The sequence below is a fragment of the Carassius gibelio genome, chromosome A2, assembly GCF_023724105.1.
Source record: "Carassius gibelio isolate Cgi1373 ecotype wild population from Czech Republic chromosome A2, carGib1.2-hapl.c, whole genome shotgun sequence".
NCBI classification, from domain to species: Eukaryota; Metazoa; Chordata; class Actinopteri; order Cypriniformes; family Cyprinidae; genus Carassius; species Carassius gibelio.
The window spans coordinates 18747973-18892151 of NC_068372.1; the positions used below are offsets into that span (position 1 = coordinate 18747973).

Here is a 144179-nt window from a genome sequence, read left to right on the forward strand (position 1 = left end):
GCCTTGGGGCCCCTGTGCGAGCCTTAGCAGCGCTACATACAGAAAGGGGAGTTGTCACACTACAGATTCCATTCAAGGAGACCATTCTGAGGAAGAATCAAACTAATCTAATAAAATGACTGAGAATGGGTTCTCTCTGACAGGACAACAAGATTGTTGCCTATTGACACAAAATTATGCAAATTATTAAAATGCCTCACAGATGTATTTACATATAGCACATTTATAGACGTCAACATGACACTCAATAACACAAATAGATAAATGATAAACAGTTTATTTTAGGATGATTTCAGCTCCTCATCAAGTCCAGAGGCAGTTCTGACATCACTATTCTGGTTGACTCTAAAAGTAAGGTCGCTTTTTGCTGCCCTCCACTGGTTAAAATGCCTCAACTTCCAAAAGAGACAAATAAACTATTATATATATATATATAAATAATTACATTTATTTTATTTGATCTTTTATTATTATTATTTACTTGATTATTATTAAGTAATTGTGGTATATATCAGAAACTTGCAACACTAAAATTTTTAAAAGAAAAAATACAATAAAATAAAGTTTTAATGCACATTTGTTAACTCTTCATTTACATACTTCCTAATTAATTTGTTAGCAATCCCCATATTTACTAAACTGTGGAAAATAGGTCAGTGGGGTAGTCAGTGAGTTTTTTTTTTTGTTTTGTTTTTTTTTGCCTCAGCAATCAGAAATTGGCAGGCTGGCAATTAATCCCTTATCATACTATAAGATTGTCATAATTTTTTTGATTGTGGGCATGAATAGTGAGAATAGTTAAATAAATAAAAAATATTTCTATTTATTTAAATTATTTTTTTTAATTAAATTTTGGTTGGAAAGTCTAATAAATAACTACACAACTGTGTGATTGACCTATGTCAAATTTATTGAAAGCCATAACACAACAGGCACACAGTGGAAAAGGGACACAGATTTTGGATGAAATACCATGGGATCTAATCAAGGCCAGATTGGTTAGGAAACCTAAACAAGATATGCCAGCCCCCAGAGAACACACTACTGGGAGGGGGAAACATGATATTAACAAATGGCCTCTGGTGACATAAGCTAAAGCTCCCCTTGAATAAACAGAGACATTAATTAGTTCGAGTTGGCAGCATATGACAGAGGTTCAAAATGGCATATGGCATTAGTTTGCTTATTGCTGATGATGGTTTAGTTTTACCCTAGAGAAAGTGAAAACATCTAGGCTGATACAGAAACAAGCTGGATAACAAATATTATCTGTGGTTTTATCTGAAGCTCCTGACATTATGTATTTAAATGATGTGCATGGACATATATAGCTTCGCTATATCCGACTGTTTTCTATAGAGGGCAGTAGCTGACCAGGTGTTTAAATCGAGACCACGTTCAATCTCATGAAATTTCTTCCTGAAAAGGTATTATATTAATATACTTACACATATTTGGTTGCGAAAATCGAGAGAGAAAAAGAAGTATTTCTTTAAAAATTCTCTGGTCAAACGCAGGAATTTTAATTATCAATTGAATGTCAAGAAAATGAAAACAGCAGTCATAACCTGATGGAATCTAATAAGACTAATAGATTACATATTGATACTTTTTTAAAACAATTTTTGATATGTTAATATTGCTGTGCATACTGTATCAGACAGGAATGCTTATAGTGACACAAACGTAGCTCGAGCAATGACAGAGCATACCACAAAACATCACAGATTTCCTTAAAACAAAATATTCTAATACTATTCCCACCAAATGATATTAAAGTATATCAAAAAGGTTAGCATAGTCCAGTCAACCTCTGCTGGTAATTTGTCATAACTACACTATTCTATGAAGCAAAAAAAAAAATAAAAATTCCCATCATCCCTCTGGGATTTTTTAATTCTGTTAAAGCTCTTAGACCAAACTGTGCCAAGAACCTGCTCAAAGAGCTGATATCTGCTAAAATGAACAGCTTTTGAACACAAAGGAGGTCCTTTGTTCTCTGCCAGTGTCTGATTATGAAAACAATGTGCCAAGAGGTATGTACAGTAATTGAAATGTTGCTCATTGACAGACACAACAATTTTTTATGGAGACCATTTTTGAAAGAGAAGCCAGAACAGACTGTGCAACATCTGTCAACAAACTACAGCAAACTACAGAACTGTGAAAAACTGCTTGAACTCCACTGATGGTTCTAAGCATTTTAATGCTTAGACACAATATGAATTAAACATTTAACAAACTGAAGAGTTCTTGCATTCACAATTTCAGATCCTTTGACTGGCACTTGCTTGTATGAAACTGACCATTTTAAACCAATTTATTAATAGATAAGTATTTTTAAAAAGAGCAATTTCTAGTTGAGTATATCTAAAAATTACCACATATAATTCCAGGCCTGAAAATAATTGTTTTAAAATTCCCTAATATGCCCAGGTTTTTCATGGCTGTGGAAACCATACAGCACCATACTTGTGCAAGGTGTCAATGATCGTCTTTTGGACAACTGTCAAGTCAGCAGTCTTCCCCATGATGGTGTGGCCTACAGAACTAGACTGAGAGACCGTCTAAAGGCATTTGTCTTAGAGTGTGGCACCAGGTGTCTACAATATTGAACGTTTTCACAATATTCAAATTTTCTGAGATACTGAATTTGGGATTTTCTTCAGATGTCGGTTATAATCTTCAAAATTAAAAGAAATAAACATTTGAAATATATCAGTGTGTGTTTAATAAATGCATATAATATACAAGTTTCACTTTTTGAATGGAATTAGTGAAATAAATCAACTTTTTAATGATATTCTAATTATATGACCAGCACCTATATTCTTGCCTATTTATTTTTTGTGCATCTTTGAGTCACAAAAAGTGAGAATGCATTTCCTTTGTCATTTTGCTCTTCAGTCTTCAGCTTGGGTCTGACAGAACAATGTCAGTGTTTTTCTTGGTGTCCGTTGAACTTTGTGGGTCTGACACTTGCTTTTAATGAGCACAGTACCACATTCCAGCTCTGGATATAACTTTTAAAGACATAAAAGTCACCATACATCTCCATTCATATAGACTGATTATTTTAGGCTGCAACGTCAGAACAGTTTGGTTCTCTTTAAGAAATATATTGCATTCTTCTCAGGTTAATGCTCGACATCTAGGTATGAGTCATTGTTGGTGATTAAATTAAAAGTGTTTTCAAATTGATAGAAATGGTTGTCTCTCCAACCCCCGCAGTCTGCTCTTACAGTAGCTTTTCTGTGACCACAGGTCTGTGGGAAAGAACACCACACACATGGATATTGATGCAGACTAAGTAGGAGTAGACTTCAAAGGAAGAAACGAGAGTCGGGGAGAGTGACGTGGACTTGGCATTAGGGTCCAGTGAATTTAAAATTGACTTATTTGGCTTCCTTAGGCACAAAAGGCTCAAGTCACTGACAGCCCACCTACAAACCAGCTCACTCACAACTAGCAATATCTATGAGGCAACCTTGTAGATAAAAATAATTTTGGTAGCACTCTACTACACCAAAGACGATATATAAATTAATGCATTAACTAACAATGAATAATGTGTTTTTTCACAGCATTTCTTAACCGTTGTTAATGTTAATAAAAATGTATTTCTTCACAGAATTAAATTAACAGAACTTAATTTCAATAATGTTGAATTTAACGTTAACTAAGATTAGCAAATGCTGTGTAGTCCTGTTTATGTTAACTAATACTTAAGTACTGTTAACAAATGAATCCTTTTTATAAAGTGCTTTTGCATATCATTTTCTAAATATATGGACATCAAATACTGATTCAAGTTTAACATATTTTATTATCTTACCTGTGGCCTATATTATGTTAGTATATGTCAGCTTGACAAGAAAAAAAAAACAGCTCATGACAATGTTTAAAACAATCACAATACAAACACAACAACAGTACAGTATACCGGTAATATTGATATCAAGTAATTTCACTGGGAAGTTGTGCATTTGCATTACAAAAATATTGCTCTACCCTGGTAAAGATCTATTGACCAATCAGATCTGGGTATTCCAGAGTAATGAATGTATATGAATTGCTTAAATGGAATTTTTTTATGGCTTTTTCAATAGTGATTTACATCTCAACAACCATAAAGAGTAAGCCTACCCATTGCAGGCCATTACCTATTAATTGCTCACCTGACTCACTGCAAGTTAAGATCAGATTAGGAGTGACGTAGCCCTTCCTACCGGCCGAGACACTTGGATGGGCTCCAGCATCCTTGACATCCCACACAGGACAAACAGTTTGGAAAATGGATGCATCAGTGGATGGATGCTATGCCTGTGGGATGGATAATTCCTAAAACAATTAACTTGTGCCAACCTTTCTCAAACTACTGCTGAACTCTGGCTTTGCTAATGGCATTCTTGAGGATAAAGAAAAAGTTGACATGACTGTTATTCCATTTATTGGAAATGATGAAAAAGTGGGGGATATGCAACATTTGTCCTTGCATCTGGTTTTAGCACTGTCTTGAACAGAACATAACAGTCATATTCCTTTTTTTCTCCTAACAAGTGGTGTCACAGTAAGCAGCTTGAGGAAGGAGACATGCAGTATATTCTAAGCAAATGCAGTGTACACTTTTCCACTCTTACTCTGGGAAGTCAGGGTGACCTATTTCTGACCATGACACAGCTATGGCATTTCATCCTGAAAGGAGATAATGAGAGCTCTATTTTATCTTGTCTGTGAGTAAGAAGATGACATTTATATTACTGTGGCTAATGGAGAAGAAACACAGGGAGGACTATAGTGGCACCGTCCCCTTGCTGGTGAACTCTACCTGCTACTGTGGCTTTTCTTCTCTCATAGACACTAGCTGGACTTTACTCAGCTATCTGTCTCTATGGCTGGGAAAAAAATCAATAACCCATAAGCAGGTCTGTAGTACATAGTCACTTCCTTTCACAATCAGTGTGCCTCCTCCTTCTGCACACACCCACTGTAAGTACAAAGATCAGTCAAGTGTGTATATGTGCATGTACCCTTTGGCTCCTAACAAAGGCAAACGAAATTAAGGGGAGGAAAACTCATTTCCTGATAACTTAAAAATCAGGGACAGAGAGCTGCCCGTTCCCCTTTAACAGAGGAGATGGAATGAACTCAAGAGTCATCACAGAAGACTGGTTCAGATTTAAAGACAGGAAATAAGATGTTGTGTAATTATACATATTTGCTTGAAATTAAAATGAACTTTGAAAACATGCTTGAGATGGACAGAAGGCTCTCACCCCTGGAGTAACCCTGTAATGATCCAATAAATCTGCAATGTGCGTCATTCAACTTCATAATTGTGAAAATAAATATAATAAAAACCACAAAGCCCAGGCAACGCAAGAGAAGGCACAGGAAAACACAGATGAGTGCTGATGAGTCCAGGCAAAGGATTATGGTAAATGGAGTCCGGGGTAAAGTGGCAAGAATCTAGAATGGAGTGCCCTCTAGTAAAGCTATTGGGCACTCCAGCTAGAGATTTTGACTAAACTAAACTAATAAAATAAAATAAAATATGTTTTTGACAGAAAGGCATGTGCACCTTAAGAGAAAAATGCTGTGTGGTCAGTGTTCTCAGTGATCTCTTCCTAACCCACATAGTAAATAATAAAGCCAGACATCATTTTTTGTTCTCATGTGACAGCACTGACAGCAGAGTTGATAGGTAGTCTGTTCTGGCAGGACTGCTGAATGTGTGCTTTTGAATAAACTCATCTCCAGACGTTGTAGACCGGCTGACAAGTCAAACTGTCATGAGAATGAGGATACACCTGATGTCTAGGACCCTGCACTCCTATGTCTGTTAGCTTTCATTCTTTAGACCTCGGGCCTGCTCTCATGTAAACCGAGGGTTTTTCTGAAAATAAACACTTATTAAAGCCATTTTATTCCTGTTCTTCAGAGAACCATGACAGCATGAACTCCCAGAACCATGTGCTTGGGAGATATTTTTGGCACAGATTAGAGCACAGTAACCCATGACAGACAAAAAAAAAAATATGCCGGAGGGGGCAGGGAGACATGGGCATCACTTAATTGTTGTGACCACAAGATTCATCAGTGCATCTGTGAGTCTAACAACACATGGATTTTTTATGGTTATCACACAGGAGGATGTGGATTGTCTTTCTTTTGATCTGAAAAACAAGACTTTGTGAGGCTTGCATGCAGGCCTCGTTGGTTGTCAAATGTCCATTTTATGCAGTAGTTGCATGTCTTATTACACACCAGAAATGTTTGCTTTTGACCAAGATGTAATTTTACAACAGGCCACTGTTTGACAAAAAATGCCAGAAAATTTTTATTATGCATCCACAAATACTATAACTGCCACTTGCTCTACAGAAAATAAGGGCTTTTTGGCCATTCTCTTTCTGCTTTTTTGAGAAAATAAATTGTACTAATTAAGGATAAGGTGAATTTAGATTGCATGGCTACAAAGGAGTTGGCACCATTTTAAAACAGGGTTTGTTGTAATACTGGTTAACTGTCTTACTAAATACTAAAAAACACATATGAAAGTGACGTGACATTCAGCCAAGTATGGTGACCCATACTCAGAATTTGTGCTCTGCATTTAACCCATCCAAAGTGCACACACACAGAGCAGTGTACACACACACACACACACACACAAACTGTGAACACACACCCGGAGCAGTGGGCAGCCATTTATGCTGCGGCGCCCGGGGAGCAGTTGGGGGTTCGATGCCTTGCTCAAGGGCACCTAAGTCGTGGTATTGAAGGTGGAGAGAGAACTGTACATGCACTCCCCCCACCCACAATTCCTGCCGGCCCGGGACTCAAACTCACAACCTTTCGATTGGGAGTCCACTCTCTAACCATTAGGCCACGACTTCCCCGTAAAACCCCGTCACTTTCACTTTCAAATGATCAGACCTCCGTCGAGCAAACATCCCAATTAAAAACACTATCTCATGCCATATAACTCTAAACATACTGTTCATGAATTTGAATCGGTTCTGCACTGTATTATTACACTCCCCATAAGAGCAGATTTTTGTTAAAGATCTTCTCTTTCCTCACAGGCTTTGCAGCACGATCAGCAAACTCATCACTCCTCTCTTCTTCATGTTCTGGTTTTGTTTAGAGTCACTCCAGAGAGGAATGGGAGAGACTAATAGCCTTAGTAGGAGGAATGCTTTCTTTGCTGCAGCAGTCATTGTTTTGAGTAATTGGCTTTTTTTTCTCAGTAGCTGCAGATTATGACTGTGTCATTATTAAATAGTGTTACAGTCACTCAGTTATAGCAGCTTTAAAATAATTTCCCCCCTCAGCTTTAGAATCTGAAAGTTGCATAATGTATACCTGAATGAAACTGCTTCTTGTATGGCAGGATTTAATTTGGTCTACTGGAAATGAATTGTATCATTGTATCATTGTTATTTGCTGTTTGCTGGATAGATAGATTACCTGTGCGCTCATCCTTCCAGAGCAGTACAACATGCCCTCACTACATAAGGATAAGGTGGGGAGGGAGGTTACAAGGACTCTTAGCCTATCACAACCATGCACATGGGAGTAATTCTCTCTCTTCTCACTCTCTCTCTTTCTCACTGCCAGAGTGTGACTTAGCTGTGGCTCTGGTCTGCATGCACAGCAGTAGGAAGCCTACTGAGACAGAGTGATCATCCCTGCTGCCTCCCTGGTTAAATCTGCATGGCGACTTAACACAGAGATTACATCTGCATTAAGAGCACTATGTTTCAGCAACTACACAAGTAGATTAGAGCCTGATGCTTGCCTGGTGCTGGATTATTAGGAGGATCATTTCTCCAAAGCGGCAGAAGTGATTAGACATCAGCATGCTGTGCGTTTCTGCAAAGCGATAGAGTTTAACAACCTCAGCTCTTTCAGTGATTCAGTTCTTCAAGTTTTCAGTTGTGTCCTCACTGTGGTGCCTGAAGCTGAGCAGATGGTTCTCTCCAAGGAATCCTCAACTACTTCAGCGTGTTTCAATCTCCAGTGTTCGTCAGAGCAAGAATGAATTTTAACAGTGAAGAACAGCAAGTTAAGTAGTTGGATGTGAGGTTATCTGCAAAGTTTGGACAGGTGAAGGTGTGAGCAGTTTTTTTAGAAAGAAGGGAGAACTTTGGAAGAATCCCTTACGAGAGGGCTTCAGGAGACCCTGGAGAGATGTCCAAACCTTCACGTCAGGTCAAACCCTCCAAGCAGTCCCGAAAGGAACCTCCAGGTAACCGCTCACACATGCTGCTCGTCGGGGAGAGGTTGATGAAGGCTGGCAGTGAGGGCAACCTGGTGAGATCCAGACCACCCCAGAAGCCTTCTGACACCAACCCAGTGGTTTCCAATTCAGGTATTATGCTTCCTTTATCCGATTGGTGTTAGCATGATTGCACTTAGTTGATTAGATATATGTCACACTACAAAATATTAGACATATGACCATCCAAACGCATACAGATTTGCTTACGGTTCTGTCATGAGTTTAGATCTACCCGTCGAGGAGATATTATAAGGTATTACTGACTGCAGCATGTGAGTGCACTTGTATAGTTTGGCTGATGCCTTCTCTATATGGGGGGATTAGGACAGGGGTTTGACCCTCAGTGTTCACTCTGCTGATTAGCTACATTCCCCTCCTCATCATCAAATTCTCTCACATCACTTGATCTCAGTGCTAATCAAACCAGCAACTCTCAACTAGATTCACTGAGAGTTCCACACACTTTTAATTAAACAGTGACTGAATAGGTAGCCTAACACACTGACTTAAGCATTAAATGAATAGAAATGGTTTATAAGCCAGAAGATTTTATCAACCTTTGCTATTTCAGATTGATTTTGATGTCTATTTACAGTGGGTTGATTTTATGATTTCTAAAAAGCCTCTCAATTGATGTCAGTGGGTGACTTACAAGCTTTGACAGTGCAGTTAGGCAAACGTTTTGAAGAACAGTCATTGCACTAATTACGTCAATTAGGAAACCAAAAGGTAGCTAATGGTTACTGGGACTGAGGCTTCTCAAATCAATTAGTATTATATCAGACACCTTCCACAAAAGACATTCTTGTGGTTCATCATTGTAAACACATATACACATACACTCTGGTATTCCTTTCATTGTGGGGACATTCCATTGACACAATGTTTTTTTTGTTTTTATACTACGCAAACTGTATTTTCAATCCCCTCGCCCTAAACCTACTCCTCACACCAAACTCTCTGCATTTTTACATTTTCAAAAAACATAATTTTGTAAGATTTATAAGCTTGTTTCCTTGTGGGGACTAAAAAAATACCAGGTAAACCCATACACACACACACACAAGATGAGAGTAAAACATACACAAACAAAACAAGGCCAGTTATCAGACACTACATTATTTGTAATACAAGTTCCATAACACAAATAGCAAATGTGAAATGTAAAATCCAATTCCAGTAATACACTTAACTATAAATAGTAATTCAGTACAAATTGTGTTAGTTACACAAACACAAAGCATCCTGGGTAATTGGAGGTGCTTTTTAATCTTTAAGAAATCTTGTTTTAAAAGTTACCCACTTGAGCACACATTTGCTATTATGCATTTTCTTTCCATTGTAATCTATATCATTTTAAAGTTTGGAGTCAGTAAGATTTGAAAGTAATAATACTAATATTCTATTCAGCAAAGATGCATTCAGTTAAAAGTTACAGATTTAAAGTGACTGACTGTTTTACTTGATTACAAAAGAAAAATATATATATTTTAAATAAATTCTTTTAAACTTTCTGGTTATCAAATAATTTCTTAAAAATGAACCTGGGTTTCCACAAAAATAATAAACAGCACAACATTGATAATAATATGAAATGTTTTTTGAGCACCATAGCAGAATAATTTCTGAAAGGTCATGTGGTACTGGAATAATGCCTGCTGAAAATTCAGCAATGCCATCAGAAGAGTTTGATACTTTTTAAAAAATATATATTCAATTAGAAAAGTTATTGTAAAGTGTAATTATTTTACTATGCAGTACTACTATATTACTGACCCCAGTCTTTTGAACGGTAAAAAAAAAAAATATTGTTTATCTGTTACTACCTGCTTTCAACTTGACTGCTATTTGCTGTTCTGGTGTGTTTTTTTCATGTATAATGCTTATTTATGTTATCCGTCTCCAGTGACTTTCAAATGCCAGAACAGTTTTCTTTCACTTCAATGATTTTTACTCACACTGTTTAGAGAGGTATGAGATTGAAGGCACAGCCTTAGAACCACTGTCCCCTGCTGTCACCCATTCCCTCCGTCAGGACTGTTAAAACAGAGATTTATCTCAGAGACAGCACCAATCCTGCCATGCCGCTGCAGATACAGTACATGACATTTCCACAGGCACAGAATCCAACACTCTTAGACTCTTAGAGTTCTTTCTACCCCCAGAGGCTCCAAATGTGCTGAAAGAGATCCCTCTGAAAAACCTGCAGCTCCATTCGCCTCTGTGAACTAACACCTAATACTAAAGGCTCTATATGTGCACTCAACTGCAGTTCCTATTTTTTCCTATTCAGCTGAACTCCAAGATGCATTTTTAGCAAAAGGTGCACCTGAGATATCACACCTGTTTTTTGTGGCAGCCCAAAGTTCTGTAACAAGCAAAAAAAGAGTTGGGGGTGTGGTCTTTGCTTTTATAGCCAATCAGAATGGTTGTCACATCAGTTTGACTGCAACAGAGTGTAACAGTCAAGTTATATTTCTTATATTTTTCATTCAATTTCTCCACTGAAAAATTCATTTTGAATGATAACATACCTACTGTGAGCTACAAAGTTGTTATGTGCTGTTGTTGAACCATATATTATTTCTTTATTTTTCTTTCTTTCTTTCTTTAAATAACTGTGTTCAACAGTAGAGTTCCTGGTGAAAAACTACATTACTACATTCTGCAAAAAAAAAGACTAAGAAAAAAAAAAGATCTCCACCAATCAAAAAAAAATCACACCGAAAGTACTTTTAGTGCCCTTCCACTCCAAACCTGTTTCATAACACTCTTAAACTACTTAAATATCACTGTAACACTCTGTTGACAGTGGGAGTTCGTTAATAACTAACTACAAGTAGGGAGGCTGCTAACTTTTGTGACAGTTTCATATTTTTCCAGTAAGTAGGTACCCTTTTTTAAGGAGCTGTATAGCTTGTGCTCAAACCTGCGCTCATGCTTTTCATATCACAAAATAATAGTCATTAAATGGTGACTTTTTGATTCTGTGCTAGCTTAGGGAAAGGAATGAGAAATATGTTTCAAAACCAAGTGATATTAATCATAATTGGGCTACAGGTGTGTAGAGTGTGAGGAAATGCTTTGTTAGGTTGAAAAATAGTGTGATTACAGTCATCTACTCCGCAGATTTATGGGAAAAAATGTAAAGTTCTCAGAAAAGCTTCTGGAACAAAAAATTGTTCTCTTAACACGTCTCATGCAGTCAAAACCTAAGATAAAACAGCCTCACACTACTCCCATGAAATGTAGTGACTTTTCTCCTATACACTCAAAATCTGTTTAAGTTTAATCGTCAAAACTTAAAATTTCACTTAATCAGCCTACTAAACTCCTTATTGTACACAGCATCTTGCTAGTTTAATGCTCTGCAGTTATATAACCTCCCTGCATCTGCCTCTGAAGCACTAATGAAACACAGGAAAAGCCAGATCTTCATGTGCCGTTACGTCAGCTTAATCAGCAGGAAGCGATATGGTTTGACATCAGTGTGATCCCACACAGGATGTGTGCCTGTCTTGTCCCATTCCTCTCTGCTGCCCTGTCCAACCTCATTTTTGTTCCTGCCACCAACTTAGCTCTATGGCATTCTCACAGCTTTGGAGCAAAACACAGAAATCCCACAGCATGCAGAGCACAACAACTTAAAAAAAATCAATGTTGTAAATTATGGAGTTTGAATTGAATTCAAGATTGAATTGTATATATTTCCACATATTTCCACATTAACATTCCTGTCATTCAGCAGCATGTTCTGCATGGACGAACTGCAGAAGACTGGTTAATGTACAGGCCACTTCTGTGCAATTTTCTGATAATGATTTGTAGTCTAAAGCTACTGTGAGCATGCACTCAGTCTAATCTCCAATCAAGTCCAGTTTGTCGAGTTATGTAGTAGCTAAGCCCAGCAATATCAGTGCTCACTGTTGTCAGAACCACAGCTACTTCAAAGCCTGAGCAGGCCAAGATCCACACTGCTTAGCTTGGCCTCTTCAGACTGAGTTATTAAAAATACATATTCCCTCTCACAACAACAACTGGCTATAATGAGACTTAGAGGTGACTTGAGGGAGAATACGGCAATAGCTCTTCCTCAGGTTGCGCTATCCTTCTTCTCAGAGAATTTATTTCCTACTCATCAGGAAAGACGATTCATCACAGACATCTTGCCAGGTGAGGCTGGTCTTGTCAAGGCTTTTGTTGTATTTTCTGTTGTTAGTCAAGTCACTATTTTTAGTGTATTATGAGAAAGCCTGAGATGTGAGTAAAGTCAATCTGGAGCGATCAGTCACTCACAGTGTTAGAGGATTAAGTGTTGTAACTGGCATGAGTGGTGTGTAGTATTAAATGGAGACCGTTTCCTGAGGTTATCCATTATCATAAGTGGAGGTCATGTAATATTTTAAAAATGCTGTGGTTTGGTTTATCTTTTTACCTTTTCGTCCCCTTGGAATTATAAGGTTCTATCTGCGTTCTGAGTAGTTTTGAGATATTGAGCTTTTAAATTTTTGTGTTCCATAGACTTCTGTAGATAGAACCTTTTTGTTTTTTCAAGTAAAATCCCAAAATGTACAGAACTTAAAATAAAACATCACATAATGTAAATAAATTGTCACAGAATAAGAATATGTCAGATAATGTCAGATAGAACCTTATAATTCCAAGGGGACATTTTCCCTTTCTCCATAATGTTGTTTTCGCTCTCTGCACACACACAGAGACATTTAAGTTTGACTTTGTGGTTTTCTGGCTAGCACCAGATAGCTGGTTTTGCTATTTTTAGGGTATTTTCAGGGAGTTAAAGTCATGGCAATTTAGCAAAAGTTACAGTGAAAGTACCTGCAAAATTTAAATAGGTGACTGGGGACCAGCATAAAAACTTTCAAATAAAGAGACATGACAAGCATACTAAATCCAAAATTAACATACCAAACTCAAAACTAGATTTTTACTGGAAGTTTAAACTTGTGAAAAAAACTTGAACAAGCAGCAAAAAAGTAGTAGTTTTTTTTTTTTATAAATCAAGTAATTTGTATCTGATGCTATTTTATTCCAACTATAGGACTGTGATGAAATGGAATGTGATAAATTGCTTTAAAGTGCATTTAAATGAGCCAAGAAATTATTAATGCACATACTGAGGTCTGAACACATGCATCAAGTATGCCATAATACAGTTTATTATGTGCATCCTCATTTGAACCTTTTTTTTTTTTTTAAGCTGTTATTGCACAGCACTTAACACAGAATATGTCATCTTTATCCTTGACTGAAACTCTCCTTTTAGATAACTCCAACAGATGCTGTCAAATCACAGAAGCATCTTGTAGCTGTCATACAAGGACAACACTAAGTTTCCCAATGCTGTCAAACAAGCCAGATCTAACCGATCAAAAGCCACTGTCTTGAACATGCCACACTCTTTCTCTTTATAGGTGTCTGGGTTCTTTATGTCTGAGTCCTTGTCTTGACTTCCAGTAATGTTTTGAGTGCTTTTTCATTTTCTCATGTGAATCTTCGTAGCCATCTGAATCACAGAAGTGAATTCTGTAAAAGTCCTTCTGTTTTAAAACAAGTCTCATATGATGCAGGTTTTTTTTCAAGCTGAATCCTATTTTTATCATGGGCATTTTCACCTTTAGATTAGATTTGTCACTGCATGGTTAATTAATAGACTGCTCATAATGGCTGGTAATGTGGTGCACTGCCTAGTCCACAAGCCGCAAGCTATGATGTCATGTTTTGCAACAGCATAAAAAAGAGATTAGTGTCCCTCATTCCTGCTCTCTTAACCACCTCACCATGGCTCCCTATCTCTGTGCTTGTCTTCGCCCAGCTAGAAGCTCTCAATAGGTGCAAATAGCAGAGAAGAGATCCTTCTCAGGACCATAATGAATTTCTCCTCTTCTCATCTGTGCTGTTTTTGATGTGCGCTGCATGTACATGCTCGCTGAGAGTGTAGTGAAGCATTGCAGCATGGCAGTCCAGAGGACCCTGCTTCTGGGCACAAGTGAACTAGATCAATCAGCTTGGCTTTGTCAACCTATGAGAGCCCTCCACCGCCACTGTTACATCTGTGTCCCTCCATACCCTGTGCTGTTCTTAGGTGTCACATCCTTTTGGCAGTCTTTTTGTTTTAAATCAAAACACTGACTGAGACAGTTCTCCGTATACATCCTTTATGTTTCCTACAAATCAGTGCATGACTGACATATATACATTAGTCAAGAATTTTTATGCTTTGTTTTTAAAATAAGTATCTAGTGCTCACAAAGGCTGCATTACAGTAAAATCTGTAATATTGTGAAAAATTATTAACATTTAAAATAACTGTTTTCTATTTTAATATATTCGAAAAGTTATTTATTTTTGATGGCAAAGCTGAATTCTCAGCTATCTTTTCTCCACTCTTTTCTCTAAGTCTTCAGTGCCACATGATCCTTCAGAAATCATTTGCAGTTTTGATGCTAAAGAAACAGTTCTTATTATTATAAATTTTGAAAACAGTTGTACTGCTTAATATTTTTTGTGGAAACTGTGATACACTACCATTCAAAAGGTGGGGGCATAAAAATTAATACTTTTATCCAGCAGAGATACATTAGAGTAAAAATATGTATAATGATACATGACTAATGGCTGTTGGGAATTTATTTTTTTTTTTTTATTTTTTATTTTTTTTTGACTTCTTATATATAACTAGGGTAAAACAAAACTAAACATGTACAGTACATTAACACTGAACGGAGCTGAGTGATGCTGATTCCCCTTATCCTACTAAAACACAAATCCTGAAAGTGTTTCAGGAGAGTGTCTTGTATCCTAGAGACCTGGTGTATTTATACCCTCCTTATGGGTTAGCTTGGAAGCAGAATACCATTAGTGAACAGCTTAGAGGTGTAAACTTGGCTGTGGCAGCGCTTAATTCTCTCATCGGTTGAATAAAGCTGACCTGCTCAGGGACTTTTATCTGTGTTGTTGGTGTCTATCTAATGGTGCTGAAAGAGGAATGCCTAACAATATGATGTCCTCTGGGCAGCCCTTCATATAAATGTCACTTTTGCCCATTGGACTGTAAAGTTGATTTTCTGTTATCACTTTTTTTCTTAGTCTTTCTTTTAAATGTTAAAAGTGGCTAGAGAGAGGGGATTTGGATGTGAAAGGAATGTTACATGATATCAAAAGGGCAGGTTTGAAAGAAGCTGTACATTATGAAAAAATACACTCTGAGGAAAAGTTAGTTACTAATATGTACCTTTAAGGGATCAATGAGGACCCTTAAGATACAAATGTGTTCCTTTTGAAAGGGTCTGTGAAAGGACACTCTGTTTGCTGTGAAAATATTTTACAAGTCTCAGGCTATGATTCTCATCATCATTTTATTTCTATCATTTAATATATTATATATATATATATATATATATATATATATATATATATATATATATATATATATATATATGTTTTAAAAGTTTTTCAATTGTATAATGTAGTGTATAATGTAGACTATATCGTTGTTTTTAAAATTGATAAAAATAGGAAATGTTTCTCAAGGACCAAATTAGCATATTAGAATGATTTCTGAAGGATCATTTGATGCTGAAGACGGGAGTATTGATCACTGAAAATTCAGCTTTGCCTTCGCAGTAATATATTACAGTTTAAAATATATTAACATAGGAAACAATTATTCTAATTTGTAATAATATTTCAAAATATATTAAAATAGATACTATATATTATATTTTTGTATAGCCCAGGTGAGACTTAAGCCTTTCAAAAGAAATAAATTAAAACAAAATCTACTTTAAAACATGTTAAAAACTCCAAACCTGTGAACAGTACTGTATATATAATAATAAAATAATGTTTTGATATATTATCTCATTGTATTGTTTAGCCACTGTTGTTTTGGCTAGATGCCTTGATCTGTGGATGGACAGGAAGAGAGGGTGGAGGAACCAGTGGAAATTAGTAATTAACTGCAACAGGCAACATCTTTTCCAATTCCTGCAAACAATGATCAGGTATTGGAAACATTATATGAAAAACAAGTGGAGTGGAATTTGTTGCATCTTCTGAGACACATCTCTCCCTGCAGTTCATTATGGAGAGATGTAACACAATCTGCGCTGCTCATCTAAGCATTGTTTCAAATGCTGTCGAAACCTCTGTTGTTGTCTGTTCAGGGTCACAGGTAGGGTTTGTTGCTGAAAAACGAACCCCTTGCTGACAGAATGAGAGCTGTGCTTTGAAACTTGAATGACAGCTCTTACTGGTTTTACTGTGTCCATTGTCTTAAACCTCTGATGCCGTAACCTGTGTCCAACCACTCGGGAACCACAAACATAAACGCTTTTTATTCTTAACTAATTGTCTGTGCCTTTTCTAGGCAGTAATCTCTGTCACCTCTGTCCTATCCTTGCTGATAGTATACAAATGTGAGGTTTCAGGAACAGGAATGCCATTAGTCTTACAATAGACCCTCCTTTTTGCTGCATTTCCGACCCACACACACCTAACTTACATAAACTTCAGCTCAGTAGAGCAGAGAGTAGAGCAGTGGTTTCAGCAGTGGGCGAGACACATATTTAATAGAGGGAGGCAGTGTGAGCCTCGCGCCGAACAGGACACACATGCAAACACTCTCAGAGGACATTTAGAGCTGGTAAGTTTTTTTTTGTTATTGTTGTTGTTGTTGTTGTTTTGTAGGACTAAATTCCACCTATTAATGGATATAGATGTCATAAGCAGTGGTTTGGGATGCTTATGTTTTATGTTTGAATTGCTGCTTAAGAACTTGCAGATATTGGAATTTGTCATTGAGATTTCTATGGCATGTTTTATGTAGTGTGTGGCGACAGTGTGTGTGCTGCAGTTATGTGGACTTCAGCATTTTTTGCAAAGCGTTTTTGTCATTGAACCATTTTAAAAAGTGAGATTTCGCAATATATAACACAACGAGCACATTTTGTATAGGTAGATACTTATTAATCCACCTAACTCTGTTTTACTGTTGTATTAAGGAAAATCCTTATTTATGCAGAACATACAGGTTATTGATGTTCAGAAATTGGGCGGTTGAATCAATCCAGCAGATTCATTAAATTGGATGATCATGGATATTAAAAATGTACTCCACATTTTAATTTCTAAAAAGATAACAGCATGGAGCCAAAAGTTTTGACAGCATTTAATATGGTGTGTGGCAACTATTCACTCCTTAAAATTCAAGAAATGTTTTAGTCATGCTTTATTTTGGCAAACCACATGTGTACTTGTATAATTTAATAAGAGGAATAGTGTTTGGCTCAGTTTACTATGCTTTCAAAACACTGACAATGGCATGATGAGAGTGGGAAATGTACAAAGGGGAGTGTAGCTCACCTCATTTGCAGTTAAGATGTTATTTTTGTCATATATTCTCATACATGTAGGCCAAGCAATCATTTATTGCGTAATAAAGCAGTCGCATTAACATGAAGTTTTGTCCTCTAGTAGGAAATATTATTTTCAACAAAGCTCTTAAGAGAACACATGGTGAGGATACCCTTACACTTATAACTTTAAAGAAATAGTTACCACAACAATGAATATTTTCTGAAAAATTTTCTCACCATCAACCACCCAAGATGTGGATAAGTTTATAGATCTGAAGAAATTTAGCATTACATCACTTGCTTACTAACTGATCCTTATTGTGAAGAAACAAGCTGCATATTTGTAATAAACAGATTCATCAAGGCTTTCTGCTTTCATTTTTTAGGGTGAACTATTCCTTTAACTTAAAGGGGAGCGTCCAGCTGCAGTATTTTTAATGGTCCTTATGCTTCCCCCAGAATGTTTTAACTTGAATGATTTAACTTTTGGCCCTCTAGGGGTTGAAGCATAACAATGCAAGTTACTTACAATGAACATTGTTTTGGTAATTATGTGAGCTGGGCTTTGGTTGTGCTCTTCTGCTTGGATGAATCTGATGTTTTGAGGGGTACCCGTGTTTTAAAGATGATCATATTATCAGAGCAAATGTCACGTGTTTGAAATCTATTCACTGCCCCCTTTTAAAGAAATCCAGTGGTTATGCCTGGATTTTGAGATGTGGGTGCTGCACTCAAAAATGAGCAGACTAAATGACTGGACTGTTTGAATTTTGAAAAAAAGTAAGCATTCGTTGAGGAAAATCTATGACATTTGGAAAACACATAATCTTTCATTTCATGCTGACTCTAAAGTGAAAATATCTTCAAATGAATCAAATGAGATTTCAACATAAACACAAAATATAATGTTTCAAAATAAAATAGAATGCCAATTTTAAAATGCTCTGCTTACGATCTAGAAAATGAACCAGCCGTTACAGGTAAATAAATGATGGTTTCAGTAATGAGATGGCTATGCCAGAGTAACCCGCAGACAGTGCCACAGTATTGAAATCAGCGTTCAGATTTGTGATACATCAACAGAGATTTGAGTCCTAATGGAGAAGAATGCAGGCCTCTACTGTGGGCCAGCTAAATGGTCTATGAAATAGCGCTGGTTGATGAGGCTTAATTGTTGTTGAGGTCGGCTGAAATGCTGATGGCAATGCGTCAGCCCAAATCTTTTGAGCCGAGGCATTTGTGCGAGTGGGCGCTAGATGGGTTGCATTCCACTGCTTTGCTGACTTTGCTGAGGATTTATATTCAACGTGATTGTGCCTGCCCTGATTTAGAGAGCAGGGATGGCACATTCAGGATTTCCAACAACAGGTGTGGTGTTTATACTGAGACTGTAGGAAATTATTCATTAAAATTAATATAAAACATTTAAATAATAAAGAAATTAAGGAGGAAATTAATTTAAATACATGCTTTGGTTTAGCCTAGAACCCTTTGAAAAATGTCGCCCAGAGACATTCAGAGTTGTGTTTATGTTCCATTAACGTAATGCTATTGATGATCCACTCTACCGGTTCAGATGTGAACCTGCTTCTCAATAAACAATGAAGTAATGATCACCAAAACTCATAGGGTTTCATGCAGTGAATCTGTAGACGATGCACTGGCCTGCTCACATTGCTTACGTGATGTACTCTAATGAGCTCTCTCTGTGCTCATGTCCGTTTGTATTCTGTCGTGCTTTAGAACCCTGGTTTAACTCGACTGAAATTCAAATACCAGTATTTACACTCCTTTGACAATCTAATGCAAGCATGGCATGTATCATGTTTGTCGGAGAACAGGACTGCAATTTGTTCTGAGCTTAAAGGGAACAAAACATATATATATTTTTAAATCAACTTCACCATCTCCTCAGCACAGTAGTAATGCTGGTACATGGTGAGCTTGCTGGAACGGGCTGAAGTCATTCATGTCATGTTGCTATGTATTATCAGCTGAGGAGCACTTTCCACTGTTGTCACTTATCCTGCTTACAAAAATTTAGTCGGAAAAAGTTTTACTCACAAAATTTTATAATTAAGGTGTAACTAGTTGGATTAAAGTCTGTTCACACCATGGATCCATGGATAACTATAAGTATAAAGTTTTAATACATTTTAAATATTGTTTTAAGGTCAATGCCACAAATAAAAAATATAACAACAAAGAGGACCAATATTTTTGGAATCTTTTTTTTTTTTATTATTATTATTATTATTTTCAGATGATGAAAAATAAAATAATTGACAGCCAATCAGAATCCAGATGCATAAAATGACAGACGACAGTCCTGCAGCGCATGCTTAAGATAAACAGAACTTTATTTTCCACTGGTGTGGAGAGTAACATATTTATTGTTTTAGTTATTGTTCTTGGTTTGATCTTGATTTGATCTCACCTTAAATACAATACTTACACAATACCATTCATGGCGATGTGCAAAACAGTTTAATTGGTCAAACCATAAATGTTAAACAGCTGTCTTTAAAAAAAATTTAAAGACTGAGGTATGAAGCCACCATTGTCCAAAAAATCTAAATACAAAAACAAAATACACACACACAAACACACACACACACACACAAAAAATGTAAATAATATAACAAAAATTTTATTTATGTAACTATGCAGTATAAATAGTGTTCCTGTGGCTCAGTGGTTAGCAGCGCAAAAGGTTGGTGGCTTGATTCCCATGAAATGCATGTTAGGTAAAAAAAAAAAATGTTAGCCTATAAGCATCTTCTAAATGCATAACTTTAATTTAAATATAAAGGATTAAGAGTTTAAAATTAATTAATACAATTTGTGTATTCATAAATTTGTGGCTGGACTGCAGCTGTATTACTTTGGTGTTGCAGCCATATTTCATGATGTTTTAGTTTTAGATGAGGAGAGTTGGTTTGGATTTATTGTTAGTCTGTGTGAATTACAAGGGGACAGGAAAAACAGTCAAGGACAAAAAAATGGAAAAGACTATGCAAGGGGGATCTGAGCTAGGTGATATTTCTTGCCTGTGTTGAGGCTGGTGTCCTGATATGCGAAGTGTAGTACCAGGTTAATGGAAAATTCCTATGCTCTCCACTCTCAGAATAGCAATGAAAAGGGGACTTTTTTCTTTTAGTGAAGAGACTAGGGTAGCTCGACTTTAATTTGTATCCATATGTGAGTTCACTTGCACTCCAGCCACTAAAGTTCTCGGCTCATATAAACATCCTTTGGTCTTGGTATAGTCAAATCTCTAATGATACATTCCAACTCTTGATGGAAACCAGAGTCGAACAGCCTGAAGTTGAATTTTCTCAGTATTTTGGCTTTCTAAAAAGTTCTGCCTGTTTGAATATGCTGTTGCTACACTGAGAGACTGATACTCTTGGCTAATAAAGTACTATACAGGTTTCTATGGACACTGTCTACTTTAGACTGTGAGAGAGGGACTACCAAAAAAAAAATCGCAAGGTCATGGAATAAGTTTTACAAAGGAGATATATTTTTTTTCAATGTGTGAAGCTCAAATATGGCCAAGAAAAACACTCATAATACAGACTCCTACCATATTACTAGACACTGTGGCTTACCACTATCAAATATTTCTTAAGAAAATATTTAAATCTCAATTTTCAACTTTTTTAACAATTTTTAAACTTCTTCCATATTTTATTTTCCAGGTTCAACCAATCGTAACATATGAGAACTCTCAGTCTTATTAAACACTAGATGGCACTGATACATTATATTATAGACATTTGTGGGAAATCATTTAATCATACAATGTCAGATTCCAGGGGTTAGCATCACCATGTCAGTGTTCTATTGTTATATGGAATTTGTACTTTGTATAGCTGAGGATCTGTTCGTACAAGTCAGAGAATCATTCTCAGCAAGTCAGTTGACGAGAATGATGGATGTGTTGGTTTTATTTCATTCACACAGTGTCCCTTGAGTTACCTAACACTTCAGAGCATTTATTCCTGGACTATAAACGAATGCCAAACACAGTTTAGGATTTAAAAGATAAAGCAATCCTCCTATAACAGGACAGAGAGGTAAGTATGCAAAGCTGCTTATCATGGATAGCACAGACTCCAACACCTAATGCAAGCGCTGGAGTGAAAACTGATTGAAAGCAAGTCATTAAAAAATCCAGCATTTTATGACTATTCAGTTTTACAGAATACTTAAGGATTCTCCACTGAAGACAGTACACTGAATACTAATCACAACACACTGCAGTCATACATTCAAGCCATGGCAGATGGCAGACACAAAATACTCTAACCATGCCAGTTATGTCCAATGCCATAATAAGAACATTCACAATGACCGTTAGAAGTTGATTTCCAGTGAGGGAAAGTTTTCCTTGTTACGTTAAAAAAAATAAAAAATAAAAAAATAAAAACCTTTCCCCTCAGAATAGGAAGACAAATAATGGCCTTGGCTGAAAAATTGTTCATTGTCTCACTGTGGATATCATGACTAAGTCTCATGAGTCATGACATAACTGTATATGTCATTTCATCAAAGTTTCACTGACTATTTGTTCACTAAAAAGTAAATAAATACTATTAGATACATTATTAAATAAATTATATATATATAAACACACACACAGTAAAACAGTATAGTGAAATATTATTACAGTTTTATTTTAATAAATTCTTCCTGTGAATGGTAAAGATGAATTCTCAGCAGACATTTCTGCAGAAACATTTTTATAAATTGTACTGTATATCTAATGAATTGGATTTCAGACGGCATATATATTTGATCAGGAAAAAGCACACAATTAATCTCATGTATGGCCTTAATGACCCCATAAATATTTTGTGTGTCTCTACATGGTATTTGACTGCTATATATAATTTTTCAAGCATAAAACTCTCATGAAAGAGGCAGAGGAATCAACACTTACCTTCGTTTGAGAGGAAAGCAAATACTTGCGATGCCAGGCCTGCAAATACCCAAACCTATTGAAATCCTCCACACTTTTAGCTTAGTGTGGAAGATGAGACATTAGCCAAACTCAGTTTGAAGTGCTGTGTGTCATGTGTTTACTTCAGATTAAATGTCAGATTGAGTTTTTCAAGTGTGTTGACAATTGGCTAATGCTGTATGGCTGTGCCTCAGCTTGTCCACACCATAATGCTTAGGTTTTCGAGATACAGGTTTGTCATTCAGTCCCAAATAACATCTGTGAGTGAAGAGAGGATATCCTCTCCATAAAATGACCTTAAAGCTTGGAAAATGACAGAAAATGTCTGGATTTTCTCCAGCGGTCATCTGTTTTACTGAGGAGAGTAAATTAGAGAGAATAAAGGATATAAGGGGAAGTTTTTAATAACCCATACACTTGGAACTGGATAACATTAAAAGACCATTAAAGGGAGAGTTATACTCTTAAATTGGACACAAACATAGAAAGTTACCCAGAGGGGCTTTGCAATACCACTGGAGATAATGTTAGCCCATCTTTTGTTCATCTGAAGTAATTAAAATACAATAAAAATATAATAAAGATGATGAATAGATGGATAAATTGATAGATACAACATACATGCTTCAACAAATCTTACAGATTTAATAAACGGCTCACTGCACTGCCAAAAAAAAAAAAAAATAATAATAATAATAATTAATTTATTGTCTAACTGTATCTTTTTAACACATTGTGTATCACAAATTTTTGACCAAAATAATTTTTCAATAAACAAGATTATGTAATGTTGTTTATTTATTTATTTATATTCAAATGTTTGGGGCCTGGAATTTTTTTTTAATTGACTGAAAGTCCCATTGAAGACATTTATAATGTTTCAAAATATACATTATTCTTTTGAACTTTTGTCAAAGAATCCTGCAAAAAAAAAAAGTATCATGGTTTCCACATAAAAACTAAGCAGCACAACTGATTTTACCATTGATAATAGTAATAAATTATTCTTCAGCACCAAATCAGCATATTACTGTAAAAATTTTTCTGAAGGGTCGTGTGAGACTTAAGACTGGAGGAACGACTGATGAAAATTATGTTTTGCAATCAGAAAAATAAATAATATTTTAATATACCAGTTATTTTAGCTTTTAAGTTCAAAATATTACTGTTTTTATTTTATTTTTTATCAAATAAATGCAGCCTTGATGGCATAATAAGTGTATATAGTGTATTTGCATTTACAAAAACATTATATTTATAATATTGATAATATATCTTAAATCATGAGAAATTCTACATTAAAAGTATTACAAAATTTGAACCTTACACCAAAAATAATTCGCGAAACAAATGCTAAGGATGTGCATACTGTAACGACACAGACGTCATTCATGTTCCTCAGAAGAACTGCAGTCGTATATCTATGTACAGTATGAATGATAACTCTCAGAGGAGTGTGACTGTTTCTTTAGTCGAACAACAAGCAGGCATTCATACATAATCACCACAGGAACAGCTGGCCATCATCAGTTATCTACAGCCACTTCCTCTCAGGGCCATCCAGATATCTGATGTTGAGCACACACCAAGCAAGTTTTCTCTCAGATGGGTGGTGAAAATGGAAGGAACATCTCTTTTCTGGTCAGAAATGGGAAGCGTCTAGTAAAAAGGTTTCATATTTCTTCTAGAGTATTACAAATGTAAGTTATCACCCCATCTCAGCATACCTCATTCACAATATATGACAGGTTCTGCACAAAAATGAGAAAAAATGATTTATATTCTCTCATGCATTATGTTTTATGGGGAATAAGCGCAAAGGCATGCAAACTCCAACAATTTCATCTTCATCAGTCTGACCCTCTTCAGTTCTGTTGACGGTGTGATTTTTCTTTCAAAGTGTCTCTGTGAGGAAACAACTCTTTTAGTGTCCATTTTTTCATAAGTAAGCAAAGGGCTGGGGATATTTCACGTCAGGAAAAGTTAAAGGGCTTCAGCAGACCATTACTAAAGAAATGTATGACACCTTGAAGGGATACTCCACCCCAAAATGAACATTTAGTCAAGAATCACTTACCCCTGTGTCTTTCCAAGCCTGTAAAAGCTTAGTTTGTTTTCGGAACACATTTTAAGATATTTTGGATGAAAACCAGGAGGTTTCCCATAGACTGCCAAGTAAGTTACACTGTCAAGGTCCAGAAAAGTATGAAAAGCATCATCAGAAAAGTAAGTCCATCTGCCATCAGTAGTTCAACCGTAACATTATGAAGCAACAAGAATACTGTTTTTAAGCAAAGAAAACAAAAATTACAACTTTATTCAACAATTCCTTTGTCAGCAGTCTCCTCTGTGTCTCTCCACATCACTCAAACAGTGTACGCTCTTCAGTGTCAGCCGTGCCACAGTGTATTTATGCTTTGATTTGATTTGATGAAAGAAAACAGTGCATCTTTGTGGAGTATTATCGTCGCTTCATAATGTTACGGTTGAACCACTGAGGGCAGATGGACTATTCGGACGATGTCTTTCATACTTTTCTGGACCTTGACAGTGTATTTTACTTGGCAGTCTATGGGACAGTCTCAAGCCTCCCGGTTTTCATCCAAAATATATATTAAAATGTGTTCCGAAGACGAACATAGCTTTTACAGATTTGGAACGACATGGAAGTAAGTAATTAATTATAACATTTTTATTTTGGGGTGGAGTATCCCTTTAAATGTCCTACAATACTAGGTCTGTAAAAAAATCAATAAATACATAAAGCACAAATCTCACCACAATTGTCTGTGAATGGATCGTCTCAGTCCCTATATTCATTTTTTTTATACAAACTACAGGTCACATGAAAGAACATAAAGTTCCTCTTCTTTTCTCTTAATGTTTTCCAGTGAAGCTTATCCACAAAGGGAGGACATCAGCAAAAAATGAGAAAATTCCTCCACATACCACAGGGTTTTTAGATGTCCTCATTAAGCATTAAACTCTTTCCCTAACAAGAGGCCTGAGACTCCAGAATGGCTACCATGAGAAAGGAAATTAAGTGGGATTACTGCTTGTCTCTCATTAGCTTCCAATGATGGAATGTGTCTGTCTTAGCCAATAATGATGCAATAATTCTTTACAGTAAACTTGTTGGAACATTCACCCAAACAAAACCTACAGGTTCCACAAACTATGAAAATTACTTTTGCAGAAATGTATTGATTTAAAAGGATTTGTGCAGTGCTTGCAATATGTCAAGTAGCATGGTACATTATATCTAAAATTATTCGTAATGGCTTGTAAAGCTGTTTTATTGTATAAGAATATACATTAATTATTTCTATCATATTGTTTTACATATGTCTATTGAATGCTCATTCACAATATAACAGAACAGCTGTGGTATTTCAGTGTTATTTATATACTATTACATAGTATTTAATAATATTTGGAATTAGTATTTATTTATTTTTAGCTATTTTACTTTTATGTATTTTTATTTCAGTTTTAGTTTGACTCATTTTAGTACTGCATTTTAACTTGTTTATTTGTTGACAAGACAACATTTATAAATTTGATTTAAGTTTAAGCTTTTCATCTAATATTTAGATTTTGTTTCATTTTAGCTTTATTTCAAATAGCAATATGGTTATGATTGTGGTAACACTTAATAAGTTCTCATTTGTTAACATTATTAAACGAATTGGCTAAGATAAACAATATATTAAAGCATTTTTAAATCTTTGTTAATGTTATAGTTAGCAGCAATTTGTTCATGTTGGTTCACAATTCATTAATTAATGTTAACAAATAGAAATAACAAATATATTTTATAAATGAATTAATAAATAAATGATTAATATAAATAAATGTCCGTTGTTGGTTAATGTTAACTAGTTCATGTTATGAAACATTATACCATGATTTTTAACAGTTAACAGAAACAACAATGCATGTCAATAATAATTCTTAGTATATCAAACTGTTGATTCTTACGCAGTGGTTTGACTCCCCACTGGAGGGCCTCGATGCCATGCAGTCAGCCCGGGCTGATAATGAGCCATCACACTGAGTGCACTGAGACCTCTTTTGGCAAGGAGCAAGCTGTTTATGGGAAACAAATGGCCTGTTTGTAGCTTTGCTCAATAATTGCTCTCTTGGCCAGCAGCTGTCCGACTCTAAGCCGGTCATTGCCTTGACTGTGTTGCTTATCACACTAATTAATTGCAGGTCTCAAGCCAAGTACAGCCGCCCACTGAGTGTCCCTATCTAATCTGTATTCCTTTGTATATGTTCTTATGCCTTTAATCAAAGAGCTAGCGAGAAGAAACCAGAGGATGTGCTCCCATGAGGATGTGGACAGAAACAGCAGAAAACAAAGCAGTGCAGATGAGAGCGAGCAGACAGACCCCTGGTCCCCTCACACTGTGCCAAGGAGACACACAGTAGGAGGGCCTCGTACTGCTGGGGACGTGATCGTCATGCAGTCCTACAACATGGACCACAAGAAAGAGGCCTTTCTTGAGCATTTAAAACAGAAATATCCCCATCATGCCTCTGTCATTATGGGGCACCAGGAAAGACTCAGAGAACAGGTAAGCTTAATCAGCTCAAATCAACTGCTGAATATTTTTTCGCTTAGGCTAAGTCAGGTTTTTAAATATAAAAGTCAAATCAAAATGGCAACATCAAAAACAGATGAAAGGATATGATAAAATAAGCTAACAGCACAGAAAAAAATCCATTGTTTTCTGTGTAAATCATTACATTTGGTCATCCCAGTTAATGATATTCCATAAGATGAGTTCTATAAGAGATTGGTCCATGCCTTGCTAAAATAACTTTTACAGTTGGTTTAGCCCCTCTCCACATATGTTACCATTCCCTTACTCTGACCTACACATGTATCAAGGAACACTGACATTTTTATTGCAGCTAGTTTCCGCTTGACATTTTCATTGTATCTTTGCCGGATGGATAAGTTTGAGTGGTGTAGTCACAGCTTGGACTATTGCAGTTTTATTTGTATGCATGCTTAAATAAACTGTTACATTAATATAAAAACAAATGTGAATAAACTGTTTAACGTACTTTAACTGTTTAACGATGTTTATCTTAATTAATTAAATACATATAAAAGGTAGGCTAAATTATAGCCGGTTTATGTCACGTAAACATAAGATGTAGGCTTACGCAATGAATGTATTATCAGTCATCTCCAGATGACTGCGCTCATGCACAGATATCCAAAGCTGTAGTATTTTACACAATCAGTAGCTAGCTAGCTGCCTTCAAATGAAGCAGGTAAACAGCTGAACATACCCAAAGAATCCCCTCTGAAGTCTGGGACGCGGAATGTAGGCTAAAATAAAGCGCGTTAACTTTGAGCGCTGCTGCAACGTCACTGACCGCATTACATGTGATAATTACAGATGGGATTATATTTATTGAATTGTAGTTGTTTTTGCTTTTGTTGTTATCAACTTTTAATAAATTCTGATATGAGTAATATTTTATTTTATCAGTATACTAGTAGAGACAATACTACAGAATACGGCCAATCGCCTATCAGAATTGACAGAATTGACCAATCAGAATTGAATACTCCAAAGAGTCGCGCAACCACTTAATAACTTTTCATGGCTTAATGTCGCTATCTTGATTTAAGATGTAGTAAACAAGAAGGGGATGGAAAGGGACATTTCGCAACCACCTTGTTTCAGTGCTTGTTTTGTAGCCCAACAAGTCTTTCAGGTAAGTTCATGTCGGTGGGTGTGTCTCTGTGCAGACGGCGCTGATGTCACAGCTTTCAAAGATCGCCACTTCACTACAGACAAATTACTGCAGCGATCTACATCTACTTTCAGACACACTACCGGACTTTCTATTGACATTTGCTATTTATTATCTGGAATATGTCTTTCTTTGTGTGAAGAATCAAGGTGGAGGTTTTGCATCAAGGTATTGTAAATAAGCCTAAAATTATAAACTGTCAGCAAGTCAGTCTGTGTAATCAATAGGCTTGTCTCAACTCTTTAAGTAAAGAAACTTTTGTTTATTTTACTTTATATGTATAGGTTTTTTAATAGTTAATAGTTTAATAGTTTTTTGTGTGTGTTTGGGGGGGGGGGGGGGTATTCTTTTAACTCATTTGCTTTCCCAATAGCTGGTTCCTTTCAATGCAGTGTGTCTGTCTCTTGAATGTTTTTGTATTTTTTATTTTTAATCATAGTATGTTCTTTTCTTTTTTTTTTTTTTTTTTTTAATGTGGCTTGTACAGCCGTAAGTTATATCATATAATTCCCCTGACACTGAATAAAACTGAAGCCCATCCAGCTGGAGTGTGTGTTTCATCCACCTCTCGCTCATTCTTACTTCAGTATTATCCAGACCCAGAGAGAATGATGTATGATTTATCTGACCCTGCTAGTGCGTTCAAAGACCTGGCATTAGACCAGCTCAGATGAAGCATGGTTTGTGGCCATTAATCTGCCTGTGATTAGAGTAGTGTGCAGTGAACCGTGCAAGCTGCCCCCTCAAGCCCACCCTTACGCTTTAAACTGCTGTATTCAGGTATTCTGCAGGTAATGCATTCTGACAGTGCCCGAGTGTGAGCGTATGTCAGCACGGCTTGCTTATGCATGTGAAATACGTGTAAATTTGATCCCTGGTCTGCAGGGTGCAGTTGAAGCACCTGGATCTGGATAATAAGAGTAACACTTTCAACAAGTGTTGTAGTTTTTTTTTCAGGGTTATCCTTAAGCAATCTTAAGAATGCAATCATGTTTATTTTATTTAATCCACACAATGAAATGTTTAACGTATATTTGAATTATGCATGCCTAAAATGATCCCAGCTGTCATGCTTCATTAATCTGGGTACAGTTTCATTCACTTTGTTTTTACAAACGAACATAAAAGCCTATTATTTGCTCTTGCCGCGTCTGTGCACACCGAAGCGATTGTTAGTCGTCTCACAATGCAACACCTGTGCAAAGATAACATCAAACTCGTATTCATCACCTTCAAGTCTCAGCCTGGATCTTCAGAATGAAAGATTTTTGGATATGCCTCCTATGAATTGCCAGAGCACGGTTTTCCATCAGTCAACATAGATTTTAACTTTATAAAGAGGTTTCTGGTATTGCCTGCATAATGGGCGCGTTCACCTACCTCCATCAAAGCCAAATGATGAAGTATTGGGTGAATGTGGAGTCACTGCAGCAGTAATGTGAATAATGAAGCTGATCTATTGTATTCTTAAGGGCTGTTCACACAGAAATCGTTTTTGTATTTCACTGTGCTGATTTTCCATTGTTTTTGTATGTTAAAGGGGGGGTGAAATGCTATTTCATGCATACTGAGTTTTTTACACTGTTAAAGAGTTGGATTCCCATGCTAAACATGGACAAAGTTTCAAAAATTAAGTTGTACGTTTGAAGGAGTATTTCTGTTCCAAAAATACTCCTTTCGGTTTGTCACAAGTTTCGGAAAGTTTTTTTCGAGTATGGCTCTGTGTGACGTTAGATGGAGCGGAATTTCCTTATATGGGTCCTAAGGCACTTCTGCCGGAAGAGTGCGCGCTCCTGTATAGCAGAGCACTGAGAGGCTGAGCGAAGACAATCACTGATCAGAGCGAGAGCGTCGCGAAATGTCACAAAAGGAGTGTGTTTTTGGTTGCCAGGGCAAGACAACCCTGCACAGATTACCAAAGAAAAAACAGCATTAAGGGACCAGTGGATGGAGTTTATTTTTACAGAGCAGAGTGTATTTTTTACGGAGTTGTGCAAGTGTTTGTGTTTGTTCCCTGCATTTCTAAAACGCTTGTTTTACAAACAAAGCCCAGTTTGACGACGGATTTGCGTATCGTTTATATCTTAAGGATGATGCAATCCCAACGAAAAAGGGTCACGATTGTGTGCTGGAACCACAGGCGGTGAGTAAAACTGCTGAAAATATCTCTGCCTCCTTGTTAGTGCGTCCACCTCCCATCGGAGACCCGGGTTGGAGCCCCGCTCGGAGCGAGTCCTTGCTGCTGCTGCTCTCGTTCAGTTTCAGCCTTCACAGCTGTCACAGCTTCCAAAAGCTCTCAACGCAACTGGCGCTCGTGATTCTTTAGCTCCGCCCACACGTCACGCCTCCAGGCGCTCGTGTTTTTCTGGGAAAAATCGGTACAGACTATCTTTCTCTTATGAATATAATAAAACTAAATACTTTTTGGAGTTATGAAGGATGCAGTACTACTCTATAGGTACTCAAGATTAACAGGATATTGAGTGAAAACGAGCATTTCACCCCCCCTTTAAGATGCTCTAGACGAATTTCATTGGCCACTGGACTCGCATCTTGTGCCTTTTGCAGTATCGCTCATGACATCTCAAATTCAATTACACTTTAGTTATTTCAATTATACTTCCCATTGTCTCACATTTTACATTCCAGTACTGCTTTTTGTAGTTTTTCTATGAAAACATGCATTCAGTGTATTTCTTTGACTGTTGCGCTCACATCTTTTTGCAATGTTTCATGCATATAGTGTTCAAAAAACGTTTAAATTTAAAAAAGTTAAAATGTCACTTAAAAAATGTGGATCTTTTTTTTTTTTTTTGCATTCCACTGATCTGATATCTGATAGTTTTTCATTGGAAATGTGTTAGAAGTTTTTAACTGATTCACTCTTGCAATGTTTTGCACCTTACAAACCACTAAAAACCTGTTGCTCAAGTTAAAAGATCACCCTTTAAAAAATCGTGTCTCTAAATCTTTTTGTCAGCAGAGATCCTCCAAAAGATACAACAGTATTACTTTTTTTTTTTTTTTTTTGATTTCCATAACACAAGATCTCAGATCGAAAGTGTCTAAATTAGCACAATGTAGCATTGTTTGGTCAAAACACGAGCTCGAACTAATCTGCACGAAAACTAAGTCAAGCGTACAAAATAATGGTCTGATTTAAATTTAGTTCTGAAAAGATGTTTACAGAAGTGTTTCGAGATGCTTTCGGAAATGCCTGCGTCAAACGCTGAGTCTAAGGTGTAATTGTGTGCTTCTGTCCTGACCTTATAATTGCGTTGTCACCAAAACCACGGTGGAAAATGAAGCAGCGTAGTATTGAAGGATTAAGTTCCTTCGGGTCATGCAGGGTGGTAATCTGGAAGGCGTGCATGTCAGAGCAAGTCAGTGTGCATGCTGCCGTTATGATGAGTCGCGCTCTGACTCGGTATGTGTGGCCTTCTGCCTGTCGCTTCTTTCTGTTGCTGAGTTGGGAGCAATGACTTCCAGCCTCAGGGTCTGCATCAGGATCTGCCAAGCCCCTGAACATATACATCACCTGATGGCTGCTGTCTGTATAGGCCCAAATTGTGTTATTGTGAGGATAACCATGTTGATATACTTTGGTCTTTGAAAATAAATAGGCTACAAAAAAGGATCATGTTTGTGCCAGAGCACACTAATTGGTCATTGTGCATTTACTGCTTTTGTGCCACTGGAGTTCACTCACTCCATTTTTTTTTTTTATGTGTTCTAAATTACAGGACTGAGCCGTAATCGACTTAAAGACATGTTGAAGATTTTGATGTGAAATAGAAAAGGAATCAAAAGACTACCATACTTTTTATTTTATTTTGTAGTCACACTTGTGATCAGTAGATTATTGTTTTCAGTTTGTTTATTCAGCCACATAAATTGCAAATGTGGTAGAATAATAAATAAAGGATTTTAATGTCATATTTCTTTCTTTTATGTTCTATCGGGTATTGAGTGTTTACTGAACAGGGCTGTGTCTGGTTATTTAGCATCTCTCCACAATTCCTCTCTGACCTTTCTGTAGCCTTTAATAGAGCATTTACATTTATGATGGTACCACACTGCTCACATCTTGACATTCAGAAAGCACAGTTCATAAACTTATACAAGTATGAATTTAAATAAATCTGAAATAAAATAAAATATAAAAAGTAAAGAATTGTTTTTAAAATGAAATGAAAATGCTACATGTTGCCTTGGTGAATTTGAAGTTTAAGTAAGATTAATAAAATAGAAATATAAAAAAATTAAAACTAATAAAAATAGCAAAAGCATATAACAGAATTACTCAAACTAAAATTAAAACAAAAAATATAAAATGAAAAGCTAAATGCAAAAATACACAACATTGCTGAAATCTTTAGGGTTAAATTATATAGACAAAAATATTTGTGAAGTGTTTGATGATAGATACAGTTCTAAATGATCTGTTTAACCTCTTCTTTGATCATTCTGTGTTGTCTTGTAGATCAGAAGTACTGGGGACAGTGTATCCCCTCAGTCTGCTGTAGGGGAGTTGGGGGAGCATCTCTCTTTGGCCTCCCTTGATTCTTTGGAGGCCATGTCAGAAGGAGAAGCCCCCTCCGCCTTCACCCGAGGCAGCCGCTCCCGAGCGAGCCTCCCCGTGGTCAAGTCAAATTACCAGACCAAGGACAGATCCTTTGGTAAAGTTACACTCAGTGTTTTTGAGTTTTTAACTCATGAGTGTGTTTTTGATTTATTTATGCCCCATGATTGTCAGTAGATATTTTGAAGTAATGTTGATGAAGTTACAAATCAAGTTTTAAGGCAAAGCTGAAGTTACTCAGATATTAATAAATGAAAAGATTGTTTGAATCCATGTTGCACATTAAAAGAGAAGATCAGTAAGTCCCTGTCTAGGACAGAATTCAGTTGTCACCATTTACCATTAGTACACTTGTTAGCCTATATGCTGTACTGAATGCATTTAAGGCATATTTATACAGCTTTTAGTCATTTTATACTTAATTCATCTCTAAAGTCCTGCAGAAATATTGTGCTATTATCAATCTCTTATACTTGGTTTTTATTTAGGTGTCCTCTACCTGCAGTATGGAGAAGAGACCAAACAGATCCGAATGCCCAGTGAGGTGACGGGTGCAGACACCATCAAGGCTCTGTTTGTCAGTGCCTTCCCTCATCACCTCACCATGAAGATACTGGAGTCCCCCAGTGTGGCTATTTACATCAAAGATGACATGAGGAATATGTACTATGAGTTGACTGATGTCAGGTGTGTGTTATGCAACTCTTGTCATTGTCAGACAATTTTTTTTCACATGAATTATATAAAGAATTTAAAACATATAACATGCAATGTACAAAATATTAGATCATGTTAAATCCATTCCCTTTTACACTGTGCTTGGTTATAAGTGCAGGCAGTGGTTGATTATAAGTACTTTTAAACTTTTGGGTGACTCCCTTTTCCACACCCTACTCTTCGCTGGCCAGTGGCTTCCTAACAAGTCAGCAGGAATAGAAAGAGAGGTTGATCAATCTGTTTTTTCTCTGTGTGTGTGTTATTCGGCACAGGATGGGCTTGGTTTGTTAACAATATAGTTATGAGGAAGTAGCTTGTGTTGACACGCTTCTAACCTTTGTGTCACTGTGAGCTGCAGCTCATTGTAGTAACGATCTGTTCTGCCTCATTGAACCTGGATTTTACTTTTTTACACCACAGCACTCTGGACCAAGAAAAAAATATATGCACCACCATTCAAATGTTTGGGGTCTCTCTCTCTCTCTCTCTCTCTCTCTCTCTCTCTCTCTATACACACACATACATATGTATATATATATATATATATATATATATATATATATATGTGTGTGTGTGTGTGTGTGTGTGTGTGTGTGTGTGTATATATATATGTATGTATGTATGTATGTATGTATGTATGCATGTATGTATTTAATACTTATTAACACTTTTATTTTGCAAGGATTGATTACATTTATCAAAAGTGACAGTAAATACTTAAATGCTCAAAAAAAATTATATCACAAATATGCTGTTCTTTTGAGCTTGCTAGATCACAAAAAATCCACAGAAATATTTTGCAGCAGAACTGTTTTTCAACTGTGATAATAGACAAGGTTCAACTCAAATCAGCATAATTAGAATTATTTCTTAGGCAAGAAAGTAACACTGAAGACTGGAGTAATGGCTGCTTAAAATTCAGCTACTGATACATTTAGTAAATAAATAGAATAGTTTAAATTGTAGTAATATTTCACAGTATTGCTGTTTTTACTGTATGTCTGATCATAAATCAATAAATTAAGCCTTTATAAATGAGACTTCTTTCAAAACCATTTTAAAAATATCCTTACCCCAAAATTTTGAATGGTTGTGTATTAATACTAATATTCTAAAATTATATATGTATATATATGTCTGTGTGTGTGTGTGCTCTTGTTTTTGTGACATATCAGGACTCAACTCTGTATAATGACATAGGTATGACAGAGGTATTACATGGAGAGGGTAATTTATGAGGACATAACCCATGTCCCCATTTTTCAAAACGCTTATACATTATACAGAATGAGTTTTTTTGAGAAAGTAAAAATGCACAAAGTTTCCTGTGAGGGTTAGGGTTAGGGGTAGGGTTGGTGAAGGCCAATAGAATATACAGTTTGTACAGTATAAAAACCATTACGCCCATGGGATTTCCCCACTTTTCAAAAAAACAAACATGTGTGTGTGTTTTTTTTTTTTTTTTGCAGGAACATAACAACACACTCTTGCCTGAAAGTTTATCACAAAGACCCAGCCCAGGCCTTCAATCACAACCCAAAAGCCAATAATGGAGAAATTAGGGTGAGTGACAAAAGTGTGACCACTGAACTGTTCTATTACTATTACTCTTCACGTTCTTAAAAATCATCTTTAATTCACACAACTTTGCTTTTCAATAACCTTTGCTGCTGGTGTTGAACAGGTGACAGGATCATGAAGGTTAACGTTCTGGATATGCTCTTTAGAGCTCAGAATTTGAAGCAAATACTTACCACACCCATTAATTTTGGCAGAGGGCCCACTGGTTGGTCTCTTCTCTTTTGCACAATTATAATGGGCAGGTCACCTTTAGCAAAACAGGTTGGCTCTGAGATCTGACATTTTTACTGTATGTCAAAGGCACAATAGTATTTGCCATGCAGCATTAAAGTGATTTGTTTGGGATCATGAATGTAGATAATGCAGAACTATTCCATTAATTAAAAAAAGCAGACAATGTCTGTTCTTTATCTCATTATGCAACAAATGGAATTTGATTTAAACACATTATGTGCCGATTGCCAACAAAACACAGTAATTTGTTGCAGCTTTACTTACCACCTGAGATTCTGACTCAGGTAGGTTCTGGACTTTTTCCCTTGACAGTTCCTGGCCAGGATTTTTATATTGGCTATAATTCAGGTTTTGGCTTTGTTAGCACTGCACAGACTGATCCGTGTTACCACATCAAAGTACCATGAGAGCTATAGAGAGCAGACGGCTCCTTATGCTTTCAAATTGCTCTCATGGTACTTTGATGTCATACACCAATCAGTCTGCAAAGTACTGATTTAAGTAAAACACACCTAATATGTACGCGTATTTGCATAACTTTTCAATTTTATGTAGATCCCATCTTCTCACATGCAGTGATTGGTGGTTATGTGCAATGCCTGCATGTTATTGGTCAAACTACTTTTCTATCATAACCCTTTAGCAAAACAGGAATCAGGAAAACAAAGATAAAACCTGGATATTTTAGGCAACATGTAAATCCTGGCCCTGGAAAAAACAAATTGCATTGACTGTTCCCTTAAAGGGGTCATCGAATACCCACTTACAAATTCTGTAATGTAGTTTGGTTCAAATACCGTTTTTACCCTGTCAAAAACAGCGTATTTCAGAGTGGCTTTAAATGCAAATGAGCTCTGCTCGCCCCGTCCCTATCTTCTGAGCCATCTCTCTCAGAGATGATAAACTTTAGCCATATTCATTGTGAAACTTGTTAAGAAGCACATTATTAGGAAAGATTCATTGAGAAACCTTATACTCTAGGGCTGGGATAAACGATTATTTTTTAAACGATTAATCTAGCGATTATTTTTTCGATGCATCGATTAATCTAACGATTTAATTTTTCAGAACGATTCGATTTCGATTATCTGCCCATTAATTGACTACTAACAATTTATACGTTGATTTACATATCTGAATGAAAAAAACATTAATTCCTTAACATTGCAATATGTTTATTGCTCTTAAAATTACAAAATAAAAGACTGACTAAGAATGCATTACTTCGCACTTGTATAGAGATAGCATTCAATAAAACCTTGAAGCCTTGAAAACACATAGCTTACTGAAACAAGCTTACTGAAAAAAAGTTCTTCTTTCAGATGAAACTAACAACAGCTTGATGTCTAGCATTCAATAAAAAGGTCACCGAAAATACTTGTTTAGGGCAATTGAAAGAATACAGTAACCAATGTAAACTGGAGAGCTTTAAGCTAATACAGAGAGTGCTTTTCCAAAAAAAAAAAAAAATGTAACAGTGGGAGCCAGCAGCCTGTCATGGAGAAAAAAAAAAATCTCTGAATGCTCCACGTGAAACTTTGGCGTTCCGTCCTTTTTCTTTCATGTCTAATGATTTTGGTTAATATGCACGAGGGAGAGAGAGAGAGAGAGAGTGAGCAAGACAGCGCTCATGTAGTTTGAAGACTGTGAGTGGGCGAGCGTGAAACTTTGTTGTTTCGCCCTTTTTCTATCGTGTTTAATGATTTTGATTAATATGCAAAAGGGAGAGAGAGAGCAAGAAGCACTCGTGTTGTTTGAAGACTGTGAGTGTGCGCGCGCAGCCGGGGCTCTCTCTCGTACGCGCCCTGTCAGGCACAGTGATCAAATAAGGCTTTGACAACCTCCAAAAAAAAAAAAAGATCAATGCAGAAAAACCCCTGGATTGGTTATATAACGTTGGACAGAATGTTGATGCGGCCATCACGTATATTCAGTGCACATAAGGTAAAAGTTTTGCAAACGTTTTTTAGAGAAATAAAAACAGGTCAACGAATCGATGCACATATTTTGCGTCGACGTATTTTTCTGCGCCGACGTCATCGATGACCTCGACACGTTGTCCCAGCCCTATTACACTCACTTCTTCTGGACGTGACCCAGATAGAATGCAGATTTGGCCCACATAAGGTAATGATATGACACTGGTGACCTTTTTATGGCCCAGACAAAATGGATGCAAGCCTGAAGTGGCCCATGTGTAAAACAGCAAAAATGGCCCAAATGTATCAAATCATATGTGGGCCTCTGTGTGTAAAGTTGCTGTGTTGTGACGGCAATGTATAATCTGAATGTGACCCTAAACTTGCCCATGTGGTAAACAGTGATTATGGCCAAAATAGTGCCGACCAAATGTGGGCCATATTTGGCAAAGATGTGGCATTATCGACAAAGGGTGATCAGGGTGTAAACCAGATCTGGTCCACATATGTTTCAGCAAATGTGGCCTGGGTATATTAAAACATATCTGGGCCAGTTTTGGCAAAGATATGACACAATGAGCAGTGGCTAATGTAACTGTGAGCCTAAAGTGGCTCGCATATGATGCCACAAATGTGGCCCAGTTATCCCCAAACGTATCTGGGCCAGTTTTGGCCAAGATATGTCATGGTAAGCACTGGCTAATGAATGAATGAATGAATGATGCATTTATATAGCGTTTTATTGTGTAATGTGGCTTTAAGTCTAAAGTGGCCCACATATGATGCCACAACTGTGGCCCAGTTATCCTCAAACGTACTTGGGCCAGTTTTAGGAAAGATATGGCATAGTAAGCTCTGGCTAATGTGGCCGTGAGTAGAGACCTGTGCTGGATGGATTTTTCAGTCCCGCTTCAGGAAGATTCTGTTCCACGTCTGCCCGCTCCTACAGAAATATATCTTATCTGTTCCCACTCCTGCCCGCAACATTCATGTTTTGACTGACTCAGGGTTTGCTTTGTACCGGGAAGACCTCTCTTAGGTGGACCATAGCAAACAAACAACAGGTCCGCCCTTCTCCACAGGGAAGCTCTGTGGACATATGTGCTTGCACTGGACACATACAATTAAGCTTCTTCTGGTCTGGCTCCCTGAAGGGAGGAGGACTTAAGGCCAGGAGTACAACAGGCCGTGGTGTAGAAGAGGGAACCTTATGGACATACCCAATTCGAGGGAATAAAAAAGCTTTGTCTATATAGGTAGGAGCTACGGAGAGGGCCTGCATGTCCCAATGTCTTTATAGTGAGGTGGCGATCAGAAATTTACTTAATAGGGTCGAATGCAGGATTACAGAGAGCTTCTAATACCACAGCCAAGTCCCACTTAGGGACACAAGAATGTACAGGAGGCCTCAGCCTCAGTGCACTGCAGAGGAAACGTGTAACTAGGGGGTGTCTACCCACTGACTGGCCACGAGAGGGGCGTGGTAGGACGCAATGGCCAACACGTAGACCATCAGGGTAGAGTGGGTCAACCCTGTGGCGAAACGGGGCTGCAGGAACTCCAGCTCTGTACCAGCTGGGCAGTTAACTGGGTTGAGTTGGTGGTCTCCGCAACAAGAAGTTAAAACAACATTCCACTTACAGTTTCCTTGTGGAAGGAGCTCTGGATTGGAGGATGGTCTTAACTACCTCGGTTGAGAGAATGGAAACTACGAGGTTGTGCCCCCTCAGAGGCCACCCCAATAACTCCCACAACTCCGGACAGTGGTGGATTATAGTGCCCCCTGCCTGTGAGAGGAGATCCCTCCTGACAGAAATCTCCCATGGAGAACCATCGAGGAGGGCAATCAGGTCCGAGAACCATACTCGCCCAGCAAGAATGGGGCTACTAGTAGCAGACGGACCCCGCCCCGATGCACTCTCTGCTACCAGAACTCATGGGAGCAAAGTGATCAAGGGAAAGGAGTACAGACAAAACCTTGGCCAAGTCTGTACCATGGCATCCAGCCCCAGTTGAGCAGGATGAGTCAGAGAGAACCAGAGGGGACAGTGCAATGTCTCCCTATCGCAAACAGGTCCATATGAACCTGGCCAAAAACTCTCCATATCTGCTTCACTACCTTGGTGTGACATTTAGATGCCCAGGAATATGAACTTCTCTTAGCGAAAGGAGTTTGCCCTGGGTGTGAATGCAGACCTCCTTGGTGGTTTCTCCACATGTCCAAGGCACATAGGTATCACCGCGTGACCTTGATCATGTGAAGTGGGTTTCCACTCGGGGAGAACCCCTTGGTCTTTAGCCACCACTGTAGGGGTCTCATATACAGCAGGCCAAGAGGTATCACATTGGAGGCAGCTGCCATCAAACCCAGCATAAATTGATTGACAGTCAGTGACCAGCCTTCTCTCTCTCTTGCGACTGCGGTGAGGATCAACTCGATCCGAGCGGGTGACAATCGTGCCTGCATCGTGGTCAAATCCCACACCTTGCCCAGTTAAGTGGTGCTCTCTAATGAAGAAAGCACACTTTTCTTGCCATTTATTCTTAACCCCAGATCTCTCATGTGCACGAGAACAACATCTCAATGTCAAACCACCATCTACTCTAATTGAGCTAAATTCAGCCAGTCGTCGATATAGTTCAGTATGCAGATGCCATGGAGTCTCAGTGGAGCCAGAGCTGCATCTACACACTTTGTGAAAGTGTGGGGTGAGAGTGCAATTCCGAAGGGAAGAACCCGATATTGGTACGCTTTGCCCCCAAAAGTAAACTTCAGAAACTTCCTATGAGTGGGAAGGATGGAGAGATGGTAGTGTGAGTCTTTTTGATCAATCGTGACAAACATGACCTTCTTGAGGGTGAGCATCCTTGAGAACTTCAGTCGAATGACTGTGGGGTTCAACTGATGCAGTTCTAATTCCTTGAGCAGGTCGGCTTGGTATGCTTGTAAGACCGCCATGGTTTGCAGACATGTACCAGCCTGACCTGCTACCGAGTACCCTTTGCCCACCATCGCTGAAGTGGTACGTAGCGGCTTGGAGGGCAGTGACGATGCTTTTTCTCGGCTGGCCAATCGATGGTCAACTTGACCACAGCACAAGTTACCACCTCCAAGAGCTCATCATACTGTGACGACTGAGGGGGCGAATCCTCATCGACGCACTCCACGTCAACCTCCTCTCGAGAGCCGACTCTGCATGCTCCGCTCCGAAACAGATAATGCACAAATCCCATTCGTAATGTAACACGGGCAGAGAGGAACATACAGCTTGAAATGCTGCCTGCCCTCGCCCAGTTTGTGTTTAGTCTTTTCTCGTGCTTTTGACATGATGATGGACGAATAACACTAATTAAGACTCACAAACGAATATCAGACTGACACACATACAGAGAGCTTGCTGAATGACAGACTTCCTGGTCTCTGACATCCCCTACCTATGATGTCTCGCCCATTCACATTGGAGATATTCCCAAGCATTCACTGACACAGCTGGAGTTCCTAAAGAGGAACTTTGCCACACCTCATTCGGTTCTTGTCGAGTCCTCTATAATCCTCTGCAAACTTCGACAGTTGATTGAATCTGCTCAATATATTCTTTTTGAGTTGGCATTCTACTTCGGTTGTGTGTTTTCATCAACCAGGAACTGAGGTTAGATTCAATTAAATTTGTGAACCAGCTCGACTGGTTACTTCCTGAGAACCGGCTCTAAAGCATGTTTAGTTCAAGAACCGAACATAACTATTTAACACTGTGTAGCTATGACACTCAGAGACTAACTGTGTTGGTATAGTCGGAGTGAGAAGCATTAATAATAGCATTAATCTGTGACATTTTAATTGCTGCTTGGGCAAAACTTGGGTCGGGATGATTTTATCAAGTAGGACACATTTCTGGAACTTATTTGAACATTTAATGAGGACATTTTTTAAGTTCTCTTTACAATGTTGAGTATTGTTGATGCATAACTCACTTTAAGTTTAGTGTGGCCCAGATAATGCTTATTTATGGTTTATTTAGTTCATTATTAGCTACAATGTGGCTGTGTAGTGGCCTGCTTGTGGACCACTGTCAAAATGCCCCCATTTTGAAAGGAAGACCAGGGTTAGAATGTGGCCCACATTAGGCCAGTTTTGGATTATTTGGTTGGCCTACATACAGCAATGCTAAGGCTTACTTGAGGCCTAAATCTGCAAACAGTACCGGACTGCCCAAATGCCCAAATGACCTTTAATGCTGGGTTCTTTGGGAAGCTGAACAAGGTTATCTTTCCCTCACAATCAAAAACACACTTCTTTAGAGACATTATTCTCAAGCAAGCCCTGTGCAGTGCTACCGACAACTTCCATAACCAAATGAATCAGGCTGATGGGCATGATCTGGCTCGGTTGATATGTGTGATCGCCCTTCCGGGAGAAGTGCTCAGATAAGGAATTCTCGAAAATACTCAACATACTTGGATAAAAAACTTTGCAAAACTTACTTTGGAGTTGTTCTGCTGTGGTGTAATTTGCTTAATCTAATTATAAGCAATTCTGGAGAAGACTGGACTGTCTCCAGCTATCTCATCCATATCTTGAGTTCAACAGGCCATGGAAGATTGGGAAGAGGATAATTCAAAGCCAAAATTCCTGCGCCGGGTGTGGAGATAAACTGAGGTCAAGCTCTCAGGAGAGTTCCGCAGCGGATGCGCCTGACCATGTAGTTCTCAGCTTTAATGAGAGTGCAGAAGGGACCAACTCCTGTCTGCTCCACCACACCACCCACAACACAAGCAGCCTGCTGTTTAGCTAGGCTTATGTGTTCTTCATAACTGTGTCTAGTGAGGAAAACAGTTTGCTAGATGATATACAGCTATATATATCAAGATATATCAATAAAATAGACTCACTTGAATCCCAGTGCAATTAACTGTATGTAAAAGCATAGTTTGTTCAGAAGAATGTGTCTAGACTAGGGATGTGCAAAACTGCATATTTTCAAAATTGACTACTCAGCAGTTGGTCTGAAAAACTACTCCACTAGTAAGCTCTCTATAATTTGGCTCACTCAGGGTTATGTCCACCTGTCTCTAGTCAAACATTGTTTTTAAATAGGGTGATTGATATCAGTATGCTATTGTTACCTAAAATTATTTGAATTATTTTTAATTTCATCAATAAAATCAAATATGCAGTGAAAATGTGAAATGTTCCCTATTAACTGACCTAAAATATATTAAAGATGAAGTACTAAATTTACTTAAACTACTTAATAAGAGGAACCAAGAATATTTGTATTACTTGAACAACAAAGCTAAGTAAAAATATGAAAAAACAATGAAGACAATTTAAATTTGATCTAAATTTAAAATGAAAGCTGAGAATATGAAAATAGCTAATTCTATATATAATTAATGACTTAAAATAGTATAGAAATAATATACAGTACAGACCAAAAGTTTGGACACACCTTCTCATTCAAAGAGTTTTCTTTATTTTCATGAATATGAAAATTGTAGAGTCAGACTGAAGGCATCAAGGGCTATTTGACCAAGAAGGAGAGTGATGGGGTGCTACGCCAGATGACCTGGCCTCCACAGTCACTGGACCTGAACCCAATCGAGATGGTTTAGGGGTGAGCTGGACCGCAGACAGAAGGCAAATGGGCCAACAAGTGCTAAGCATCTCTCGGGGAACTCCTTCAGGACTGTTGGAAGACCATTTCAGGAGAATACCTCTTGAAGCTCATCAAGAGAATGCCAAGAGTGTGCAAAGCAGTAATCAAAGCAAAAGGTGGCTACTTGGAAGAACCTACAATATGACATATTTTCAGTTGTTTCACACTTTTTTGTTATGTATATAATTCCATATATAATTCCACGTGTTAATTCATAGTTTTGATGCCTTCAGTGTGAATCTACAATTTCCATAGTCATGAAAATAAAGAAAACTCTTTGAATGAGGTGTGTCCCAACTTTTGGTCTGTACTGTATATATATATATATATATATATATATATTGTGACGAGTCAGCTGCCTCCTCCCTGATTGTCACCGGCACCCCGTCCTAAATCGCCGCCCTTCACCAGGCTCCCGACTGGAGTGGGTGTGTGAGAGGAGGGGCGCTGGACGAGTCAGGGCTGGCGGCGTGTGATGGGGCACACCTGAAGGAAGTGGAGCCTCATTACCGCCGCTGTTTAAAAGCCCAACGCGCCTCTCCTCAGGAGACCGGTCTCTTCCCCGTGCATGCACACTGGTGTCCTCGTGGGTCCAGGAAGGGTGCGTTGAGGGACTCCCGCGCCACCAAGACGTGAGCTGCCGGACCCGCGATCCGGATGGGAACCGCACCCGTATACACGGCCGACGGGCCAGGATGCCGGGCCGTCCATCCCCTACCAGCGCCGCGGCCAACGAGAGAGACGCGGCCGCTAGGAGAAGCCGCCGCCCCTCGCGCCCCGGACCAAGGAGGGGAGCGCGTGCGGCCGCCGGACTCCGCCCCTTGCCTGGACCCTTCCTCGATGAACACTGCCCGACCTACACAAACCCCGCAGCACGACGAGGACACCAGATTCCCTGTTATTTTGGACACTTTCCCCCTTTGGCCACTTTTATTCCCTTTGTTTTATGATTTCTGTTAATAAAAGCCTCTCCGAGGCCTGACGCCACGCCCACTGTGTCTGTCTTGTGCTCCTCCCGTGACACTGGTGGAGAATGCGGGCAGGCGGAGCCTAGACAGCGCAGTTGGGAAACGTCTGGTGACGTCACCCCCCTCTCGCTTGCAAACGTTCGTGAGAACCCAGACTGGGACGGAGGAAAACTGGGGACAGCCTCCCAGCCACACAAGGGGTAAGTGACTTTTCCATTGTCATTTTACCCTGTGGTTGGTTGAGGCTGTCACTAAAACCCGGTTTCTCTGTCCCTGTTCTGGTGCGCTGCGAGAGGGAGGACCGCCCGGAGAGGAAGCCCCGCCCACTCCGACCGTTTGGAGCCTGGTTGAGGATGGTAGCACTCCCGTGTGGGTGGCGCCCTGGGGACGGGGATGTCGCTTGGGAGGGGGAATGTGACGAGTCAGCTGCCTCCTCCCTGATTGTCACCGGCACCCCGTCCTAAATCGCCGCCCTTCACCAGGCTCCCGACTGGAGTGGGTGTGTGAGAGGAGGGGCGCTGGACGAGTCAGGGCTGGCGGCGTGTGATGGGGCACACCTGAAGGAAGTGGAGCCTCATTACCGCCGCTGTTTAAAAGCCCAACGCGCCTCTCCTCAGGAGACCGGTCTCTTCCCCGTGCATGCACACTGGTGTCCTCGTGGGTCCAGGAAGGGTGCGTTGAGGGACTCCCGCGCCACCAAGACGTGAGCTGCCGGACCCGCGATCCGGATGGGAACCGCACCCGTATACACGGCCGACGGGCCAGGATGCCGGGCCGTCCATCCCCTACCAGCGCCGCGGCCAACGAGAGAGACGCGGCCGCTAGGAGAAGCCGCCGCCCCTCGCGCCCCGGACCAAGGAGGGGAGCGCGTGCGGCCGCCGGACTCCGCCCCTTGCCTGGACCCTTCCTCGATGAACACTGCCCGACCTACACAAACCCCGCAGCACGACGAGGACACCAGATTCCCTGTTATTTTGGACACTTTCCCCCTTTGGCCACTTTTATTCCCTTTGTTTTATGATTTCTGTTAATAAAAGCCTCTCCGAGGCCTGACGCCACGCCCACTGTGTCTGTCTTGTGCTCCTCCCGTGACAATATATATATATATATATATATTCTCCAAAATGTGTGAGTAACCAATGAACAATAACATGAACATTGTATTTCACATGCAGCAGGCAATTTTTAAATTTAATGGAAATGCATTCATGTACTGAATTATTTTTTTTTATAAGGAATGCTTTGTTGGAAGTAGCAGCAATTCTTTAAATGGGATGAATTTATAAACATAACATCTCAAAGAGGGTTTTGGTGTTTTGAAATGTACAGTTTGCACACTAAAGCTTAAATCTGCAAAATGTTGGATTTCCAAATTTAGTCTCTTTAAAGAACCACCGCTAAAAAACATCTGAACTCAAACCTCACCAGTTCCTGACCAACTAGTTATTTCGCAGAAGGAAGTGCCTGTACACATGTTCCATCACAGCTGGAATGACCAACCAGCCACTCCCATTCTATCTCAACACAGTGTGTTTTGCACATGTCTATTTGTGTTCATGGGACAATAAGATCTCCAACCTGTGACCCCGCAGTAGTTTCAATGGCACAGCTGTGCAAAAATACTGCACTCTGCTCACATGTTGTAGTATTGGGAAACCCTTTTCCCACCTAAACCAAATCTTAGATTAGTGATGATAGGAACTTAAAACAAATGGATGAGTAAAACAGGTCTCCTGAAAGCGTGAGAAAGCAGACATGCACAGACACGTTTGTTGATGTGATGCACTTATTTTGAGGGATTGCAAAAATGCACCCATTTTCTATAATGCTTGGGCCTGATGATATATTGGCCTTTCATTTGAGCTGTTAATCAATGCTGTAAATCTCTTGAAAGTTGAAGCTTGTTCTTCACACACATAATTTATAGATCCATGTACAGTGTCAAACTAAAGGTCCTAGAGAGTTTTGTAATTAAACATGCATGTTTGCAGTACATTTGTTTCCTGTGGTTACATGACAAATATTAAGTTAATTTTATGGAGGTCTTTATGTACCCATTGAAATAAGAAACAAATATTTTGAGTTTAGATAAAACAATAATGAAACCTTTTTAAACATGCCTGACTCAGTTTGGGTTGTCCCTTATGTGTACTTCTATTTCTAACAGCAAATTTCTTTAAAGAAATCTTTAAGAAGCAATGACAGACAGACAAGATTGTCTTGTCATTCAGTTTTCAGGATATAAGCATTCAGCCAAATCTTCAAACAATTACATTAAGTGCAATTATAATTTTATTGGTTCCTCTTAATAATGTGCTCTGAATCTAGACCTGAGGTTATAAGGACAGGTTTGGAGAGTATTGTTCATCTTTAGGCTAATGCAGAGGGTGTTGGTGCTCTGAATGGCGGATAATTCACCTGCACGCACACTCCATCTGTGGGCTTTATTAATGCACACTTAAGCATGACCACTGTACAAAAACAGGTCTTGGCAGTGCTATTATCTGTGCTTTTGCACTGGTTTCATCTTTTGTTCTCATCTGTGCATTTGTCTGAACATAAATCTTATCAACACAGTCATACAATACAATTTTTGCTTTTAGTTTCCTGCTTTGAAATCTTCTCTGTGAAGATTAACCATTTTTGTAACAAATATGTAATAAAAAGCTCCTTTTCATTAAATTCAAAGATCCTTTTCATATCCATTGACTTTCTTTGAGAGTTGTTTAACAACATTTTTTAACTGGTGGGATAGCGTTCTGAATAATATGGTCACGGACAGCCAGAGGAAACAAAATTAGAAAAAACAATCTATGTAAAGAATACATTGCAACAACCAAATAATCATGCACCGTTATAGCAAAGTATACTCTTATCATCTTTTAAAAGGGAGGAATTTTTTTTATACTGTATATATGTTTATATATATATATATATTTTTTTTTTTTTTTGTGAAAAGTGTGAAAAGTTACACTACAGTGTTTTGGATTTTATCTGTTGCTTGGTTGAAACTAGACAAATTAAACTAATTCCAAAACCTGCTTCTTTAACCCAAATTCCCTCTGATATTCTTTTTCTGTCTATCCCTAGATCACAAGAGAGAGGCTCTTCAGTGGCAGACAGCAGCCGGGAGGCCAAAGCCCAGTTCACACTCTGCCTCACAGTCCCTTACATTCAGTCCAGGGCTCTATGTCTCCTCCTACACCACGCTCCATGCCCTCCTCCCCTTCCAGGATCCCCTTCGGTCACTCTGTTGCCATGCCTGGTGGCGCCACCTTACCCAGGGACCGTTTGTCCAACGTGCCCCCCAGTCGCTCCATCGCACCCTGCCCCAGTGCCATCCTAGAGCGACGGGACGTGAAACCAGATGAGGATCTGAGCAGCAAGAGTGTTCCTTTGTATTCAGAAGCTTACGGTTCGTCTGAGGCCAGGCTCAGTGTAGCCTCATCTCAAGGCAGCCATACTGGAGACATCCCGGATGGGGCGGTGTACATCCAGCACCGCTCCGTCAAGTCTGTCGGTGCGTACGCAGATGGCCAGGATTTGCAGCACTCCCTCTACAGACAGAAATCTCGCAAATACAGTGAGAGTCAGCTCGCCTCTATGGGCTCCAAAACACCGCCGGCTTCCCCTCACAGGGTCAGTGAGGTCAGAATGATTGACATGCTCCCAGGCCAGAACTCCCACATGCCCTCACAAGGTGTGGCAGCGGAAAGAGTATCACCTGTGCGAAGATCTTTCCGAAAGGAAAGTAATGGAGCCATGGAGGTGGCGACCAGGGTAAGAGGCAATGTGGGCTCCCCTGTTTTTGCAGACCTTCCACCCGGTTATGGAGAGAGGCAATTTCAAGGACACATGGCAGACGGAAATCCTCAGAGGTGGGACTTTTTGAAATGACCTTCATCTTATTGTTTTGTGAGACAACACAAAATGTTTTTCTGACCCATTGAGGCTTATGTGTATATTCTATGATACATTCTTCTGATGTTGTTATTCATTCAAATAGTGCATAAGTAATCAAAGGCTGATTGGGAAAAGAACACAATAGTCATGTTGCGTGGTGAAGTAAATTAAGTTAAATTGAGAAGAGGGCAAAGCTCAAAATTCACATGTATACTACCATGCCTCGAATACTGAAGTTTACCAGAGTTTTGCCCTCAGGAACAGAGAACGGCAATATAATTGGCTGGCTTTAGCATTGTTTGCACTGTTTAATACTCCTTAGATCCTCGGCTAAATAGAATGTGATCATTTATGGAATTATCTCATGTGACCTGTTTGTTTTGCAGTGAAAGAATAAGGGCAATGGAGCAGCAGATAGCCAGTCTTACTGGACTCGTTCAGCATGTTCTTACGAAAGGGCCAAATCCGATTTCCAAAGGGCCTTCTAGGTACATTTTCACAGAAACATTTAATGTGAATTATAAATAGCTTGAATCTAATTTGTGTCAGTATTATGTGAAGATAAAAACAGTATAATGAAAACTCGTGCAAAATGATTGTAAGATTTAACGTTTTGACCTTCTCTATAGTGAGAATGCTGTAAAGATGGGGTCTCAGTCACAGAATGGTCAGTAAACATTCACTTATCCATTATAATGATGCTTCTTCCCTCCAGAGCAGTAACTTCATAAGTTGGTGTTTTTGTCCAGGCGTCTGTACTGTAACATCACCTAAAGACCCAGTTGTGCAGACAGACAGTGTTTCAGCCGAGGTTCAGCCTCCTGTTAGAGACCCTGCTATATGCTCAGTCCTCTCCACCTTCAGGAGAAACGTCTCTGACCTCCGGCTACAGCTCCACCAACTCAGACAGATGCAGGTAAACATGAGATTCAAACTGAAAAGGGGTTCTGTCCAGGGCATCTGCTTTTTTAAATGCTTATTCTACAATATTATAAAGTCTTATAATATAGATATTAGTGCTGTCTGTCAAATTAAAAAAAAGTATTTTGCAAAGTTATGCAATCATTTAGTAGTGAAGCAACTATCTTCACATATTTCACTACTAAATAATACACTACTGTTCAAGCGTTTGGGGTCAGTAAGATTTAAAAAAAAAAAAAAAAAGAGAGAAATTAAGCCATTTATTATTTTTAAAGATCATGACGGGCCATGCATTACACTCCTAGGCCTTCAGTGGTGTCCTGAATTAATCCACCTCTTAATAAAATCAATATGACGCCACGTTTATAGAAACCACTGTTTTCATCACTGATAATAATAATATAAAAAAATCTTAAATAAATGCAATATTGGTGAGTATAAGAAAATCTTCTCAAAAACATTAAAAACTCTTACCCAAACATTCGAATGGTAGTTTATAAACACACATGCACATAATATATAATTATAGTAAGGTGATGTAGTGTTATAATATACACATGAGTTATAATATACAGTTGGTCAAAAGACAAGTGTGTTGATAGAGCTTTTCCTTGCACACACAGCTGCAGAACCAGGATGCCATGAAGCAGATGCTGCGACAGGCAGAGCAGAAGATCTCAGAGAGGTTTTCAGACACTGTGCTGCGCCTTGAGGACCCTGTTCATAGACAACGAGTGCAGGTGGAAGAAGAAAGACACAGATATCTGGGCATGGAGGAGAGAGTTCTCATGCAACTCGGGTAAGACAATAGATCAGCAATTTTTATGTGACCACTTGAGACCTTGACATTAATTAGCCATGAAGCATTCATTATGGGCTGGTCATCTGTAGAATGTGAGAGACAGCTGTAGACGAACAGAACAAATCAGTGCATTGATTAATGGAAACAAATGAGCCAGATTTGATGCTAATTAACTGCTCACGTCTAATCAAAACTGAATTCTCCCAGATCCCCCTTACTAATTAATTATAACCCCATGCCTCCACTCAATGCTGAATGCACATAGATGTGAACTGAGGGGATTTTTATATCATTATTGTTGAATGGACTCTTGAGTATTTTTCTAAAACCCATTTGATGGTGTAAACCTTAATAAAGTAAAACTAGTCTTACCTATATTGGGTGGATGTGTGTGTGATTGCATGAAACAACGCAGTTAATAATCCACTGTCCCAACCTGTCTCAAGAAGAATAAGGCCTGAGAATGTTTCTTTGTGTTTCCTGTCATGATGAAAGTGTGCTGTCCTGAAGGGGAAATAGAAGTCAGATTGCTTCAGAAATAAGTATGTGTTTAGTCACATTGTGCATGAAACCAGAGTTCTTATTAAATTGTTAACTTAAAATAAAAAGCTATAAAAATATTACTAGAAAAGAAGTTGGAAAATCACAATGTTAACTGGAACTGAAATATAATATTAGATAAAAAAAAAAAAAGCTTAAATTTAGGAAAATTAGCATCTAACTGAAATAAAATCTTGAAGTACTAAAATGACTAAAACTTAAATAAAAAAAGGAAAGCTAAATTGAAATATTTCAATAATTATAAAAATTACAGAAGCACAATAAAATTACTAACACTTGTTAAAATGAACGCTAAAAATATAAAAACATAAAAACAAAAACTCATTCAAAATATGAATAAATACTATATTAGTACATAAATTATAATAATATTATACTACATTAAATTTACAAAGCATTTTATTCTAGTGACCAACAAATATCAGTTAATACCAATAATAACAGCCAAGAAATGTTGTTGCTGGCTTAAGTTAGATTGTGCTTTGGTGAGAAAGATAACAAAAAGCAGGACTTGACATTGTGCATGGGAAAGCCCTTAAGACCCCCCTCAGGTAAATTACACAAAACACAAACCATTTCCCACAGGGATGATGTTAGGCTGTGATCTCAGCGCATGTGTACTGGCTTGCAGAGTCCTGCATGGCTGGCCCTGCTAAAGACTTTACTATGCTGGTGCAACTCATGGTGACCAGCTTCAACAATTCACACTTCATAACCGTTTCAAGAGGGATGCAGTTAGAAAATCTGAGTAGGTTATGATGATCCTCTGAAAGTATTTGGCTGAGGGCAGAATTTTGTGGCCAACTTTGCTAACGCAGCCAAACATCTCTATATGTGAACTGTCAGTCAATGACTAACAAGACTAAATCACGTTAAACAGGTTTCATCCTCGAGACTAACAGTCAAGACTTGCTTATTACACAGTATTAACTGTCATTAAATGCTGCAAATGCTGGATTAAATGCAATTGAAACATATATAAACAGTGGTGTCCGAATGTTTGAGTTTTTTTTTTTTTTGCTTAAACCAGGAAATGAACAGAAAGTTCTTTTAGTTGAGTCAAGTTAGTTTACATGAAATTGTAGAGAACATACAGCTTGAGCAAAAATACTTGTTATATATCCTTCTTTTCTTGTTTTTTCATAAAAAAAAAAAAAAAAACTGACTATGCGTTCTGTACTAGACTAACTGAGACTTGTCATGGCACTTGTATACTGTTGTTGTTCTCTTGTTGACCTGACTGCTTCTAGTGTTCTCATTTGTAAGTCGCTTTGGATAAAAGCGTCTGCTAAAGGATTAAATGTAAAATGTAAGTGTATAGTGACAGGGCTGCTGATGAAACAATGAAACATCCTTGTAACAATGTCACAGAGAGCTGGAGAACTATGTGGAGATGCTCAAGAAAGAATCCACCTGTGCCATGAGCAATCAACCAGTCTCTATGAAGGATGTGGAGGAAGGGGCGGTCAACTTGAGGAAAGTAGGAGAAGCTTTGGCCACACTCAAAGGTGATTGCATTTGTATTTAACCTCCCTGTGGACTAACCCTAACCCTAATGATTACGTACTGCAGTTATTATACACCACAGTTCAAAAGTTTAGGGTTAGTAAGATTCGTGGAACATGGCAGTGGCAGTGTAGATAATAATGTTGTATAATAATGAATTGCACCTTTTCAGGAGAGTTCCCAGCCCTGCAGATGAAAATGCGTGCTGTGTTGAGGGTGGAGGTGGAGGCGGTGCGCTTTCTTAAGGAGGAGCCTCACAAAATGGACAGCATGCTGAAGAGAGTCAAAGCTCTGACTGACACTCTCAGTGGACTGAGAAGGTGAAACTCATCTACCATCTGAAATATTCCATTCCTCTACAGTTTGTAGTTGTTTGGCGGCTTCATTGTTAGGGTTTCTGTTTGTTGCAGATATGCCAATGAGAGCCACAACCATACGTCTGACCCAGGCCAAGTGAAGGCGTTTCCAGCGGATTCAGTTTCCTTTGTGGAAGAGTACAGCTCTCCAAAACCTGTTTGTGAGTCTCCCACCCTACAACCAAGATCACCTGCCAAAGACACCTGCTCGGAGCCTGTGCTCTCTTCTCCTGTCACTGTGCACCGCATTCAGACGGCTCCCGTCAGCGCACACCACCCCAGTCCCCCGCTCACGCCCACCCATGGCAGGGACTCCCCCACTGTGGCGAAGGTCAGTCCCAGGAGCAGAGAAAACAGCCCTGCCCTGCAAAAGAGAGCATCTCCACAGGGCCAGGAAGCCGTGCCAGCAACCCCTACCATCAAGACGACTGGATCCTCCTCAACGGAGGAGATGTCTGTCAACACAAGTAGACCCGTGCTTGAAGAGGTGTGGTTCAGCTGTGACTTTAACTTTTGAATGATTACGATTTGTGGATTGGCACCAGCACAAGAATGTCTCATGTACATCTGTATTTATCCGCACACTCTTACAAATGTTGGCATTCAGAACCTGTAACATCCATGAAAACTTTCCATTGCATAAAAGGTTCTATATATAGAGGAAAAGATCTTAAGATTATAAAAATGTTATTTACACTAACTAAAAATGGTTATTTTAAGAAGTGTTTACTGGTTCGTTGGTTGGTTGTTTGGGGAACCAAACATCACTATAAAACCACCCTTTAGGAACCTTAATTTTTAGGGGTGCAGGGAACGTCTTCCAAATATTCTTAAAGTGTGAATAAATACACTTAAATGAGTAAAATTTCACAAAAAAGCTAAATGTTCTCTACAAAAATCACTTTCAAACAATGAAGCTTTCTGTTGGTTGGCATGGTGAGTTCAAGTGGCTATCTGCATGGAGGACTTTTCCTTTTAGTGCAGATTACCATTGAAATTTTGCAGAGCAGAAGTAAACGTGACCATACGACTTTTGTCGGATTCTCCACAGGTTTCAAAACGGGCAGTGGATGAGGACAAGGTTCAGTCTACTAGACCAGAAGCGGAAAAGGAAATGCAAAGGATCCTTCAGCAGACCCAGTCCATGAAGGCCATTCCTGACCTTGAAGTGAGCAATCCAGTGGACAGCGCCCCCTTCCAGCCATCCAGCATCTTGCCAGATGAGGACTCTCCACTTCCTGTGTATCTGCTCCCTGGTATGTCTGTCTACTCATGTGAATATTCATGAAAACGATTCATTCAGAAAGGTTTCTTTTAAAAGTAACAACCACAAAAAAAAAGCCTAAGCTATTTTACGATATTTTAAATATATGAATTTATTTCCTTTGCCTTGCCACAGTCATGAGAGGCTCCAGGGGTTCTTTCTGTCATTTCCTGTTTTATATTTTGTTTTACTGCATGTTGGTTGGTACCCCGTGTTATCCTTTGTTTTTTTACCTGACAAAAGCTTTTTTTGAATATTGCAATAGACCTCGCTGTTTTTTAAATAAACCCAGATTAGCTGGTTCAGATGTGCTTGATTATAGATTGGATCTAATCTGCAGGATTTATAGTGTTTATCGAGGCACTTTTTATATTACTTCAAACAGAAGCGGCACCACAGGATGGAACCAAAGCTGATAAACCAGTACAGACCAGTTTGGATAGGCCACAGAAGCCGACCATCGAGAAGCCCCACAGGGCCAGTGTTGACAGAGTACAGCCCAACCCTGAAACGGTCAGCAAATCGCCTCCCCCTCCCCCTCCACGCAGATTCTACGCCTCTGGAACTGGACTCACCACAGGACGCTCAGGAGAGGTGATCTACACCACCCGGAAAGAGTCCACGAGTGCACAGGTGCTTGAATCCGGCTTTTTCAGCTTCCTCTAATTAAGATCACACCATTATTCATGTGACTCAGGCCTTGCTAAGCTGCATTCCCACACAACTTGACAATAGTCATTACTAGTATTTGAAAACAACACATCTGCTACGTGTAGAAATTTCAGTGTGTTCGATTTTGCCTGTGTGTGTCATTCGCTGCATAATGCGTCCTTGTTTTTGTGAATAATAATGACAGAAAGTCACGGTAGAGATTGCAGCTGCTTTTGTTGATTTGAGACACATAATGAAGGGTGAGGGTCGGTCACACTCGACTGGTTGTTTTTGTTATAGGAAGGTGAAGAGGAGGCCCCGAAGCCCAAACCCTTGCGTGTTCCCCCAGAGGTCAAGCCTAAGCCCCGCCCCCCTCCTCCTGTCAACACCTCCACCTTACAAGATGAAGAGGATGAAGGAGATAAGATCATGGCTGAGCTACAGGTAAGCAAACCACAATCATCCTCACAGGAGCCACTCACACAAAGACAGGAACGCACACTTTTACGAACACAAGAACAGAGGAAAACCAAACACACAGGAAGTCTGAGACATGTCAGAGGTGTTAAGGGACAAATATTGAGCCCATTCAAGCATCAGACGGCCACACCAGTGTCAACATTTACTCAAAAGCATCAAAATGGGGTACTATGGCTCTCTCAGAAGTTTGACTTGTGCTGCCCTCTATTGTTGAGAATGGGTATTTACTACAACTCTTATCTTCATGAATCCGATTTTATCTGCATTAGGAATAAAAGTACTAAATCAACAGCATAAAGTGGCCTCTAAAGGTATTTGTACACATCACACTGAAATATTTATGAATGACATTGTATCAGTTAACAAAATATTAAAGAAAACCAAGTATAGTATTTTATTTTAAACAAAAACAGCACAAAAATTGCAGGTCCACAAAAATCATTAAGAATCCAAAAAATTGATTTAAATTAAATAAAATGCTCTAAAAAATATAATCAGAGAGATGACATCTATTTTAATTTATGCAATAAATAAAGCAAAAAAAAGAGACAAAGTAGTGTGAATAGAATTATGCATATATTGTGCAGCAGAAGTATTGAATAGTGATAATACGTGAATGAATGATTATATATTAACATGAATGAATATAACTGAATGAAAATGTGTATATAGGCTTATAGTGAAATAAAGTATATGTATTTTTTTATATTATTACTATTCAAATTTATTCATTCTTAATAAGATTACTTTATTATCAGATTGTAAAACTGAAAGCTAAAGTTAGTTCTAGGAAAATAAACAGCATCGTATATGTGCAGGTGCCACTTGTATCTAATGCATTGATGTTTATATATATATATATAGAGAGAGAGAGAGAGAAAGAAAGAGAACATTTATTGCACCTTGTCTGGATCAAGGTGTTCCGTTCTGTTGGCATCTCATAATTGCACAAAAACAGGACAGAAATCTCACCCATAAAGAGCCATAGCACCTAATGACCGTACCCTTACCGCTCCTCAGGTGTTTCAGAAGTGCACTATTAAAGATTTACTGCCCCGATACATTCTTGATCTCACAACCCGTGATCCCCCAGACTGTGAGATGGAGCCAGGCCTTTCCCTGTCTTACCACTCAAAGGTAACGGACGTGATGTGTGCTAACTCCCCATCGCAGTTTAACATCAGTGCTCGTATGAACAGTCATGTCCCATAACCTCCTGCTCTACTGACACTTCTTCGCAACACCCACACTGATGTACTGACGCACGTCAATGCCTGACCGTAGCCCCTCATCAAACGAGTGTGTAATATGTTTGAATGTGTCTAACACTGATCTGTCACTCACACTCTCCTGCTGAATGCTAATAGATACAGCACGGGGTGGGTCAGAGTGACTGGAGCGTTCGGAAAAGCCATTCAGCACTCTGACTTCTGACCCTTTCTTTTTTTAGCATTCAGAGTTCACTTTGAAAAAGGGCCAAAATGTCAACCATAAGGAGGTATAAAGATATAATATTACTGCTTTGTAAAATTAACTAAAATATATATGTGGATACCAAACATTATATATTTGGCATCAAATTTGGTAATTCAAAATTAATATTTAACACTTCTGTTTTAACATTAAATATTTTGTATGATGTCTTGGGCTCTAAACGCATAAAAGGGATATGTAATATTTTCATCTTTATGAATGTTTTAATGTGCAGTAAATGTAATGTATAAATTTGTGTGTTTAATTTTAGTTTTTATCATCACAGTGTCTGGGTCACTTTCTCTATTATTATTTTTTTTATTATTATTTTTTTAAATAGACAAAAAAATAAATGCAAGCATGTGTTTTTCAGCAATCTCTATCAACACCAAACTTCTTTGCATGGAAAATACTATACAAACTCCCTCAAGCATTTCTAGTCACCTTAAATACATTATTTTACTTAAATACTTTAATACATATGGTTTATCAACATACAGCAGTCCTTAGTAAACTAAGGATGTCAGCTAAACTAAACTCTAGATGGCACCATTGACCTCTTTTGTAATCTTTCTCTCTGCATTTCACTGACTAGCTGGGTATTAATATGAGAATGTAAATAAAGGTCTAAAACAGTGTAATGCAATGACTCTGTGCTAACAAACTGTCCTAGCAGACAACCGCTCACCTGTCTGAAGAAGGAGCACTATCTGAAAGTAGGGAAGGTTGTGCAACACCTGGTTCACCTGAGGTAAATATAATTTGTTAATGTTTCCATTAGATTAATATGTGATTTAAGAGCATGCATACAGATTGTATTCACTTTGACTTTAATATGTTGTTTGAAGTCCAGTCCAAAGGATTCTTGATTTCTTTGTCAGGTCATGTATTATATCACTGGAACATCAAAAACATCAAGGGAGAGCACCTCTAGGCCAGATGACCTTAAGGAACATAAGGAAGCCACTTTTTCTCCTTCAAAGGTTGCACTTGAGAATGCTTCTGACTTTTCCGAGCAAAAACTGTTAACGTCAAATGACTTATCTATATTTCCAATTCAGTCAAGCCAATCAGTCAAGAAGGTCCAAAGCAAGCAAACTAATATTCATGAGGTGTCATCTGACCCATTTAACTCTTTAAAGAACAGCACTGAAGCTGAAAAAGAGCCATCGATCATTAAAGAGCTCAAGATTGAATCAGTGCTAAAGTCCCGAAAGCTGGCAGTTCCCACACCTTCTCAGAAAGTTTCAACTGTTGCGGAGAAGTTAGAACAGCAGATACTGCGGACGTCCTCTGAGCAAGTCGAACCTGTTCTGGATAATTTAATAAAGCATGGACATCGCACAACCACTGTTCAGGTTACACTCGTTGGAAAGATTCCACAGAGTGCTGAACTTCAGGTTCATGCACCAGTCCATCAGCCAAACTCTCACGCCTCGTTTTCAACACAACCAAATGACCGTGACATTGAGCAGGAAGTCACAAAGAGATCATCTGAAGATCAGGCCAGATACACTGAGGAGGCCAGTCTAAGTCCAGACCTCCCAGGAGAAGAAGGTCCTCCTCCACCAAATAACTTTGCCTTCAGGATCACTAAAACCAAGGTACAGGCTCTATCAACTGGAGAGTATCAACAGCTGGTAAACAGTAAAGGCACAGATGTCCAAACTGTTCAAGTGGGCTCAGAACCAACTGTATCTGCCCCCGAGGACTCTGGATGTGAAAAGAAGCCGGTTATAATCATTTTTGACGAGCCTATGGATATCTGTCAGGCCTACAAGCGGCTTTCCACCATCTTTGAGTGTGAAGAAGAGCTGGAGAGGGTGCTATCGAACGAGAGGATAGATGAAGAGAATGAGGAGGAAGAGGAAGAGGAAGCCAACTCAAAGAGTCAGATCGGTCAGATAACACCTAGAAATAATCGAGATCAGTGCAGAACTGAGAACAGGGTAAACAATCAGAGAAGTGGTAGTGTTACAGTGCCTCTACAACAGCAGAGTTCCTTTGAGAGTTCTGCTCTTACCGTTGAGGATGGAGACAAGACAGAATCTCCTAAAGACGCGAAAAAGAAATTCAAGTTTAAGTTCCCAAAGAAGCAGCTTGTAGCTATTGGTCAGGCCCTTCGTATGGGGACAAAAACTGGCAAAAAGACACTGCAGGTAGTTGTCTACGAGGATGAAGAGGAACCAGATGGAACCGTGACTGAGGTCAAAGAAGCTAAAAGGTTTGAGATCAAGCCCCATGCAGACTCTGAGTCTACAACCCCTAGGTCTTTATCGCGAAACCAGACCACCACATCACAGAGCACCAAAGACAGAACTGAGGAACTCCGTAAGTCTACTTATCAAACATTAGACAGCCTCGAGCAGACCATTAAGCAGTTAGAAAGCACCGTAAGTGATATTGGGCCTGCATTGATTTCAGAAGTCTCTCGCAGAGAGGAATCGAAAGCAAAGAGAATTGCCAGTGACGCAGAACTGGAGGAGGGCAGTCCCACAAAAAAGCCAGCCCCTCTGAAGCCCAAATCTCACAAGTCATCTCTGCAAAAGAGATCCAGAACAAAGTCTCGATCTTCCTCAAGCATGGCCACTTCCTCCAGTTCCTCCAACAGTAAACAGGTCTTTCTCAACTCCTTTGCACACTTCTGCTGGTGGCTTGGGTTTGCTTTTAAAGCCTGACTTTCTAAACAATGACTTTAATCAACTTTGAATGTGTTTCGTAGGTGTCTTTGGGTGAACTCACTTGGGAAAGCTCTGTTTTGAGGGCTCTGTGTGATTTCAGTGGACATGAATATGGAATTCTTTTTCATACACTCTGTCTACTTTAACTTTTCAGACTTTCAATGAGGTTGAATCCACACACTGTTTCTCTTTCTTGGCGCCACACCATTTTGGGATTAATATAGTGCATGCACTGCGGTTGGGAAATTGGTGGTACACTTGAGCATGCTGCCTGCATTCTTCTGTCCCCAATCACATCTACAAATGAGAAATCTTTAAAAGCTCTGTCCTCATTCTGTCGTGTACTTGTCAATCGCCTCAATCCATCGCTGAAATTGTTTCCTTGTTCTTTTCAGAACTCCGGTGACTCTCCTGCTTCGAGTCGGATTTCCTCACCCAAGTCTCGCCAGCAGCCAGCAGGGAATGTGGAAAAACCTGGAAAACCTCAAAAGCTGCAGGACTCCCCGAGGCAATTCCGGCAGGTAGTTTTACTGTAGGGCAGTGTAAGGCATGAAGACATCTTTGAGTCATTTTATTGTGGACGCACATGGATCCAATATGATGATCTCTCTTCCCCTAAAATTCATCACAACTAACTCCTTGTGCATGTTTATCATATATACCAATCCTTGCGCTCCTTAGGAATCAAACCCGTGGCCTTGCCGTTGTTAGCATAATGGTCCAGTTGAGCTATACAGGAAAACTATGTGACTGGTTTCATCCAACAGTCAATCATAGACGCAAACACTGTAAACTTAGAGCTTAATCCTACTGTGTCGGTTGGGGAGTGATGGTTTATATTCCTATTTTTTTGTATTATGAAGACATTTTGAAGAGCCTCTGACCTTTTTGGTCTGGTGCCCATATTCTTCCTTTTATTCCTTCTTTTCTCTCTTTGTTGCTTAATGTGTGAAATAAACTGTGAGAGAAAAGAGAGAAGCAAAATGAGGCCTTTTGTTGCCAGAGTGATATTTTTGTTGGTGTTGTACTGTAGAATATTTTTATGGAATAAGAGCTCTATGTTTTCACGTATGTGTTGTCATCCGACTTGACTTTCCATGTCTTCCGGCATCTTTGTTCGCAGGCTAACGGGAGTGCTATGAAAGCTGGTGGTAATAGTAAACATGCTTTCCTTGCTTTGCCTGTTTCTAAGATCCCAGGTTTTATACCTAGCTCATGGAAACATAGCTCAACCCGTGCTCCTAGGCTTACTAACCCAACCTCTTCCTCTTCTTCTAAGTCCTCTATCCCATGTCTCAGCCTGAGCTGGCCCAGCTGTAGACCCGTCTCACCCTCTCAGCAGCCTGAAGTTCAAAACCTAACCCTCCCTCCGCAGACTCAAAATGGCCAGTCCTGCTCCATTTCCTACTCATCCTCATCCTCCTCTAGCTCCTACTCTTCCTCCTCCTCCGTTTCTCCGACCTCTACTTCCTCTTCCTCATCCCCTTCCTCTCCATTCCTCCGGTCTCCTACTGTCATGTGCCGGGGAGGTCGAGCTGTACACATGCCCAGCTTCAGCAGCCACAGGTCTCTGAAGACCACCAGTGGCCAAGCCTCTATCACACCACCATCTTTTACCGGGAACATGGCATGAGCTGTCCATTTTTTCTCTTTTGTTCATTCTGTTTGCAATCATTTTGGTGGTGTTTAATGTGTAACAGAAATACTTATTTAGTTATGCCGCGTATTTAGGGTGGTGTTATTGTCTTTGTGCACTTCCACTGAAATCCAGAAGTAGTTCAGAATCTAGAGCCACATATGGTGCTTCTGAAATATGAATTTTGTTTTGATATTTGTGAGGGATTAAACTTGACAGTGTTGGCTTTATATTTTATAGAAGTGCATTTGGTTACTTACATGAACTATATGAAATATACATTGCTATTTTAGAAAATAGAAAGATATTTCAGTGTATTTTGTTTTAAAGTAGCCATATATAGTGGGGGTCCAAAAGTCTGAGTTAAATTTTGAACTCAGTTAAAAAAAAGTTACAAATTTCAAAAGACCTTCCTAAAATCTTTATTAATTATTATTATTTGTTGTTGTTTCTTATAGGTTTTTCTTTAGGGTCTCTACAAAAATGCAGGATTTACGAAAATGCAGGATTCTGCTGTTCTTCTAGGTCAAATGATGAGGTCAAAGAAACAAGTCTGTAAATATGTACGAATTATCAGATGTTCCTGCTTCTCAAATCATTCTGGAAAACATGATCATCAGGTTTTACACAAACTTAATTTGTTATGCTCATAATTATACATATAACATGTTATATTAAATATTAAAAATGCTAAATAAAAGAAGTTTCACCAGATGTCTCAGACTTTTGGACCCCACTGTATATCTATCAGAAATGGTTTAACTGGTTTGTGGTGATTGATTTGAGGGTTTCAAATTTAACCAAATGTAATCTGAATTGTTGCTTTATGCCTCCAGTGCACTGCCAGTTTTAAAAATTTGCAGTTTGTAGTGTTTTGCCATAAAACCAAAGTTTATATTTTTTTTAGTTTTAATTTAAAGACTCCAAACAAAGGTGTATATACTGTAGTATGAGTGGATGATGTGCAACCATCGTAGTTGTTCTCTAGCCTAGCTTTGTGTTCAGCTTTATTCTTGTACTCCTTCAAATATCTCGTCACATGTCAAACAACCTTTTACTCCTATGCATGCTTTTCAGATATTTAACCATGGATAATGCAAAGATAAATGCTGTAAATATTACCTCTGATTTTGTAATACTGTATAAATTTTATGAAAATTGTTTGGAAGAAAATGCTTGCCAGAGATGTTTATCAAATAAAGGGCTTCCAGTGTATTGTCAATTATTTTTACGTGTGCATTTTTTATGCTATGCATGTGAATGTGTAAAATGTCTGACAACTACATATTTTTTTATTTTTATTTTTTTATTTTGGACCCACTTTATATTAAGTGGCCTTAACTACTATGTACTTACATTTGAATTAATAATTTAGTACAATGTACTTATTGTGAACATGTTTTTACATTGTACCTATATTTAAAAAAAAAATACATGTAATTACATCTGTATTTAATTTCTGTGATTACATTTAGAATTACACTATTGACCCATACTTTACACCTTAACCCACCCTTAAACTTACCCATACCTCCAACCCTCTCCCTAACCTTACCCCTATCCCACCTCAATAGCAGCAAAAGTTTTTTACAATACAATATGAACACAATAAGTACATTGTACTTATTTTTTTTTATGCAAGTACATAGTAGTTAAGGCCACCTAATATAAAGTGGGACCTTTATTTTAATATACTTTGGATGTGATGCAGTCAGTGTTATGAGACTAGCCCATTACCAATTCAGACCTTTAAGTAACAATTTAAGAAAGGCTGTATTGAGATATCAGATAAATTGAAGTGGGGATCTTAAACAATAAAATGGGTTTCAAAAGCTCAGTTCCATTTTAGAACTGTGCCTATGCCCCTCAGCACTCATTTTATTTTATTATACGAGACATGTAAGCAATTAATACCTGATTGATGTAAGAGTCATATCTAATATGTGGACAGCAAAACTCCTCCGAGACAAATGATTGGCACATCTATTAATTTGGACTTATTCGCCGTGCTTAGATATGCATTATTTTAATGGCAAGTTGAATTCAGTCTTAAAGAATGAATTTAGCGTACCTGTTCAGAGACATGGTGCAGGCGATCATCAGCTAACAAATAGCAGTTTCCACTGCTGTTTTATTGTTGCCATTCACAAACGCAGCACCATGACATTCACTCATGGGCATTTCTAATAAATAAAAAATAATCATAATTTGTATAAATAATTTTTCTGATTTGATCAGTTTTTCCAAATGTACAGGCACATATAATCCAGATGAAAACACTGTCAGGACAAAAGAACGCTGCTTTTTCCATTCCAGGTCCAGGTTCCAGTCCACTCCTCAAATTTGTAATTAGTCAGCTTTAATGAAAGATAATTAGTTCATATGCAAATTTTAGAATGACTGAATCCCTAAGCTTAGCACCAACTAATTAGCATGTAATTTGTATATTATAATACATTTACTATTAAGAAGTGTCCAAATACTACAATGCTTTAGAGAGAGACAAGAGTAATTAAAGCGCAAGTCCTTTTAGCATTTAAGATTAATTATTGTGTCTTATGGTACAAGAGCATCAACATCATAAATCTTTGAGGACATTAACAAACCAACAAGGAACTTGTGTAAGTTAATCAAAGATCTGGTCACTAATTTGCATTATTAATTCATCGCAATTAACAAGAGTGTCAGTTGGATAGGAAATTAAGGCGGCTGCATTAGTTATTCAAGCTACTGCCATTTGCTTAAAATTTCTTTGTATTTCTATTTATTGTGCCACTTAATAAACTCACGTTTATTCTTCTCAATCTTCTGCTAGAGCTTATTTATTGTAACAAACAAAGATTGAAACATATTTTGTCGCCCCTTAAACCATAAACGATGATTGTGTTGAAAAAGAAAGATGGATACAGATTCCACAACAAGTTTCAAGGTTTCTGTAGCAGCACAAAGAACCACCTCAGTGGACTCGTGTAGGAAGCTATGTAGTACAGTTTGCACAGAATTATTCAGTTGTAAGCATTCTCTGATGCAGTATGTTAGACTCCAAAACAGAAGCATTGTAAAAGCACTTTTAGGGTGTATTTTAACACTTGAGTGGGCGATCTCAAGCTCTGAGCAAACCACCTATTGTTTCCCCTGTTGCATTTCTGGCACATGACCTTGGCTGGGGAAGTTTTAATTTATCCCATTTTAGAAGGCATTACTGCCAGCTCCACTCCACAACCCAACTCAGGAGCCATGGGATCACCCCGGGCGAACTGTCTGACAGCACACAATTGCCTTCCACCGGTAAGTACTCCAACACTTCATTAGCATTTAATTGAATTTTGTCTATCAAGAATAATGCTTTTGAGAGAACGCCTCAATGAGAACAGAGTAGTACCCTGTGTACTCCCGAAAGCATTGGTGAGACGACATGATTGAGAGTCAATGTGTTTTGTGACCTGGCAAACCTGGGAGATTTTTGGGGGGTTTAGACAGAATAAAAGATGTGTCATTTAGGAAATCACTATTTCCTCCAGACCTGACATTTATAAATATGTTCAATACATTTCAAGCAGAGTTCAGAAATGTGTGTAAATGTAAGTCATCCATTCAGACAGATATACTGACAGATTTGTTACTTAAATCAAATTTCAGATTTTTATTCCAAAACCATAAAAGGGGAAAACACTTATCGTAGTAAAAACATAGCTTTGCCTTCATTTAAAACAATTATTACAAATAACAGTAATTTATTTAGATTCACTGTTACTTTGCTTACAAAACTGGTAACAAATTATTAAATCAAGTAATAAAATACAAACATTGAAATATAACATGACTGTACATTAAAATTTAATAAGTAACCTTTAGCGTTGATCCAGAACAGGGCACCAGCAGTCATATATTATTCATGTTCTTACAAGGACATCATGTGAATTTATATGTGAGATTGTTAAGGAGCATAACAAAACATACATACATACATAAATCAATAAATTCATTCAAATTTATTCAGGGTTCCCACTCTTTCATGAACACAGGATTCAAGGACTTTTTAAAGCACCATTTATTTTATAACAAACACCTATCAAATTCTACGGAGTCCTGCACATGACATGCAAGAAAAAATAAATACATTGTGTGCACGATTTAATAATTCGTTCCCTCAACGTACTAAAACGTGCACACACTTACTATTGCGTTCCCTCGATTTGCTAATGCGTTCACTTGATTTACTAAATTGTGCACACGATTTAGCAAATCGAGGTAACGAATTAGTAAATTTTGCACACAATTTAGAAATCGAGGGAATGCAATAGTAAACAGATGGTAAACATTTATAAGCTTTTTAAAATTTCTAATTAAAACAACAGAATAAAATCAAGTAGAATAAGTTACCAATCAAGTGAAATCAGTATTAAAAATAATTTGTACTGGTGAAACAGAAAAACACACAGTGGCTTGTAGGTGTATTTTCAGACGTTTAATGAGACTCAGGTGGCATGAGTGCAATTAAATTCATAAATTCATGTTGAGGTTAATGATTTAAATATAAAATGTTGAATACAGAAATATTAAGTTAATTAAATAACAAAAGATCCTTTAAAAATGAAAGCAAAACTGCCAGTAGGTGGCGTTTGAGTTTATCACTGAATCATTCATTCAATCGATTCATTCGAATAACTAATTCATTAAGGAATGAAGCAAGTGAATGGCTTTTTGAATGGTTAATTGATTCGGATTTGTTTAAAAATGCATGTGTTTTCTCGGAGATGCACAGTGGCTCAGCTGTGACTTTGTTTGAAACTATTTTTGTTTATAAAATAGAGCAAACTCAGGCAAGTTTTGTAGTCAGACAATGCAAGTCACTTAATATTCATTTCTATTTAAATGAACTGTTGTATTAAATCAATATCTCATTTGCAAATTCCCTTAATAATTATTAAAAGCTGTCACTCACTCATCGCGATCTCACAAAGTTCCATTATAATCGACGAAGCTCCCTACAATGCATAATGAATCTCTTATTTACACCCTGTCAACACTTTGTTTGCTATAATGAGAGGATTCGTGAGATTTCAGACTCCGCACACGTTGTTAATAAATAAGAAACCTTTGAAGCAACCCTGATATACTGATCCGGTCAGTCGCACTGGTGCTCCTAAATATATATATTTTTTTTTTCATAATCGCACGCAGTAGTTTATAGTCGCAAATGCACTGCTTCTCCATAGGATCATGCAGGGCTGCACATCAGCTCACATATTTTTTTTCTCACGCTACCCCATCTCAAATTTAATTTAATTCAAGCACTTATATTTGTTTTCAAGTACTTTCCAGGCCTTGAATCCATGTGTCTGATATTCAAGTACTTTCAAGGAGCTTGGAAACCCTGTTTATTACAAAAAATGTGTCACATGCTATCATATGAACATCAGTAATGATGAGTTTAACAAAGCTTAATTACATAAAACAGTTCTTGCTTCATTATAAGTCTGACATCACTGATGTCACTCAGAAGCTGATTCAGAAATTATTTTTATGTGTCTGTTATATCTTGCATGCATTTTAAAAGGATATGATTCATAATCCAAGGTCTGAGTCAACACCCCCGTCAAGATGAGCTCAGCAGTGTAAACATCTGAAATAAAACATCAAAAAATTGTTTGACTGCTTGACTGAAGGCTGGTTGAAATATGTGAACATGCTCCATTTTCCTACTACAGTGGCTATATACAGTTTTATACAGTGAGAAATGTAAATGTTGAGGTGGAAACTGGGCTTGAAGGACATGCCCTCTTACCGATGTTCTTCAGGAAGTACTCTCGACACAGGTGGGAGTCATTTTCACAGGTTATTAAAATGATCTCTGATAAATTCTGGAACAAACATGGATAACTCAAGTGTCAGTTCCTATTACACAGACAAACACCATTTTAGATCAGGTCTCATGTACTTCAAAGCATGCTCAGGCCATAGTTAATGACAAATGTGTCAAAGAACATTTGGTAACACCTTATAATAACAACTTATCACAATTGTTTTTTTTTTATCAATTTAATGTGTCCTCGCCGAAGAGCAGTGATTTTTCAAAAGCAAAACTTTACTGCCTTCGAAAGTTTGAACTATAGAGTGTATTAAGTATTATATTATGTAAACTACATGTCCTGGCAATAAATAAAATTTAATGCATCCTAGTTTATCTACTAACATAACTCCCCTTAAATGGTACTTTGAATTCACATTGTGACTCAAACAAAAAGAGCACAAAATCCAAAGAGCAGCTGTGTTGGCTGTAAATAGATGTTCATTAAGAGAGCGAGTCGAGTCTGGTACAGCATCCTCACACGCCTCTATATTGGGGATCTGATTAGGGTACCTTGTTTTGCTTGTGCTCCATGATTTTGCGGTAGGAGGGCTGCTTGGACAGCACTTTCCCTCCGGCACTCTCCACTATAACTTTCATTGTGCTGAGGCTCGGACAGATTCCTGGAGTTATATAGAAATACTTCCCCTGCAAAAGAAGCATGAGACAACTGAACACATGCTTCCCTGTGATATCCAATTAGGCCACATGTCAGTGCAGAGACACATAGTTGTTTGGCCTATTGTTCTGCGCAGTCACATAAACAAGTCTGTTTGATTGAAAGTACACACACCAAAGTGGGAAAGTGATAAGAGTGGATGGACAGTAAATATCCCAAAGCTCTTAACCTTGAAGAGTGGAGCAGCATGAGCTCTCTTCAGTGACTCCTCCAGACTGAAACTGAACAGCACCTCTGCCTCTGCATCTCGCAGCATGTAGCTCTGCTCATCTGCAAACACAAAGACAAATCAAATTAGGACAAGTTAGGGGAGTTATCTCCTGATATAATTTTCTTAAAGGGATACTTTACCACATTGTTCCAAACCTGTATGATTTTCTTCTGCAGAACATATTGCAGAAAAGGCAGGAAAAAGTTGGCAACTAAAGAGTTTTGGTGACCAATGACATTTTATGTTCCACAGAAGAAAGTCATACAGGTTTGGAATGAGACGGGAGTAAATGACACACTGTCATCTTTGGGTAAAATATACCTTTAAATTGCAGCCACTGGTGTGATTGAAACTTTACTGGAAGCATATCATGCCCTATTTTGCCCCATTTGTTGCAACTTCTAAATCAGAGCTTATGGCAAATACACTACAAGGCTGATGATTCCATAATTCTTTCCGGAATTTTGAACATCTGGAATAAATTAGTTTTTAAAATAGAACAAGGAGAAATATACTTTTTTTTTTTTTACACCAATTTGCACAGAATGGAAACCAGACAGAAAATATCACCCACTTCCTCCTCTTACAAGGGCTGTGCGATATGTATCATGCATGATAATATCACAATTGTTTTTTAAATGATATGGGATTTGACATTATTGAGTATATCGCCAAAACCAAGCAAAAACACACCCAAAGAGTGCACGCATCTACTCTACAAAGTAAGTTAGACTACTTGTGCTTGCGCCTTTATTAACCCCCTGGAGCCATGTAGACTACTTTTATGATGATGGACACACTTTTTTGGCCTTCAAAATCTAGACCATCTTTCATTGCCATTATAAAGCTTGGAAGAGCCAGGACTTTTTAACTCAATTATATCATATACATTCCATTCATCTGAAAGAAGAAAGTCACATACACCTGACTTGAAATTTACGATCCTTTTAATATTAAGTGATTTACATTTTACACACAACAGTTCTTGTTTCTGCTGTAAACAGCAAAAATAGTTCCAAAACAAAGTTTTGCATCTCTGAGCAACACACAACAGTTTCGTTACTAAATCAATCAGCCTTTTGACTGAATGGCTAGTCGATGTTTAAATATTAGGGGGGAAAACTATATAGAGACATCCGTAGTATTCATACCAGTTATACTCGCCTTCTTTCATAAAAAAGTCGCCATTAAACAAATATTTTAAATATACTGTCTTCATATGGTTCTACATTCATTTGAAGATTCAATGTAAAATTATTGCAATAGAAGTCTATTTAAAAACTTTAATGTTAGGTGGGATTAATCAATTAATTTCAGAAAAAAAAAATGTCTGAAATGTTTTTTTTTTCCCGTTTAACAACACTTCTACTTGTAGTTATCAAAAAATTATGGTAAATAATCGAGATATAATTTTTTGTCATTTTTGCCCACCCCTACCTCTTACACTCTTTTGCTTTCTCGCTATTTAATTTTATGTTGTTTGTGTTTTCTTGCTCAACCCTGACAAGTGATCAGATTTCAAACTAGTTTTGAAATACTGAGTATCATTTCAAAATTATTTGAAATATTTTAAACAAACCTAAAATATTTCAGTGTGGCAGGTTGGTCTTCTTGTGACAAGTGTGAGCTTGCTTCTGGTGTCAAAAAATTTGGCAGTACCGATGAAAATTTCCACATCAGCACATTCCTAATAGGTTTGAGAATTAACTTAACACCCAAATTGGAGCTGGGTTGAGATTGCTTGTCCATTTCAATGGAAACTCAAGAACCAACTATATTCCAATCCATTTTTCATTACAGAACATTAATATTTAATTTTTTAATCACAAAACATTTCTTACTGGAATATGAAGCAAGGCTCCTCAGAGCATTCACACATCAGTAAAAATCGATTGAAACTTAAATTAGATTTCACACAGACTCACCCACAAATTTCTGGCTTTTCCAGCTTTCCTCCAGCCATTCTGTAGTGACTATGTGCTTGACTACAGATACAGCAGTGAGGAACTTCACAGTTCTTGTCACTTTGTTAGCAACCAGATGAGTGCACTTCTGAGCGCTGTCAGCCACTTCCCCTCCAAGATCATACAATTTCTGGAGCCGAGGAGGAGGAGAGAGAGAGAGAAAGATGATTAAAGAGAGGATAAAAGGATCCAGGGGAGGGCGAGCAGAACACCATGAGGGTTACTTACTGAAGCGCATCTGAGTGGAGCAATATATTTCTCTGTGCTCTTGAACAGTTCAGAGGAAATGAGCTCATGACCATTTAACAAACATGTTCATTTCAAAAGATTTCCAGCAGCCTTGAGAGCCGCCAACTAGACACAATGTGACTAGAGACATTTTATGGTACTTCTTAAAACTTGATCAGTGTCAGTACATTTGCCTCTGCAGCTTACAAAAAGTGTGCATGTGTTTAGTTACCTTTATGCACTGCTGAGCCTGCAGAGGTTCGAAGCCTGTGAAAAGCACGTAAGGTGTGGACTCGGGTGGAAGCTTTTTAGTAGGTGTTGGCAACTCTTCTAACCTGCAGAAGAAAAGAGAATGTTATTTGTTCAGCATCCAGCCAGGAAAGTTTAAATATTTTTTATTTATTGTACTTAACACTCTCTTAATATTTCATTTTTTATCCTTTTTATCACATACTTAAGCCCAAAGTATGTATATGCATGAAGCAAATTTCATTACCATCACCACAGCATGCGCATACAGGTTCAGCTCTGCGTTCAATGTTTTACGCTTTTCTTTTCTTTTGTATATGGCAATGTATGTTTGTATGTCCTCAAGGAGATTTTAATTCTCCTGCCAGGCTATTGTTGAAAATAAGAACTTATGTGCTTTAAATTAAGTACAAATAAGCAGCCAATATGCTAGTAACATGCATGCTAATAAGCAATTAGTTCATAGTGAAAATTGCTACCTAAACTTAAGTGTTACCAAATTTTAATTAATTATAACTTCTGGAGAGAAACAGAGCAGACACTGGATAAAGATTCATCTTTTTTGCTTGCATGTGTTTTTGAGCACGCTTGGTTGTATGAATGCCCTCACATGAATGCACTTAGCATTCACATCAAAACTCAATTATAATTTAGAAATTGAGAGATAAAGAAGAAAACTGTGGGAAGAACTGGATCTGGAAACAGCACAATCTGGATTCTACCACACAGCTCTAATTATAGTTCCAACAATCTCTAACGGTTTGAACTCACTTGGGCCTCTTGTTGGGTGGTTGCGAGCCGACATCAGCCTGTTTCTGTTTCAGCTGCAGACGTAAGCTCTGTATGAAGGGACATCAAAAAAGGATGACTGTGATACACCTCTATCCACTGAGGACTTTCACTGCAAGACTCAAGATTCACAAACAAGAGAGCAAGCAATCAGAGTGTGTCTGTGTGAGAGCCCACTCACCGCCAACGCCTCCGAAGAGATCTTCACAGGAATACGCCAAGCACCTGACCCCAAAAATTAGAGCACGTTATGTTCTACCTCCTTGATAGCTTGGAAATCTGGCAGCTATAGCATCGTTGTAACTTAAAAGGACATTGCTGAAGTTTGAAATAAAGCTTACTCAGAAGATTGTGCACAAAATGAGGGTTAGGTGCCAGTGGTTCAGGCAAATTGAACTGGGAGTATCTGCTGTGCTGGATTTGCCGCAGAGCTTCAAAGTTCCCCAGTAGGATGTCACACAGCCATTGGGCGTTCACACAGGGGATCCTCCACTCCTTTGCCTTCTCGTATTTCAGCCCACTCGGTCTGATGGCATTGATAGAGGGGGCATTGCATATAAATAATAAGACTGAGCTTCCAGAAATATAAGAAAAAATAATGTAATTTGTTGTTTTTAATATATTTGCACATTTGTTAAAGAAAAAACAGTTCTAACTGCCTTAAAAGGGTATTGAGATTGAGTTCTGATATTAATGACTGAAAGAAAAACAAATCCACATATGCACTGCAAATGTTCAGTTTACTAAACTTCTATGAACTGTAATAGTGATTTACTAACTTTAGTAAACTTTAACAATTTCTGGAAGGAAAAAAGCCTCCAGAAGTGAACGACCAGTTGAAAGACAGCAACAACTGGAGACCGCATTGGTTCTTACTCTTTACAGATGAGTACAGTGTTGCTACGACACAGATAGCCTGTGTATCGGGCTCCTGCTAGATAGGCCATGAGCTTCAAATCATCACGATCACTGTCCACGAATCCAGTCACAGAAATGATCTGTTACAGCAAAAAACAAATCCAAAATCCAAAAATGAAACTAAAGGTCATGTACAGCACAGCTCAAATGTATGAGAAACTGGATAACAGCACATGTTTGACATAGGGCTGGGTATAGAGTATTTGCAGAATGAATTTGATTCTGTTTTTGTATTGATTCAATATCAAGGACTATATTTCAAACACTAATGTGAACATTCATGTCCCAGATAAAAATTGTATTATCATTATCAATAATACTTCAGTATTATTTAAAATCAGGTAATCACTATTGTTAAATAATAATAAAATGTTAGGATTATTTAAAAATCATGTCTACTACTGAACACAGCCAGTGAACAGAAAGGACTGGTTCTTACATGCTGGGAGCAGGGCTTGGCCCCTGGAGGGAAGCTGAAGGGAAGATGAAGGGTCCTGTGGGGGGGAACCATCCTCTTCTTCTTGAGAACAGTGTTAAGCCAGTGAGCCGTCACACAACGCTTTCCCTCTCTCAAAGCCTGGCACAGAAAAAAATGAGTTTAATAACAGATCATTAGTAAATGTCACAACTGAGAGCAGCCTGAAAAAAGAGCATACATAACATTCAGGATATTTTCCCACCAATTTAACACTATGCAGTTTAACAGACAGCAAGGATAATGTATAATGCAAGCTTCTTTTCAAAACAAGCTTTTGTTTACCTGGAGATAGATATTGCTGCCTTGACTCTCACAAAGTAAATGAGTACAGCGGCTGAGAGCAGAGTCCACAGCTCCTCCATTTGCCTGAATGATCTGTGTGCAAAATAACAATGTCTTATTAGCATTCTGTCAGGAAAAGAAATCTAAAGGGACATTCAAGTGAGAGCTGGATTTCAGAGATGCACTTTTCAGAACTGATATTCTGACATACTATTTCATAATGTGTTAGTCACATAATATAGTCACAAACCATAATCATCCCTTCACAAAATTCTTTCATTTTACAGATACTTGAATTTATATTATAAAGTATTTATAAAGTAAGAATTTATAAAGTATTTATATACTGTTAATTGAAGTATTATATAAAAAAAAAAATAATTACATGAGTTTTCCAGGTCTAAAATGTTCAAATTAGTTTAGCTCATATATACTTTTTTTTTTAAGACAATGGAAATCCTGGTACTTCGAAGGAAAAAAAAAAAGTAACAAAAAATTCACATTTTCTATTAAATAAAATTTTAAATATCTTGATATTTAGTTGTTTTGCTTATTGTAATCTTGAGGCCCTGGATGAGAACCACTGCTGTAAACTGTCTTCTGAACACTGGACCTAAATTTAAAAGTATAAGTTTGGTAAAAAAAACTATATTTTGGAGTTTCTAATTCAGTATTGCTGAGGTGCGGTGGAATCACTTACCCTTTTCCATGTGGCCAGTAACTGTTTATCAGCCATCTGTTCTGGATAGTCAGCAATTGCAAAGATACAGCCAACCAGGAATCCCTCTTCAGGGACTGAAAAAAATAATTGTGTTAAATTCCCCTGGCATCTTGTAAGTAGGGTTGGGCAATATGGCCAAAACAATCATCATGATAATTTTTTTTATAGCAGTTAATATCGATAATTATCACGATAAATTTCTAAACTTTATTTCTTTCAAGTTTAAAAGGCAGATTTTTGCTCCTAAGGTGAAAGTTGTTTACATTTTTGAATTCGTTTCACTTATTTTCTTTTTTTTTTCATTTATGTTTCTTTAACAAAATAAATATATCAAAAAAATGTCTTGGGTTCTGCATGTTTTAATGAGGAATATTATTTCAAATCATGAAGGCCAGGCAACAGCCTATAATGATGAATTATTTAAATACCTATATAGTAAATAAGTTATGACAAAAAAATAATGCATTGAATATTTTTTAAATGTTAAGATTTCATTTAAGAACTACATTAAGTTTTATCCAACACAGACTTGTTGTTTGAACTTTAAACTGAGCGGATAAATGGTCCGGTGTGGTGTGATTCAAATGAGTAGTGCTGTTTCATCCTACTTATGGCACATAAATATTACATCAAAGATTATTCAAACTCTTGTTATAGTTTTATCAAGGAAAGTCATATTGTGATAATTATCGTTTTATCACACAGCCCTACTTGTGAGTCAATCCATTCATTGGAAATCACCGTTTCAGTTAGCTGAAATTTCATAAGACTCTGCATACATCTCAATAACAAAGAGAAACTTTTTATATTGTGCGCGCCTGTGTTATCGCAAAGCAGCAACCACTGCACTTACTGTCTTGGCCTGGCTCATGCCCAAACAGTTGGTGCAGCTGCACAGGAGTCACTGGAGGTTGCAGGATGGTCTGGGTTTGATGTGGAGTAACCGACTGGTTCTGATGTTGCAGCGACTGCTGGTTGTGCAGATGCTGCTGTTGCATTTGCTGCTGTTGTTGCAGCTGTTGCATGTGCTGCTGTTGGAGTTGCTGTTGTAAGAAATGTTGTTGCTGCTGCAAATGCTGTTGGTGCATCTGCTGCTGGTTTTGCTGCTGCTGTTGTTGTTGTTGTTGCTGCTGCTGCTGCTGTTGTTGTTGTTGTTGCTGCTGCTGTTGTTGTTGCTGTAACTGTAACTGGAGCCTATGCTGCTGTTGTAACTGCTGCAACTGTTGCTGCAATGCATGCTGCTGCTGAAGTGGTGGCCTTGGGAGCTGCTGTGGTCGAATTTGCTGCTGTGGGAATGTGTGCTGTTGTTGTTGCTGCTGCTGCTGCTGTTGTGCATACATCTGCTGATGCATCTGTTGCTGTAAGAACTGATGAGACTGCTGAGGCATTTGAGGGAAGCCTTGCTGTGGCTGTGGTTGCTGCTGTGGTTGTGTTTGCGGCTGCTGCTGTTGTGGTTGCTGCTGCTGATGGTGGTGCATCTGCATCACCTGTGGCAGCATCATAGGATGCTGTTGTGCCATCTGTTGCGGGTGCTGTTGTTGCTGTTGTGGTAGCTGATGTAACTGTTGCTGCTGCATTAACTGCTGCTGTGCTTCCGGTGGTAGTTGTTGCGGGGTCTTAACTGAATTATACAGAAGCTGGTTGGGAACACCAGACTGGCCTTGATTTCCCAGGTGCTCCACCACACCTTTAGAGGAGGGTGAAATACTCTGAAGGATCTGAAATTAAAGAATTAATTAATTAATTAATTAATAATCCAGCTTTACCATCACAGGAATAAACTACATTTTAAAATATATTAAAACAGAAAAAAAAACTTATTTTAATCAGTAATATTTCACAATATTATTGTTTTTTTACTGTTTGTTTTTTTGATTCATTGAATAAGACTTCAAAAACTTTGACCATGATAAAAACCATGATTAATTGAGGAAAATTTCTACCTCTATATAAGTTTAAAACGAAATCAAACCCCTTACATGTGTCACATTGGAGGGCCGTGAAGCCTGTTGCTTGTCCGTGTTGTTAGTAATGTTCCTCAGAGTCCGTGCAGCTGGATTCCATCCACCCATGACATCTGATCTCTCCACCCCTATAGGCACACCTCCACCTGCGCTGACCAGCCGAGCATCTGGCTGCCCAAAGCCTCCAGGTACAGGTGGGACATTGGCACAGAGATTGATCAAACCTGTTTCTTTGCCAGGCTGTATTCGACGCTTAGCGGGGCCAGGCTGTGGCACCTCCGCTGGGGTCCAGTTCAGATTGCAGTCCTCCTTCTCAGGAGACGAGTCATCAGAGTCATCAAACATCAACTCTGACTTGCGCTCATGTTTCGATGAGGGTGAACGACTACGCCTGTCTACCGGGGAAGCATCGCGGGATGATGTAGGGCTGGACCGTCGGCTGTGAGGTGAGCGTCTGTCACTGTAGCTGCCATCAGAACGTGAGCTCCTTTCATTTTCATACTCGCTGCCTTCCTCTTCTGGTGCCTCATATACTGTAAGACGTGGGTGATACAGAGTCTCATCTTTCCTGTTCTTTTCTTTTACAGAGTCCAAAATCCATTCTGGAGTTACTACCTTAATGTTGCTATGCCGCAAAGCACATTCATACTTGGCCTGCAAAAGACCGAAAAACCCAAATGAGAAACTAATTACACGAATCAAAATAAAACCAAAATTGCAATATGGCCTAGTGAGATTATCAAATCACAAATGAGGCAATTTATTTAAATAAATATATGTGCTGTAGGGGTGTGCGATATAACGATTTTTGAACATGGATGATAAAAATGTATCCACTATCTGTTTTTGAAGAAATATCTAAGTATCGTGCTACAGTGCACACTCTATAAACTGCAGCTCTGGCGCCTCCATCATATACTGTACCATGTCACATGCATTCACAGCAGTGTTAACTGAGCGGTAGAGTTACTCTCTCTTTATCTGCATGTGCTTTTCATTCACGCACTGGTCTGAGTCCTGCATACACTTGAAGCGTGCGCACTAAAACCTGTCAAACAGCACCTGATTATTGAACTAAGTTAAATTTAGCGCTAATACAGTTAAAACACACAAGGATTACATGTAGACTCAGTTGGTTATGTCTAAAATTAAAGTAAACAGTTGAGAGAAAAACGTGTATACGTGCCTGTATATCAGATGTGTGCAGATCTTAAAGGGACAGTAGGCCTATTAAACATGCAGCCTACTTTCATTTCTGTCAAGGGATGGATCACCCTAAAATTTTATTTCTGTCATTATTTAGTCACTGTCACGTTGTCCAAAATTTCTTTCTTGTGCAAAACACAAAAGATATTTTGAAGAATGTGGGTAACTAAAGAGTTGCTGGTCCACACTGAATTTGATAGTAACAAAAAATACTATGGAAGTCACTGCAACTGTTTGGTTTTCCACGTTCCTCAAAATAGCATTTATCTTCAGAAGAAGAAAAAAAACTAATTCAGGTTTAAAACCACTTTTGAGTGAGTAAATGGTGGTATAAATATAAAACAATATGACAGAATTTACAGATAGCTGACAGAATTTTTATTTTTGGGTGAACTATTTAACGTTAATAAAACAACAAAACAAAGAGGAAAAAAAAAATCACTCACTGCTCTTGACTGAAGAAATGTAATACAGTTGAAAGGCTTTGTCTTTATAATAGGAAATTAGTTTGGCTATAAAGCTCAGACAACTTGCAAAATAGTAAAACCAACATGACAAAGAATGGTGATAAAATCTTGAATCGTGATATTTCTAAAAAAAGATTGTGATATGACATTTTTTCCATTTGCCCACCCCTAATGTGCTGTGGTTCACAGTAAATGCTTCTTTAGTTGAAATGATTTCTACATGTGCAGCAAGATTGGGTTGCTTATAATATGCATTTGGGGAAAAAAAACATGCCAACCATCTTCCCAAACTTGACTGTTGTCAACAAAAGTGAAGCTTTAAGGGCTTCATAAATATAAATTAAAAAATATATAATTTATTTTAAAAAGAAAAAACTGATGTTATATATTTCCATTAAATTTGTCAAAGAACACAGGATTTTTCTCAGTCTAAATAGTTAAATCAGAAAGGTTTCAGCGTGCTCACAAGATAATACCAATGACATTTGTTTGGTTACTAAGGGTAGCCTATGAAAGGCAGGCTTTGAAAACCTAGACGGTTAAGATGGTGGGTATAAAACGGACCCGTTTTTGAATACAGCACTGAGACCTCAAAAACAGAGCCAATAAAACAAGACCAGCAATTCAATTCCATCCCTCAATTGATCCAATAGCAAACAACCCACGGACGTAAACCTAGAAAGAGTCTTCCAGACAGCAGCTGTTAAACGCACTCTATTAGTCGTAAACTTTAACTGAGCAGCTGGATCTCACACACCTCCCCCACTTTACTTTGGAGAGAAAGTGGACCATAAGACGTTGTATTGATGCACATTGCCTTATGGTGCACTATGCATTCAAAATTAATAAAAACACAATAGCCTAAATTTTAGACTGACATCTAACTACCATTAGTAAACATTTGATTATAAGACTACAGACATGCGCTTACCCCCTTCGGTTCAGGCACAACCAGATGTGTACACTTCTTGTTAAAGTGGAGCTGACAGTCACCTCCATAGAATGTAATAAAGGCCCAAAGTGTGTTGAGATCCTCTGACAGCTATAAAAAATAACAAGACTGGTAAATACTCAAATCAATCCAAGCAGCCTGAAAATGACAGATGATGAGATGTAGATTTGAATTAATTGTCAGAATATGCAGGAGAAACTTACATGTGGCAGACAAGCTGTGACACCAAAGAACACTTGTCCTGACTCTGGGGAAAATCCTGTAACTCTGATTGATTACCAGTCAAGATAAATGAACATCTAAATAGTATGCTATTCATCTTTAATTAGTCAACAGTTGCAACATTGCATAAAGTTGATGTGTGACATGTTGGGTGCAAAAACAACATCACAACTGTAGACTTTCAAACCCATTAATCATGAAAGGATACGGTAGCAGGTCTCCACATTTGACAGACAGGATCACCCAGCTCGGCTAAAACAGAAAGCGATCACATCAAATACAGGCAGGAGATCAGCCTAAACGGTTGCCAGCAGTAAATGTCTTTCAAACATGTGTTTTTACCTTCACAACAGGCAAGTCAAAGACCTCTCTGGATTCCCCAACCTCTGGATTGTCCCCATCTTCTGCTATAATGTGGGTTGCTAGGGCATTGTAAGACACTTCTTTTCCTTTCCCAGCTTTCAGAAGTTGTACAACCTATCAGAAAATGTCAATAACATTTCAGTCAAATCAATTTATCAAATCAATCAATTTATAAAATTAAACAGTATCTGTTTGCTGCTAGCTCTTAATTGATGTAGCACAAAAACTGTATAAAAAAATCACTCAAGGATCTAATGTAAACATAATAAGTAAACTGAGAATCCATCCATAATAAAGACAATATGATAAACACATAAAGGAGGGCTAACGTTAAATATGCTAACGTTTTTTTCGTTTGTTCGAATTCCTATTTAAGATACAAGACAAAATCTGTTTACACACAGGATCATTCCCACAGTCGCAATAAATCCCTAACACAACTCAAAGCTTAGTCCAACGTGAGAAGTGTCGCATTGTTGTCACTGAGAATGGCTAACGTTGATATACTGAAGATTTCGCTAACAGCAGATAAAGGCACCAGAGATAATAAAGACGATTGTATTAAAGAATAATATTCAATACAATGTGTCTATAAGTATCCCTTAGTTTCACCATGTTATGAGAGATGCTGTAGGTTAGCCTTCATGCTAACACCAGACATTATCCACTATTAGCCAAAAAGCTAAATGAATAGCCTCTTACTGTTCAATGAAAGGTTACCTTCTGATCAATGTCTCCCACCACATAGAACTTCACGTCCTTGAAAAGCTCTTCTGGTACTTTTAAGTCGTCTTCCGACATTGTTTTTACTGGTTTAATTAATTTTACAGCAGAAAGTAAGCATTATGTGACTGTCAGATTAGCGTAGAGCCGACCCTCACAGGAAAAGAGTACAGAAGCGCCAAAGAGGATTCGGCGGGATCCGGGCACTTACATGTCTTCCGCGGGGGGAGATCAATATCTTTACGCTATTACGTCTGCTAAATATATAAAATACAAGAATAACATTATAATTTGTACTACCACAAACATTTTTTTTTGTTTTTCCAGATCGTTTTTGGATATATATTAAGTAGTTTTATTAAACGAAATATAATGCTTATTTCAGTACACCCCTATATTTGTGCAATATGTCACGTTTGTGGGCGACGCGTCATCTTTTACGCGCTTATTTACATAAATTAAAGCGCCAAATATGAAAACACTTCTGTCTGACTGTTTCAGATGACTGTTTCATCTGTATAACCAACACATTTTAATTTGAAGGCAGTTTAACTTTGAATTTGAATTCTGACAGATCTGTGATTTGGCTACACAGTTCTACACTTCACTGTAGTTTGTTTTTAACTTGAAATAACTAATATTTTAGCATATATATATATATATATAAATAAAGGGAAAAAAATATTAAAGAGCTATTAATAAGACTAATGTGATGTAACACGGTTGACAGTTACAACCTAGTGAGACTTAAAGCTACATACAATTATGTACATGAAAATTTAAAATAAATAAATAAACATAAATAAATAAACTCTACCTTTCATTTCATTATGCACAGGTTAGCTGCATTGGGACAGGCCAGAGAAGACATCTTCATGGATAAGATATTTATAAGCAGAGGTGGGTAGTAACGAGTTACATTTACTTCGTTACATTTACTTGAGTAATTTTTCGGGGTAACGAATACTTTTCGGAGTATATTTAAAGATGGGTACTTTATACTCTTACTTGAGTAAATTTTTTGGGGAAAATCTGTACTTTTACTTCGTTACTGTGGGCGACGCCCCTCTCGTTACTTTATCTTAATGCAATAAATGCTTCAGTTTATTCCAAACGCGACGTCTACTTTTCTCTGGACAATGAGCGATGCCCATTCGCGAATGATTCATTCTTTTGAGTCAACTCTGTTCAAAGGCTTGATCAAACCAATTGGCAAACGAGTGAATTGGTTCATGAATCAGTTTGATTGAGTCGTTCAGTTCCATGCTGCACGCGCTGAGCTCTGAAGCGGTTCACTCAGACGTTTAAGAATATTAGCAGCGTTGAAAACGGGGCTATGGAACTGCACTGAATTGAAAGCTAATCTGCAAAGGCTATTATTTGCTTGCGATGGAGATCCTTATTAGATGAACGCGTGTGCTGTCTACTGTTTAACAGGTAATAACTTGGGCTACATTCGATTACAGTACACGATACCACTGTGAGTCTGTGACATTAGTTTGTTGTACGTGTGTGGCTTATAACAGGTTGAATGCAGCTTCCAAAAGACAAAGAATAGCCGATTAAGATTTTATTAATTTTAATACAATCACACCAGTGCGAGTACGTTCAGCAAGTCATATCATCAGCTGCTAAATTCAGATCTGTGATCGCTTGCTGGCGCTGAGCCAGAGACAGACGCGTTTTTACAGCGCTGCGCATTATAACCAATCACACACGGTTCTGTTGAGCTTTTGAATGCAATGGCCAATCAGAGGTGTTCCGATGAGTCATCGCTGAAATGCCGGTGCTTCCTTCACTCGCTCACTTACTGAATACCTCTTTCTGCCGAATTCTCTCGTCAGAAACAACAAAGTGCAGATGTGTGTACGAATCTATAATTAAGATATTGATTTCACAGTGTTGACAGTTTCAGTGATTTTAATGGTAGTTTCTGAGAGTGAATGAAATCTAGACTGTCAGTGAAAATTATGTTTAATAATGTAAATGTTATTTGCTCTCTTTCTGAACAATGAAAGATTAGTAGCAATATTTATATCACATTAACTTTCAATGTTAAATTCACATTTAAAATAAAGTCAGTCGTATTAAAAATATGTTATGGCATGATACCTATATTTGTTACTTAAATAAACAGACAGGGTTTTATAATAAATTACATAAATTGGATTAAAGGCTGATGAAATATATACATTTATACACACACACATACATTACATACATTTTTTGTCTATATATCTATATAAAAAAAGGCTCCGTATATATGACCCAAAGTAACTAGTAACTAACTACTTGAGTAGATTTTTTATCCGATACTCTTTTACTCTTACTCAAGTAACTATTCAAGACTAGTACTTTTACTTTTACTTGAGTAAATATTTCTAGAATTACTTTTACTTTTACTTGAGTAAAGTTTTTGGGTACTCTACCCACCTCTGTTTATAAGTAGGGGACATTGTTGGGATTAAAAAAAAAAAATCTAAAGCTATAGTTCTCTAATGTGTAAATAAATAATGTTACAGTAAATCAACATTTGCAAAGAATGGATTTATTTGTCTGTTTTTTTCTGCTCCCTGTTATGTTTCATTAAGTGACCAATAAAAATACAACCAGCTAATAAGGTGTTCGGATTTTGTTTGTTTCTTTATTATAAGTTCATCCGAGACACCAGCCTCAGAAATCCCAGGTTAACAGCAGCTCAGATTAGAGACCATGTCAGTGGCACACGGAGTTCTAGCAGCAGACACATATCTAGAACAGCTGTTAAGAGGAGACCGTGTGAATCAGGCCTTCATGGTAGAATATCTGCTAGGAAACCACTGCTACAGAAAGGCAACAAGCAGAAATGTTGGGAATGTATTCAAAATTGAAGGCATACTAAACCAGCATAGCTACCACAGCATCTTGGAGCGCCATGCTATTCCATCCAGTTTGCCTTTAGTTGGACCATTTAGTTTTCAACAGGACAATGACCCCAAACACACCTCTAGGCTGTGTAAGGGCTATTTGACCAAGAAGGAGAGTGATGGGGTGCTGCGCCAGATGACCTGGCCTCCACAGTCACCGGACCTGAACCCAATCGAGATGGTTTAGGGGTGAGCTGGACCGCAGACAAAAGGCAAAAGGCCAGGGCCAACAAGTGCTAAGCATTTCTGGGAACTCCTTCAAGACTGTTGGAAGACCATTTCAGGTGACTACCTCTTGAAGCTCATCAAGAGAATATCAAGAGTGTGCAAAGCAGTAATCAAAGCAAACGGTGGCTACTTTGAAGAACCTACAATATGACATATTTTCAGTTGTTTTACACTTTATTTATACAATTCCACATGTGTTAATTCATAGATTTGATGCCTTCAGTGTGAATCTACAATTTTCATAGTCCTGAAAATAAAGAAGACCATTTGAATGAGAAGGTATGTCCAAACTTTTGGTCTGTACTATATATTTATATATGCTGGAAAATCCACAAAATTTGCTATAGATCTAATGTCAACAGGTGAGTGTGTGCAAGGGTTATGTGTAGCGGAAGAGCATCATGAAGCTCAATTAGACAAGCATTTATTAGTTGTCCTTACTGATATACAGTAGCTTCTTAGCTCTAGGTCTGTGTGTTTGTTTGCCTTTTCACGTTGAAATAGGCTAGCTGCCTCAGAGAATATAATTTCTCCTGTGCCAAAACTGCAGAAAGTAACAATGATAAAACCGTCTAATTGTAACATGGGAACACCGCTCAGTACAGTTGTCTCTCTCAATGGGATGTGATATGGTAACTCTTAACCCATCCATGTGGTCTGCTGCGCCGAGGTGGAGACTCGAGAAGCTGCAGTAGCGCAGCGCGGTCACTCCTCTCAGAGACACTCACACTGACGGACAGCGTCCGCTCAGGACATTGTTTTCTACCGAATGTGCCGATACTGCCTTCGCTGAAGCAAAAGTGTTCTTACCTAAAGGTAAGTGGGAATGGAAGAAAACCAATAACCAGGTGTGCTGTGGTGAGGTGCCGTGAATTTGTATGCGCGTAACTGTGTGCCATTTAGTTATGCTGTATTCGCTGAAATAATAAAGTAATGTGAATGTCACGTGAAAGCAATAGTCTTCCCAATTCATTAGTGCGTTAAGTTAATTTTTATTAACAAATTATATTGCGATTTTGCGAATCATAACTAACTTTGCTCACCTTGTGCAACTAATTGTCACCTATAATTTTCTTGTGTGACTGTGTGTGCATGATAACCAGTTTTGCGAATTATCCTACATAAAAAAACTGTTATATGTGAGTCGCGCAATGTGCAGAATTCTCTCTCTCTCTCTCTCTCTCTCTCTCTCTCTCTCTCTATCTATCTCTCTCTGATACGCATACACATACATCGTTTCTGCATATGTTAATTGTAGGGCAGCTTGACAAGTGACAGCTGATGCTTAGCATATCAATGCACAATAAGCTGCCTTCACAGACCAGTTCAGTAGACACTTTTGTAGCCTACATTTTGATGTAGCTACTTTGAAGGTGTATTTTAAGTGTAGAGACGCATTCATGTTGCAAATTAGTATTTTTTCAATGAACAGCACTTTTGAGAAAAATCATTAAAATATAGAATCGCAGATAAAGCTGTTTTATTCTGCACGTCAACTCCACGTTTCGCTGCCATATTAAGGTCACATGAACAGCCTCATCTTGCAATTGAGTTAATAATATCCTGATAACAACAACAATATTATTTTCTTTGTCTCATGGCTGATGCTTTAGCTAATGGGTCATTCTAATGGGAAAATGTGTCCCAACTGACCTGAGGTCACCTCTATGGATCAGCACGAGCGCAGTACAGCAGACAGTTCAGACAGAATGAGTACGAGTGTAGATATAAAATGTCCAAACAACAACCAGTCACCGCTGGAGTGATTAAACAAACTGTGACGACCAGCAGCTTCCATGTCACAGATCAAGGAAATATTCCTCTATCCAACGCACAGTGACTCTGGGGAAGAGAACTCACGGAAGTCTGATCACACTACAGTGCATCAGCCAGACCACTTACCAATATGAACCTCCAACAATGCACAAGAAATCACTGGCATTGAATCCAGGAATGTATTATATAGATGTATATTGCATGAAGCAAAAACAAGCATCATGCTTTAACAGCAATAGGTGTCATTATAAAGTCCAAAAACACTGGTAACGGCACAAATTAAAAACCCACTGAGGGAGAACTAATAAAGTGCTGTATGTTTGGCATTTTATATATGCATACAACACAAAACATTTTAGGTTTTCTGCGTGGTTTACAAGCACTTGCCTGAAACAGTTTGAAGGAGCCCTGTGTTACTGAGCAGGTCTGAAATGAACCCTTGTCACCTTATGTTTGAAGGGATCCACTGCGAAGAATAAGAAGAAGAGACAGTGTGATTAGGATGAGCCCTCCGACGTGGCACGGTTTAAACTGTCATTTAAATAATGTTTCAAAGATGAGAACATTAGCTACGTGAGCGCAGATTATACAGTCTGTTGAATATCTCATATTCGATTAAAGGAAATTAAGTGGTTTAGTATGTGGTTTACTTCCCACACATGCATTTCATTTCTAAAATACTGTCTAAAAGAACAGATTGACACTTGGAGCTGATGTTTGATTTAGATCATTGATCATTGATATTGAAAATCATTTATTAGTTTATTGTTTATGCGCATTCAAGCTGAAGGTGTTCTGAATATTTTAATGTTTTACATACATCAAGCATATATCATCCACTACTTGTTTTTCCCTGAAAACCTCATGCCCTTAAGGCGTGGGCCTAAGACAAAAGGGCTATTTTGGTCAGCAATCTTTCCATATTTCACCTTTTCGATTTGACATGTTTATTGTTTCTGCTCATGGATTTCCCAAAGCCATACATGCATGCATGCTTAATCAGTTCGACCAGTTTTTTACACAGACATTTTTGAAAAGCGAAATCTTGAGGAGATTCCAGTGGCAGATTCATTATGGAGTCACAAAGCATGATGAACTTTTGTGTCATAAAGGAATACATACTCTAAAATATTGATGTATAAGCACCTGTAGTAAAATTTGGATTTGAGCTTTTCACTCACATTAAATATGAATAAATTATCAAAGATTTAATTAGATTTTGCTCCCAGCAAGATGCATATCACAAGGCAAACACTTTGATCATTAAAATAGAGCAGTTGAAGTAAGGATCAATTACCACTCCACAATCCAATTTGTGAAGGACAAGTGTTACAAGCAGTGCTATATTTCACATCTACTTATAAGCCCAAACTGGTACAGTAATAGTATGATTCTGAAGATTCAGACTAAAGACGTATGGAGTATAACACACATTTCTTATAGTTTACTAACCCTTGTGGATTGTTCAAATTCACTACCCTTTCGATGTATTCGATGTAAAATGTATCAGATTCATTTTTTTTTTTCGATGTAAAATGTATCAGATTCATTTTTTTTTGCATTAATCTTTTAATCAACTTCAGTCCTGATCAAAACTACCAAATGTTTTTAAAAAATCCAAGATTTTAACTTTTTAATTGCCAAGTTCATAAATGATGTCACTGATTTGGGGGAAAAAACACACAAAATGAATTATTTTCAATATAAAAGTAATTGTGGCTGGATTTTAATTTTTTTTTACTTTTTATAACAGTCTTGGGCATGTCAAAGATTAGTAGCAACATTGGCTTTGATGCATTTTTAGTTTTTGTGCAGCATTAGATTAAATATTTTTGTCCCTAATTGGTTGTTGGTGGCTGTTTTTGCCCTATTGACTTCCATTATAATGAAATTTTTTGATTGCAAAGCCATGACACCATGTAATCATGCATTCTTGATTGTTTGTGGTTTTCCCTTTTGGGAAGAGGTAAAATTTGTTATTTTTACAGTTGATCACTAGGTGGGACCATTAACCCTTTAGATAGGCCTGTGCAAAAAAAGGCTTAGTTTTTAGCTTGTATATGGAGTTATATGGAGTATAACAGGAAATTATAGTTTTTGTGTGTGTGTAAGATTCTTGTTTGTTGGTGGTTTTCCCTGTTGGGAAGAGGTAACATTTGTTATTTTTACAGTTGATCACTAGGTGGGACCATTAACCCTTTAGATAGGCCTGTGCAAAAAAAAAAAACTTAGTTTCTGACTTGTATATGAAGCTATATGGAGTATAACAGCATATTGTATTGTGTGTGTATGTGTGTGTGTGAGAAAGAGAGAGACAGAGTGTGTGAGAGAGACCTTTGCGCACTTACCTTGATGTATTTCAGAAAATCTAAATGTACACCTCAGCTCTCAGAACTACATGGAGTAAACAAAAGTGTATTTATGCACCTGCTGCCTTTTAATGGTGGTGAAAGTATTCGGTTGTTAAGTGATGACGTAAGAAGCGCTGTTTCCGGGTCCAGGCCTCAGCTCGCTTCACTTGAGAATATGACCTCAGCAGCCGTTTATGAGCATTGTTTATTAATTATTTAAGCTAAACACTTTCAAACTTACGATATACACTACAGTCTCCGTGCTCACAGCGTCCCAAACACAAATAATTTTTATGTATTTTTTTAATATTTATATTTTCATTGTCTGGCTATCTGGGACTTCGGTATGGAGTTAAAGGTTAAGATTGTAACTTTTTCGCTAGTATTCTATCACATTGTGAGTTTATATTAGCACCTTTTGTTGTTTTATCGTGGTAACTGATAGAGCGTTTGGACACGGAAGCGCTGCTACGTGACGTCAGACTTAACAAGCGAATAGACTAAACAAAAGCAAAGTACATTGATTTAAACACTTGCATGTCATCATGCTGGTCATTCAATGGTGAGAAGAGCAGCAAGCAAAACAAGAAAGGGCTTGACTTGTACCAAAGTTTTAGAAATGATTATGTAGCTTGATCCCTCCAGCGAGCTGCAGCTTATTTGAAGTTGGTATTGCATTTTGGATCATAATACATTATGATCATAAATTTGATGCAAAGTAGATTTTTCTACAGGATTTTAAATTTTTAAACTGGCTTTACCATCAAGAAAAGACGAGCATTTGACATATAGTCCATCTGTACTTTTCACCATCAAAAGGCAGCAGGTGTATTAACACTTCTTTTTTTATTGTTTACTCTATGTAGTTCTGAGAGCATGAGTTGCATATTTTGATTTTTTCAGGTACTGTACATCAAGGTAAGTGCACAAAATTCTCTCTCACACCCTCTCTTTCTCTCTTTCTCTCTCTCTCTCTCTCTCTCTCTCTCATACACACACACACACACACACACACACTATAATTTGCTATTATACACCATATAACTCGATATACAAGCCAGAAACTAAGCCTTTTTTTTTTGCACAGGCCTATCTAAAGGGTAAATGGTCCCACATAGTGATCAACTGTAAAAAATAATTTTTTTACCTCATCCCAAAAGGGAAAACCACAAACAATCAAGAATGCATGATTATATGGTGTCAATGTCGTTATAATGGAAGTCAATGGGGCAAAAACAGCCACCAACAACAAATGAGGGAGAAAAAATTTAAATCTAATGCTGCACAAAAACTAACAATGCATCAAAGCCAATATTGTTACTAATCTTTGACATGCCCAAGACTGTGAAAAAAGGTAAAAAAATATCCAGTCCACAATCACTTTTTATATTGAAAATATGTAATTTTGTGTGTGTTTTTTCCCAAATCAGTAACATAATTTATGAACTTGGTAATTAAAGAGCTAAAATCTTGGAATTTTTTCCCAAAATATGGGTCAAAATAAGATTTGTCACCAAAAATCATTCCATTAGCTCAAACACAGAGAAAGTTGTGAGAAAATAACAAGTTTTATTATGTTCAAAAATGTTGTGCTTAAAGGTATATGTACACAACAAAGATTGTAGTACAGTTGAAAAACTTTTTTTCTTTGCATTTTTGAAAAGTGTTATGTACAAATGACAACATTGTCAAAACAATCCCAGTGCACACAGATCTGCGAAAATGATTGAAATCTTATTATGCATGCAAAGCCAGTAGTTGGCGATGCTACTTTATAAAGAAACACTACAAGCATGCATATATATATACATTCATAGAATGGACACATAATAAGCATGTGTATGATATCACCGTTTTCACAAATTCATAGTTTCGTAAATGATAAGAGTATCATTTTCAAAAACGTGCACTTTGAAACTTGATTTTAAAAGTTTGCAGCTGAATTTTTAAGAGTTGTTTTCTCACTTTTTACAGCTGTTGCAGTCCATTGAAGATATTTCTTGTTATTTTGTAAGTGGTGTAAAGCGGTCAAAAGAGCACTCAATAACATGGCTGATGGCAGCCAGAACAGCTCCTTTAATCAAAGCTCAGAATATGGAAATGTCTTCAGACCACAGACAGTGTTCAGCGTCTTGACGTTTACCCTGCTGGCCATGCTTGTGGTGGCTACATTTTTCTGGAACATGCTCGTCCTAGTCACAATTCTCAGAGTCAGAACATTCCACCGCGTGCCCCACAATCTGGTGGCCTCCATGGCTATATCTGACGTTATGGTGGCTGCTTTGGTGATGCCTCTCAGTCTGGTCCATGAGCTGAATGGTCGTCGATGGAAGTTGGGCCGAGTTCTCTGCCAAGTCTGGATATCCTTTGACGTCCTGTGCTGTACGGCCAGCATTTGGAACGTGACAGCAATAGCCCTCGACCGTTACTGGTCCATAACACGCCACCTGGAGTACACGCTGAAGACCCGAAAGAAGATCTCCAATGTGATGATTGGCTTGACCTGGCTGCTCTCGTCTGTTATTTCCCTCTCCCCTCTGTTTGGCTGGGGTGAGACGTATTCAGAGGAGGACATGGAGTGCCAGGTGAGCCAGGAGCCGTCTTACACCATCTTTTCCACATTTGGAGCCTTCTATCTGCCTCTTTGTGTTGTGCTGTTTGTCTACTGGAAGATATACAAAGCTGCTAAGTTCCGAATTGGATCAAAGAGGACCAACACCATCACTCCAGTTGCAGAGGTTCAGGAGGTACAGATGATATGTTGCTTTTTTTCAGCAACTTCTTAGGTTGGCATTTTAATACTGTACTGCGCAGAGAGTTTCTTTCCTAAGACTGCTGAATGTAATCTGTTGTTTTACATCAGACTGTAACCTGTAATTATTTTACAGAATGTTAGTATACGGCAATTCAATAGCCATCTGTACTTGCATGTCCAATTTTGTTGCTCTCTTACCTTATACAACATGGTATAATCTCTGAGCATGTGACAGCACTTTAGTGAATAGTATTCCTGACACCTTCCTTAGATAAGTTTTACATTATTTTCCATTCTATTACCATCCTGTTCTACTTCAGTGGGTTCAGGAGGGATTGTCAAAGGTTTGACGCAGGAACATTAATGGTTTAAAAGCTTATTCTTAAATGGCTATTTTCATGGCCATTCCAACACTACAGAAGTTCTATGCATTTTTATGCTATGATATCTTAACCCTAGGAAGAATGACTGGAAAAAAACTACATGCATGTGCAGGGTCGAAATCTCTGTGTTGGATTCAGTGGATTTTGCTTTTTGTTTTCATTTATTTTCATCTATATTCTCAGTGTAATGAAATCATTAAAGAATTTGATTATACATACACCACCATTCAAAATATATTTTTTCAGTATTAAGTAAAATAATTCTTGTATTCAGGTTGCATTAAATTGATCAAGACATTTAACATTTTCTATAAAGATTTCTATTTTAAATAAATACGGCTCTTTTGAGCTTTCCATGCATCCAACAATCCTGAAAAAAAATCACGGTTTCCACAAATAAGCTGTAACTATCTTTCAGTATTGATATTTATAACAATTTCTTGAACACCTAATGAGCATTTTAAACTTATTTTGAGGAATCATCTGACATTCATGGCTTTTGTAAATTCAGCTTTGTCATCACATGAATAAATTAATAGTTAAAATATATTACAATAGAAAACAGTTATTTTACATTTTAAAAATATTTCACAATATCACTGTATTTTTAATTAAATAACTGCAGCCTTAGTGAGAATAAAAGACTTCATTCTAAAACACTAAGCTTAGTGAGCCCAAACCTTTAAATGGTATAAATATACATAGCTGAGGCTCACATATAATTTATGAGGAATATATGGAATATTGCATTAATAAATTATTTAATTGGAAAATATGAATACAATTACACCCTGTAGGGATGTACACTATCTTTATATCTTTATACTGTGGTTTATTTGACCTCAAGCTACTGTATGCTCCTGACTGATCCACTCACAGCAGTAACGCTCAAGACGCATCTGTTCCCTCAGGTGAAAGAAGCCTCTAGACTACAGCCTCAGATGGTGTTCACGGTACGCCATGCCACAGTGACATTCCAGACCGACAGTGAGACGTGGCGAGAGCAGAAAGAGAAGCGAGCAGCTCTGATGGTGGGCATCCTCATTGGAGTGTTTGTCCTGTGCTGGATCCCGTTCTTCCTCACCGAGCTCATCACGCCGCTGTGCTCCTGCCACATTCCACCAATATGGAAGAGTGTCTTCCTCTGGCTGGGTTACTCCAACTCCTTCTTCAACCCGCTCATTTACACAGCCTTCAACAAGAACTATAATAACGCTTTCAGAAATCTCTTCTCCCGACAGCGCTGAGAGATATCAGAAATCTTGGCCTTGCCACGAATACCGGTTTAAGACACCCTTAAGATTGGGAAATCTGTGCTCTTCAAAAAGCACAGATTCACAAAGCATCAGCGATCAAATATTGACGGAAGGATGTCTGGGCTTTTACTGTCAGGCAAAGTCATAACTTGACCCAGTTTTGACCGTGAAGAACACTCAAAATGTCAGACTGTCCCTTGCATTAAATGAATATAAACAATATCTGGCTTTTGGCAGTCAGTTTGTATCAGTTTATATAAGGGATGTGAGATTCATTCAAATATATATATATGAACATCTCATGCCCCATGTAATCACTCGGCCACATCAGTGTCCAGAGCCTAGAGTCTAGAGAAGAACATTTATATTTTACTTTACCTGTTAGTGTTGTCTTAATTATTTAATGTGTGTTATGAAACAAGTTATGACAGCCACTGTGTAAGTGAATATATATTTCAACAACAAATAGAAATTTTATAATTTAAGAATCGCATTATGTGCAATTTACATGTTTGCTCACAAACTTGAAAATAAATAGTTATTCAATTTAAGTTTGGGCTCTGTTGTTAGTTGTAACATTATATTACTGTAAAAGGGCTCCCTATAGTTTAGAGCATAAGCTGAGGTTATTTTCATTATAATTGAATTTTTATTAAAAAAAAAAAAAAGAGCAATTTTATGTTTAGTTTTTGCCCCTGTTGTATCAAAACTATACCGAACCATGACGTCAAAACCGAGGTACATACTGAGCCGTCATGTTTGTGTTAGACCTGTTACACTGTTACCGGTACAGGCTTATATAAGCACACCTCTGTCCAAAAGGTTTTTTTTTTTTTCATGAAAATAACTCTTTTATTTGGAAAGGATGCATATAAAAGTAACAGTTTTTTTTTTTTTACATATTTTTTTTCACATTTTTTAATTTGGAATGAAATATTAAATTCTGATTGGTCAATTGCACCATCCAGCGCCCTGTCCCCTTGTCCAAATACCCACTCATGCATTTTGTTAATGTTGTCTTTTTTTCTCTCTTTTTTTTATTTATTTTTTTACATTTTGTACATTTCTAACCTGGGACCCAGGCATAGACTTTTGTCCTTTGTAGACTTATATTTTAGTGAATTTCTCTGAGACTCTGCATGCCACAGTTTTTGTACAGAGGGCTTTTTGTCAGATGTTTGTCAGATGTTTGGAGGTTTGATCATAAACATTCCATCTCCTTGCTCTTTAAATATGACTGATATTGAAAGAATGATCAAATCTGGCACTCTTAGGAAAATATGATAATGTTTTGCAAGGATTACTTAAATCTGTCTAATTTTCTAATTTTATAGGGTTTAAAATTGGAATACAGGGGATAATTATTATTATTATTTTTTTTTTTTTGCAAGACAAACATCGTGTTAATCATGTATTTTGGAGAGACACAACAATAAATTATACATCAATATTCCTATGAAATATGATATATTCTTATAAAAATGTTGCCAGGTTATTGCTCCCATTATAACACTTCTTTTTTTCATTATGGTTTGCCCCAGTAACACATTCATATGCAAATTATATGTGATGTACTGTATAGACAGATTGTATAGAATAGGAATACAATTTATGTACATTTTATACATATATTGCATTAATTACATAGTAAATTAAACCATTCTGCTATATCTTTCATTACATAGTTAAGAATCATCTTTTTACAAAATTTGGCTAAAAATAGCCTGAAACCTAAAAACTGCTTGGTGTCATATAAATCAATGAAATAAATCATTGTTTTTTGCCTTTTCATGTCTATGTATTTATTTATTAATAACTTGGTCATGGGGTCATGGCATCCTCTACAAAGGACACAGAATATATATACATATATATATATATATTTAAAATGCTCCAAACAAGACATAAATAATAATAATAATAATAATAATAATAATAATAATAATAATAATAATAATAATTTAAAAGAAAATCCCAAAACCTTTATTTTTGGGTCTCAGAAGGTATTGTCTATTTCAAAAATGTTTCAAATAAATGCTGTTCTTTTGAACTGTCCAGACATCAAAGAATCCTAAAAAAAAAGTGTACGTTTCTGAACGATCATGTGACACTTTATACTGGAGCAATGCACAGCGACCCCAAATTTTATATATATATATATATATATATATATATATATATATATATATATATATATATAAATGTATGAAGAAATACGTATAGAATATAAGAAGGTTAAAGGAAAAGAAGGTTTAAATGTTAAATATTTTCATATGTCAATGTCAAATATACACTCAACATAACAACAACATATCATAAGAATTTAGGGGCAGCATAGTGTCACATAGTCTGAGGCTGAGACTAGGGGCAGCGTAACTTAAGACTTTTGAGATTTGAGTATAGTGTCTTTCTTTATTTACAGTTACATACAGGAAAGTTATATGGGATATTGTCTCCTAGCAGAGAAACCCCAGTTAACATGCAGTAGTAGTAGCTTTTTGGTAACGATGACTTAGGCTTTCTCACAAAGCTCTGTTTTAGGATTTGTACACATTTTTATTTACAAAAGTTTTGTGTAGGCTGCCTTTTTACACACATTAACCTTGTTCTTCAGTGTGGATTGGTCAGTTGTTTCTGCAATGCTCAGACTCCAATGACACAAATGGTTTGTGTTGTCATTGTTCGTTAACCTGAAAAGATACAGCTTGTTTAAAAAAAAAGTTCAATCTAATGTCGCTCTTTTGAGTAGAGTGAACATGGGAATGATGTAATCAAAGCTCCACTGATGATCTATAAACTGTCATTTATTTACATAAGAATTTGATTCTCATAGTGGCAGATTTTAAAGAACATGCTGATGACCAAGCCAGAACTTTTCCATCTGTCTAATTTACACTTTGACTGAAGTCATCTCTGCTTCTGGAAATGTACATGATAGATCAACAGCACTTATTTCCGCTATAATATCAGTGGAATTTACACTGGCCTACTTGACTTCTTTAAAGTGCCTAGACTTCCATCTGCGTATGACACTTGTGAAGTGTTTGTCATTTGGAGAGGAAATAGCGATATCAATAGAAGCGATCTTCAAGAAATACTGAAGAACAGATGAAGAGCTTTAGATTTATTGCTTAGGCCTTAAAAAAAATAATTCAGCTGTTGAAAGGATTCAGCTCTATTCAAAATCTGATACTGTGCTCTTATTCACTTTCATTGAAGATGCTTTAGACTTAAAGCTGTGTGGATTCATATTAAGATGTCTGTCTGTGTGAATCCACTTTATTTAGCTGTTTCTATCACGCTGCACTTAAACACGTTTTAAAAGCCATGAACACACAGACAAGAGATTGACAGAGCAAAGGATCAGCTGGCTGCAAATGGAGCTCAGTAGAGTGCTTTTGCGTTCTCAACACACAGCAACAAAAAAAAAAAAAGAGAGAAATTTTCAGGACTAATTGAAGTGAAGTGTCAGGTAAGACATTTTTAAATAATGGATGTGACACCTGCCTAAATGGCATCTTCCCCCTTTAGCAGATAGAAAGAGAGAGCTAAACATCTGACACACTGAGGAAATCAACAGATACATGATCCATTTTTTCTATTGCAAACACCCACACAAAACAATATGATGTAATAAATTATGGTAATGACCAAACACGAGATCATAGGTGAAATAGGCTCAAATATTCGAAGGCTCTCATTACTTTTTACCTACGGGAAAAACACAAGCAGATGAGAATGAAATGAACTGTAATACAGATCTGTTTTTGACCCGGTGGGTGTGGGATGATATTTATTGTCGAATTCCTGTTGCTTTACCAAGGACACATGCACCTAAAACATTTGTCTTAAAGAAGAGTGACAGAACACACCATTTTAATATCCTTTTCAGAGCTCCATCGTGATTTCAGATCAGTGGGCTGGGCGGGACTCATGGAAATCAGAAATTAACTTTTATAATGTTCATACTCTTCAGCCTTTAGAAATAAAGAGACAACACAAAGAGATGAAAGAAAATGCCTTTGTGGATGGTAACCAGGGAAACGAATTCTTCTCCAACACATATAAACCATATTTCATTGAATGATGAGAAAGCAGCAAGGAATCAGATGCTTTTGGTTGAAATATCACGTCTGATGTTCATTCACTAGAGTTTATGGGTCACCGCTTTTTGTGCGGCACCCATGGATGAAGGTTTTTTTAATGGGATCTATAACCTTTATTAAATGAAAGTCAATAAATTCAGGTCTTGCACAGATTTTCTGTGATTTGCATTAATACTGTACATAATAAATTGACTGCAGTAAGTAAAAATATTGAAGCAGACCATAGCTGTGGTTTATTGCTTTAGAAAGCCATTCAATAAAAAGGTCAGTCATAAGATATTCTTTATAGTTTCATGACAAGACTGGCTTTTTACGCAGAGGACAAGGAGTACAGGAAGGATACTCACAAACAAATAATTATAATAAAAAAAAGTTATGCAGAAACGAATTTTCTGCAATAAAAAAAGCAATAGTAAATAGCTGTTGAGAGATCATTTTAGGAGACAGAATGAACTCATGAATCATTTTGTTTCTGACACAGAACTCATATTCTTTGGTGCTCCGTGGGTTATGGTTGATCTGGATCTGATTTGGATTCATATTCCCAATAGTGACAGCTGCATCAGCTGTGTTTGTCTGTTAGAAACTTTCTGCCCTTGAACTACAGTTCAGTTTTATTCTGATTTGGCAGGGTCAGTGTATTAAAATGGCATAAGAAAAAACAACTGATGCACAGATAGATCCAAACTGAGACATATTTCCAGATTTCCCTCATTTTCTCAATTACATATGTATGAGATGGAGACAATCAGAAAGAAACTTTCACAAAATAAACGGTGCAGATTAAAATGTGCATTTCCAAACAGCATTCCGGTCAAGAGGAACCAGGAAAAGTTTGCTCAGTTTCATTAATATATTGCAAAGTGTTATTTCCCTGCAGATGTGAAGCAATTATTTTTTCAATTATTAGCAAAGAATTAATTCACAATCTTTTTTGTTATTATATAGCTTGATTAATGAGAAAGATTCTCTAAGTTTTAAATTTCATACAAGAACAATGTAATTGATTAATGTTTGACTCCAATCTATTGCTCAACTGTCACTTGATTGAATTTTTAACTAATCTACAGAACTTTAATAAGTTCATGCAATATAATTGTGTGACAATCACAAAATTGATTCCCTATGTTGTACCCATATTAATATAACATTAGTACAGATTGTCCACCCAGAACTATGACTGGAACATGACCGTGATTGTGCAATTCAAAGACATATAATTATATTCAGTTTTGTATTTTGGATTGTTATGTTTTTATTTGCCAGGCATTCTTTACAACGTTGTTTGGCTGCTGTGTTATGCAAACCTGCCCCCTGGTGTACAAACATGGAAATACATTGCCTGAGGATTACATTTTCTCAAGTCAATATGAACGAATCAGCATTCATTATTATAAAAAGCGAAGGCACATAGCTGATACACTGCTAGGAAGCTGAAGACATAGATATGTGCACTACGCAGCATACTTTTTTTTTTTTTACTAATGTGTCACAAGATTTAATATAGGGCAGCAATTATTTAATACAGTTATCATAATTACAATAATGTATGATTGTCTTTGTGACCAGAAAGACTGATGACTAGTTGTCACATTTTACTGAAATACAGTAACTAAGAGTAGGTTCATGTTTGAAAGTCAGTTTACAAGTCTTACAGTTATAACGCCAAAAAGTTTCCATTGATATTGCTCATGAAAACCACTTGTGAAAACACTTTTGTTTAGCATTAGTGGGGAAAGCTGACATTAAACAAACTATCATAGGCTTTTCAAAAAAAAAAATAATAATTTAAAAAGTTATGTTATTGTAAATGTTTAAACCATTATATGTCCTTATAACAAACTTCTAAAATATTTGTTGTGATATGTTGAATATACCAGCACATTATGTCATTTAATTGTGTAACTGTAAATCTGCCTGATGTCTCTGTGCTGTGATGTGGATGAGTTCCCTTCCCATGTAGTTATCACCTGTTGTCTCTTTTTTGTCCTGGTGAGGGCAGACTAGACAGCAAAACAACAAACAGACATCCCCTCCATTAAATCAAACATGCTTATAAGGTCATGTTGTAAATGCACATATATTTACCATGAAATGGCACTAATATTCTGGTACACTCAGGAAAGAAAAGCAAAAAAGCTGTCACTGGGGCAGTACCCTTTCAAAAAGTAGTATTAATATGTATTGAGGTACCATTATGTACATTCAAGGTACTAATATGCACCCTATAGGGATAAATTAAGGTAAATGGGGTAAATTTAAAAGGGTACCGTTCCAGTGACAGCTTTCAGACTTTTTTTCTAAGAGCATAGAGGTATATTTTTATGTTTTTATCTCTCTGAATCCATATAAAAATATCTCAGGGTATAGTATGGTTACACATCACATGGTCAAATTCGTCAACATTAAAAGACCTTGACAAACTCTGGAACGCAGCCAATCGGAAGCATAATTAGATCATTTAATTGATGGCTAGATTCAGTGCAGCAATGGGACCTTATGACCTGAGAGAATCCCTTGACCTGACTTTCTGACACAGCGTGACAGAATGATTAAAACCAATTTTACCCATGTGGTCACATTTCCCACTCGCTTTTTCAGGTGTAGCCATCACATCTGTGTACAAGCTTTGATTTCTGGATTATGCTGCATGCTACAATGTGTGTAAAGGTTTTCAATAATTTATAGGCAAACATCTTGAGAAAGATTCAGAATCGTTCATTTTATATCATGAAACGGCCAGTCATATTCGCCTAAAACGGGAACCTTGGGAAATCAAATCTAGCTCCAGAGCCTCTATCAGCACAAATTAGTCATGATTAAAGGTAACAGCCAACAAAGGACTGATCAAATCACTTGGCAACACAACGGAATATAAGACACTATGACATGATGAATTCATTCTGATTACGATTACTCACGAGAGGTGTTATACTATACCTTCTGACAGCCGATAAGTATTCTGACATTTCAAGCAGAATGGTAGCCTATATGATGACTTCATTTCTGCCAAAAGCCATTTGCTTACATTTGTTCACACTTTCCATGACAGAGTTGATCTGTTTTGGCTTATTTCAACAGAAGATGTTAATTCAATATCTTCAGTGATCAATGAAGACATTCAGAATTTGAATGCACTACACTTGCTCTATACAGTGGCTTTGTTACTGAAATATGTAAATGTTTTAATAATTATATACTATTATTTATAATTATATATAATACACGTCACATCAAATAGCATTATTAAATGGATAATCACAAAAATAAAAATATATATAATAATAATAATAATAATTTGGCCTCATTTACTCACTCTCATTTTGTTTGAACACAAAAGAAGATATTTTGAAGATTCTTTGTATATATATATATATATATATCTTGTCTTCTTTCGAAGATGCCACATCAGTGTTACTGTGATATAGATTAGCGATATTTCCAATAGGCCTGGGTCTACGTGGATAGATTTCGCCAGTCAAATATCAACAGTAAATGTGATGGCACCCTGATACGCTCAATGGAATATCAAATTTAGATTGATCAATTGCGCCATCCAGCGGTCTGTCCCATTGTCCAAATGCCCACACTTGCGGTCTTAGCCACTTGAGAGCGTGTGCGCGAGACTGTCCTAGGTCTCATAAACGCCAAAGTACACTTATCCAAGAGCAGTGCCCCACGCACACTAAATCCACGCCTGTGTATCCCATCATGTATCATGTTATGGAAATAAATCGAGAGACTTTTTTTGAAGAGATCTCGTGAGAGGACACCAAAACCTTTCCAGTATAGGCTCTTTGTTAAATATAAGTTCTAATTAGATATTAGACTACATATAATTTGGTAGTAAAAACAAAGAGGTGCACGTTTTATTGGTGCGAATGAGTCGTGGTGATATGTTGTTGCAACTGCTTCATATCACTTAATTAGAAGCACCACAAAATTGAATTGTGTCATCTGTTGGACTACTGAACAGACATTTAGAAGTTGATTTTAAAATGTGAAGAATTGAAAATAAAAACAAAGCATTGTAATCACTTGCATTTTTACAACACTATAATGTGTCCCATAAGGTAATGAAAAGTTCTACACACACTTGTGGTCTTCATACTCACTTGAACACTGACCTCAGGGAACATCCCAATAATGTTACTGTAATATCGTATGGATAGGTAGCCTAATACTTGTCTTGAATTCAACTTCACTTATTTATTTGGTTAATAAAAGTTTTTTGTTGTTTCAGAGGCATTTCTTAAAAGTAACTGACAAATAGCCTATTGCCATACAAAACTAAATCAAAGTATGGTCTCCAGAGTTTCTCAGAGGATCACCATTGAATAAACTAGCCCTTCACTGCATCTCACCTTGTCATTTATATATTTACAGCCTTATCTTATCAAATTAAATGGTGATGCCTCCTGCAATAAGATATTAGGGTAATCAATGCACATAAATTGTAATTTCTCTCTCAAGTGACTCTCTTTCTCCCTCCCTCCTTTTCTCTCTACCCTCTTATTAGAGCACATTAGAGACACTGGTATCCATCCAGACCTCTTATTGTGCCCTGACTGCTATGAGCACAGTAACCTTCAAGGAAATGTATTCTGGTGTCATTGGCCGGACTCCGTGCCTCTGTTTGCAGACAGAATACAGAGGTGCCCATTCTCTGGCATCATGGGAACTCTCACCATCCCTTGCATCTGTGCCGTCACCCTCGACCAATTATGAGTGAAAACAAAAAACTGGGTGGGGGGGGGGGTGTAGAAAAGAGCCACTGCGCCCTTGGAGGAATGAGTCTCTTCATTTCAATATCAGAGCCAGAGGATGAGCATGTTGGCACATTCAAATCAAGAGATTTGACAGACAACAATTACATCAAATTGATTTTGATTAAAAACTGATGAAAATATCATGCGATGTTCAAATGTGTTCAACCTGTGGTTCAAATGTGTAAGTGTGTGCCTGTGATTTACCATTTACAGATGTGAAAGCTATTTGACCTCAAAAAGAAATGTTTAAAAAATACATTTTAGAGAATTCTAATTGTATACACATTCAAAGTCCAAAAGGATTCTGTTTAACTTGCTCCATTACTTACTATTCTTTTTATCTTGCAAATGCCATATACATTTTTGCTATATAAACACAGTGCTTTTATTTCTGTAGTGCTGACATAGTATTTTGTGAAACATTTACATCTGTTCATTTCATTGTGAAAACACCATGCTTGTCAATAAATTTAAATAGATTTTTTTCAGAAACTGTGGCGCTATGGAAATGACATGTGTGCCTGAATATCATTGCTGTGAAACACCATCGCCTGCATCCCTCCCATCTCCCCTGTCCCACCCCTCACAGCCCAGACACTGTTCTATCTATTTGCACACTGTCAGTCTCAAAAGCAAATAACCCTCTCCTCTCCTCCTGGGCAAGTCCCTCCTGAGAGGCAGCCATTCCTGCCTGCTGGGATACTGACAGTTAACCTTTCGCTCAGAGACTTCTGGGAGCTCAGCCAGATTTTCTGAATAGCTTTTTAAGAAAAGCTGCAAGCTTAACAGATCGCACATCTCGAGCAGTGTACTACCTCTGCTACATCAGCTTAGAAGAGATGATGAGCCTGTTAGCAACCTCTGATGATGACCTCCCCATCCTCTTTCATTCTCATGTGCAGTGTTAAATTTCTAAATACCCCAACATTATTGGGAAATTAGAATCAATAGTTACACGAAACAACATTAAACATAAGAAAAGGTGTTGCACATTACATAATGCTGAAAAAGAAGTGCACCATACTTTCTGTCCTCCTGCTGTTCACCTCCTGCACACAGCATCAGTACAGTGGCATTAGTGTGTCAATGGACACATGAATGGATATCCTGTCGTACATGACATACATCAGAAGACATCTCTGAACTTCTGATCCCCTCCAAGTCTTGATAGATCTATTGTTGAACCCAAAGACTTAGGGAACAATGGTGTTTGATGCAGGGAATCTATACAGTACGGGTGTCTGTAGCCAAATCTGGTAATTAAGTGGGGTTAGAGCCAGGAGGGGCTTCGTGGGGTTGATGTCTGGTAGGGGTGCTTGAGTCACTGCAGGGTATATAAAAGATCACAGAGACAGACACCCCTCCAGGAGACCAGGCTGCCTTCTGACATGTCAGGAGTGCAGGGGTGTCAACATTCGTGCATGTGTGCAGATTTGGGATTGTGTCTCTATGGGGCCAAATGAAAAAGAGTTCTAACATAACATAACATAACATAACATAAAATATAGGCACACAAGTCTCTCTTTTTCTCTCTTTTATTATTAGTTGTTTTTCTGCACATAAAAATAAATGAAAATTAATTTAAACATAAGATACATGGTCTTCGGGTTCAATGGTTTTTGAAAATTAAATTAATGGCTTGCTCCCCAAAGAAATCGAGATCATATCATTAGGACTATTATACTTTAATAATATGACATTAATTGAAAACCATAGAGTGACCTGCTGGAGCAGACTTTTTTCTCAACAGTGCCTTTAACAAAAATGCCCCTTGGGTTGATTTACAGTAGTACTTACATTGGGAGCTAATAAGAGATTAATGAAAAAACGGGGCAACGTTTTTAATTAGGCCAGTCATCCCTAGAACAACATACTTCAAGTTGATGAGTGAGATTATCATACCCAGTGCAAGGTCTGGTTTTGACCTACAAAAATGACTCCATCTACAGTCAAGGTCAAAAATCACAATGTCCTGCTGAGTGTCAAAATTAGGATTATTTTGGAAAAGCATCACAGAAAATAAGTCATTGTTAGAGAAAAAAGTTTTTGATAAACAATTCAAACCAAAAGTTTAATCAATCTTAAACTATTTTAAAAGGAATTTGTTTATTATTAGCTTTAATTAGTTCATATTAATTGAGAGGCTATGGAATATTTTACTTGTAAAAATTAATTTGCCCAAAAAAAAAAAAAAAAAAAACTTTTGTCTTAACACGTTTGAAAAACAATGCAGCAAAACAATGTTAAACAATGCAACAACTCTTTCTACACTTAAATAAAAAGTATACCTCTCCCTAGCCCCCATTTCAGTCGTGCCTTGAGAGAGTGGCACTACAGTGAAAAGGTCTCATTTTCTTTGTACACGGCTGAATTTCAGTGTCATTCCAAAACTGAAAAAACAAAGTAGTAAATATAGCTGTTGTAGCTACACACAACTGAGGTCACCGATCTCACGCGAAAAAGAAGAATTCGAATGTCTTTGTGCGATTATTTTAAAACAGTCCAAGTTTAAATGTTACTTTAAATTCAAATTTTCAAAACGTTCTAGTGTTGAACAGTTCTTACCACACAAAGACACATCAGAACTTATCTAAAACATTTTCTCCAAGTGCTTTTGACATCATAAATCTAATAGGTGACATTCACAGAAATGAGTCTGGCTTTAACAGGCAGATAACAGGCAGAGCATTTACATTAACTGCTTATTAGTGCAATCAGATTTTTTTTTTCTTTTCTTTTTTCTGGACGGCAAAAACAGCCACGATTCAGAACACAGCATAATTTTAGAGTTGGGGGTTTATATGAGAACATCGACCCATATGGTCGTGAACCACCAGTGAACATGGCTACATCCCTAAATGCATAATGTCAGTTAAAAACAAAGGGAACTGAAGCCGACGCACCGCTGATGCGTTTCCCTGCAGCTGCCAAATATCGTGCTCAAGTCACTGAAGTTACGGTGTCTAATCACGCTAATTAGGTTGCAAAGCAAACTTTAAAATCGTTCATGTCAAAAGTTACAATTTATAAACATTCAGTAAAATGAAAGAAAAAAATATGTTTTCCCTACGGAAAAAAAAATTGTAGAGGATTTAATTTTGCCTAGCTGAGTATTAAAAATAAAATTTGTAACTATAACAGTCTGATGCCATATGAGAACATATGGTAGGTATAAAAAAGTTATGGGTTGAATTTTTTAAATACATAAAGACAAAATCTATGTTCTGGTTCAGAATTCAGTGAACGTTTGAAAATAACATTCTGAAACTCCCAAAAGCCAAGACACTTAAGAACTCAGGAAGATTTAATATCTAACAAAAAAAAAAAAAAAAAAAAAAGATGCCAGGTCACTCTTTTATGAATTCCCATGATAAAAACAAACATAAGATCTATGTAGCTGTCTTCTTTGAAAAAAAACTTTTGCGAATATACATTTCATTAGTAGCTATTGTTTTACAAGGTTATTTTACATCTGAGTGATAAGTTTAATTTCATGCTCAAGTGTAATATCCAATTTAAATGCATATGCTATTACAAGTGACACTGTTCTGCATACACTTTAAACATTAGCTGTAATGAGGTTTGGTGATATCGACAAATTTGATACATTTTAAATAAAGACTAATCGTGGAGGAGATGAAAATGTATATTAGGCTAATTCTAGCACGCTGGAGACAGGTTTTCAAACGGCTGTATATATTTGAGGAATTATTTAAAATAGCAAGCCAGAAGTTATTATTAAATATTAAATATATATATATATATATATATATATATATATATATATATATATATATATATATATATATATATATATATATATATTTTTTTTTTTTTTTTTTTTTTTTTTTTTTTAAATTTATTATTGGTGTTATTGGTCGCTTTTTGTTTTGCCTGGTGCATTGGCTTCAAAAGGCCCTAATCATTCCCAAGAGATGCCCAATGGTTTTATTGATTTAGGCTATTTATTAATTAAAAATTCTACATCAAAAATACTAAAATAAACACGACTAAGACATTGTATTAACGCAGTATTGAGGCTAAATAACACATTAAAAATATTATCCTGACTACATTTACAACTCTTTTTTCTGTCCTGAATAGCGTAACTGCTTGTGTTTTTTAGAGTCTCAGCTGAGCCCTTCACTCGTGGCACAAGGCTCTTTTACAGCACAGCAGATATGGTTTATCTGTCAAAGTAAAAGTTTTTTTTTTTTTTTACATTTCAGACCATGATGGCAAAATAGAGCTTCTCCAGCTTTTTTTACCGAGACATGTTAGACTACTGGGATTACGTGAATGGTTTGTGATGTCACAGTGCAACATCCAATTAAAGGCTCGTCACAAATGACTTTCTGACACTGCCAAATTTTGCATGGCATCCCATGCGCTCAGGTAAATTAGGTGAATGTTATTATTCAACTCTTGTTTTATTTTTATGGCACAAAATATATAAGCCTACCCTATATTTACATTTGATATAATGATTACAGTAGGCCTATGTGGGCTCAACAACGAGCAAAACAGCTAGAGATTAACCACCATCAGAAAGCAATAAACTTTCATCAAGAGTTTAACACTGTAAATTTATGTCACAGGAATGCAAAATCTGGCACATTTTAAATGTGGTGCTTTTTAAATTTGCATTAATGTAGTGGTGCTATTTAAATTTGCATTAATGTAATTTTGCTTTGTTAAAGTTAACAGCAATTGAATTATTACGTCAAAGTTCTCTCACTGGGAAATATATATTCACAATGATATCATGAATAATATAGTCTACAGTTCACTGAACTTTAAGACATGACCTATTCTTAATTAAATTAGTTTATTTTACTTTAATGGACGTAAACAAGTTCATATTTTAGTTTTTAAAAAAAGAAAACTTTTTGCTCTAACAACTAAACACATGAAAAAATTTAATAAAATACGAAGAGCTTACGAACTTCTGAAGCTCAGTCGGTTTGTTCTGGTGTTCTCATAGATGAAATCGAAAGGTTTGTCAGAGGCTTCGTGTCATCGCACTGGTGTAGTGTTGTATGAATGACATGACCATGTCATTTCCTCCCCATTGAGACTCACTGAGTCCTTTCACCGATATTATTAGCATCTGGGTCAGTCATTATTATAGTCTATACAGAACAAAACGAACGAGGGGGGTGAAAAAGACAGAGCATTTCCTCTCCTTGTGAGCTTTTCTGAATATTGATCTGAAACACATTAATATAGATGTCCGAGCTGCAGTAAGAGTCTATATAGCATAAGATGCATAACCTACCACGCTTGGTAATCATGAGCAGTGGCTTTCATGAGATCAAATGACTGCAAGACGAATAGTGACGTTTGTAATAATAGAGCTTCATGTATATGTCACATATTTTTATGACTTTAAACTTGAGTAGCCTAATAGAGAACGTAACAAAAACACAGCTTTTGACTGGCTGGAACTTTCTATTTGATGTGCTCACAAAGCGTTGACGCTATTGTGCAGCAGTCGGTTATGCCTGACCTCAGATTCACAATGACAAACTTTTACAAAACAATAACGAGAAAGGATCTCGGGGCGCCAAGTTTTACTCTTATGCTCTTTTCACACTTCCCTTTCTCTCCGCCGTGCTCTTTATTTCTCCAAATAAGCACACTTTTTTTATCGAAAAGATTATGAAGGGGAAACCAAGGGCGATACTGTCACGGATAATGGTAGCCTAAAGTGGAAAGAAAAAAATATATTAAATATTAATTATTTTAGATGGACCTTTTTCTTTGTTCGACAGACCTTTAAAAGTATTTTTGGTACGTACAATTTGGCAAAAATCGTATGAATTTGTACGAGTGTGGTCGTATGTACGAATTGCCGTGAGATCGGGTTGGTGTTTTCATCAAATCAACGGGACAGGAAAGACATTAAGCTTTTAGGAAAGACTAATATATTGAGGACATGGGAAATGTAGAATGTGTGTACACACACACACATATCCTATAGGCCTAGTGTAGAAAATACATATTATAGTGTAAACATTACATTGTAGCCCCACTTTTGTCCAGTCATATTATTACAATTCATGGATGCTGTTGATAAATGAGGAAAAACCACAAGCTACACAAGGTTTTTTTTCTTCTTCAACCTCGTTCTCTTGACATGCACCTAATGTCATAAGATATCCTATAACATGTATATAAAAAATGGTTGACAACCACTTAACCTGACCTCTTAAACTATATGTGTGATGAACAGTTAACAAGATATGCAGTGTCTCTCCATTCATCTTATTTGCGGTTTAGGCAAAGCACAAGAAAATGTGTTTTGCTACACACACACACACACACGAAAAAAGCCTAAATCAGCATATTGAAAACTGCATGAATGAACAGCATCCGATATACACCTGTTGCAGAGACAAGGCGCTATGCAAATAATGCCATCTTATCTGGTAAGATATAATGAACAGATTTAAAAGCTCAACTTATACAAAACACTTAAAACGACAGAAATAGTCTCGGAACATTATGATATGAATATATGCATCACTGCTCCACAGTCTGAAACAGTAACCTTTATCATCGTCCCTCAAGGTTTTCCCCCTGTTTCTTCAGTTTGTTTTCAAAAGGGCAACAGGAAGCTGGGGGATCCCGTGTGACCCCAGCATTGTTCTTCTAGCCCCGATATCACATCCATTGACTGGGTCACATCTGTGCTGATCTGAGCTTTATGATCTATGAAGTGGCAAAACCTCTTGCACGTACTCCGTACTCACAGATCTCTCTTTGCATCTGCGCACAACCCTTTGTACTGGAGAAAACAGAAATTAGAAAAGTGTCGGAAACCCATGACAGACTGCTTTCTAAATAAATGAAGCTGATCAGTGCTGAACTACTTGTTATTCTACAAGATCTAGTAATTCTAGAATGCTAGAACTATACTTCACATAGTCCTATTTGTTCGAGTTGTAATATTTGAGCTATTATTAATTTACATTATAAAGAATACAAATAAGGATAATGATATGGATCCAACGTATGTGCAAAGGACTTATGCTGAACTGGAGCCATTGCAATTAATGGAGCCATTGCAATTAATGGTCTACGCACAAGCTTTTGTTTTCGGTTTTGTTAAATGGTTAATTGTAACGGACTACCAAGGAAGTAAGTCAACGTGATTCATGAGTGTAAGTCCTCACGGATTTCTCTAGGATAAAAATGGTCCATCAAATTACTCTGTACCGCAATATGACAAGTTTTAGGTTTCTTTTGTTGTTTCTCTCAGTTTCTTTGTTATCGCTGCTTTGACAAAAAATTTATTATTTTGAAAAAAGATTTAAGAGTGGCATTGCACTAGCTTGTATTCAGGAATTGGAGACAGCGAAATAAGATAATTTAATGTCACTTAGAAGAATAACGTGGTTATTACTTTTTTTTTCCAAACATGCCTTTATAGGTATTATAGGTTATTGAAGTAGGCTATTATGTGAGCTACAGAGTCTATGGCGAGATTGGTAATTTAAACAAACTCAGTGTTATGAAAGAGCTCTGCAATTACAGCAAAGGCATGTTTTGCTAGTGCACTAACAGGTACCTGCAGTACACTGTAAAAATATTCCGTTAAATATAAGGTAAAAAAAAAAAGGCAGGTGGTTGCCAGAATTATACCGTAATAATTACGGTAACACTGTTTTTTGCTTAAAGGTTTTATACCATAAAAAATACAGCAACGCCATTTTAGGTTTAATGGTTTACCTTAAATTTACAGTTTAATACCGTGATTTAACGGTAATGATATAATATGAATATACCAACTTGTGGAAGCACTGAAATCTGTTTTGTACCTTTGTATTAAACTGGTAACCACCAAAAGCAGGTGGTGATTCATCAGGAGAAAAAGTCTCCTGATGAAACAAAGCACAAGCAGCTTTTAAATAACAAGGTGCAGAGTGTCATTCACACAGACAAATACCATAATGGTGAGACTCATTAAACTGAAATATGCAATAAACATTGATTTAACAACATTATGTAACATACAACCCTAATAAACATAACAGATAAGAAAAAAATAAGAAGAAATAGTTAGCCTATTTAAAAAAAAAATTGAATGCAACTCAAGTTTACGTTTTTCCTCTGTAAAGTTTACAGGAGATACCATTAACAGGTTTTTACTGTAGCATTTTCACTGTTTTTTTTACAGTTAAAATCACAGTCATTTTTTAGAGTTTAGTTAAAATGTTTAAAAAGTTAGTTATGATTTACCAAATACTTGACAATACGATAACAGAAGAGCCCAGTATAGCCATAGACTATGCATTAAGACCGCAATTAAGTAGCCTAATACAATCATCACAGGTCAACCCGGTATCACGACAAGACGTGAAATAATCACGTTGGTCCACTTTGGAAAACGTGTAGATGTCACAGTTTAACAACCTCAGACGTGAATCTTACACGTTTGCGTTAACACGTTCCCGTGGAGAAATACCCGGATGTTCACTTATTTTACTCGCCATTGCTGTAAGCTCTGCCATAACGATCTATTTTAGTTTTCATTAAATCGAGAAAAATGGCATTCTGTTGTATTGACGATCACTGAGAAATTTTCTATTTAATTATTTAAAATGTAAAAAACAATATTTTCAATGTGAAAAGCATTAATTTGCCTTGTTCCATGCCGAAAAAAAAACGTCTAAATGTCACATTTTTATTGAAGTAATGAGTAAAACGTCTATCTTTATTGCTTCCTCCAGCTCCTTCCTCCAGCTCCTGAAAGCTAAACAACATGTTATATCAACGTTAAACCATGTTAACCATAACCTTTTAAATACTTAACCTTTCGTTGCTTAGCAACTACGGGAAACAATTAACTCCAGCACCTGAAGATTATTATATATATATATATATATATATATATATATATATATATATATATATATATATATATATATATATATATATATATATTTTTTTTTTTTTTTTTTTTTTTTTTTTTTGCTGTGTATGGTAATACATTAATAGCGCATACCCTTCCCAAACGTGAGAACAACACGATAGAAAGATTAAAAAAAATACCCGAATGTAATACGTCACGTGACGTCACCATAATTTGCTAAAATTTAGTTTAAAAAAGAAATTAAAAAATAAAATTAAAAAATAAAATAAAAAATTCACATGATTAATACTCTCAAATGTGAACCTTGTATGCTTGCATCCAGCTGTGGAAATTCTGGGAAAATACCCGTCAATGCCCTTTAATGATGACGTTATATTCCCGCTTGCAACCACGACTTCCTCCTTTTCGGACTTCATCAAGCAGGTAAGACGCGTTGACAACAATATGCACAACAATGTAATTATATAAGAGCTATTGCCATTTGCAATATTAATGTATTAAATAACTTATTTAATATTTGTATGGTGTTCTTTGGTCACTCTATATATAGTTATATAACATATTATAGCCAAAGCTATAACATTTCTATGTTGACCTAAATGTAACCTTAATTATTTGGGTTATTAAGGATTTACAAAGAATAAATGGACTATTCAATGAGAATATGGAAATTGGTGAATACAGGCCTAATAAATGAATAATGTTGCTTAATGCAGGCCTTATTACAGACACATTAGTTATTTGTTAATTGCTAATGCTTATTCCCTAAACTAAAGTGTTACCATAATTTCAGCAATCAGTTCAACTTAAATATATTATCAGTTAATCATTTTAAACATTTCAATTTATTTGATCAGAGCGCTTGTTTAAAACTGATCAATTGGGCACATCAAAAATGTTCTATGATTGGCTATGTATAGTGTCTCTTGTATTGCTAATTGGGCTAACTTTAACAATCCCTTTTAAGTAGAAAGTAGTCTATAAACTCATCATCAAAATGATTATTTGAGTTATAGACTAACCCCCCACCCCCCACCATTTGTTAAGCAAACTTAGGTACAATGAAAGGCGCTATATAAGTTCAAGTTGTTATTAACTATGCTGTTAGGTATAGTGCCATATTTAATTTGATCCCCCCCCCCCCCCACCCCCAAACAATAAAATGAAAATTGCCTGAGACACCGTGCCCTGATGTTCGTGTCTAACCAGCCAAAGACCAGAAAAATTTGCCAATTTTTATATCATTTCATTGTATTATTATTATTATGAATTTATGTCTCTTTCCATACAGATATGCCAGGACCTGGTTCAACTACTAAGAAATGTGCTTCTTGTTCTATGCCACTCAATGTGGCTTGCAAGACGATCAAGTACTGCAAAGCAGTGCAGCCCCACAATCTGCGTTTGAAAAAAAAAATAGAAAGATTTGATTTGAAATCAGAGACATGGGCCCAGGCCCAGAAAAAGAATAACACTTCATCCCACCTGATGGATGACGCTTCTTTGTTGGTATGTTACAGACTATTATTATTTTTATTTTTTTGGCTTGCATACATAAGTAATCAAACACCTCTATCTTTTAGTTTTAGGTTTACACTTATTGACACATCTTCTTAATAAAAAATCTCTGTGTAAAGCTTCTAATTGCTGATCCCAAAATTCTAAAGACTGTTGTTGCAGCGAAATAGTTCTTATGAATATGTATACATGCAGCATATGTCATTATGTTAGTATACTAAGAACTTCCTTTAACTGACTCTGAAATTTACCATAAATGTTCAGAAATAATGTAGATTTTGCTTTACTCTTGTTGGAAGCTGGAAAGGTTTCAGGCCCTTGGCTCCAGGGGTGTGTTATTTATATCCCGCCCTGGAACTAAATCATGGACCTGTGAGGTTCTTCTGCCCAGATGTAAAGTCACTGAATCAGCATCTGCCTGCCTAAAGAGGATGGAGGCGTTGTTTGAATTTGTTGTGCAAGGTATTGTTGTATGTTAATGTAAAACAAGACATCATTAGATAAATAGTACGTTTTTTTTTATAGCAGTCATGCCATATTGAAATCAATTAAACCCTTTAATTATATGGTGTTATTTAATTTATTTTTTTGTTTGACTTCTGTTAATACTAGGTTGGAGTCAGTCAGAGAAAGTAGCAGCCTCAGCAGCAGAGATCCCACAGCCTCCTGTAGACAACTCACTGGCCACATCAAGTAAGTGTTGCATAGTTACATAATGTACTGATATTCCACCCTAGATGCTGTTTATAATTCCAAATTTTGTATTACTGGTTGCTTTTAGGTTATTATGGAGCCCCTGCTCTTCCCATTCCTTCCCCTTCAGCTCCTAATCTTGCCAGTCCTACCCCTCCAGCGCCTACCCTTTCCATTCCTACCCTTCCAGCCCCTACTCTTTCCTTTCCTACCACTCCAGCTCCTACTCTTCCCATTCCTACCACTCCAGCTCCTACTCTCCCCATTCCTACCACTCCAGCTCCTACTCTTCCCATTTCTACCACTCCAGCTCCTACTCTTCCCATTTCTACCACTCCAGCCCCTTCTCTTTCCATTCCTACCCTTCCAGTCTCTACTCTTTCCATTCCTACCACTCCAGCTCCTACTCTTTCCATTCCTACCCCTCCAGTCTCTACTCTTTCCTTTCCTACCACTCCAGCTTCTACTCTTCCCATTCCTACCACTCCAGCCCCTACTCTTTCCATTCCTACCCCTCCAGTCTCTACTCTTTCCATTCCTACCACTCCAGCTCCTACTCTTTCCATTCCTACCACTCCAGCTTCTACTCTTCCCATTCCTACCCCTCCAGCTCCTACTCTTCCCATTTCTACCACTCCAGCTTCTACTCTTCCCATTCCTACCACTTCAGCTTCTACTCTTCCCATTCCTACCCCTCCAGCTCCTACTCTTCCCATTCCTACCCCTCCAGCTTCTACTCTTCCCATTCCTACCACTCCAGCTCCTACTCTTTCCATTCCTACCACTCCAGCTTCTACTCTTCCCATTCCTACCCCTCCAGCTCCTACTCTTTCCATTCCTACCACTCCAGCTCCTACTCTTTCCATTCCTACCACTCCAGCTTCTACTCTTCCCATTCCTACCCCTCCAGCTCCTACTCTTCCCATTCCTACCCCTCCAGCTTCTACTCTTCCCATTCCTACCACTTCAGCTTCTACTCTTCCCATTCCTACCCCTCCAGCTCATACTCTTCCCATTCCTACCACTCCAGCTTCTACTCTTCCCATTCCTACCCCCCCAGCTCATAATCTTGCCATCCCTGCTCCTGGAGGAAACAAGAGGAAGAAAAATAATGGTGGGTGTATATGTTTTTACAAACATGTATCTAATTTATTTTTGAGACAAACAATCTAGTGGTTGTTTTACATTGGAAAATTAATGGACATTTCACCAAAAACAAATTGTGTATTTCAGATTGCTCTCACAGCAGCCAGGAAGTATTCAAGGGAGATATTTTGAAGGAACGAGTTAAAGAGGTTGGTCAGCCATTACCTGATATGGATAAAAACTAGGCAGTAGAACATTAAAGAATGGATGTTAATGCAAGGTTAGAACTGAACTTATTAACACACAAGACTTATCTACATTGCACATAATGATATGACATATTATTTTCCACTATTATTTCACATATGTTTTACATTTGTGGTTCAAGATTTTATTTGTCACATACACAGTTATATAGAGAATATATAATCAGCAGTGAAATGTAAAACAGGTCGCTCCATGCAGAGTGCCATTATTATCATAATACAAACACAAGAAGAAATCTGAATATATATGTATATATATAAACTAATTGTGTACAGAAGTATTAGACTAATGCTTCTTTAGGTGAACAGAAATGTACAGAGATACTTACATAAATATTTGGGTGAACAGAAATTTACAAGACGTGCAATGAAGAACAGGTTATTGTATATACTATATGTAGACAACTCAAAATACAGTCCAAAATAAAGAGGCTTTTATTTATGAAAGTGTATTGTTAGTTATTTCACGTATAAGCCTACTTAACTAATGTACTTTAAATGTAGACCTACAGATTACGTTTCTTACAGTTATTAGGTTTTTTAACACTTTTGCTTCATCATTAGGGGGTTTTGTGTGTAGATTGAGGGGGGAAATTATATTAAACTATTTTAACACAAGGCTGCAGCAGAACAAAAAATGTGAAAATAGTGAAAGGGGTCTGAATTCCTTAGTTGTGTAGCTGGCAGTATTGACAACAATCAAACTAACTTAATATTCTGTTTTCATTAGGGAAGGAAGGAATACCTTCTGAAATGGCACCCTTGCAGTTTATGGTATGCATGGAAATCTTTACTCTTTACCTCCTTTTTGTTTTCAGTGCTGTTTGTTTGTCTTTAAGCAGGATTACACAAAAACTACCAGCATGAGTTTCATGAAAGATGTATCATGGGTCAAGTAAGTACCCATGACATTTTAGAGCGGATCCAAGTCACGGGGCAAAGTTTCACATTCGCTAGTGTTGTGCCATACAGCATTTTCGCATAATCATTCCTTTCTTTTTATGGCCCTAATTTGTTGGTAGTTTCAGTAGTTAAATACACAAAAATGGCAAAAATGTAATTTAAGTATTTGAATTAATATACAAATAAGAATGCATTTGAACTACTAGGAAGCTACAGCAAATTCAGTCAAATTAATAATTTAACTGTTTGTAGTTCACGACTCCCCAACACTGGTAAACATTATTACCAGTTTATTATTTTTTCTCAAAGGCCCCAAGTTATTAATTCATTAGCCAACATATATAAAAAAATGTGGGCTACACAAAGTTATATTGGATAAATATTTCGGGATGATTATAAGATTTTATTTCAGTTTATCTCTTTCTGTAGTGTTTATAAAATTGCACTCTACTTAGTAAAAAAGCTTGACAAAGTATGTAATACTTATCCATGTTTTTTACATAACATTCAGCCATTTTTGTCACCATGTAAGTGATAATGAATCAAATGTGTCAAATGACAACACCCTTCTTTTTTTTAAGTAGTTTTGTAAGTTCTTGAACTCTTAAAACAAATACTTGTTACACATAACATGCATATGTTCTCTGTTTTCATTTCAGTGGAAAAAAATGGAGAAGCACCTGGGTGGAGGAGGATTCCTTCCTTATGTAGTGTGTGTGTGTGTGTCTGTGTGAGTGTTTAATAAACCGTTGTTATAATGCCTTCGTTGGACTGACTCTTTTATGCACTTTCACATACAACACATTCTGTCAACGTGTTAAGCTAAGGAAAATAAACATTGTGGGACCTCAATAAAAGGGTCAAATCTCTTGTTGGTCTTAAGGGTCATGTCAGTAATTTCTTCACATATCAGCCTATGAAACATACGTTATACAGGACATAAATACACAATTATTTGTCAAATTTGAGACCTCTAACTGCTTGTGCGTTGCCAGGAGGCGGAACCAAAGCGTGGGAAAATGACATTCCTACGGGTGCTACAGAGTCTGAGATTGTGCAAGGTGTAACTTCACATCTCTCCCTTTACATCATAGTGGGACATTATATAACAAATTTCATCATTCTATGAGGTCTTCTTGTTAGAAATGTCAACCCTAGGTCTAAGCTTAATATCGAGCCTATGAACGGCATGGGTCAAACAGGCCTCATATCAGCAATGGAAACATATGTGATATAGAGAATAAAGACACACTTATTTGTTTAATTTAAAAGTTCCTTGTTATCTTAAATGGCATATTTTAAAGATGGCAAAGGTAGTCCATATCATCTGGTGTGACCAATATAAAGGCCTGTTTGAACCATATGCATTTTATGGGTATTAAACTTATAGGTTTACCATTTCTAACTGAACAATGAAATGTTGCATTAAACCGTTACATATGATACAAAACAAGGGAGCAAGTCGAAATCACACCTCATTCATTCATAGACCGTTTTACACCCCAAATCTATTTTTTCAGATTTGTGGCTCTGCCTTCTGTGAACTCAGAACCAGCTAGGGGTCTCACATTTCACAAATCAAATTTGTCACCAACCCCTGTATCAATAAATGTCCCATGCCAACATTTCCTAATGTCAATTTAACCAAAATCTAACAGTCTGAATAGTAAATGTGAAGGAACAATGCAAAGTCAATGCAAAACTGGGTGGGTCTGTGGCAGATAATTAATTGCACACAGATTTTATTTTATTTTTGAAGCACATATGACTTATGTTGCATTAATAAGAGGCACAAAATAATACAGAATCCTTTCACCGAACACGTCTGCAGTTGGATGAGCTTAAACAAAAACAGCATTATATATTAGACTGATGTACAAACCCGATTCCAACAAAGTTGGGGCACTGTAGAAATTGGGAGTAAAAAAGGGATGGAATAATTTACAGATCTCAAACTTATATTTCATTCAAAATAGAATATAGAGAACATATAATTTTGGATTTCATGAGGGCTACACATTCCAAATAAGTTGGGACAAGTCCATGTTTCCCACTGTGTTGCATCGTCTCTTCTTTTTCTAACAGTCTGCAAATGTCTGGGGACTGAGGAGACAAGTTGCTCAGGTTTAGGAATAGGAATGTTTTGCCATTCTAGACTAATACAGGCTTCTAGTTGCTCAACTGTCTTAGGTCTTCTTTGTCGCATCTTCCTCTTTATGAAGCACCAAATGTTTTATATGGGTGTAAGATCTGGACTGCAGGCTGGTCATTTTAAGTATCGGATCCTTCTTCTACACAGCCATGATGTTGTAATTGATGCAGTATGTGGTCTGACATTGTCATGTTGGAAAATTCAAGGTCTTCCCTAAAAGAGATGTTGTTCTAGAACTTGGATATACCTTTCAGCATTGATGGTGTCTTTCCAGATGTGTGAGCTGCCCATGCCACACACACTCATGAAACCCCATACCATCAGAGGTGCAGGCTTCTGAACTGAGCACTGAAAACAACTTGGGTTGTCCTTGTCCTCTTTAGTCCGGATGACATGGCATCCCAGTCTTACAAAAATAACTTTATATTTTGATTCATCTAACCACAGAAGTTTTCCACTTTGCCACAGTCCATTTTAAATTAGCCTTGGCCCAGAGAAAACACCTGTGCTTAAATATGGCTTCTTTTTTGACCTATAGAGTTTTAGCCAGCACCAGTGAATGGCACGGTGGATTGTGTTCACCGACAATGTTTTCTGAGAGACACTGCCACTCTGAGAGGCTCTTTTTATACCCAATCATGTTGCCAATTGACTTAATAAATTGGTCCTCCAGCTAACTTTTCTGGCCTCTTATTGCTACCGGTACCAACTTTTTTGGAAATCTAATGAAATCCAAAATGAGCCAATATTTGGCATGACATTTTAAAATGTCTCATTTTCAACATTTGATATGTTATCTATATTCTATTATGAATAAAATATAAGTTTATGAGATTTGTAAATTATTCCATTCCTTTTTTACTCACAACTTACTTTTTATGGAATAGGGTTTGTAGTTGCTATAATATCCATAAAGTAGTCTTGGAGGTTCAACAACTAACTGTCAGACTATGAGAGACTGTGTGAGAATGTGGTGCAGCAGGAACAATAAAGCCTAGCATACAAAGCAGATAAAGAATAACAGCAGAAAGATCACTATACGTCAGCTTTTATTTATAGAGTTAGTACCAAGTACATTAATTTGATCAGTTACAGGGCTGGTGGGTGGGGACTCTTCATCTGACACAGAAATAATTTTGCTAGTTTATTCATCACAATAAAGGCAATGGTATTTATGTAAATTAAATAAGGGAGACTATCTATTGAAAAAGGGTATGTCCAAAACCACACCCTCCAAACAAAAAACAAAACAAAAAAAACCGGCAAGCAAATGCAAAAACACATGTCAATTCACAAATTAGTTAGACATCTTCCAAATCACTGTACTCTGAGCTCTCGTATTCAAGTCCTTTATTCTCATCCGGTATCTCCGGTATCTCCTCAGACCAGTCTTCAGGGAATAGAGGTCCTAAAGCCAAGCTGTATCTTGAGGAAACGACTTTAATCTTCTCCTCCACATCAGCAAGCCTTTCCTGTAGAAGACACTGTAGCCCACAATGCCCCTCGTCAGTTAAACTGCCTAGGAGGAAATATAAAATGAAAAAGGCACACATTAATTCTTACCTGTTTAGACCCTTAACTTGACCCAGTTAAGATAGCCAACATACATTTCCATATCTGAACAGCATTGTAACATTCAATTCAGTTAACTTTATTTATCCCCGTAGGGCAATTCAATTTTAGCCTACCAGTCATATCAACAAGACAACACTTAATCAAGCATTCAGAAACACTGTCAATGACATCATATTGCATTTGGGCACCAAAACAAAAAATACACAGGCCACAATACATAGACTAAGCAGCAACCAAAGTTCAAGTAGATAAATAAATAGATAAATAATAAGAATAAGTAATAAATAAATAATAAAAACGGCACTTCAGTGTTAACCCCATGTTCTTACCACGGTTTCCTCCAGACATTTCTGCAATCAGCTTCCTAATGCCATCAGCCAGCCCTCTGAGGTAGGTGCAGTGCTGTCTCATCTCCCTAAGAATTAGGATCTTCTCTTCTTGCAGCCGCATCTTTGACATGTATGCATCGAAAATCTTCTTCTTAGTGAGGATGTTTGTGGATTCTAAAGTCATACAAATGAGCCAGTCAACAGGATTGACCTGTAAGCTGCAATATAGTTGTATAGCATACATGCCCATTAAGCTGCGTCAACATCTGTTTGCTCAATGTAATCCCTCTCCCTCACAGAAGTTGTTCCATACCAGTGCTGTGAACCTCCCATGGCCATATTAGACTGTCCTCCCCACTGCCATGGCCCACCATAGAGAGTCGGCTCTCCACCATCTGCTCATTTATGCCCTCCTTCTCTGGCACCTGCTCATTGTATCGTTTGATTGCTTCAAAGAGTTTCCTTTTCTCTTCCCCCAGTTTCCGTCGCCGCATTTGTCGAATCTTGTTGCTGTCTATAATTTCCAAACACATGACAGAAACATAAAATCTAGACAAGAGATTCACAAGTCTTGTAAATAAAATAGATAATTCAACAACATACCTGTCTGATTATAAAGGCTTGCTTTTTTTTGATAGACACCCATACATATGTGCTCTATCGACCGCTGAAGGATATGTTGGTCATCCTGTCTGACATCTATAGAATCTTGGGAGGAGACAAAAGCATGAATAAATAACCACTTTGGAAAGGTCAATTTACATTTCTGATAAAATCTACCTGACAGTGCATCAATGGCACTATATCCATTAGCACTATGCTGTATGTGCAGTTTGCAACAGTGGCTAAAACACCTTAAATATGATATTCATTTAGGAACGTAATGTGTTACAAAATAAAGTAATGTAATTACAGTAACACGTCCTCAACACTGTCGAGCACACTATGCTGTAACTGTAAACAGCCTATTATTTATAACGTCAATACTGTACCATCAGTGGCCCACTGTCTGACGTCATGTACCCACTGCTGGACCATGTTCTCAGGACACCCAAGTTCACGGCTCAAGTTCTCCAGCCTCTGGGACTCAGCCTCAGCCTTTCGGACGGTCTTCAATAAAAATGCAAACAAACAATTGCCTTTGCCATCTTGGACCAGATTAATTCTGTGTAATATGGTCAATACCTTGACATATCTGTTGGACAATGCAAGATGAAGGCCATCATGCTTGCGTCTATTCCACCCAATTGCATGTACAGTCAGCATGTCATTGCGAGCTTTTAGAAAACATATTCAAATGTTACTGGACGGCCTATTCAAATTTAATTAAAATAAAGGTTTCGCTTCTGTATTTTTGTATAAAGAATGAAAGACTAATGAAAGAATAGCTGAAAGAACAAAACATTTGTATTAATGTAATAAAGGAGAATCACATACCAGATTTGGTCATGTACTTCGTTGTGAGAGCACAACGAGAGAGGAAACTGTTCACCATTTCCACCTCTTCCCCTGCAGTTGCGCCAGCACCCTCCTGATTCCTACCACTCCAGACAATCTAACAAATGTGTGAAAAAGTTATTGGTTAGGGATGCACCAATCTCAGTTTTGCAAAGACATAAATTGTGCATTCCCATTATCAATAATTAAATTAAATAAAAATAGTAAATAGTATAATAAAGACAATACCTCACACTTAGTTGACTGGGCCTTGGCGTGCATGACTGACAGAAATGGTCTCATTTGAAGAAGAGGGCTCAGTTCAGGCATAGAGACTGACATCTTCTGAAGATAGGGCCAGTACTTGCATGAGATGTCAGTGCAGTAGAAATGTATGTTTGTGGCTGCCTGAAGCTCCTTCTGCAGGAATAGGGGATACGCAAAGATCTCCCCCCTGTACATGTTGAGACCCTTTAATATCACCCCATGCCTGCAAACAGCTACCTCAAGACCCTCTTCATCAAGTTTGCTAGCTCTTCTGGCAGTCTCCCTGGCAGCAGACCACTGAGTAGCACCACAAGTGCCTTTTCCTGGAGTCTGCATGAAAAAAAATTATAGATATATTAGATGGCAAAAATACTGCATTTACAGAGCAGGGCTACAAATTCTGAATTACTAACACTTTTCGCTTTACTCCTGATTTCTTCAACGAAAGAGGATACGTCCACATCTTTGGCAATGAAGATGCCCTCAAAGTATGGTTCCTCTGACCTCAATGAAAGCAGAAAAAAGGCATATTCAGTGGCAGAAACCATTTGTTCAGTAGGTTTTAAAAGTTGTAAAACAACTTAAGCAAGGCGCACAGCTGCAAAATACAAAATTATCACCACATGGTTCTTCGTACTGGATTTTAAAGTGTGGCAAATTTATATTTATATCTGGTATCAAATGTGTCATGTTGTTGTAGTGTGGTGATGTATGACAATTCTATAAAATGGTGCAGAGTAATGGCCAATGACAGCAAAAGAGGAAACCAGGGAGGAAGCAGAAACAAGTACAGCAGATCATGGAACTTTGAATAATTATCTCATTAGAAATAGAAGCGTCTGTGTTGTGATAACATGAGCTACTATGATGTAGTGCCCCTGTCACAGAGTGATGTTGTGCAGTGTATACTGTACAGCAAAGCCATGTAGTGTGGCATCTTGCCTTGCATTACCCTTTAGAGTGTTGAAACCTGTACAGTTTTCTGTTGCCGTCTGCAGAAACCGCAAGCATGTTGGGTGTACATGCTGGGCAGGTGAAGTGCTCCACATTTGCCATTTTCTCACATAAAAACTGGCAGAAAGTGTATTCCACAAAGCTCCTTTGAAATGCATCTCCATGTATTTTACCGCTCTGTAAATGTGCAAAAAGTTAAGAGAAAAGTAAAATGAAATAGCCAATGGTCTCTAATTAAGGAAATCTTCATCCACACAGAACATACCCTTCCAAACTGCTCTGTCCTCTGCTCTAACAACCGCAAAAAGCCTTGTCTTGACAAACCCGGAGCAACGGTTTTCATCTCCTCAAATGTGCTGAATACATCCACTGAAAACAATGTTTCAGAATTTACAGATGCTGGCCAATACCCACTTCTTATGAGGTCGCTTCTGTCAGGTGTCCATTGTGATAGACACACTCTGCACGCCAAATTGGGCAAGTACAAGTCATAACGACCTAAAAAGAATCAAACGTATGAATATCTTGTGACCCTTAACTGCAAAACCAAAAAATAAAGCCTACCTACCATTTATGCAAACCAAAATAGTTACTCTTCCAGCAGATTCTGTGATGTTTGTTGGGTCACAGGTGCACAGTCGGTCAGGTCTCACTGTAGGCAACAGCCGAACTAAAAAGAAATTGCAGAAATTTTGAAAAGAGCTTAAAGGATTGTCTGATTGAGAAATGTAAATACTACAACACACACACACTAATCAGAGCAGTACCTTGATTTTTTAATGTACATCTGCCATTTTCTTTCACACAGCACACCGTTGGCGGAATGGGCCGGTAAAATCCATCAATGCACGACTCCCTGTTATGGAGTACCAGTTTTTTGTGGCAAATTATATCACACTCCATACACAGCCACTCTTCAGGCATGCAGTCTCTGCAACGAATAATGGCAGGAGATGAGCACTGACTGCATTTATTTTCCTTGACCACCCTGGAGAACAACAAGCAGTCCAGGTGGTAGGGCCTTGCTTTCTGCCACTCATCTTGGGCTGCAGACTGTCGCAAGCTCCATGATGATGATGTTGAAGGAGGACCATCTGAAGCTTCAACAGTTGTTGCCAGAATCTCCTGCAGTTTCTGCATCTCACTGTCTGAAAGAGGGACATGAAAAAAAGCTCCTTATGGATTCTACAAAGACCCCATTGTGGTTCTGGAAAGATTAAACTACTTGGCTACAATATAGTGAAGTAACAATAATTTTACACGGTTCATTTGATTAAAAAATGTCAATATGGAGTCATCCTACCAAGTAAGTGTTGAGACATGTTTTGTTCTGTCACCATGGATACCTCCTCAGCTGGGTCACAAGGATTCAGGACTGAAAGATATTGGGGTAAAGTCTCCCTTAAATACTTTTGCAGTTTGGTGCATGTAAGTAAATCAGACATAACACTCTACCAGAAAGAAAAAGAACTACCGTACTGTAATGTTACTGCATCACTCCTTGATGCAATGGTCAGACTAAATTTGTTTGGAAACATTACTTGCAAGGGGGCATAGGCATCCTGGAATGTGTGGGGAATGTAACAATCAAAAGCAGTGAAGTTATAGGCTATATTTACAGGTGATTTAACCAGAGAAGACATAGACCAACCTAGCCTGGCTCCACACACACCTATTCAGAATATACAGTAGGATACAGATGACGACCAACCTGTAGCTGAAGAACGCATACGCGTTTTTCCGCTTCTGCTCTTTCTTTTCAGCAGTGGACGACCTTCACAGTCTCTCTCAATCCACTGAAATTTACTCTCCCGGTTAGGGGGTGCACTTTTCTCATCTTGTTTTTCCTTGCACCAGAGAAAATCAACATTACATGTAAACACATCAGCAGTGGGTTTTCTCCCATTTTTACTCACTGTATGAATCCCATTCATTTGCAAATTGAGCTGTATAACTAAAGATACTCACTTTCATTTGAGCCAAAAGCAGGTCTGCATGGAACATAGCATCCTCTGCTGCACCAATGTCCTGCTCAGCCATCTTAATTGCAACTAAAGACAACTAAATTGCTGACGTTAAAAGTCTATTGGAAAATTAAGACATTTACTGAGTGACCAAAGAACACCATAAAAATATTAAATAAGTTATTTAATATATTAATATCGCAAATGACAATAGACCTTATATAATTACATTTTAGTATATATTGTTGTCAACGCCTCTTATATTAATACGCCTCTCTTACCTGCTTAATGAAGTCCGAAGAGGAGGAAGTCCTCTTGTTCTGCCTTTATTTGGCGATACGCAATCTCGCATCGATTTTGCGCATTACCGCCACCTACTTGTAAGGAGAATGTCTAACGTTAGTTGCAAGCGGATCATTAACGTGCATTAACGGATATTTTCCCCGAATTTCCACAGCTGAAAAAAAACATGCAAATTTCACATTTGAGAGTATTACTCCAGTGACGTTATTTCAGTGTTTTGTTTTCTTTAAATTAAACTTTAGCAAATTACGGTGACGTCACGTCACGTGATGCGTTCGGGTATTTTTTTTTCTGTCGTGTAGTTCTCACGTTTGGCAAGGGTATCCACTATTAATGTATTCTACCATACACAGCAAAAAATATATTTTGCTGGTTATGGTTAACATGGTTTAACGTCGATATAACACATTGTTTAGCTTTCACCTAAACGAGGAGCTGGGGGAAGCAAGAAAAATAGACGTTTTACTCATTACTTCAATAAAAATGTGACATTGAGACGTTTTTTCGGCATGGAACAATGCAAATGAATGCTTTTCACCTTGAAAATATTGTTTATACATATTAAATAATTAAATAGAAAATTTATCAGTGGTCTTCAATACAACAGAATGCCATTTTTCTCGATTTAATGAAAACTAAAATAGATCGTTATGGCAGAGCTTACAGCAATGGCGAGTAAAATAAGTGAACATCCGGGTATTTCTCCACGGGAACGTGTTAACGCAAACGTGTAAGATTCACGTCTGAGGTTGTTAAACTGTGACATCTACACGTTTTCCAAAGTGGACCAACGTGATTATTTCACGTCTTGTCGTGATACCGGGTTGCACAGGTAGGATACACCCAGTAGCCTACTCAGAAATGAAAGACTTGCAGTTTGAGTGTTAGGTTATACATCAACTATATAAAAATATATAAATGCTCTTTTGTAGCCAAATATGAGCACAAATTGGCTCACTGTGTAACACCTAACATTCGGGCCCCAAAGTCAGTTACAAGTTCAACGATTCTAAAGTATTCTGCCAATATTCCATTCAAACACTGCGTGCTCCACAGCCATGGAATCAGAAATGTCTCTATCAAAGGAATGTTTGCGTCTATCTAGATTAAACGACGACTTTGGATATGCAGACATAGATTTATCTAAACATACAGTTATTAAATAAAGCCGATCCCTCAGTTCAGTCGAAAATGAAAACCTTAAGTTAAGATTAGTCCACAATTTTCCAGGGATGAAAACGTGAGCTCAAGAGTTAAGCTACGTTAGCTCTGCTAACACTCTGAGCTAAATACCACAATATGGACCATGCGCCCCCTTTTAGTTAGCCCATTTGATTTGCACCAAAAAACGTTTACTAAAACTTTCCAATAAGTTCACATCTAAAGTGGTCGTTTGTTTCATTTTGACGCTCCAGGACACCATGTAGGCTACGCTCCGAAGACCACTGTTGGTTTGCTTCGCTGGTTTCTTTTAAAGCATCAGCCACGCCATCTACTCCCAGTTAAACTACTGGAGTGCGTTGCTTTTCGGTGATCCACGATAAATCTTTGCGAACCGTTATAAAGATAGAATAAAGCGATTGATTTAACCAAATAGTTTTGGATACGAATAACCTGTTCAAGGACAGAACATCACAAAAGCCAGACCAACAGGGACACCGCATAGCCTTCTAACATTTCAAATGATGGCAGTGTTTTTTTTTTTGGGCTATAGCTACTGATAATGAGGAACGTAGTAATGCATAATGTAAAAAAAGTAAAACTGGACATGGAAACGGATGGGAAATTAAAATAGGCCTAGCTGTTTTGAGTGACGCTCCACAGAGAGTTGCGTGCATAGCCTAATTAGTTAGGCTAGTTACACTGGTCTAGACTTAAGCTATACATATTGTTGACTTTTGCTACGTAAAAATAGCATAGCAATCCAAATTGTGGAATAAGTCTACGAATTTAGACAGCGTGTGACAGTGACCTACCACCGAATTTGCTACGTGTAAAAATGAACACACCCCTCCCCCAGTGTGATTTATAAACAAGACTACTCAAAAAGACAGCGGTTCCACAAACAGACAAATAAACAAATGTGTTTGCCAAATAAGTAGTTTATCTTTTCAGTTGTTAGTGATTTGGAAATGCAAAATACTGGGATGCTGAACACTATCGCTTTAAGTATTGAGAATAAGGCGAGGTTGGGTGCTGTCATTTACTCGAGAGTCATTGGGTCATGTGATCAAATTTCGCTTCATTTATTGGTCAAAGGCACGTGTCTAGGAGACCGGCCTGCGACATCACCAGGGGGACTCGTAGCCTATTAAAAAATAAGAACAAAAATCCGTAGTGAAAGTATCCTAGAGCCAGTTTGCTTTTCTTTATTTACTAGAGCAGGTCTACCGCTTTGAAAATGCATTTATCAAATTCGCTTGTATGTTTTACAAAGTAGATATAAAGACGTTTGCAAAGGGCACACTGTGGAATTTATTTCTAAAACGATGTTCTTTCTTTCTACGCACACAAAGTTTCGTCGAATTTAACCGACAGAAGAATCAGGAAAAAGGATTTGTCCTTTTTTCCGGTTTGTTTCTTTTTGCAGTGAGACTAGGAAATAAGGAGAATATACCACAAAAACTGGAACACAAACATACGCGTTTGTGCGAGAGAGAAGGGGTTAAAAAGAACATTTGGAGTTTCACTATGGAAGAAAATGATCACAGCAACATAGATGTGGAGCGCCAGGACTCGGGCGATGAGTCCAATAGAGATATTTTACCCCTGTTGCAGGGTCCTGGAAACCTACTCCCTCACAGAATCACCAACTTTTACATCGACAACATTTTGCGACCGGACTTTGGTCGCAGGAAAGAAGGAACAAGGCGTGACGAAAATCATATAGTTGGAAGAGAGAAGCGCTGTCCATCGGTTCCCGGATCAGGGCAGGTGTCAGGGGAAGGACCCTCGAGCCCTCCTCCAGGGAGAGCGTCTAAAAACACTGATATTACCGCAGACACAACTCTGAAACCCCGTGCAGAGACCGGAGATCAGTGTTTCAGCTCAGACTCGGATAGCTCGCAAAGTAACACCGCGCAGACGAACCAGCCGATACTTTGGCCGGCTTGGGTTTATTGCACAAGATATTCAGACAGACCTTCATCAGGTAGGAATTTATTCTGTTCACAATTATATTTATGTACTCAAATATAATCTGTTATCACTTGAATGTGCGCAAATAAAACACTAAACTGTTAGGCTACAGAAATTGTGTCGATGAAAAGCGGTACAAAACGAAGCAAATGTTCTTCATGAATGTCAAACTGACCGCCAAGAATCAGGTAGTTTTCTTTTATGAAGTATGTTCTCTTAAACTAAAAAGGAATAACTGCAAATATAATTGTATTATTATTATTATTATTATTATTATTTTAAATCTGATATTTACAAACATTTTAAGTAGGCTATATAGGCTAATGCTGCTGTATGATATACGTATAATTATTATTAATAATATTATTTTATTGTCGTTTTTCTTATTACTATTTTCAACATAATAATAATACAAATTATTATATATTATTTTAGAAGACCCTAAAAAAACTAGTTAGCCTAGTTTCTTAAGGTGCAATGTGGCTCTTCCTTCCGTTTGATTTGGCTTTTTTTTTTTAAGTTTTAAAGAAAATGTAGAACTTATTTTTTTACTTTAGGAATGGTAATTATGATACATTTTTGCCTTTATTTTCAAAAAAGGAACGGGTAGTTTTTGCGCCATTGTTACTTCGCTGTCTTTGTTGATATTTAATTAGCATATTTTTGACAATGGAGTTGGATGCACCACAGAAGCTAAATGCTAATCAAATCTCTTCAAAATTTGCTTTTGAAATAAATATGCCATTCCTGCACGTAGCCTACCGGCATAGGAATAAAACCCGGACAGTTTTAGATAATATTAATCATCTTTTCTAATTAACTAGTTTCAAATGAAGTTCAAATTGCGCACAAAACGGCCTTCTGAAAAAGTGGCAATGCAAGTTTTTTTCTCACATCGAAACTTATGATTAGGCTATATCCTACAATAATCTGGCGAATACATCTTAGACTCGTTCTAATATGCAATAATTCTAATAAGTTTTTACACAACAAAACATACTACATTGTGTGAATATTTGGAAAGATCAGACTACATTTTTACAAGGTGTATGGACCCCTTGTCACGATGGGGGTATGCTACGTTTAATAGTTTGCCTACTTAAATATATTGTTCGATTATACGAGGCGTAAATATTAATATTATAGCTTAAGGTTAATAAAATGTGTGAGCAAGGGCTCATCTCATAGGCTGCCGATCCATCTATTGTCAGCATTCAGGCCACGCGGAACCTTTGGGTGCCCTCGATCGAGTAGCCTATACCTAAGAACGAACTAAAAATAGAATATACAGTGGGTAAGTTAAGCATTGAACGACAGGTGCTACTCTTAGAGCAAGTTTACAAAAACGTACTCTTATAAATGTAGTTCCTATGGTAACAGAAATAGGGGAAGCCTCTTTCACCCCCTCCTTTTCTGGCAGTCACCCCACCATATCCCAACAACCATTACACCATGTTTCCTTATTCAAAACTAGAGCAGACTCCCTGAAACATTGGATCTGAAAGAACCCTTGACATCTCTAAATAACACTATTATTGAAACAGCATTATTTGTTGTAGCTATTGTCTTTAATATTGATATAATGAAACAACCTACTGAAAATAATGATGCAACATTAATGTGCATTTACAGAACGATCGAATATAATCCCTATTGTTAATTTCTGTAATGCAGGACCAAGATCCCGCAAACCAAAGACGACAAATCCAGCCAAGGAAGACAAGCGTCCGAGAACAGCCTTCACAGCGGAGCAACTCCAGAGACTCAAGAACGAGTTCCAGAATAACCGTTACCTGACGGAGGAGAGGAGACAAGCTCTGGCCCAGGAACTCGGCCTCAACGAGTCCCAAATCAAAATCTGGTTTCAAAACAAAAGGGCGAAGATTAAAAAATCGTCGGGGAGCAAAAACTCACTTGCATTGCACCTAATGGCACAGGGACTATACAATCACGCCACAACAACAAAGGACGACAAATCAGACAGTGATTAACCTGAAGGACAGGACATCTGAAATGCAATAATTCTAAACAAGGGCCAGTGTACAAAATACCAGCATTTAACAGATGAAAACTTTATGTATGAGATTTGATTCTGCAATATTATGTATATATAGCCTATATACTTTGTGTACAGTGGTGTAAAACGTTTTCTATTGGTATCACTGCTGCACACATACTGAAACGTCAGATATAGTGCGCGAGGAAAAGGACGCTTCTTTATTTAAACAAGTTTAAACCATGCTGAAGTCCAAAGATTTTTCCTGCTGCATTCAGGCGACTGTGATTTAAAATAAATAAATGGTAAAAATGTTTTATCTGATTTAGGTTTTTATTTCCATTAATACTTTTATTGTGAATGTTTTACTTTATTGATGTGTTAACAGAGACATGGTATTTCAAAAAGACAACAATGCATATCATCATATCATGCTTACAGTAATTCAGTATATTGTATTAAAAAAAAATCAATGGTCTAGAAACTATCTGTCAAGGATAGATTTCACATTTTCAGGAAATGGATCAAACTCTGAATGCATACAATTCAGTAAACCTCAAAACTACACTTCTAATGCAAGTATAGCCTACTTGACTTGAGTTGCTGTGTGTTAAATTTAGCTGGGAATGTACAATAAAAGTTTTCTCCTCTTCATTTTCCAAATGGACATTCGGCAATTTTTTTTTTTTACAGAATCATTTTCGTTTCATCTTTTTTTGAAATGGTTGAAAGTTTCTTTTTTTAGCTAAGTAACAATCATAAAATGTTGTTTGAAAATTACCATTTAAAATTGTGTCTGTATATGGATATAAAGAAGTGTTTTCCCCATTTTTTTATTAAAAATAAATTACATATTGTGAAAAAGGAGCATGACTGCCTCCAAAATCTTGGCAAAATTATTTGTAAATGTAACTTTGAAAAACCCAGATTTAGAAGAAAAAATAATAATTGGCTACAAGATCTGCCCACAAGTAGTGTTGTAAGGAAATAAAAGACGGACATCCTATAAATAAATTTAGCCAGACGCGACTGTAAGACATTTAAACGGTGGTATCATTGAAAGACAAACAGATCATTTTATTTATTAAATAAAAAAAAAAAAAATTAAACCGGTTTCAAAAGGATTTAGTGTGACATTAAACATAGAGAGAGATCATTTGATTATTTGTGTAACAGTTTTGAAAGAAAACTAGAATGCAATGATATTTATTGTATAGCCTACCGCTTTACAGAGCTTATAAAAATACTTTTCAAATGGTCAGAAATGTCTGAAAAGGCGGCAATGGTAAGCATTGCATTAATAAACAAAATACTAAATAACTTTAAATGGTGGGGGGGGGGGCATTTAGAGCACGAGGTCCTTTATCTAAAATGCTTAGGTAAATAGTCCTATACTTGCAAAGTTCACCAAATCTTGTACAGTCAAACATAAAATGAAAAATTCGTTTTACGGTAACAAAGTTTGTGTAGAAATTTTTCTTTTATTCTGGGACATGCCAATCTGTTTTATTTGGCGAATAATATAATTTGGTTGGAACAAAAATGTATACTGTATAAAGCTAAATTCTGTCCAAGTGTCAACACTTGGGGGAGTCCAAATGCTGCTAATAGAAGTAATTCCACTCGTAGATTCAGAGTATTAAAAACCAACGAATAAAACCTAAGCCTGTTAATTTTTATAATAATAATAATAAATACTAATAATAATAAAAATTTAAGAATTTAATAAATAGCCTATTTTAAAAACGGTGACACTAATTTACACACCCGGTTAAAACCAGGATTTTTCATCTCTTAAATGATGGTTACCTAAAGCGTAATTTTGCGGAAATACTAAAATAATAATCTAAATGAGATGCTATGAATATTGAGTTAAACTTTGTTTAAAAGTTTCTCTAGACGGGGTTTAGTGTCGTAACCCTTACCAGAAACTTTACACATAGGCATATGCCTTTTTCAGTGTTACTTAGAAAAGGTCCAACACAAAAGACAAACTATCTCTAAGAACTATTCCCAGCATTGACCTGTTCCTCAGTGCCAGATAATCTCATCTGCATTTCTATTCTAGCCAGGTTTGTATGTGCAAGTAACGCCCAACGGTCACTGACTTGAGCTTCAGTGGGAAGAAAAAGGCAGTTGCTGCTCAGACCTGAAGGCTATGGCCGGGAGACCACTATGAAGGTCAAAGCCTCCTGTCACAGATGCAGGTGGCTCGTTTCACTGTTTCCACATTTAATCACCTCCGAGTTCAACACGGATCTTAAAGGCATCTCATTCATTGGTTTCACTTTAAAAACGAACAGAACATTTCTGAAATCAAAGTTGAGATGAAATGGTCTGAGGAGGTTCCTATCCAGCTCTGCATCTGGAATGAGGAATTTTTCCCAAAACTCTCAATTTTGTCCAAGAAGTCATACCGAAAAATTCGGAATGGTTGTCTGGACAGACAAAATATAAAGCTCCAAAAGGCCAGCTTAAAAAGTTTGATGTCCATCCCAGTTCACCTCAAAGGCCCCGATTTGGATGCGAATACTTTTTTTCATTTTTTTTTTTTTCATCATTGATGAACTGATAAAGACACTGTCCTCTCCCTAAACAGGTCTTTCCAAAGTCTGAATGGCTGGGGTTCCTGAGGCCTGTCAGTCTAGAAGAGAAAATACAGACCAGAGCAGGGTTGATCTCCATTGTCTTCATACCAGAGAATGGCCTATCTTGTCCTCATTCCATCGGAGTCATTTATCTACAGTTTTTGAATGCTTCCTAGTCAAACTTGAATATGCAATGAAGAGCCAGGGCTTTGTGGCGGAAATATAATTAAGGCAGTGAAAGATGTAGAGGGTGAAGAATGGGGATGACATCAGGCCAATTTCACACTTGGCACTCGGATGGCCAAGCCAAAGCCAGGCTCTTGCCACGCAACACAGATCAAAGCACACTGCCAGTTCAGAAAAAGCAAAAAAGGATTCAAGTATGCTAATCTCCAGGACAAATATATTTTAATCTTGTTAGAACACAAGTTAATGCAACAGCTCAGTGGTTGAACTTTATAGAGAATTTAAGGGGAGATCAAATTTCACTTAAATCTTTTCAATGTGTATAACTTCAGGTCCATTCTGACTTAGGTCATTGTACTAAATGGTTAATCATACAGTTGACATGATCAAGAATAAAAAATAAAAAAACATTCATTGGGAATGTCCCCACTTCAGAGCAGACAAGTAGCTCTACCTAGCATGAAAGCATTTTGCATGCGTGGGAAATTGATGTTTATTTGTCCACTTCCCTTAGTTTTGAGTCACAGCCCAGTGCATCTTGGTAACACTTAATCGGGTAACATACTTAAAATGCACATACACAGAGCTGGGTAAACAATAGAAAAACTACTTTGTAGCTTACAACAAAACCAACTTTTTAAACAGCAAGCTGTTTCCAGAGGTATAGTTACATGCATTTAAAATTTCAGTTTAGTATGAGAAGAAAAAAAAAGTGATCTGAGAAATGAAAAACTTGCAAGAACAGCAAAGTTCATGTTAATGTAAACAGCCTTCAACCATTGCATAACTTTGCTCTTCTGGTGTTTCATTAGCTGATCTAGGGCTTTTGGGTGCAACCTTGCAAGGGCAGTGATTTAATCCCAATGTTACTAGTCTACACTCATTAAAAAGGAGTTAAATAAAGTTTTTAAACTACTTTTCTTTGGATTATGCATTAAATTTAAGCAAAAACCTAAAAGAAAGGACTTCATAAATACATCAACCGATCATCTGAAACACCCATGCATTATATTTCCCAAAAAGAACCAGTCATCATGTAGGTTCTTGAATATATCTTTGTGATGTCTAACATTTTCCCCAAGGTGCACAGAGAGCAGAATTGTTTAACAATGCAACAATTTTTGTAATTTTCCCCCTCAGTGATTTGGCTGACACCCATATCCAGACCAACTCACAGAGCTAAACAATGATGGCGTCTCTTGCTCCTTTACTCTCCCAAAGCAGGACCTGCCCCTGTGCTGCTGCCACAGCAGCGCATGCGTGGTTCTGCATGGAGGGAGCTGTGAGGGAAGGGTGCGAAAGGCATGCCATCATGCTTACCCAGCGGCCATGTTCAATAGCCTGACTTGGACAGATATGGGACATCAGAACAAGAAAAAAAAAAAGAAAAGAAAAAGTGCTGTGAATCGATTTGGTACTTACGGAATCTTATGGGCCTGTTAACGGTTCCTCAGAAATTATTCAGAATTATAAAATGTGGCAAGTATGAAAACAAATGACTAATTTCACCACTTTATTTGAAATATTTTATTTTATTTTATCACAGGTAAGTGCTTCATAAATCACAATGGTAATACCATGAATGCCATGTCAAGTTCACTGAAACTAAATTGAGTTTAAAAAGTACTACGGAATTAAACATGTCAATTACAAGTCATTGGAATAAAATCTATTTAACACCAATGTAGTCAAGTAGTTTTATAAATATATATATTTAATACAGGAAGAGGGTGCCCACTTATCTGCAGTGGAAGCAGTTATAATACACTTTACTAACGTCAAATAATTTTTTATCATCATAATTTAGTCAAAAAAAATAATAATTCTAAACCATAATACACATTAGGAAAATGTTTGAGGTCTTAATTTTTTGGTCCAGGTTTTTAAGTGTCTCCAGGTCTTCAGCAGTCGCTCATGTGAAACTAAAGTTCGCGGTGCTGGAAAACAGAGCTCTTACAGTGACCTGGATATGTGAAGAAAACAAAAAGTCATAGAATTATGTAAGCGTTTGATACAAACAAAAATAAAAATGCTACTGAAATCCTATTTCAGAGTGACTTCTTAGTTTTATACAGCACACACACACACACCAGATTAAGGGAATGCTATTTCTACATAGGGCATATTAATTTAATAGTTTCTATACACTTTCCCAGTAAGCAATAATAATATTTCAGATAATCACACATAGTAAATTTAGACGTTGATTACAATAATTCCAGCAAAATGTCTCATGCAGATTTTACAGGACTGCAAATTAGTGAATGGTGCAAGAGGCATAATGTAAAAAGAAAAAGCTACATTTAGATCAAATATCTCAAAGTTACAAGTTTGATTTTAAAAAGAAGAAACAATAACAATATAAATAGCATGTTTAATGTCAAGCAAAAAAAAATAAAAAATCCCAATCATTTAAAAACCACATTCATATCTGTATGTAGAAAAGCACTAGAAAAGTGCATTAAAAAAAATGGAACACACTTTATGCACAGTGCAAATCAAGACAACACTATTGTTCAGGTTTTCAGTGTAAACATGCTTAAAACTGAATGAAAGAAGGTATAATGCATTGTACATAAATACCTGATATTTCACTGCACAAAGTCTTAGACACATGGCCGGCCTCACTGGCGAAGAGAGAGATGATATCATCTTCCAACTCTTCCACAATGCTTTCACACTGCCATCAACATTTAAAAAATATAGTTAGCATTCTATGAGCACGTTTACAGTAAATCAGCAATCACATCAGTAAAAATACAGTAATGAGCAGCCATCTTTAGTGCTAAACTGTTGGCAAGTCTGCCATCTTGGATGGTTAACGAGGCAACTTACAGGCAAATGGCATTTAATCATTTTACTGTGGTGTAAAAATAGTCATCTTGTACAGAAAACATAAGAGAAAAAAAAAACAAGAGTACAGTATATGCCCCAGAGATTGATTATTTGTATATAAAAATGAACACGGCAACAATAACATTTAATGTATAAATACTAAAACCAATAATAATAATAATAATAATAATAAAACAATTGAAAAAAAAAAAAAAAAAACTTAAAGAAAAAATATTGCAATAAAAAAATCGATTTGTAGGGTACATTATACAATGGTCACAATAACTTAACAAAACAAAAACAATATCAATTTATATGGAGGAAAAAAACACAGAAAAACCTTCTGAAAAACCATTAATTGGGAAACTCACTTTTTATTGTTATAAAAAAATAATATACTCAATGACAAATATATAAAATTCATACTCACTGCAAACTTTAAGGCGCTAGAACTCTCTGGTCCATCAAACTTAAAATTTTTAATATCTGGAAAATTCCCACCATCATTTCCTCTTGGTGCAAATCTCTTGTAACTCTTTTCTTTGGTGTCCGGGTCCTCATAGAGAGCATAATCGCTCATGCTATTGCAAACTTCTTCCAGCAGTTCAGTTAAGTAAGTCTCAGACCTAGCCAGAGGAACCTATCAGAAAAAGAATTCAGAATAAAGTTACAGAAAGCCTCGTTGACTGAGTTACTAAAATCAAACCTTGGAAAGAAAAAAAACTGAGAAAAAAGTAGGGCACTGAGGTCACTTAGATGACCTTTTCCTTCCGTTCCCATCTTAAAACATCCCCACGACACTGACTTTTAAACTGCATCTCCAAAGTAGCAAAAGTAGATCCCCCTTGCCTTGGCAACAGAACAAAACCACACTGTGGTGTCTAGACAGGTCAAGGTACACCCTGCTCCCGCCCCTTTGGCCTCCCCCGGAAGGAGAAAGGGAGATGGGGGCCGGAGAGAGTGAAAAGGCTGGAGAGCTGGGTGCAAGCAGTGGGGAGGGGAGTTGTCAACAGCAGCCAAGTGCAGGGTAAACAGCAAGGGGCAAGGAACTCGACCGGAAGTTGAAGTCGGGTGGGGGCTGCCATCTTTTAGCAGAACTTCACTTGCGTTAGCATTCCCATTGACTCCCATTCATTTTGGCGTCACTTTGACAGCGAATAACTTTACATCTGAGGCGTTTGAAGACTCTGTTTGTCCATTATTTATTTCTAAAGATACACGACAATGTATAAAGGGCTCCATTACCTTCTATGTTACATTATGGCCCCGTATGAACAGTTTTTGTAAAAAATAGGCTAACGATTGCGTCATAACCGCTCCGCTCTCTGTCGCATTACCGTACAGACAAGAGGAGAAGCTCGCAGGCAATTAACTTAATATGGCGTACTGTCGGTACATTTTAAAATACTATACAAAATAATTAATCAGAATACTTACTCCTGCTCACTCACGACAAAGAACTCCCCGCTCAAGCTCGCCTACTCTGCAAGATTAACGATGGCAGTTTTCACGCACAGCTACTAGAAGATTTACATCTGCCAGACAGGTTGCTGACGTCGTCAAGCTTCGTTTGAGTCTGCGCGTCAGAAACGGAAGTGCTAAAAAACGCTAAAACTGGGCTTCATTTGTCTCAATTGAGTTCCAATGGGGTCGCTGTGTCCATTTCTTTTACTGTCTATGGTAAACAGTGGAGTCCCATCCTTTGGTTCTCATGGGCAGCTCATCTCTTCCACCCTACAATGATCAAAGCAGGAAGTCTTCCTTGTCAGTCCAGTCAAAGGGTGGCGGGATGGGGGGTGAGGGGTTATTGGAAAGAGGACAGGTTGCAGATGAGCTGGATTTTCGTGCAATGTAGATATATCCCTGACCTTATTGTCCCCTTTCAGACACCGTAAGGATGCTTCCGGTTTCACAGATTACATTATGAGGGCGTCTCTACCCCCTCTACTCTTGTGAGGTTCTGTGACATAAAGAGGCTTCCGTGGCTTGCTGCCATCTGGTCACAAATAAGATAAAAGGTCCGATGGAAGGACAGGAACTCATCTTCACATCCCCCCATCTTTTTAATTAAAAAGCTGAATGCAGTTGGATGGGCCGCAAGATAAGACAATATATGAATAACTATGAACGAAGGAGCTAATCGCTTGCCTATAGGTGCTGGATGTTTAAACCATATCATTATGGATACAATGTGTGTATAAGAACATCTTTGGCACTAAATCTGAATGATCATATTAGATATCTCCACCAATTACACTTCTAAATTCAACTCATTAATCTGTAGGAGACTTTGGGTTAACCAATTGAGAACAAGAAGAGAGATTCAGTCGTGCACAAAAGTCCAAAAGGAATAAAAATCGAATCCTTTGGATCTAGCAGAAGATAGGCTGTGTGCCACAACCTCTGCTGAGTCCTTATCATGCAATCCTGAAAGTGGAGGGGAATTAAACTCCTCCTCGTAACAGTCTGATGGGTTTGAATAGAAGCTGTCAATAAAGAATTTCTGTAGGAATGGGGGGGGGGGGGTGCAAGCAGAGAAAAGGCTTCACAAGGATGCCATACATGACTGAATTCCCATTAGAGAGTCAGGCATCATTGTTGGGACTCATTTTGCTACTTTAATATTATTAAAAATTAAAAAATCTTAACATATTCAGTATATCAGATATAGGGTCTGATCAAGAGTTGTTTATTTTTTATTTATACATAAATTGACCTTTTAGCAAAAGCTGTTGAAGGTTATCTTTGGTTAATCTGCTAAAAACATGAAGCACATCGCAGGGGTTCACCTACAGCTTCAGGGCAAGTGAACCAAACCAAATATGAAAAGTGAAACAGAGAGGGATTTGACGAGCTATAATTAGCCTTTATTTTAAAATGAAGTCACTCTCAGGGAACAGTGAGCGAGTTCTGCTACACTGCTTCGGCTTTGCTTCCTTATTACTGAAAAGAAATGGGATACTCAGGAATCAAATACCAAAACATTCAGATGCAAGAAGTCAGCACATGGATCTGGCTTCATTTCCACTAGGATGGTGGTTATGTGCGATAAGTAAATATGCCAAGCATATAATTCAGTACAGACAAGCTGGGTGCAAAACTGTTTTAACTTTACAGTGGGATCTGAGAGCTGCAGCGTTCTCTTTAGAATGGTTACAAGCCTCTCACTCTTAGCTTCTTTCGTTTTGTAATGAAAAATAAAAACTTAAGTGTCCAAAATCACGTTACAGCTCCCTGAGCCGCATTTTAAAGCATAATATGCAATTAAAACCCAAACTCCTGACTTCACCTCATTGAGCTGATAAATGACAAATTAAGAAAAAAGACAGATGCATGAAACAAAAAATTAAGTAATTCATTAATCAACTGTTTCATCTGCAACGAAGCAAGATATAACAGATTTAACAGGTTTCTTTCTCATCCCTAACAGTACCTGTAGTTTTTGTTTAAAACCCAAACAGTATACCCAAATCAATAGTAAAATTTAAAAGGTACAATTTGTAAGATATTTGCAGTAAAATACCCAAAACCCACTAGGCTAGTGTTATATATTTTGTCCAGCTGATTATTAACAATAGCACTAGCTTGCTTTAAGCAGTTCCTTATTTACTACTTCTTGCACGTTTTATGGTGGATTGTGTTACTTATTTATGGCACATAATTACTGTTTACCGTCTGCCACTGGTTCTGTCGACAAGGACAGCCCCCATAAACATAAGCATACGTGTCAACCAAACGACCCAAGAAGAGTTGGGGACAAGAGGAGATAAAGAGCGAGGATCAATATGTTGCATTTTCTAGATGGAGAGAGCTTTGCGACAAACTTCAACTAGAAAGAGATGCCGATCTCGCTTGTGTTTTACTCGACAGGCGAGTTGTTTTGATTCGTATCTTTACAGAAAACGTATGCTATTATAACGATCAACAAGATTAGTATTATGAGGCATACAAGACAACAAATCCCATCATTCCACACTTCCACACGCGTCTCTAGACCCGCACGAGGAAGTGTCTGATCCATAGTCTGATCGCGTCTTTGCATTGACTTTGTATGTAATCTACTCGCGCAAATCGTTGAACTCGTGTTTGCTATGTATGCCCAATTATTGTGTTTGAATGTACATGAGTGTACATATTTGTTGAACAAGTGGTAATTGTTTTAATATCATCTGATTAATGGCCGTCAGCGGTTGGGTAGACGACAACAAATCCCATCATTCCACACTCCTTAGCGTCATCAAACCACACAATTGTTATTGCTTTGGTAGTGAGCCCTCTAGTGGCAGGCCCTACAACCTGTACCTTTAAGCTTCCCATTCAAGTCCCTTCATTAATTAATTAGGGTAGAGCATTACTCGCGTTACATATCCCAACAAACATTTTACCCATAGATGAAACGGCTTAATAAGAGAGGGGAAAAGTCAGAACTGAACAAACACTTGTTATTAGACAGCAGTTACGTTTTAAGGGGATTAACCTCTAATCAATAGAGGAGTCAGGCACCTAATGACAGTCCCTGGATCCCAGGGGTCAGGGCATATAGTTCACTGGCTCAGACCTTTACACACTGACACCACCACTATTGAGAAGGAAACAGTAAAAAGGGCTCCCTTTACTCAATTAAACAGAGCAAGCTTATAAACACCAAGAAAATTACAGATATGTAAGGCAACTAATCAAACACACACATACACAATTTACAATTACAAAAAGTGAAACTAACAATTCAGGTCTTATCAGTGTATTGTTGAATATTTTCAAACATTGATTAGCCTGTGTTAATAATATAACTAAAATCTCATAATGAATATGGTGGTGGTAAAGACTGAGAAATTGATGTTCTATCCTAGCAATAGATGAACTATTTCACAATTTATCCTGAGCAAGAGAAAGTTTGCAGTCAGTATCACCCTGGACGAACAGGACACGTCTTTAGAGGATACTGTAAATGCATTGACAATGATACATTGATTCTGAAGCCATTAACAATGAATTATACCTTTTTGTCCGTAAGACTTCCATCTGGTTTAAGTCTGAATCCGCCAACATGAATCGTCTTTTTTGGATCAGTTTGACTGATTGAATAGTTCAGCTCCTCTGCAATCGCCACACAGGCTAGAAATGAAAAGAAAAAAACATTACAATCAATTTATTCATTTAAACATTGAATGGTACTCAAAAAGGTAAAAAAAAAAGCTTCATAATCTTATGACAATGTACAAACCTAAATATTTCCTGCAGGAAATAGAAGAAAACATTGCAATCCACAATAAATAGGACTAAATATACATTTTCCATGAGATAATGCTGGATTCCTTCTTGTACAATTAATGATCAGGCCTAGATTTTTAATCATGGCATGTACTTAAATCATCTGAACTAGAACACATGTTAAAAAAAAAAAAAGGCAAAAAATTCACTAGTTATGCTTCTGGTAAAATCTCTTTCCTGGTGCTTAGTCATGCTTACTATATTATACCACGGCAACTGCCAAACCTGGGCGGAGCTTAAACTAGGATTTATGTGAATCAAGCTTTGCAACCTTTGACTCTCCAAAAGGGCTTGGTCCTAGCATTAGTTGCGCCAAGATTTATAATTTTGTAATACTAGTAATATTATTCCATAATAGAAACCAGCAGGGCTCTATTGAAAGAATCTTAGTCCTGCAAAGTGACCAGAATGAAATGCACATTTAAATAGTACATTTACCAAACAAATGAACTTCAGAATCCTCTGAAAGTAAGACATGAAATCTATTCACATAAAAGATAGTCAAGATAGTTCATTTCAGTGTTGGTTTAATGTTGGCCTTTTATATCGATGATTCATATGAAAAACTAGTCAGTAAAATTAATAACCTATGAGACACTTTTGCTTTTCTTGGTTAAGAATAACTTAATGTGACATGACATTCAACCAAGCCGAGTATGGTGACCCATACGCAGAATTCGTGACACAGCTAATCCAGTATTAGCTTATATCTTAGCATATATTAATATATTAAGATGTTGAAATTACAGTTTTAAAAAAGCCATCGATTAAAGACCTGTACTGTATACTAAAGTCATCACTACTAAGTTCTTAATATACAAAACAAAAACAAGTGAAACTTGCACAAACGGTATCAGTGCAATATAGCACTTAAAGGTACAATTTGTAAGATATTTGTAGTAAAATATCCATAGTGTTATATATTTTATCCAGCTGATTACTAACAAAATCCTTAATGTTTTCAACTACTTGTAAATCATGAGAAAATTCCCATTCTAAACAGTGACACGGGGCAGTGCAGTCGCCTGTCAATGACGTTAGTTCTTCTTCTTCTTCTTAGTTTTATGGCAGATTGCAACCATGGTTTATCAAATGCATACCGCCACCTACTGTATATTGGCATAAACGCCAAAAAACGCAGGGATCTGGATCGCGTCTCTAGACCCGTGCGAGGATGCGTCTGATCCATAGTCTGATCGCGTCTTTGCATTGACTTTGTATGTAATCTATTCGTGCAAATCGTTGAACTCTCGTTAAATCCATGATTTGTTGACCATCAGGGGCTGGGTAGAAGACAACAAATCCCATCATTCCACACTCCTCCTCAGCATCATCAAACCATGCGATTGTTATTGTTTTGATAGTGCGTCCTCTAGTGGCAGGTCCTACAACCTGTACCTTTAAATTTGATTATGCAGATGTTGAGTTTTGAAAAACTCTAAGTAAACCGTGAAACCAAAAAATAGAAAATAGAATAAATAAAAATGCACTCTGTGATGTATATAAAACTCACAAAAAGTTTGTTATAAAAAAATTATGGAAAAGACCAAAGTATATAAAAAAAAATTGAGCACTGATGTTTAAAAACATGGCCGTGACAGTTTAAAAGAAAGTGAAAAATGAAGAGATAAAAATTACACTCCTGACGGAAAAATTTAACTACTAGAAACATTTGTTGTAATTCCCAGCTCAATCATCACTTACTTTAGCATTATAAGTCATTTCTCTCTGTGTGTGTGTTTGTTATTAGTTTATTTATTAAGAAACTCCATGCAACTTACCTGAACAGTACAATGCTTCATCTTTCTTTGACTCTGTTGTACTGGACAACATGAACACTGCCACAAGAACAAGGCAAACCGGTTTAACCCATGGTGACATGCTGATCTCCTGGATGAGCAAAACACGGTCAATGTAATTAAAATGGCATTAGACACTCACAGAACAATTGTATTGAATGTTCATCACAACACTAAATGATAACCAACAGAAAAAAAAAATTATAAAACACCTCAGAGATAGCATTTTAAAGAGTTCTGATTGCAGCCTTGAAAACAGGCTTCAAGTACTTAACAGGTGTATTTTATGCATAATACGTATTGCTGTTAAACTTTTTGAAAACTTCAGTGGCATTTCATAACGTTTCTGAATTAACTAGCGCCCCCAACTGAACAACAACAACACTATTTTTGCACTCTACTGTGTAACTCAATTGTAATTAAACACCAAAGTTCTGATAACCAAACACTGACTCATCACAATATATGCATCTCTGTTATCTAAACAGCTTAGGATATAGTTTAAACTAATTAACGTAGTCTAAATATATGTAACGTTAACGTTATAAGAGACGGCGTCACCTAATATTGCGCTCTGAATGACTAACAAGTAAAACTTGGTGCACCTGCTTCACCCGTTTAATTTGTTCATTTGCGTGTGAGTAAAGGAGCAGCTAAAATAAGAACTAAACACGTATTTATTTAGGATTGGATTGGATATGGTGGCCAACCTGTAGTTCTATATTCCTTAAACGAACACATTATAATATAAACAGTCAATGAGGCTTACTCTCTTACCTGAGAGGTGAGTGAGGCACGGGTAAAAGTTTTCGTTGCTACAAAAAAATGACTGAGGGTGAAAATGGGTAAAAGTTCGATACCAGGTAACGTTATCTTACAAAAAAACGAAATACAAGTATGCTTCCTATACAAAAAGCAACGACTACCCACCCACGTGCCGGTCTGTAGTGCTGCCACGACCAGCAACCTTAATGATTGACAGCCGCGACATCCAATGAAATCACAGAATTCCGACTCTTATCCAATGATCGCAAAGAATGGCTAGACATCAAATACCCGGATTAGAAAGTTCCCAGACAACACTCGACCAGATATGGTAAACTGCCAAGTGACAATTGGTAGGAATCATCTGTAGTACCCGTAGTAACGTAAATAATCATGCATTTTTAAATAATAAAAATAATACTGATCTTCCAATAAATAAATAAATAAATAAATATTAATGCACAAACTGACAGTCACCACTTATAAGCTATTACTAAATATTGTAGAAACATAATTTTCTGTAAAGTTGCTTTGTAACGATTTGTATTGTAAAAAGCGCTATACAAATAAACTTGAATTGAATTGAATTAATTAAAACAACTCTTGGTGTGTACTAAATGCTGCACCTTCATTTTTACTGCAAAATATAATTCAACCACAAACAAAACGTGATTTATTCTCTTCACAGAGAACGATAAGGTTTATGAAAAGCCTGGACAAGAGAGGCTTTACAGAGGAAAGTATGAAGTTCAAGATATGAACAGGTAAGATAATGCTGCTTTGAATTTATTCTGGGTTAAACGGGTCTTGGTCTTCACTAATATAATGAATGTGATTTAAGCTGTAAAAATAAAAAATATCCTAAAATAAAAACGCCAGCATTTCCATCTATTAATATCAATAGACATATAGACATGGGTACACCGTACTAAATGAAAGCATCTTGCATTTATGAGACTGTAAATATGTCATTTTGGTACGTACACATTTAATCTCTGTATAACTTTAAGTAAATTTATTTTCTTTCTGTGAATATGAGAATCTGTATGTTTCTAAATGGCTAGGTGGTCTTGCAATAATACATGTTGTTTCCTTATGAAGTGATTCAGAGGAAGACGTTCTGGTGGATGACTGGATGACATCCAAACAAGTGAGTGCTTGAGCTATATCCAGAGCACTGCATATACTGTATATTTGAATAGAGTTTATCCACTGTCTTGGACCTAGATCTCTGAGTCTTTGTCTTGAAGATCATGTGACGTGATTGCATTCTCAGTGCCCATCCTGATAAACAGCAGTAAATATAAGATGCCAGGTCTCAGGTGATGGTGTCACATTCTGCCTCAGGTTTGTGACAGGTGGTTTCTTCACAGGGCCAGCTGTCCTATTTTTGCAGCTAATGGTACATTATCTGCTAAATGTGTCCTACGGCACGAGTACAATGTGTTCTGTAGATAAAAGGACCTTATCACTAGAAATAGCTTTAACTGTGGCAGGTTTGAGGTCCCTTGAGGATTGAGCAGATTTTATGGGAGAGGAACTGTAAAGTCTAAGCTTTGATTTAATAACTGAGAAAACTAGCTAAATTTTCCAAACTCTGGCTCATCATTGAAAGCAGCGACAAGATTTAGTGCATCAATATTTATCATGTGCTTTTTGGGAGTTGAATCTCTTCTTCTGCGTTCATCTTTTTATAAGGGTTTACAAATACGCTTTAGATTATTTAAGATCTGAGCATACTATTCAACAGATGTGTTATTTATTTATTTAAAAATACCAATAAAAAATAAATTTTGTATTATTTGAATCAGGCTACTGCAGTCTGCCAAAAGAATAAAAAATAAATACAAAAAGCGTATTTAATATTTATAGATGTAAATTATTACCACGATATTGACTGGTAAACCAATATAATAAAATATATTTTAGTATTGAAGGTGAATAGGTTCTTGTTCTGTGTTGAAAAGACTACTGTATATGAGCAAAGATCAATTCTCGAAGGAATGACTCATTAAAAAGTTGGTTTCCTTAAACTGACACTGTGTTTCTCAGGATCTGTTGCACACGTCAGATGAAGAGCTGAATGATGACCTTTTGTGTAGCGATGATGAGAAAAAAAACTGTAAGGGTGGGTGAACTTTTCCTCTTTCTGCAGCAGTCTGGTCTACAGGGGAACTTTTAGATAGAGGTTGATTTTTGATTCCCCCAGAGCCTACATGTAAAGCTCTGCTTAGAGCAAACACTGCTGAAGCACATTGGCCATAATGGAAATGTTGTTTCAAAATGCCATTATCTTGTTCTTTTTCCATCTGGCAAATTTCCAAACAAGAATTAAACAGCTCTGCTTGGAGAAAACTGATGTTCTGACATGGGCAGTAATCTTAATACTGCTTTAAAATGGGCACATCAGTTGGTTCCTTGATTGTGGCTGTTTTAAGCACAATTACACAGTTTGGGTTTTCTTTACAGATGTCACAGTGAAAGTACTTCTAAACCAAAACTGCAGGCAATTGCAAAGCCTTACCTCCGTTGCAAAACTCCACACCTTGCTGAAGACCAAGTCAGATGTCCTAAAGAAGAGGTAGAAGTGGACCCTGGTGAAGTTTTAGACATCGAAATCAATGCTCCTTAAGGATATGAATTTCACTTGAGTTACCCCTTTATCTCTTTAGAAAGCATTGGTTTTGTCATTCTTTTCTTCTCCTGGAATTGGCTCCCTTGAGGGAGAGAGTGACAGGGAGATGAAATTAGATCTATTATCACTCTCTAGCAGTTTATTTGTCTGTGCCCTGACAAAGTTAGTGCTGACAGCTTGTTTGGTGGAAGGTAATGCCCCCCTGTTGTCTCCATGGCAGAATTGAGCTCTGACCTTGAGGCACGCATCCCTGCGGAAAAACTCTTTGTGTTGTAGGAGAGACTCCCCAATTATCAGCCTCAGATAATGCATAGGCTTCTATCAAAGCATAAACCAAATCTGATAACGCCTGTGTAGGTGAAAAGATTATTGACCCTTTAAAAGATATCTGTGTGACTTAAATATGGAGGACATAACTGATGCTCTTCTCTTGTTTTCCTGTCCACCAGAGAAAGAGATTACCCCTAATAATGGTGTGATGTGTGTTGTGAAGTCAATTTATCATTATTTCAAGGACGTTTAAGACATTGCTGAATAAAGGCTGGTCTTTCGTTGTAGGATAGAGACACAGTCTTTTCATAAGTGACTGAGAGCAATACAAAACAGGGTCAAATAAGCTGTCACTGGATAAGCCAGACTGAATAATTCAGTACTCAATGCTATTGAATATGTTGATCAGATACAGGGACAGCTTTATCTAAATGTCAGCTGATTAGATGTTCAAATGATTGATCAATAAAACATGAAACCTATCATGAAATGCTTCAATGTGTATTTAGCAGGAAGTTGCTGACGACAGTGTCCATCAGCAGGCCAATGTAAAGATGGATTTTATGATGACTTTAAGGTGTCAGTTTACCCATGCAGGAGTCAAGAGAGGTATTGTGTTGTCTTGGTATTTTGGAAGAGGAAGTGCACTTAATGTACACAGGCCTTCTGTTTCCAAAGTTGAGCATTTGCTGAGAATAAAATACTATATGTACTGTTTACACTACTGTTCCAAATTTTGGTGCCAGTAAGATTTTCAAAATTATTTTGAAATAAGTTTATGCTTTTATTAAGCAAGGATGCATTAAATGGATCAAAAGTGAGAGTTAAGATTTTACATTGCTTAAAAGAGATATAATATGATATAATAAGAAAGGTTTCTTTCAAATCAGCATATGAATGATTTCTGAAGGGTCATGTAACACTAAAAACTGGTAATGGCTGTTGAAAATCCAGCTTTGCAATCTTTGGAATAAATTAGAGACTGGACTATATTAAAATAGAACAATATTGTTAATATATAATTAGTGTTTGAATTTTTGATTAAATAAATGCAGCCTTGATGCACATTTATGAGACTTTCCAACCTCCCAAATTTTGTATAATGTAGTGTATTATTATTGTTTTGTTTGTAAACAATGGTATTTTACCGTTTTAACATGTTCATCTGCTAGCCTTACCATTCAGTTTACTAAATAGATGCTGAAATCATCAATTGCAGTTAATTAGATCCATCTGTCACCTTCGACCTACCTCGCTATCTAATGGAA

The 144179-nt window shown here is 37.4% G+C and overlaps 7 protein-coding genes across 25 annotated transcripts; 4 read left to right on the forward strand and 3 right to left on the reverse strand.

Moving 5' to 3' along the window:
• The first annotated feature begins 7653 nt into the window (after window positions 1–7653).
• si:ch211-207d6.2 (sickle tail protein) lies at window positions 7654–61528 on the forward strand. 15 transcript variants are annotated; one of them, XM_052617285.1, is made up of 22 exons: window positions 7655–8377; window positions 26936–27216; window positions 32898–33093; window positions 33485–33683; window positions 35183–35276; window positions 47163–47950; window positions 48362–48463; window positions 48605–48644; window positions 48724–48891; window positions 49520–49695; window positions 51631–51767; window positions 51938–52085; window positions 52176–52608; window positions 53173–53377; window positions 53771–54018; window positions 54337–54480; window positions 55537–55653; window positions 56663–56740; window positions 56871–58320; window positions 58414–58607; window positions 59066–59191; window positions 59794–61528. In XM_052617285.1, exons 1-22 carry the CDS (start codon window positions 8197–8199, stop codon window positions 60301–60303), a joined length of 6015 nt encoding a protein of 2004 aa, XP_052473245.1. In that variant the 5' UTR covers window positions 7655–8196; the 3' UTR covers window positions 60304–61528. The 15 variants fall into 15 exon arrangements, 14 of the variants coding, with proteins under 14 accessions (XP_052473292.1, XP_052473301.1, XP_052473245.1 ...); XM_052617290.1 differs by having other exon boundaries at window positions 58417–58607; XM_052617277.1 differs by having other exon boundaries at window positions 56871–56972; window positions 57051–58607.
• Window positions 61529–63929: 2401 nt separating this feature from the next.
• LOC128029537 (PAX-interacting protein 1) lies at window positions 63930–78772 on the reverse strand. The gene is made up of 21 exons (XM_052617375.1): window positions 78571–78772; window positions 77830–77964; window positions 77696–77739; window positions 77469–77532; window positions 77245–77355; window positions 74656–75294; window positions 73530–74394; window positions 72656–72750; window positions 71956–72048; window positions 71635–71772; window positions 71154–71275; window positions 70619–70803; window positions 70459–70502; window positions 70260–70327; window positions 69472–69574; window positions 68973–69141; window positions 67006–67106; window positions 66671–66805; window positions 66095–66170; window positions 65868–65932; window positions 63930–64230 (listed from the first exon to the last, which is right to left on the reverse strand). Exons 1-21 carry the CDS (start codon window positions 78649–78651, stop codon window positions 64219–64221), a joined length of 3345 nt encoding a protein of 1114 aa, XP_052473335.1. The 5' UTR covers window positions 78652–78772; the 3' UTR covers window positions 63930–64218.
• Window positions 78773–87800: 9028 nt separating this feature from the next.
• Window positions 87801–90368, forward strand: LOC128023478 (5-hydroxytryptamine receptor 5A-like). The gene is made up of 2 exons (XM_052610663.1): window positions 87801–88581; window positions 89884–90368. The coding sequence occupies exons 1-2, from the start codon at window positions 87883–87885 to the stop codon at window positions 90217–90219; spliced, it is 1035 nt and encodes a 344-aa protein (XP_052466623.1). The 5' UTR covers window positions 87801–87882; the 3' UTR covers window positions 90220–90368.
• Window positions 90369–109360: 18992 nt separating this feature from the next.
• On the forward strand, window positions 109361–113209 carry LOC128023494 (uncharacterized). Of its 2 annotated transcripts, none has more exons than XR_008186024.1 (7): window positions 109361–109490; window positions 109799–109961; window positions 110112–110192; window positions 110281–111306; window positions 111426–111558; window positions 112275–112318; window positions 113107–113197. XR_008186024.1 is itself a non-coding variant. In XM_052610664.1 (7 exons), the coding sequence occupies exons 1-7, from the start codon at window positions 109470–109472 to the stop codon at window positions 113156–113158; spliced, it is 1449 nt and encodes a 482-aa protein (XP_052466624.1). In that variant the 5' UTR covers window positions 109361–109469; the 3' UTR covers window positions 113159–113209. The 2 variants fall into 2 exon arrangements, 1 of the variants encoding a protein (XP_052466624.1); XM_052610664.1 differs by having other exon boundaries at window positions 111426–111487; window positions 113107–113209.
• Window positions 113210–115631: 2422 nt separating this feature from the next.
• LOC128029544 (uncharacterized) lies at window positions 115632–122296 on the reverse strand. 4 transcript variants are annotated; one of them, XM_052617395.1, is made up of 17 exons: window positions 121407–122286; window positions 121130–121244; window positions 120873–121008; window positions 120465–120536; window positions 119929–120309; window positions 119730–119831; window positions 119427–119659; window positions 119160–119338; window positions 118621–118711; window positions 118190–118537; window positions 117941–118058; window positions 117689–117780; window positions 117496–117613; window positions 117107–117211; window positions 116817–117017; window positions 116504–116677; window positions 115632–116118 (listed from the first exon to the last, which is right to left on the reverse strand). In XM_052617395.1, exons 2-17 carry the CDS (start codon window positions 121199–121201, stop codon window positions 115901–115903), a joined length of 2640 nt encoding a protein of 879 aa, XP_052473355.1. In that variant the 5' UTR covers window positions 121202–121244; window positions 121407–122286; the 3' UTR covers window positions 115632–115900. The 4 variants fall into 4 exon arrangements, with proteins under 4 accessions (XP_052473355.1, XP_052473348.1, XP_052473357.1 ...); XM_052617388.1 differs by having other exon boundaries at window positions 121130–122286; XM_052617397.1 differs by lacking the exons at window positions 121130–121244; window positions 121407–122286 and adding an exon at window positions 120641–120723 and having other exon boundaries at window positions 120873–121007.
• A 1407-nt stretch (window positions 122297–123703) lies between these two features.
• Window positions 123704–126886, forward strand: LOC128023515 (homeobox protein engrailed-2b-like). The gene is made up of 2 exons (XM_052610665.1): window positions 123704–124579; window positions 126241–126886. The coding sequence occupies exons 1-2, from the start codon at window positions 123853–123855 to the stop codon at window positions 126555–126557; spliced, it is 1044 nt and encodes a 347-aa protein (XP_052466625.1). The 5' UTR covers window positions 123704–123852; the 3' UTR covers window positions 126558–126886.
• A 3962-nt stretch (window positions 126887–130848) lies between these two features.
• On the reverse strand, window positions 130849–140264 carry LOC128029582 (protein canopy-1). The gene is made up of 7 exons (XM_052617398.1): window positions 140172–140264; window positions 140019–140056; window positions 139224–139332; window positions 137171–137286; window positions 132602–132811; window positions 131920–132016; window positions 130849–131299 (listed from the first exon to the last, which is right to left on the reverse strand). The coding sequence occupies exons 1-7, from the start codon at window positions 140230–140232 to the stop codon at window positions 131259–131261; spliced, it is 672 nt and encodes a 223-aa protein (XP_052473358.1). The 5' UTR covers window positions 140233–140264; the 3' UTR covers window positions 130849–131258.
• Between the last annotated feature and the right edge of the window lie 3915 nt (window positions 140265–144179).

What these genes read in the sequence shown, in the direction of transcription:
- LOC128029544 (XM_052617395.1), bottom strand. Translation starts at nt 121,201, where the DNA reads ATGGCTGAGCAGGACATTGGTGCAGCAGAGGATGCTATGTTCCATGCA. An exon ending in TCAGGAGTAAAGCGAAAAGT is followed by an intron (nt 118,538 to 118,620) that starts GTTAGTAATTCA and finishes TTTTTCATGCAG; the next exon opens with ACTCCAGGAAAAGGCACTTG. An exon ending in ATGGGAGGTTCACAGCACTG is followed by an intron (nt 116,678 to 116,816) that starts GTATGGAACAAC and finishes GTATGACTTTAG; the next exon opens with AATCCACAAACATCCTCACT.
- LOC128029537 (XM_052617375.1), bottom strand. Translation starts at nt 78,651, where the DNA reads ATGTCGGAAGACGACTTAAAAGTACCAGAAGAGCTTTTCAAGGACGTG. An exon ending in GCATGAGCCAGGCCAAGACA is followed by an intron (nt 72,751 to 73,529) that starts GTAAGTGCAGTG and finishes TATTTTTTTCAG; the next exon opens with TCCCTGAAGAGGGATTCCTG. An exon ending in GAAAAGCCAGAAATTTGTGG is followed by an intron (nt 67,107 to 68,972) that starts GTGAGTCTGTGT and finishes TTGTGTTTGCAG; the next exon opens with ATGAGCAGAGCTACATGCTG.
- LOC128023494 (XM_052610664.1), top strand. Translation starts at nt 109,470, where the DNA reads ATGGATGACGCTTCTTTGTTG. An exon ending in CAACTCACTGGCCACATCAA is followed by an intron (nt 110,193 to 110,280) that starts GTAAGTGTTGCA and finishes GGTTGCTTTTAG; the next exon opens with GTTATTATGGAGCCCCTGCT. An exon ending in CAAGAGGAAGAAAAATAATG is followed by an intron (nt 111,307 to 111,425) that starts GTGGGTGTATAT and finishes TGTGTATTTCAG; the next exon opens with ATTGCTCTCACAGCAGCCAG.
- si:ch211-207d6.2 (XM_052617260.1), top strand. Translation starts at nt 8,197, where the DNA reads ATGTCCAAACCTTCACGTCAGGTCAAACCCTCCAAGCAGTCCCGAAAG. An exon ending in CCCAGTGGTTTCCAATTCAG is followed by an intron (nt 8,378 to 26,935) that starts GTATTATGCTTC and finishes CTTTAATCAAAG; the next exon opens with AGCTAGCGAGAAGAAACCAG. An exon ending in GGTCTCAGTCACAGAATGGT is followed by an intron (nt 48,645 to 48,723) that starts CAGTAAACATTC and finishes TGTTTTTGTCCA; the next exon opens with GGCGTCTGTACTGTAACATC.
- LOC128029582 (XM_052617398.1), bottom strand. Translation starts at nt 140,232, where the DNA reads ATGTCGCGGCTGTCAATCATTAAGGTTGCTGGTCGTGGCAGCACTACA. An exon ending in TGAAGCATTGTACTGTTCAG is followed by an intron (nt 137,287 to 139,223) that starts GTAAGTTGCATG and finishes TTTCATTTCTAG; the next exon opens with CCTGTGTGGCGATTGCAGAG. An exon ending in TTTGTGCAGTGAAATATCAG is followed by an intron (nt 131,300 to 131,919) that starts GTATTTATGTAC and finishes TCACATATCCAG; the next exon opens with GTCACTGTAAGAGCTCTGTT.
- LOC128023478 (XM_052610663.1), top strand. Translation starts at nt 87,883, where the DNA reads ATGGCTGATGGCAGCCAGAACAGCTCCTTTAATCAAAGCTCAGAATAT. An exon ending in CAGTTGCAGAGGTTCAGGAG is followed by an intron (nt 88,582 to 89,883) that starts GTACAGATGATA and finishes CTGTTCCCTCAG; the next exon opens with GTGAAAGAAGCCTCTAGACT.
- LOC128023515 (XM_052610665.1), top strand. Translation starts at nt 123,853, where the DNA reads ATGTTTTACAAAGTAGATATAAAGACGTTTGCAAAGGGCACACTGTGG. An exon ending in TTCAGACAGACCTTCATCAG is followed by an intron (nt 124,580 to 126,240) that starts GTAGGAATTTAT and finishes TCTGTAATGCAG; the next exon opens with GACCAAGATCCCGCAAACCA.